The sequence below is a fragment of the Lepidochelys olivacea genome, assembly GCF_965140295.1.
Source record: "Lepidochelys olivacea isolate rLepOli2 genome assembly, chromosome: 25".
In the NCBI taxonomy this organism is placed as follows: Eukaryota; Metazoa; Chordata; order Testudines; family Cheloniidae; genus Lepidochelys; species Lepidochelys olivacea.
In genome coordinates, this window is record NC_140435.1 from 9,331,254 (window position 1) to 9,474,574 (window position 143,321).

The 143,321-nt window shown below is 52.0% G+C and overlaps 1 protein-coding gene across 5 annotated transcripts; it reads right to left on the reverse strand.

Annotated features, from left to right (window-relative positions):
* Positions 1-12,157: 12,157 nt before the first annotated feature.
* Positions 12,158-112,720, reverse strand: LINGO3 (leucine rich repeat and Ig domain containing 3). 5 transcript variants are annotated; one of them, XM_084614437.1, is made up of 3 exons: positions 112,395-112,720; positions 78,209-78,317; positions 12,158-15,172 (listed from the first exon to the last, which is right to left on the reverse strand). In XM_084614437.1, exon 3 carries the CDS (start codon positions 15,136-15,138, stop codon positions 13,321-13,323), a length of 1,818 nt encoding a protein of 605 aa, XP_084470563.1. In that variant the 5' UTR covers positions 15,139-15,172; positions 78,209-78,317; positions 112,395-112,720; the 3' UTR covers positions 12,158-13,320. The 5 variants fall into 5 exon arrangements, with proteins under 5 accessions (XP_084470563.1, XP_084470564.1, XP_084470567.1 ...); XM_084614438.1 differs by lacking the exon at positions 112,395-112,720 and adding an exon at positions 110,354-110,444; XM_084614441.1 differs by lacking the exon at positions 78,209-78,317.
* Between the last annotated feature and the right edge of the window lie 30,601 nt (positions 112,721-143,321).

The following is a 143,321-nucleotide window of genomic DNA, read 5'->3' on the forward strand; positions in this document are numbered from 1 at the left end:
GGTGAGCCGGTTCTGCTCGTTCTGGGAGCAATCTCATTGTCCTCACTGGATGAGGTGGTTACTCTGTCTTCCTTGTTTCCGCCAGATGACTTCAAACAATACCAAGAGCTCATGCGCAGGGTGGCCGCAGTGCTGCAGATTCAGCTTGAGGAAGTCCAGGAATCTCGGCCCAACTTCCTAGACATTCTGCAGCCTTTTGGTCCCCATCAAGTGGCCCGTCCCCATTAATGAGGCCATCACAGACCTGGCAAAGATGGTTTGGCACCTTCCTGTTTCTTGTGCTCTCACCCTAAGAGGACCGAGAAGCGCTACTTTGTTCTGCCCCAGGAGGGAGAGTTTTTGTTCTCTCACCCACCACCTAACTCTTTGGTGGTGTGGGCAGCTATAGAGTGGTTCAAGCAACAGCACCTAAAGGCTACGCCCTCTGATAAGGGACCCCAGCAACCTGATCCTATGGGGAGAAAGGTCTCTTCCACCTCCCTCCAGTTCAGGATCTCAAATGATCAGGCCCTCTTGGCCAAATAGGATGTTACTAATTATAATATGTTTTTGGAATTTTAAGGACAAGCTTCCTGAGGAGGACAGGGCCTGCTTCCAGGCCTCAGCGGATGAGGGCATATTGGTGGCCAGACCTTCCCTCCAAGCTGCGGTGGACGCAACAGATACTGCATCTAGGGGGATGGCCACAGCCACAGTCATGAAGAGAGACTTGTGGTTACAATCTCCAGGTTTCTTTACCATCCAAGATCTGACCTTCGATACTAGTAACCTATTCCACAAGAAGAAGGATGAGTCTCTCCACTCCCTTAAACGCTGGAGGACAACGCTTCACATCCTGGGCATTTATACCCCTGCCCTAAGAGAAAACACCATAGACCGGGGTATAGGGCAAGACTGCCTCCTCAACCATTTACCACCAACATCCTCGGGAGCCACCATGCAAGAGACAGAAGATTTATAGAGCCAGGAACCCAGCCTCTGCAACATCCATCGCCACATCGTACTCTAACCCCCAAACTAAGAGTTTCTTTGGATGGGACTGTCAAAACTCATGTCCCCTTATTAGTGCTGCTTCATCCCCCTCCTCTGCAAAGCAGCCCCCCTCGGCCATTGCTGTCTTACCCAGTTTGCCAAAAATGGGAGGGTTCTAAGTACAGGCACATGGGTATTGGAGATTATTCATGGCAGCTATCTGATTGAGTTTCTGGGACCTCCTACCCACAAGCCTCCTTCCCGGTGCCTTTTCAGGAGCCACTCTCACAAGGAGATTCTACTACCAGAGGTGAACTCCCTTCTCACTGGAGACACAGAAAGGGTTCCACCTCAATGTCAAGGGAAGGGATTTTATTCCCTTTACTTCCTGAACCCCAAGAAGAATGGGGGACAGACACCAATTCTTGATCTGAGGCCGCTGAACAGAGTCATGGGAAAGCTAAAATTTCGCATGATTTCCTTGATAATTCCCTCATTAAAGGAGGGCACATGGTTTGTGGCTCTTGGTAGGAAAGACAAATTTTCACATAGACATCCACCCAGCCCACAAGAGGTTCCTCAGGTTCTGCTTTGATCAAGACCATTACCAGTTTAGAGTCCTCCCCTTTGGTCTGGCCACAGCACCCAGGGTCTTTACAAAGGTTTTTTCAGTAGTGGCAGCTTGGATGAGAACAGAGGGGTTTACAGTCTTCCCTTATCTTGGCGACAGGCTTCTGATGGGCAGTTCCTGCAAGGAAGTCCAGCAGATAACCAGTGTTCTGCTCAACCTTCTGCTTTTGCTGCCTGTCTGCATCAATCATGAAAAATCCACACTGACTCCACGACGGTCATACATTTTACAGGGGCGATGTTGGACCTGATCACAGCAAGAGCATATGTCAAGGTTCCTTCCCCACTCTGAACTCTAGGGTACAGATGTGGGGACCTGCATGAAAACCTCCTAAGCTTACTTTTACCAGCTTAGGTTAAAACTTCCTCAAGGTACAAACTATTTTACCCTTGGACTTCCACTGCCACCACCAAACTTTATCTGGGTTCCTGAGAAAACGTAGTTTGGACACGTCTTCCCCCCCACCCCAAATCCTCCCAACCCTTGCCACTCACTTCCTGGGGAAGGTTTGGTAAAAATCCTCACCAATTTGCATAGGTGACCACAGACCCAAACCCTTGGATCTTAGAACAATGAAAAAGCATTCAGTTTCCTTACAAGAAGACTTTTAATAGAAGTAAAAAAAGAATCACCTCTGTAAAATCAGGATGGTGAATACTTTACAGGGTAATTAGATTCAAAACATAAAGAATCCCTCTAGGCAAAACCTTAAGTTACAAAAAAGACACACAGACAGGAATATTCATTCTATTCAGCACAGCTATTTTCTCAGCCATTTAAAGAAATCATAATCTAACACATACCTAGCTAGATTACTTACTAAGTTCTAAGACTCCATTCCTGTTCTGTCCCCGGCAAAAGCATCATACAGACAGACACAGACCCTTTGTTTTTCTCCCTCCTCCCAGCTTTTGAAAGTATCTTGTCTCCTCATTGGTCATTTTGGTCAGGTGCCAGCGAGGTTACCTTTAGCTTCTTAACCCTTTACAGGTGAGAGGATTTTTCCTCTGGCCAGGAGGGATTTTAAAGGGGTTTACCCTTCCCTTTATATTTATGACATATCCACCTCTCGAGCGGTTTGAGGCCATGAGTGCTCTCACACATCAAAGCCAAGACGTCAGTCAGAACTTCCCTCCTTGCGACATGCCCTCACACACACACATGACGCCATTAGCCAGGCTTCATCTTCGCTGCCTACAAGCCTCGCTTCTCTACGTGTACTCAACAGAGAAGGGAACATTAACAGTAAGATTACAAGTCCGCCCACAGTTTGAGACTCTCTGGTCTGGCGGACAAAACTGTAAAATGTTTGTGGGGGATCCCTTTCCTCACACTGACTCCTGCGGCAGCTGTCGTTACTGACACCTCCCTTTTGGGTTGGGGTGCTCACATGGGAGATCATAGAGCACGAAGTGTCTGGATCCTGCGGGAGTCCCGAATGCATATCAATTTACTAGAACTCCAGGTGGTTCAGTGAGCCTGCATCGCCTTCACCGTGCTCGTCCAATCCAGACATATCCAAATAATGTTGGACATCATAAGAACAACATTTTATACAAACAAGCAGTGGGAAGTGAGATCTCTCCCTCTGTGCATGGATGCAGTCGCCCTCTGGAACTGCTGCATCAGCCATGCATAACCCCATCAGAAGCATATTTACCAAGGCTGCAAAACTCCCTAGCAGAGAGCCTGAGTGGACGTTTTTCCACAAATGGGAGATTCACAGTTCAGTTCTTGACAATATCTTCGTCCAACGGGGAACACAAGCTTTGGATCTTTACACCTCAAAACTTCCTTGGTACAACTCCAGAGCAGCTCTGGGCAAGGGCTTGAAGCAAGATACCCTACCAATGTCATGGAAGGATCCTCTGGGGTAAACCTTCCCTCTCATCCCATTGATACCACAACCGAAGATCCGCCGACACAGAGCTTGAGTCATCCTGATTACGCCCAACTGGCCAAGACCGCTCTGGTGTATGGATCTGCTGAAGCTCTCAGTTCACTCACCCATGAACATCCCCACATTGCTGGGCCTTCTAACACAGCCCAAGGTCTGGTTCGAGCGCCCCAATCCGGGACTGCTGCCACTCAGTGACAGGTAGTTGCAGAGGCATCAGAAGTAGAGCATGCATGTTCTGAAAGGGTGCAGTCGCTCCTTAACCAGAACACAAAGGACTCTATGAGTCCCCCCACCCCTGCCTCACTAGCCCCCCTGCAAAGCATCAGACCCACCTCTCCTGTCAAGTGAGTTGTTGATCACGTTCCCCCCACCACAAACTTCATCCTCCCCCCGCCCAATTCTCCTTCATGCTGGCTCTGATCTTGCCTGTGTTCCCAATTTGACCTGTGGGCTGCTGGGGTGGGGGGGGGGCAGCGAGCTATGTCATAGTGCTGAAGCCAACGGAAGCATCAAGTCCAGTTCACGATTATTTGTCGCCGCATTGTTCCTCATTCACGAGGACTGGGGTGGGCGACTGGTGCAAAGCACCTGGTAACCCAAGAGCCCTTTAAATAAGTCCCCATTTGGCTCAGGGCTCTCCAGGCGACCTCCAAGCTGTTCCTTGGCAGGGTCAGTAATTGACTTTCCACCAGGTAATAACTGCTGCTGCCCCTGCACTTCTTGAGTTCCTTGTGCAAACGGCTGGGTGGGGGGACTGGGGAACCAGGGATGGGGCCGTGACTGAATGTGGTTGGATAACTGACCAGGTGTCCAGGTATATATATGTAGCAGAGACAAGGCCATCTAGTGATGAAAACACTAGGGCACTAGGGCTGGGCAATTGGACTTTTGGTTTCTCTTCCGTGCCAGTAACTTGCTGTGTGACTTTGGTCAAGTCACTTTGCCTTTCTGTGCCTCAGTGTCCCCATTTGTCAAGCAGTGATCATGACACTGACCCGCCTTTGTTCAGTGCTGTGAGAGGGCCACGGGGCAGGTGCTGCATCAGTGACCCTCCACAGGTTGTTTTAGCATCATCTATTAAGTATTTAAAAAACCCGACATGCATAATTACTTCATAATTGATAGCAATTTATTAATCCACCCGGAATCTTAGCAAACTCTCTGTAGGTGCCATGTTAATATAAAGTGGGCCTGTTAACTCTTTCTTAAGCTCTGTGTCCCACCCAAAAAGAAGTACTCATGCCAACCTGAATAATGAAGTTCTCATGCTTCATTATTTGTTTGTTTCCAGCTAGCGATGGATTTAAATCAAGAGATTTACTGAGATTGGAATCTGTCTGGGGCAGGGACCATCTTCGTCTGTTTGTACAGCGCCTAGCACAGTGGGCTCCTGGGGCTCCTGGATGCTACCGCAGCGCACATAATAATAACCAAGAGAGTTTGGGCTGTCTCTTGTTTAGCAGCTGACACTGCAGCAGCTGAATAATTGGATACTAGGCCTGGCAGTTCAGACGGGATGATCTGGATCACACGAGGTGCAGAGACAACTGTCTCCACGTCCCTCTGAATCCTTAGCCTGCCCTGTGGGGTGCTGCTTGCAATGCAGATGCCGATCTGTGAGGCACTCCCTGAGACCATCTCCTGGTTCTGGGGAGAGCCAATGCAGAGCAATCCCTTTCCCCAGACTCATTACAAATGCGTGTGACCCAACGGAGAAATGCTTGGCTGTGTGCCAATCACCAAAGTTAGGGTGTTAGGCCCAGGTCCTCCAAGGTGTTGAGGTGCCCTAGTCCATTGAGATCAGTGGGCGTTAGATGCCTCAGTACCTTTGGGGATCTGGGCCCTAATGGCTCTGTCGGGGGTGCAGGTCCTGCTGTCAGCCAGGGCGGTGTCAATCTGGAGTCACTCCATTGGAGTCAGAGTATGTCTACACTGCACTCTAAGCCCAGCTCTGTGGAACCTGGGCTTGTGGACTCAGTCTTTCCAAGCTCACACTGCATTGTGAACCGGGGCTTACAATTGCTGGACCCGGGTCTACCACCTGTGCTAACAGGTCCATATTGTACTACCCAGCCCTTCTGACTTGGGACTGCAACTTGACCTGCATCCACACCGCAAAGTGACAGGGCTTGGACCCAAGTCAGAGCGGGACTTGGGCTCCGACCCACACCTCTAGCAGGGTCTTAGGTCCTGGGTCCTGAGAGCCAGAAAAGGGGCTCCGTCTCAAACCTGAGTCAGAGCTTGAGCTTAGTGTGACATGTAGACGTACCCATTCGTCTCACTTACCCCAGCTTTAGACTGGAGCAAGTCCATGGCGTGCACGGGAACGACTCCTGATAGCCAGAGCGAGAGAGGCCCAGACTCAGATTCACGCTGGTGTGACAGTGCAGATTTCAGACCCTGATTTGGGAGCACCTGGCCGGTTGTGGCTACGCCCCACTTCTCCTCTTTCCAGGCCGTCAGTCACCGATTCTGCCTTTTCTCCTACGTCGCTCCGCAGAGGGGGAGGAAGAAAAATGACACGGGAGGCGCGTTGCTTTTCTCAGGTATATTTCACATGCTTGTTACATAGGAAACCGGACATGTTCTGTGCGGACAAGGCTTTCCATAGGAACCATCCGGGGCTTCCCAGCTCTTAAGTTTTCACCGCCCCCCCCCCCAAAAAAAACCCCGGACACTGACCATGGCCTTGCTAACTGCGTGGTCGACACCACTTGGACTCCTGACACAACGTGGCATGCATAGCTCTCTGGGGGTGGGCTGGGGGCTGGAGGAGGGATCAGCGGTGGCATTGGTGGGGAGGAAAAGCTTGCAGGTGGCTCCCAGCTGCTGGCAGTCCGAGGGCAGACATGTTGGCATTTTCAGCAGTGGATGAATGAATCGGGGCAAAGGAAAGAGAGCCGCGTTGACATCAGAGGCCAGGCGGGCAGCTCTGGGGTAGGATCTGAATGTCACAGCTTGCGGCTGTTTGGATGGGGCGTGCTCATTAGACCCTTGCAGAGAGGGACTCAAGCCACAATGTTTGGGTGCTGCCCCCCAATTCAGTGTGGGTGCGGGGTCAGCCCCGCTCTTCTGCTTGTCCCTGTGACATGGGCAGGTTGGTCTCTGGGCGCTGCTGCCTTTGGTTAGGCCGTTGGGGCTGCGTGTGTGAAGAGGTGGCGTGGCCAGGGGGAATTGGTCGAGGGGCTCGTGCATAGCCCGTCCATCTCCTTCATGTCTTCTGCCATTCAGTCACGGCCTCCGCCCTGGTTACCCAGCCCCAGTCCCATCTGGGACTGAATTCCCTCCCTGCCCCACGCTTCTGGCTTCTCAATCCAGGCAGGGCCACGGAGCCTCACAAACAGGGGCGCCCCGGCATCCCTGGTGCCTGCCGGCAGTGGCTGAGTAGGGGGTGATGCGGCTACATGGAGGGTGGGGGCTTCTGTTGGGGATGATCCCCCTGACCTGGTTTGAACTAAAGGGTCTGTTTCAACATGTAGGGCCGCACTCGTTCGCAGGGTGAGGCCTGGCACCCATGTGAGCCCAGCTGTGCCAAGGCATGGTGGGGCGGGCTCAGAGTCAGGGCTAGACCCCAATGGTGCCTATGTCTGTCTGTGGAGCCTGGCAGACAGAGCCTGGCCTGACCAGTTCCATGTCACTGTGCTGGCAGCTGAAGAAAGACCCCCCCACCCAAGCTCTGCGGGTCGCCTGTGTGCTAACCGGCTGCAGGCCATATGGACTCAGCAGAGACGTGGGCTCGCCCCTGGTGCCAGGGCAAGCCCCAGAGAGGGACGATGACAAAGCGTCACGTACAGAGGTGGAATGTTTACTTTCTAACAGGGTAAGTCATTCGGGACGGCCTGAAGGTGGATCCCGCTCACCTTTGGGAGGCTCTGATGCTGATGGCCCAGTCTCCGAGGACTGCAGGCCCTGAGGAAGGACATGGTCCCAGAGAGCAGCTGCCGGATCGCGGGGCAATCCCCCATATTGCCCTCTCTTTCTGGGTCCTAGTGATGCCTGCCTTTCCAGCTGCTTGTGGGCGCTCCTCAGGGCTGGTTCCCCTTCCTGAGCTTCCTCGCACTGGGAGAGGCCGGGGGGAACGGGACACAGGGTGAGCAATGGGGAACACACAGGCTCCCCAGGCAGGGGTCAGAAGCCACATTGTGTGAGTCATTTGACCCGGGGCTGGCCAAAGCTCTGGAGCAGAGGCCCTAAAGCCCACAGGGTGCAGGAGATAGACTAGATGACCTAGGTCTTGTCCATCTCTGATCTCAGTGTCTCCGATGAACCAGTCAGGCCATTTGATTCTCTGGCTCAACCTGAATTGCTGCTGTGACCCTTTCGGGTTCCATAACATCCTCCGTGTGGGCTACGTGAACGGGCAGACTCATCCCGGCTGTAACTTCACCCAGGCCAGTGGATTTCATCCAGGAAGGAATTTGGCCTTGTGCCTTTTAGGATTAAATTGTCAAACCCCTTGTGCCTAAAACACATTCACAAAATAACATCTGGGCAGGGTCCTGGTGCCCTTGGGCACACAGTGCTGGGGTCTGCTGCCTGCCCTGACCTACTCCCGGTGCACCAACCCCTCGGCCAACGTGCCTGGGCTGGAGGGTCTGAGTCAGTCAGGAGGGCCGTCTTCCCATTCCCAGGCCTTGCAGCTGGGGTAGCTGCTGCCCGGCAGGTGTGTCATGGCGCAGGGGACGCAGCATCAAGAGCAAAGGGAGGGGGAGAAAACACATAAGGGCTTAAGAGAAAGTGGAGAGGAAAAAACCTGTGAAAATAAAGGAGGGGGGCGGGGGCAAAAAGCCACCCACCTGCCCCAGGGGAGAGGGTGTCAGGCCTCCCAGTCTCCTTCCTGGGGGCGTCTCAGCATCTGAGACCTGTTTTAATCCACCAGGGGAGCCAAGAAACTAACATCTCCCGTGTGAACGTTCGCAGAGAAAGTCCGTGATGGTGCCAGAGGCGGGGGAGGAGGCGGGGGAGGAGATGGTGGAGGGTGGGCGGGGGGAGGATAGCGTCTCTTGAGGTCCTTGGTGCAGAGCAGCGGGGATGGGAGCAGGTGCTCGTGCAGAGGCTGGTATCTGTATGCCAAGCACGCATGTTAATCTGCATGTATATTCATGCCTACAATTTATCATGGGCTATGTTAACACCTCCCCCGGGAGCCATTCATGGGGCTGAACGTAATAATAACACCACTCCGCACTTCAGCTCTTGGATGGAGGCGACAACTCGAGGAGACCTGTTGTCCTGTTCTTGTGCCTGTGAGGCACAGAGGATTCATGATCTTTGGTTTTCTCCAACAGCCATTATAAAATTCAGCCCAAAACATGCAAGCGGTTCTGCTTGTCCCAGATACCCTGGAGTGGTGTCAAGATCCCTGGGACACACACACACACACAGCGGACATAGATTCACCAAAGTTACCCAGCAACAACCCAGGGTGCCTGATCCCCAGTCCTGTTCACGGTTACTCCTGCTGCCCTTAGGAATGGTTTGCACGGGCCCATGCTAGTGAAAATGATTGTGCCAGTCTGCACACTGCAAGGCACATATTGTGGGCCAGATGAGTTGGAGTGCAGCAGAGGGAGCTGAGATTCCCCAGTGCAATGCACAGCCTCTGGCTCGGGGGTTAGAGAACCGGGGCTATGCTGATGGGGAGTAGCCGGGTTTGCAAATTTGCTCTGAAAGATTTGACCTTTTTATTTTTCCATTTTTTTCAAAAACTAAGGGGAAATGACATGATTTAAAAACAAAGGAAGAGATGGGCTCCAGTCCTTCACCCCCTCTACCCACAGTGAGCAGGGGAGCAACCATTCGCTGAGCTGCCTGGTGGATCCTCTCTGGATGGGAATCAAAGACAAAATCTGCAGGAACTCTGCAAAGTGAAACTGAAAAATATTGCACAGATGACTCATGCCAGCATGGGATTCTGGGCCCAGTCCTGCTTCCTCTGATGCCTCTGGTGCTGTTGACTTCAAAGCAGCAGGATCAGGCCCATCAGCTATATAGTCCCCCTCCCGCTCCCCTTGTTCCTCATTAGTGAGGACACTTTCTTTGCATGCATTCAAGACCTTTGCCTCCTGCTCGTTCCCCATGTGAAGTGAAGATTTTCTGTCTGTGGGGAAAATGATATCACAGATCGAGGAGGCCTGGGACGTCCAATGTGGGATAAAACCGTCGGAGCTGATAAATACGTCTCCTGATGCTGCACGTTGTGGCTACTTAAGGGTAGCATTGGGTGAAACTTTTCAGCCAAAACGTTTTTGTTTTGTTTTTTCGGTGGGGAAAAAAAATTGCAGATTTGGCAACACCAAAGCGCATAGTTAGATTGTGTTGGGAAAAAAATTCAGCGAAAGTCAAAAGGTTTCAACTTCTGCAGTTCAAAATGATGTTTTGTTTGAAAACTGCCTTAAAAGGGATTGTAAAAAAAACACCCCAAACCCCTCACACAGTCGAAATGAAATGTTTTGTTTCGACCCAAACCATGGTTTTTGCTATTTTGATTTGGTAACGTTTTTTAAAAAAATCTGTTTTTGATTTGATTTGAAATTAATTCCGCCCCCCTCTACCTCCCCACCATTCAGAACTGCCAGTGAACCAAAAAAACCAACCCATTATTTGCACAGCTCTACTTAAGACTTCAGACCGCAGCGGAGCTAGACCCCAGCTGCTTCTGCTTCGGAAGCACAGACTCCTGCCACTCAAGCTAAATGCAAATCTCCATTAGCAGTATAGGGCCTATGACACTCAGTGGAGCAGTTCCCATTCCATCCAGTAGAGGACAGTGCTGTGCATGCGCACACACTAACCAGTATATTATGTTATAATGCTCTTATTTTGGGCCTTTCCTCCATGGAGCTCAAAGTGCTTTGCACCCACTAAATCCTGAATTAAGGTGCACACAGCACCCCTACGAGCTGCTCTGTAAGGGACCTACACATTGAGGGTGCCGAATTAGCATTAACAAGCACGGATGATTACATATGAGTAAAATGGGGCAAAGAACGGGGCCATGGCTTGCCCTGGGGTCCCTCCCAAATGACTTTAATAGTAGAACCATCCAGCAGAACGATTTTGCTGGGTACATTACGGGCTGAGTAACGTGGTCAGAGACTGATATCCAGCCAGCTCTGCGTCATAACAGCCAGGGGCCGGGAGGATAATAAAACAGAAGCGGCACCTTCCCGGTGAAACGGGCTTGATGAGCCGGCTGCACTGTAAAGAAATGCCGTCCCTCTAAACATGGCCTTCAGCGGGGAAGAGGTGCAGCAATGTGACTTGTTAGCATTGCTCTGTGGGGCTGGAGAGGGAAAGCTGTGAAACACCCACAGATCCTGGGCAAATCCCGAATCCAGTTCATGCCCACCTGGGATAGTCACTTGCCGCCCTGCCCCCTCCCCGGGGTTCCTTTAAAAAAAAAAATCTCCTGCTATATGGACCCGCTTTGTCTGACATGATCCCTGTTTTCCCTTCAACTCAAAGTTGTGAACAGAAAATGCCGTGGCACAAATGGAGCAGCAAGAAGAATTATTATCCGCGTCTGGGCCAGGCGCGCTCACATGGCTGGGACCTTCGGCCCCTCGGTGGCCGCGGGTGGAAGGGTTAATTGAGGAGGCTAACGCCGCAGTGGCGTTTGCTGTGCTTAACGGTTCTGCCTGTGTTTCTCTGCGGGTTGGAGGGGTGGGAGCGTGCCTTTGTTATGCTATTGTTTAAATAGCTGTTTATTTTCCAGCCTTGTTACAGCCCTACAGGCACGGGAGCATCTGGTATGGTTTTTGCCACTGCCTGGCTGGTCTCTGAAGACCTGGCAGACCTTGCAAGCCAAAGGACCAGACCAGCTTGTGGGTTAAATGGAGATCGCTTCGAGAAAAGACCAGCTGGTTTTTGGGGTGACCCTTTCTTTACATGGCTCAGGCTTTGGATCTGGCTCTGATTGCATAGCTCAGGTGCTCTCTCTTGCGGCCTGGGTCTGACTCTCTGTTTCAATGAGTCTGGTTCACTCTCTCGCTCCACAGGTCAGGACTTCTCTTTTTACACTGGTGGCTGCCTCTTTTGATTTGGGGGTGCCCTCTCAGAGAGTCAGGGTCTCCAAACTGCCCGTGCATTTCTGCATGCCCATTAGTGCAAGCACAAGCGCACACCTAATTTGCACACACAGGTGCCATGGCAATCGAGGCACACTGGGTAACTACTCATCAGCTGGGCAGTTAGATGCACGGCCAGACAAAACATTCCCCTTTCATCCAGGATGGGTGACAGGGCCTCTTTACCCCCAACAGGATCAGGGGCTGAGTATCCTCCATTCCCACAGGGGAGCCAGAGCAGCTCCTCATCATCCCTCCCCACTGTGTGCCCAGCTCCACCCTGCTGTCCTCTGGGAGCAGCTCCACCGAGAACAGGGATGGGGGATTCTCCCCATGTAGGCGCCGACTCTGTGGGTACTCCGGAACTGGAGCACCCATGGGGAAAATAATGGATGCTCAACACCCACCAGCCACAGCTCTGGGACGGCGCTGCTGCCGAAGAGCTGTTCTGCCGTGTGGCCGCCACCAAACAGCTGTTTGGTGGCTTGGGGAGGGACTTGGGGGAGGGCGGAGAGCGGCAGGCTGGCAGGGGCCTCGGGGAGGGGGTGGAGCGTGGGCAGGAAGAGCCGGAATGAGGGTGGGGCCTCAGGGAGGGGGCGGGGAAGGGGCGGGGCCTCGAGAGAAAGGATGGAGTGGAGGTGGAGCCAGAGGGAGGGGCAGGGACAGAACAGAGCGGAGAGGCCAGCAGCAGCGAGAGACGCAGTCGAGACAGTGTCATTTTTTTTACCGTGGTGATTTCCTCTGCGAGCGGGCCAGCTAGCTCGGCCCTGAGCCTGCCGAGGCCTGACCATTACTCACAGGGGCTGCGCTTCCCGTTTCTGCTGCCACCACAACCAGCAGCCTGCTCGCTGGCTTCAAATGCCAGTGTGCTTTGGGGAAATACCGCTCAGCGCCAATGGGGTGGCATTCATGCCTGCACAGACCCGTATGTCTGGAAGGGACTGTCGGGTTGGGTTATTATTGCTTGTGCAGGGGGATTCCCTCCCCAGGCGCCGGGGTTTGCCGCCCCTTCTTCCGAATGCCGAGAGGAACTCCTCTGAGCACAGCACCTCCCCTGTGTTGGATCGAGCCGCCCAGGCTGGTTGGAGCGCATGCCAGGGCAGCCGGGAGCTGCTCTGCCGGAGTCCTTTGTCGCCCAGGAAGACGTCTGTTGGAAATTCATTTAAAAAAAAAAACCCAACAAATTAAAAACGAACCATAAACAACAACCGAGAAAAGGTTCCAGATGGTCTCTTAAAAAAGGAAGCAGGTTTTCCGGGCCCAGACACTGCTTGCTCAAGGTCTGAAAAATGCATAGTTGATACAAAAGAATGTTAGCTACATCGCGAGGCCCTGACCCACAAGGGCTGTGCATGCCTCCTTGGCCCGCTCTTGCCCTCTGGGACCTGGGTGGGTGGGGGGATCTCACTGTTCAAAGAAGGTGGGGTGTGCTCAGAAATGGGAATAAGCCGCTGGGAGGCCCCTGGGGCCGTTTCCAGTGATGCTTCTGCTCAGTTCAAGGCCAACGAGGAAAACCGCTCGCTCCTCCCAGTCACCTCCAAGCCCTTGTGGTCGAACCGAGCCAATGTCCCAGCCAGGTTCCTCCGCGAGTTTTACTGCCTCGATCCTCGGAGGAGTGAAGCCACATGACCAGACGAAGTGGTCACTTGGAAAACAAAGGAAGAATGCTCCTACCCCCTGCCGGGCTCTTGGAGGGCCCCATTTGGCGGCAGGCAGTGGACTAGCAACCACCCTCCTCCTTGGGCCGCTCAGATCATCTTCATGTTGAACTTCCTGGCACTGCCCTGCCCGGCGGTGGTGGTGGGGCCATCCACTTTGCGGAAGGAGTATTCCACGGTGAAGTTGTTTTTGTGCTGTCCCCGCCCCCGGCTCCACACAAAGAGGAGCAGGAAGCAGAAGAGCACGACCCCAAGGAAGGTGATGCAGCCCATGGCCGTGGAGACCAGGATGGTCTTGAGGTCCAATGTAAACTTTAAGAAGACTTGCGTGTTGTTGTGGAAGGTGTCGTTGAACTCGCTGAGGTACAAGGTCCGGTTTGCATAAAGGGAGCCGTCCACGGGATGCCCCTTGACCGTCAAGGTGGCAAAGTAGGTGTCATTGCCTCCGGCATTGCTAGCGATGCAAATGTAGGTGCCACTGTCTTGGACCTGGGCAAAGCGGATTTGCAACGTGCCCCCGGGCAGGACGGTGGCTCGTCCAGTGCTCTTGGTGGTGATCATCCTGTGCTGAGGGGAGACCCAGACGATGGCAGGAAGGGGCTCTCCGTCTGCACGGCAGAGGAAGGAGACAGACTGCCCTTCACGGGCTGTTATGTGCTGCAACTTTCGGTCCCTGATTTTGGGCTTTTGGCAAGTGAAGTACTCAAAGAGTATGGAGTCTGGGAAGTCACGCAGGGCGTTGCCCTGGATCTCAGGGGGTGAGGAGCACATGGGCTGCTGCCCGTCGAAGTTGAGCGTCTTGCGGCGCTGTAGGATCCAGAGGAGGCGGCAGTCACAGGCCAGCGGGTTCCTGTCCACGCGCAGCGTCTCCAGCGTGTTCACTGAATGGAAGGTGCTCTCCTCCAGGGTGGAAAGGAAATTGTTGGAGAGGTTGAGGAGGCGGATTTGCCTCAAACCAGAGAACGCTTGAGGCTCCACGGAGACCAAGAAGGCCCCCACCATGTGGAGCTCTCGCAGCCTGATGAGGTCCTTGAAGGAGCCCTTGGGCACAGTGCTGATGGGGTTATAAGACAAGTTCAGGTACATGAGGTACACCAGGTTCTTCAAGGCGGCCGTGGGCACTGCCGTGATGTTGGTGTAGGTGATGGAGAGCGAGGTGAGGTTCAGGCCCTGGAAACTGGTGGGCGAGATGTCCTCCAGCAGCGGCCAGTTGTCGATCTCCAGCTGCAGGAGATTGCAGAGCTTCTTGAAGTTCCCATCTTCCACCGTGGAGATGCTGAGGTGTCGGAGCCGCAGGACCTCCAGGTTTTGGAGGTAGGAGAGGGATTCGGCTGAGATGGCCGTCAGGTTGCATTTCTCTATGGTCAGCTGCTCCAGGCCTAGGAGGCCAGAGAAAGCCCTTTGGGAGATGTACACCAAGTCGTTGTCTCCTACCTCCAGGTTCTTCAGGTTCCTCAGGTCCTGGAACATGTAGTCCAGCAGGATGACTATTTTGTTCTCGCTGATGTCCAGGAGGGTGAGATTGGTCAGCTTGGTGAAGACTCCAGAAGGGATCAGCTTGAGCTGGTTGCCTCGGAGCCGCAAGATCTGAAGGTTAAACAGGTTGCTGAAGGCCCCAGGCTCCACACTGACGATGATGTTCTCGCTTAAATCGAGTTCCTCCAGCAAAGGGTAAGGGGACAGGTCCCCCGGGTTCAGGCAGCGGATCCGGTTCTTGCTGAGCTCCAGGATTTTGGTCTCGGTGGGGATCCCCTCGGGGATGGAGCTGAGGCGTTTGCGATGACACACCACGGACTTGATCTGAGGAGCGCACTCGCAGCGAGCCGGGCAGGCCGCCACCTGGGCTGTGCTCAGAAGAATCCAATGGAGGCCCAGGACTGGAAGCCAACATGTCATTGTGTAGAGCATGATCTTATGGTCGCACTACCATTCTCCCATGCACCTGGAAGAGAAAGACAGAAGCAGTGTTAACCGACTGAACACATGAGATGCTAACAAGGTCCTGTGAAGCTGCAGGCCTGGCTGACTGGCAGCTTTGCGCACTCTTGTACTTTAACAACACTTCACTCTGCTTTTGCACGTTTCACTCAAGGGCTTCTAATGCTCTCCTCAGCGCACTATCAAGCGGCCTAGAGGGAAAATAAAAAAACCTCAGCCCTTAAGGAATTCAAAGCTCTGTGCACACATGAATTAAATAAGCCTTACAACCCCCTGTGAAACGTCAGTACTATTTTGAAGATGGGGAAACTGAGGCACGGGGAGGCAAAGCGACTTGCAAAAGGTCACCCAGCAGAGGCAGGATTAGCACTCAGGACCACCTGTCCCCACCAAGTCTGCACTGATTCCTAATTCAGACCATTCTGCCTCTGGCAGGGCTGGCCGTTGAGTTGGTACACATCAGGATAACTGTTGATTTAATGGAATAACTCAAGTAACTGAGTCTGGCCCTTAATGGGGTATGTCCCAAGTCGTGATTCTCAGGGGCCCAGAACCCTTCAAGCCCTTGTTATCAAGATCCCCTTTGGAATAAGGCCTCGTCTACACATAGGTTGCACGGGTTTAACAAATTGTTTGCTGTGAAGACAATTCAGTTAAACCAGTATAACTTTGAGTGTGGACGTTCTTATATCAATTTTACCCAAAGTTCATTTCAGAAGGGCAAGCTAAACTGATGCAAGCCAGGTTTAAACCCATGTGACGGTGTCCACACACAAAGTTGCACCAGGGTACCCACGCTGAGTGAACATCACACCTTCAGTTAAATTGACACAGCTTGTGTGTGTAGAGAAGACGTAAGTGTTTTCAGGTGCACGCTTTTGGGTCTGTGTCCTGGTCCAAACTTAACAGCTAGGTCAACATAGCTACGATGCTCAGGGGTCAAAATTCACACCTCCGGAGCGCTGTAGCTATGCTGGCCGAACCCCTGGTGTAGACGCTCTTGATCTAGCTACCACCGCTCAGAGATGAGGAAAAAAAACTTCCATCACTGGAAGAAGCGTCTACACTATGGTGCGACAGGAGCACTGCTACAACTCCATATCTGTGCTGCTCAGCACCCATAGTGTAGACGCGGCCTGTGATTATCTTAACACAGAGGGAGTGAATGTTGTGTGTGTGTGTGTGTAAGTTGTAACTGGTGCACTGAATGGCTCTGCCCTCCTGCCCCACCATGGTCCCGCAGCACTCCCATTGTGATGTAGCCCTGCCCTGCCCGAGAGGGGTGTGCGTGTGTGTGTGTGTGACATCCTGCCAGACACAGCATTCTCGCAGCTGCACGACCTGGGTGCACAGGCTGTTCGCACAGCGTGGATCAGAGGCGTCCTTGTCAGAGTTTGGATTAGGAAGTCTGCAGATTGTACAATTCATTCTTTGTAGATTATAGATTACTGCTGACCTCTGACCCCTGAATTATAATGCACGGGCCTTAGCCTCCTCCATCCGCCCTCCAGCTGATGAAACTGTCCTCGTTTTGCAGGGATTAGAATTTTTCTATCAACTTAATTTTTCTCTGCACTGCCCTGCATCCTCCCCAACCCCCTTGCAGTCTTTCGCCCTCCCTCACTTCCAGATCCTTTGCCCTTTCTCTGCCAGCGTCCATCTGTCTATCTTACAATGCTTTACACACAGTAATGACACCTCACACTAGGCAGGTGTTATTAGCCCCATTTTACAGCCCGGGGAAGTGAGGTGCAGAAGGCTGGAATGACGCGCCAAAGGATATGCTGAATCCCTGGCTGGGGCAGGCCCCTAACTTAGCAGTCAGCCATGTCCTTCACTACCTACTAGGCCATGCTTTCCCCTCCGTTCATATGAGTTTAGTGGTCACTGGCTAATCCCTTGTTGGCCAGGTCACCAGAGATGGAGTTTGTGAACCTTCTGGACACAAGGCAAAGCTCCCCTGAGCGCTTGTGGGAGGTAATGGAGTGATGGGGGAGGGAGGAGGGTGTAAGAGAATTTGCTATGTGGTTCTGGCTTACATTATTGTTGTTATTGTGATGAGCCTAATTTTACATTGGTGCAGAATTAATTATATGCTATGATATTTTATATCTAGGTGCTGTACAAACACAGAATGAAAAGACAGCCCTGTCCCAGATGGCGGCTACTCATCAAAGTAGTTTACACTCTATTTATTGTTAGGGTCAATGGACCTGACAGCTTGGAGCTGTGACAATCTAACTAAACACCTTCAATGGACGCGAGGGCAGGCTGGGACTCTGTGCTTGCCAGAGACTCGAATGAACCATTGCAGGGTTCACGTTATACTAGGGTGAACTGACAGCAAGTGTGAAAAAACGGGACAGAGGGTGGGGGGGTAATAGGAGCCTATATAAGAAAAAGTCCCCCCAAATGGGCCTGGCCCTTTAAAAACGGGCCATCTGGTCACCCTACGTTATACCCTCCCTCCCTGGCCAGGGGGGTCTCCCAAAAGCCGCGTTGCCTGGAGCTGTGGGGAGCACGTGGGGTCCAACCTGACTCTCCACCCTCCTCTCCTGGGAGCCCTGACAGATCCAGTCACTCCTTTCTCTGCTGACATCTGGCTTATGAGCCTGTCTGCCTGGCTTACTCCTCTTGTCTCTTTCAGTCATTTCCTATTAACAGGCCCTCCTTCTCTAACTGGCTTTCCCAGCTCCTGCTGGCAGTCCCTTAATGAGCCGTCCCCGTTTTTGCGTGCCAGAGTTGTAGGGCTGTGGGCCGCACCATTCGATTCGGGCAGCATTGAGCTCCCAAGGCAGTAAATACCCGGGATCTGCCACATCGCGCAGCTGGGCCGACCCCTCCACTCGCTGGCCACCGTGGTACCACTCACCGTGGTTATCTGATGGCGACAGGGACGGGGCCCCGGTCACTGCTGTGGAGCTACACCAGGGCCGGATCTGGCCTCATGAGTCACACAGCCGTTCGGGTCGAGAGCGAGACACCACGTGGCAGGAGCGAGGCCAAGCGGAGTACTGAGAGTTTGACGACACTGGTAGCTGGGGTGGGGGTGGGGGGTGTTCACTGGGACCCCCCAGGAGACGTGTACTTACAGATTGTGCTTTGAGCGCCACGTCCAGCTCGTGGTCCCCAGAGCATCCCTGAGCGCTCTAGTATGGTGCAAAGCTGGCGTCAATCCGTGGGCTTGGTGCAGCGGGAGGGCTTGAGTTGTGTGACTCAGCATTCGGGGGTCACTTGAACCTGAACCTCAAAAGGCAGCTTTGGGCCAGGGACCCAAGTGATCCCACTCTGGGTTGGGTCCTGACTGTCTAATCCGCCTCTCTCCCAGCACGTCCGGTACCCTAAGGGTTAATATGTCAGGGGGTGGGGGTGGGCGGGGGGTTTAAGACCCAGGAGTGCTGTGGAGTCACGACTGTGCGGAAGACACACATTAAAAATCTTGTACCCGGGGCGGACCCCCCCCCCACTACGGCACATCATTGCAAAACTCGACAACCGTGCATCAGTAGCCAAGCGCTGCTGCTCTTCGGCAAATAAAGGGGCAGCGTCTGCCCGCAGCCCAGCGGCTCTGAAGAGCTACTCTGCATTTACACCGGCGCAACTGAGAGCAGCATCCCACCCGAACCCGTCATTCAAAACGATTTCAGCTCTTTTCCCTCTGTGTGACACGAGCTGGGGGAAGGGGCAGTGTCTCGGGCCAGGCCCCAGAGGGTGAGTGCGTGTGGGCAGCATTGTCAAAAGCACCTATCTGACTTAGGAGCCCATTTGCAAAAGGGACATAGACCCAGAGTTTCAAGGTACTTAGGCACCTAAAGCTGCAGAGCCGTACCTTGAGCAAGTCACAAATTGCTGTATGCACCTAACTGCCACTTTAAGAGCCTAAATCCCAGAATCGCCCCCCCCCCACTGGGCTCTGCAAAAGCCCTGCTCAGCTGCCCCCCATAGGTGCCTAAACCCACTGGGCACCTACAGTTTTGCAGTAAAAGGTCCCTTAGTGCCTATATTTCCGCCTCTGAGCATGAGCCCTGCAGCCCCACGCCTGGAGACCAGACGCCCAAGGCCCAGAACAATGCACCCACATGCCTGCAGGGCTCAAGCCAGGAAGTGTGCTCAGAGGAGGAAGAGCAACCTTATCGCCTGTAACCCACTGGGTACAGCACTCACCTGGGAGACTGCCCCAGTTCACAGCCCCCCCTCCACCGGAGCGGGAGAAAGGCTTTGAAGCAGCCTCTTCCCCCTCTCAGGGGAGCGCCCTACCCACCAGGCCGTGGGAGAGCCCAGTGTGGGCGTCCCTCGCCCACGTTTCTTTGTGACGTTAGCCCCAGTGGGATTTTCAAAAACGCCCAAGCACCCAGCTCCCACTGATTTCTGCCTCCTGTCTGTAGCTTTAGGCTCCTGAGGGCAACAAAAATGATTAGGGGACTGGAACACATGAGTTATGAGGAGAGGCTGAGGGAGCTGGGATTGTTTAGCCTGCAGAAGAGAAGAATGAGGGGGGATTTGATAGCTGCTTTCAACTACCTGAAAGGGGGTTCCAAAGAGGATGGCTCTAGACTGTTCTCAATGGTAGCAGATGACAGAACGAGGAGTAATGGTCTCAAGTTGCAGTGGGGGAGGTTTAGATTGGATATTAGGAAAAACTTTTTCACTAAGAGGGTGGTGAAACACTGGAATGCGTTACCTAGGGAGGTGGTAGAATCTCCTTCCTTAGAGGTTTTTAAGGTCAGGCTTGACAAAGCCCTGGCTGGGATGATTTAACTGGGAATTGGTCCTGCTTTGAGCAGGGGGTTGGACTAGATGACCTTCTGGGGTCCCTTCCAACCCTGATATTCTATGATTCTATGATTCTATGACCTCTGAAAACCTGGCCTTAAGGCCCAGAACTGCAAAGGTCTTTAGGCGCCTAACTTCCATTGAAACCAACATGAGTTAAGGACTGGAAGTTAGCAGGCTCGCTAAGTCCTGTTGGAAACTGGCATGAACCAGCCCTCCTTGCCAGGCCCAGCAGAGAGGTCAAGGCGGGCATGGGCCCCGGGTGGCTCATCCACCTTGGAGGTGGGCACTCTGGGATAGGCCTGAAGCACACAGCCTCGGCTGCGCCCAGTGCTGATCAACAGAGGCTGCGACTCTCCCAGGTCGGCCGTCCCACGCCCTTCGCCAGCACGGAAACGTGCTATTTTAGGGGCCGCGGCTGCAGGAATTTGAATGCCGGGGAATCAATTATGCTACTGATGGGGGAGAAACTCCATCCCTCCACCTCTGGTTTATAAGCAGCTTTGTATTTAAAAACCTCTTTGCTTCTCCTCATTGTCTGTGAGCAGAATATTCAAGGCAGGGGAGACGAAAGCTGGGGAATGTGAGCACTGGCAGGTTGGGGCTAGTGCCAATCGGGAAGCTGCCAGCTTTGCTCGCTGTGTAATAGGCAATTTATCTATTGGTAGTGGCGATGCAACGGGAGGGAGTGGGAGCGAGCATGGTGCCTTCTAGCTCTTGGCCTGTGCTCTAGACGCCTTAGATCTCAGTAAGAGTTCACGCTAGGTCATCGGCGCGCTGCTCTGGGGGATGCCGGCCTGGCTGGCCTTCCCGAGCTGCCGCGTGGCGTGGTCACGAGAGGGAGAGGAGGGGATGCTAAGTGGCTACGGAAAGCCCCGGGCATCTATGTTTAGCCATGCAGCTGTCACCCAGTGTCACTAAACTGCAGGAGCCCGTGGCGGGCAGGACAGACATGGTGGAGTTCGTTGTGAGCTGAGCCAGAAGCCCATTGGAGCTGGGGAAACTGGGTCTGACCCCGAGATGGCTCGGGACCCCGACTCACTGGGCAGCGAGCCAGCCATGGCTGCCCCTTCCGCTCGACGGGTGCCGCCCACCCACACGCTGTGGGTCACGCCACTCATGTCTGTGGGCCTGTGGGCATGTATGCCCACGTGTGTGTGTGCACGCCTGAGTATGTGTGCTTTGGGTGCTCACGTTCACACGTTCTGCACGGGCAGGAGTATGTGTTTGTGTGTGTGTGTGTGTACATCCGTGTGTGAACGCACACATGCCACCTGGGGACAGGGGGATGGGCTCAGATAGAGGCCACCCCATTCAACTTGACGCATTTGAAAAATGCTTCCTGCTACCTCGGCCCTCAGGTTATCTATGGCCAGCAGTTAAGGACAATAAGGACAATTTCCATCATTGGAGGTTTTCAAGAGCAGGTTAGACAAACACCTGCCAGGGCTGGTCTAGATAATACTGAGTCCTGCCAGGAGTGCAGGGGGCTGGACCAGCTGACCTCTCGAGGTCCCTTCCCGTCCTACGATTCTATGGTGCCATGCTGGGTGACAGGCCAGGTGGGGTCCCAACTCCCTTGCACCCGCCTGAACGTTGGAGCCCCCACTAATGGGAGATGGGGGTGACGGCTAGGCAGGCTCAGGAGGAGCCCGCGTTAATCCAGCGGGGGCACTGACTAATCTCCACATTTCCCAGCAGTTCCCCCTTGAATGTTATTCCATTGCACGGCACCGGTGGTGTAAGGGCCACCGGCCAGGGGCTCAGTGTCTGGACCTGAGATCTCAGTGGGGAGGATGCTGAGACAGGGACATCTCCAGACAGGTGGGAGCTCTTTGCAGCAGGAAATGGGCTGATCTGTGTGGAACACACCCCGGGCTCCTATGGGGAAGGCTACCCCTGGAGAGGTTTGAGTGACGTTGCTTGAACTCACTGGCGCCCCCTCTGCCAAGCTTTGGGGGGGGGGGTGGTCAGGTCTGTATAATGTGGTGGGGGTGGGGATGGGGCTGCCCCATTCCTGGAAGAGGGTCAGCTTCAACGGATCTCCCAACTTGAAACATTTTTGTGAAAAAAAAGGTCTGAACTTGTCGAAACGGCCCCTTTTGACATTTTCAGCACAAAACGTTGTGGGATTTTGGCATCAAAGTGACTTTACGCCTTGAAAGTTTAGTAAATTTAGACAACCAAAAAAAAAAAAAGGTTTAAAAAAGTCAAAATACAAATGAACCGTTCGGCCTGGACTGAACAGACTCGTTTGCATATTTGTCACTTTGCGAAAATTCTTTAGATTTTGACTTTTTCTCCTGATTCGGGATGGGAAAATCTCCCAGGGTGGGAAAACCATTTCCTGCCCAGCCTTGCCCATCACCAGGGTATCTGCCTAGTGACCAGTCTTGTCAGGAGAACTGGCATCAGACCCTTCGGGGCAGCAGTATCAGGTACAGCTTTGACTGCTGCTTTCTCTGGGGACAGCCCCAGGGCATTCAGAGCAAGGCCTGGAACAACCCGTGAGTGCGAAGTTTTGGAAGTGATCATTAGATCCTGACAGCTGAGTGCCTCGAATAGCTTCGGCAGCCTCTGGCTATTGGCGTTGAAGGACATTCCTCCGAGGACATTCCTCCATCCCTAACCACAAATGATTTCAGAGCTAGGACCGGCCACTTCCACCTGCATATCAGTACCAGCAGGGAGCTGACGGTGGTGAAGTCCCACCTGCGATGGGGGTTAGAACACAAGGCGACTTTAACCTCAGCACGATGTCCAGATCTGCCTCCACTCTCACCCCAGCCTCAAAGCAGAGCAGGCAGGGGTCTGCTTGCCCCAGTGCCCAGGTGGGTGACAAAGGGTGAGTGGAGCCACCTTCAATCAACCACAGATACCAATGGCTCTAACCACCCTTTGTCTCCAGTCTCAGGGCCTTAGTGGAGCCATCAGTGTCCTTCACCATCTCCAGCTGGCCAAAGGATCGCGTCCCTTCCTTGCAGACGAGGGTCCTGCCAGTCAATGGTCTGTTTGCTACCTTGGGGCTGGCCTCTCTGGATGGTCTACGCGGGGCTGGGTTTGAAGGCAGTCGGAAGCGTCAGCTAGCACGGAAGGTGGCCAGGCACCCATGCAGGGGAGCAGGTTCTCGCACCTTTGCACTGCTCGTGGGTGCTCCAGAGACGGGCGCCGGTGATGCAGCAGGGGGGCACTCTCCCTTCTGCGTCAGAACGTATCCCGTGGCCCAAAGGTTTGGCCTGGGGCCAAGGCTCCCGGGGAGGGGTATCTGTCTGAGTTTGGGGCAGAGGCTCAGGGGCAGGTTGGTTGGAGGTGATGGTACAGGGGCGCAGGTTTGGGACAAAGGTTCGGGGTAGGGCTCAGCTCTGAGTTTATCCAAACTGGTTCAGCCTTCTTTGCTTCTGAAATCTAGAGAAATCCTCCCCTGGGTCTGTCCTAGCCCCCTCCTCATGGCGTTTCCCTCTTCATCCCAGGCCTGTGTCCTAAGAGGGGATAGTTTTCTCCCTGTCCCCTTTGCACCTGTCTTTCCCTTCTAATGCCCCCTGGATGTGCCCAGCTCCCCCTACCCCATTGAACACCCCCCCCCCCCTTTCCGTTGTGACGAGGATTTTAACAAGAAGAGAAAATGGCAGCTGAACAAATCAACTGGTATAAGAATCTGAGGATGGTAACAAGAGCCGAAAATGCCACCCAAGGACTTCGATTCACTGACCTTGTGGCGATGGTAACTAGGCTGGAAAATGGCAGACACCCCTGTTCTTTCTTGTTACCCTCTGGAGACGCTGATGGGGCCTGAGGACATGAATGCCGGTCAAGGGGCTAGCACCCGACTGGCAGCCCGTGACTGTCCCCTGATACCATCGCAGGGCTGGGGGGGTACTGGGGTGGGCGTTCCTGCATGAGGCTACTAAGGACAGTGATCCATCATCGGGGTGTTGTGGAAAAAAGGGACTGACTGAGGTAACATGGGACAGACCTCTGCTCTGCCAGCCCTGGGCACCCACACAGCTCTGCTGGTGCCCCTCACTCCTCACCGGCAGCACCCCAGGGCCAGATTCATACATCAGCAAACTAGGCACATGCCTGGGGCCCAGATTTGTGGAGGCCATTAAAATGCCTTGGATCCAAATTTGTGTGTGTGTGTGTGTGGGGGGGGCCTTGGGGTGGGGGCAGTGTGGCTAGGCCAAACCTGAGTGAGTGGCACTGTGATCTGGTGCTCCCTCCGGCCATTCTGAACCATCAGAATGCTCACAACCCCCCTGAAAGTCCAACATGCCCCCACAGGGGTGTGCCCCCCAGGTTGAGAATCTCTGTTTAGAAGGTCAGAGCCGAGAACTGCATGTTTGCCTAGGACCCTGTGATGGGTTAATCTGGGCCTGAGCATCCCTCTGCAGCTAGTCCAGTCCTGGCCCACCCCACAGCTCTGCCAAAGCCCCTCGCTCCTGCCCTACACAATCGCCTGCCATCCCTGGGAGAGATGGTCCAAACCACCAAGTTCAGCATCAGATCCAGCTTCCCCCGAATTCATGGAGGGGTTGGTTTGGGACCATCTGCTTCCTGGCAAGACCAGCTGAGTACCCCAACTTTTAGAGGTGGAGTCAAGCTTCCAAAATGGGGCTTTCAAACTCCCTGAAGTTTGACATTTCCTGAAGTCCCAAACCAGAGGGCAATGGAGATTGAGGGTTTTGAATATACAACTTCAGACAGATAAGTGGGGTTATTGTAGCTTCCGTGCTCAACATCTTCATACAGAATTTCTTTTCTACAGCTGTCAGGTACAGCCGTGAATGGGTGTCTAGGAGTTAGAGCGGGGCTCTGGGAATCTGCTCTTCTGGGATCTGGTCCTAGGTCTGACACTGGCTGGGGCAAGTCTCATTCCCCTCTCTGTGCCTCATTTTACCTGTTTGTAAAATGGGTATAGTGTTACTGTAATGAGCTGGGATGGGCGTAACCACTGCTCTCTGCTGGAAGGAATCAGAATGGCTCCGTGTGTCAGAGTATTTATCATGCTACCAGACATCCTACTTCAGCTCAAGGGGCAGGGCCCTGCGCTTCTGTAGCAGGAGTGTCTGAGTTATATCCCCTCTGCCACCATGAAGTCTGGACTGTCCATGGCATGCAGCCTAGAGAAAAGCAGGGTGGTCTGTGTGCCTGCAGACTGACCCAGTGCTAGCCTCCCTCTCCGGGGCATGGACAGGGTTAGTTAGCGTGGCACTAGCATGCTGACCCCTGCGGGCAATGCCTGTGAGAGGCTGTGCAAAGGACTCTCCCCTAGTGCTTACTAAGGCTGTTCAGTATCCCATGTGGATTATTGACACTGTGACAAGAGCCAGAGATGTGTCCCGATGGGCGATGAACCCCTAGGATCCTGGCAGCCAGGTCAGCTGTGCTAGGATGTGTCCCTGTCCCCGTCCCCAGTTCGCCATCACGGGGCACTAAACAGCACTCCAGCCTCTGATGCCAGGTGCAGGCGCCCAGCTGGGCTGTGAAGAGGGGCCTCCGTTGATTATACACAGGAACCAAAGGTGGCTGATTTCAGCAGTGGAAGGAGAAGCTCTCAGCAGACTCAACTCTGCTCCCCAGAATAGGTCTGTTTATCTGCCACCTCTCCACCTGGCCTCTTCCCTTCCTGGCTGCAGTATTTATCTGCTTCACATGCTCACTAATGCCTCCCTTCCACTGCATGTCTGATCTCCATCAGACAACAGCATCTCTGCCTTTATCAGCCATCTATCTACAATATGTATCTAAGCAGCTCTGCCCCTCTGCGGCATCTTCCTGTTCTCTCTACACCAGATCTGTCCCTCAGCAGAATCTACCTACTGTACTGCTGTATCTACACCATCTTTTAATAAATCCCTGGGCACCTAGGACGTCACTGGGCACTTTATGGTCACAGCAGGGATAGAATTTCAGCTTCTGCTCCACAAGCCCTGGCTTCTGCCACTTGACCCACATGAGAAGCACTGTAGGGCTCATGACACACAGCTGTGTCTTTCTGATTCCATCCAGTAGGGGGCAGCAGAGCATATAAACATTAATTAGTTCACTGCAGTGTATAACCTCTGTGTAGCAGGTCTCCTGCTCATGGTTGCAGTGAACTGGTGACAATACACCAGTTGGCTAGAACTGGTGAATGGGAATGGGATATGCAGTGTTTCTTATTCCCATCCCACCTGGGTCAGTGAGAAAAAGATGGGTACCGTAGGATTAGAGCTGAAATTTTTAGGACGCAAAGGGGTTTTGCAGCTGAAAAAAACCTGCCTTATTTTCTAAAATAAAAAAAACCTCCTGAAAACCTGCTGACTTTCTAAATATGTTTCCCCCCCGCCCCCTGGAACAATTTGATCAACATCTTTACCTACACCATTCTCAGAACTGTTACTCACATTTTTCGCTTGTTTTTGGTTAATCAAGAAATTTCAACAACGGTGGTTTTTTTAGGACCAGTTCTGACCTTTATGATTAAAAAAAAGTCATGAAAAACACGCCTGTGGTTTTGAATCCTGCAAAAGGGAAACGACTTCAGAACCTCTTAAGTTTCTGCAATTTTTAAAAAAATGTAACCACCACCAACAACTTCGTATGTTGCTCCTTTCGTGAGATGGCCTCAGTGGCCATGTACCTATAATGTAAAACCCACCAGCATAGATTGTGTTTATTGTGACCCTTGGTTATTACACTCGGCAGAGAGACCCAGGGCTGACTGAGCCATGCAATCAAAGCATGGGGTGTGTGTGTGTGTGTGTGTGTGTGGGGCAGGATAAAGCGAAACCTTCTGCCTTGCCCTAATATAGGCAAGTACTGTTCACACTACCCTCCTAAGGTTGGTGGTGCATGTCCTCACCAGGAGTGCTTGCACCTAGCTAAGAAGGGCAGTGTGAGGAGCTGAAAGCCTGGGTTCTCAACTCCATTGGCCGCTCCCTGCCAGGAGCCTGGCTGCCCCACTGGCTCCTGGCGGGCTGCCCTCCCCGCTTCCCATTCCCTGCCCAGGGCTTCTCCCCTGTCCGCTCTCTGCCTGGAGCCCAGAAACCTCCTCAATTTCAGGGGTCCAGCTGGGAGCCCTGGGAAGCTGCTGGGGCTTCTCCTGACCTGAAATTGACGAGACAGCCAACAGCTGTGTCTACACAGACACTGTGTTGCCCTAACTACATGGACATAAGTCTTACACCCCTCCTGGCAGTGGAGTTAGGATGTCGGTGCACTAGGGCACTTACATCGGTGGGAGGACGGCTGTAGTGCAGACACTGACATGATTAGGTGGACACAAGCTGCCTAATGTCGACCTGTGTAGTATAGACCAGCCCAAAGGTATAAAGAAATAGTTGGCTGCAAAGCGATATCCGGTGCTGGGGACATGGTCTGAAGCTCATTCTAGCCTCTCCACTCTTGAGGCTTGAACTTTGGGTCTGCTGGGAATTTCAGCCCCAGGTGCAGGCTGGTATTTTATCGCTGCCTGCTGGATGCGCTCACTCTCTCTGCTTGTCTACCTTACAGCTCGCAGCACGACACGACCCTGACCGCCACTCAGCAGCCAGTGCAGACTTAGCAAAATCCAGGGCACCACAGTATCAGCGAACCTGGCCGGAGTGAACCTTCTGTGGCACAGAGCAGGCTGTTGGTTCTCCCCAAGCATCCCTGTCTCTGTATTTACCTAGCCCAGAGAGCAGGGGTTCCCGAACTTTGTCTTTCTGAGCTCCCTGCCCCCAACACGTTACAAAAACTCCACAGCCCACCTGTGCCACAACACCTGCTTTTCTGCATATAAAACCCCGGGCTGGTATTCGGGGGTAGCAAGCAGGGCAATTGCCCGGGGCCTTGCCACAGGGGCCCCCGTAAAGCTAAGTTGCTCAGGCTTCGGCTTCAGGCCCGAGTGGCCGGGCTCAGGGACCCGAGCATCAGCCCTATGCGGTGGGGCTTCCGATTTCTGCCCTGGGCCCCAGGGAGTCTAACGCTGGCCCTGTTTGGAGGACCCCCTGAAACCTGCTCACGGCCCCCACAGGGGGCCCCAGACCCCTGGTTGAGAACCACTGCCATAAAGATCACTCACCTTTGCTGAATTTTTAAGCAACAGGATTTACTATCCCCTCCAGGAGGTGACAGGCTGACGGCTGTCTGGGAGACCCTCTCTGTCAGCCCACATCAGCTCACCTTGCCGTTCTCCTCAGCATGCACCAGGGAAATGCAACCCGTCTCGCAGGCAGCAGGCAGGGTAGGCCGAACAGGCAGGATCCTAGTAGCCGGCCATCCCCTCCATCCTCCCACTAGCCACAGGTAGACATACAGGCATGCACAGGCCATATACACAGGGGCGCCCACACGCCACCGCACACCGAGGCTCGTACGCACATGAACACACACACACATAGAGCGCCCTCCTCCACACACATACACTTCCCTTTCCATAGACTCATTCGAAGTAGCACACACAGAGACATGGGTGTGTAAACACACACATACACACCTGCTCACTCGTCCCCCCTTGCCAAACACTCACACAAACCCGAGGCACACCGTGCACAAGCATAGTACTAACTCACCCCCCCCCCCCGCACAAGCCCCCGATAGGCGCGTCTCCCCCCCCCCAGATACACTCCTCACCTCAGCATTCACCCCTCCCATGTCTGAGCTGCATTCAGGACTAATAATATTTTCAAGTCCATCACCCCCAGGCTGGCGACGCTGCGGCTGCTTTGTTCGCGGTCAGATGTGCTCCCCCCCCCTTGCGGTGCCGCAGATGCCTCAAAAAATGCTTCCGACCAGATGGGATTTAAAGCTGCTTTGTGCTCGGTTAAAAGGGTAATGAAGTGAGAAAAAAGAGCCGTTTGCCACTCACGTTTGCGCCCCAAATCGCTTCATTCCCAGGCAGTGCGTGTGTGTGAGTGCGAGATCTGTGCCTGAGAGGCTCAGCGCTGTCAGGGAGCTGTGGGATCAGCAGGCTGGCCAGCCAGCACTTTCCTGGACAGAGCCTCCGTGACTCCATGGGCACTTCCCAGAGACGGCTTCCCTAGGAAGTGAGGTTCGCTGTAACCTAGCCAGAGTCCACGCCTGAAACACAAGCTTTGGTCTGTGGGAGGCTGCAGGGAGCTGGAGCACACGGTCCTCTCACATACACAGAATAACACTATTGCGTGTATTATGGTAACACCTAGGAGCTGCGGTCGGGGACCAGGACCCTCGCGTGGCAGGTGCTGTACGTGCTCAGACCAGAAAGACAGTCCCTGCCCCAAACGGCTCACAAGATGAGACAAGAGACAGCAGACGGATCCAGACAGTTATTCAGTAAGTGCTTCACTTCCTTCTGAGTCTGATCCGCCGGCCCACAGTGGCTGCTGGGAGGGGCGGGGGGTGACCCAAGCCCTGTCATTTTGCAGTGTGGACTCAGCTCGAGCCGCAGCCCTGAGTCAGAAGATCGGCGTAGCGCAGTACGGACGCGTTAGCACGGACGTTAGACCCGGGTTTACAATGCAGCGTGGAGGCTCAAGTGTGGGCATGGAAACACCGAGGGCACAAGCCTGGCTCCCGCAGTGTGCAGTGTCGATCTCCCCGGACTGACGTGCAAGGGGCTGGGCTCCTGTGGCTTGCGGTTCTCGCCTGGTTCCTGCTGCAAAGGTCGTGACCGATGACGGTGTGTGGCACCGGTACCGTGGTTTTGTTCCATGCTCTAGGATGAAGCCGGGTGTGGCCCTAGGAGGCGGGGAAGCTCTCTTGAAATGTAGCAGTTAAAATGTTACAATTTTGGAAAGTCAGGAAAAGAGCAGAGGCCAGACATGGCTTCTCTCCCCTTGGCTTCACTAGGTTTTGAGTTGCCTTCCTCTGGCTTCTCAGTGGACACAGCCAAGCTCCCTGTGAAGCAGCCCTGGCATTTGGTCTGTTGTTTTTCACCTTTGTGGCTGTCCTGTGGCCTGACAGCGTGTACCGGGGCCTGACACCTGGGTTGCATGTAGCATGGACAGCTCCCTCCGCTCTCAGCAGGACCTTGATCACTCTGGGCCTGATTCTGCTCTCCGGTATGCTGGTTTAGTGCCGCTGTTACTGCATGGGTCTCCAGGGAGCCGCTTCCGCGAGTTCGTCCTACCAACTCATCTCACATCACGTGCCAACCATGGTATTCCAGCTCTTTCTGCTCGGGGCTGGATTCAACCTAGCAGCCTTGCATGGAACGCGACGGGGTCTGGAGCTCCTGAGCAAAGCCTCTGAGCCACCCAGTCCCTGAAATATGCCCCCGGGCCCTTTCAGGCTGGACCCTGAATGGAAAGTGTAACACCGGTTTCCTCTGTTTAGGACGGAACATTCCACAGCTCATGTTACCAAGGGGCTAAGCGGGGCCGGGAGTCAGCCACCCTGGGACAGGCCTGGCGCTAAATCCCTATTAGTGGGGAATGCAGCTTCGTTAATTAAAAAACAAAAATAGCTGGAAATGCCACTCGTCCTTTCCAAAGCATCCCCCTGCCCCCTTCCCTCTCCTGATTTCTTCCTGAGAGAGGCTGGGGAGGGGCAGATGGGATGAAGAGCAGAAGACGCACTCTGACCTCCAATACTCTGGACAGGCAGAGTTGGGCCCCAGCAGCAAAACTGGGATCTGGCACCAGCTTTTCTCTCTGTTCGGGTCAGGGTTTGACTTCAGCCCCATCTCTAACAGAGGCCGTGTGCTCTTTCAGGCAGGAGGCAAACCCCGAGCCCCGGCCACAGGTTCAAAGGTCTCAGCACCAGAAACAGGTGGGAAGCATGTTCCCATCCCGCAATTTTTTTTTTCTTTTGAGGTTTCAAAAATGTCCCTGTTCTGCAGCGGGACAAAACCCGAGACCTTCTGAAGTTTTCTGGTGACTAACTGGAATGAGAGCCAGCCTGCAGCCCAGTGGTTTGGCGACGCACCTGGGATGGGGGAACAGGATAAAGGCCCTACTCTGAGCCAGGCACATCCCAAGTGAGGGCCTGAGTGAGCAGGTCATTGTAGGGTCTCTCGCTGCGGAAGCTTTTTGGGGCAGGGCCTGTCTTTTTGTTGTTTGTGTTGCACCAAGCACGACGGGGTCCGGCTCCATGACTGGGGATCTAGGCACAACGGTAATTCAACGAATAAGAAGAATCTGTCTGGTTTGGACCAGAAATTCTGTCCTGAACCTTTGAACCCAGGACATTCCTACAAAAGGTTTCAGTTTTGACGAACTGGCGCTTGTCGCTGAAAAAACATTTTGGGGTTGAAATATTCCCGACCGGCTCTCCTCAGGAGCCTGCTGTGCGCCACACAAGCGATGACACCCTACCGAGCACCCGAGGATGTCAGTGGCTGCCCTGAAAGGAAGGGCACTGCTTGTTGTTGCCCTGTGGCCAGCAAGGCTGGTACATAGGGGCTGCAGGGCATGGCATTATGTCCTCTGGGGACCCTTGGTGAAGGGGCACTCTGGAACATGGCATGGGCAGGGTGTAGGTGGGACGGAGGAAGGAGGGTGTGTGGCTGGGATGGCCCTGCATCCCGGTTAATCAACTCCCATACAAAGCCCCGTCGGGGACACTGAGACAGGGGAACTTAGGGGAACTCTGAGCCTGAGCCCATAAAACTGGCTAGCTGGCAGGATGTCCTGAGCACCCTGGCAGATTTCCTGGCTCAGCTACCCCAAGAAGGGGATGATCCTGGGCAAACCTGGACAGGTGGCAACCCTGCCCCAAACTGAACCATCCCCCAAACCTTAAGTGCATCCCAAACGGAACCATCCCACCTCCAACCATTCATCCAATGCTGAAACCAACCACCCCAGCCCCACCCTTCCCCCGCATTCATCATCTCCATGCACCGCCAGAGTCCCAGTGCCCAGCAGAAATCCCCTGAGTGCTGCAGACCCCAGAAGGATCCAGACCTTTGGGTGCAACAGCCCCACCTCCCACTTGGGAAATCCACCCAGCTCTAGTTCCAAGGTGCTGGCATTTCCGGGCCAGTCCCAGCCAGCGTGAGATCCTGCTCCTGGAACGTGACCGTGGGGAAACCCGTCGCCGCCACTGACCATCCCCGTGGGATCAGTCCTGGCCCCAGCCACGGTGCTTTCTGCTGGGCGCTTTCCTGCCTGGGGGAGGAGGAGCGCAGCATTGTGAGGCCTGGGGGAATGAAAGGATGGGGCAGGCTGGGGTTGACGCCTCCCCAGCCACCTGGGAGCGGCTCGTTATGCCAACCCCCGGCAAGCACTCTCTGTGCTCCTCCACCTGATCTCCCGGAGGCTCCCAGGTGACACTGGCCTCACATTCTCTCCTTCTACCCATCAGCGCCTAGGTTGCTGTGCCCCCCCCACCCCAGGACTGGGAGGCGGGAATCACCATCTGCCTTTTGCACGCAACGGCATTTCCAAGTGGGAGCTTTCCTCCCTCTAATACCTGCCTGATCACTCACTCTCCCGGGCTTTAGTGGTGCCAAAGGCAGACGGCTCAATGGCTGCAGGGCCCCCCCCCCCCCGGGTCCCCCCTCCTGTGTTCCTCTGCTTTCAAAAGGGAATGACACAATACATCTGGCCGTACCGCTCAATCTTCCCACATTTCCCGAAAATCCTCGCCACGAATGCAGCACATCGCCAGCTGAGAAGCAGAGACCCCCGCCCCCCAACGCTGCTCTTCATTATGTATGCCGGTCCCATCCCACCCGCACGGATTGCAGTACTGCCCTATTTTGTTCCAGCTAATACCAGGCAGGCTGCAGCGGCTGCTGTCAGGGCACCCTGCTTGCTCGCTCCCTCCACCAGATTAAATTGGCAGCCAGGAGGGGAAAATGTATCTGGGGAGGGGGGGGAGGGATTAGCAAAGGCTCCACCTGTTAGCGGGAGAGGGACCCAGGGCAGCGCCCGTTTCTGCTTCTCTAGCCCGGTGTCTGTTGCGATTCTCTGCTTTCCCCCCACCCGCCGACTCTGCAATGACCACAGGCCCAAGTCCGGGAGCCTCCTGTCTATGGACTGCGGGTGGTCACACCAAGCCCGTGCCCTGGACACCGACCTGAGGCCCCAGCCGCAACCTGCACCCGAACCGCAATCTGCCCCTCTGCCCCACTTCAACAGCAAAGCCCCAGAACTTTCACCCCACATGCAAATTGGGGGTTCCAAGCCCTTGCCTCAAAAGCATGCTGCCCATCGCCCCTGAAACTTGACCCCAAGCACAGCCCTCTCCCGATCCTGTGCTGCAAGCCCCCCCTCCCCCCTTTTCTGGGCTTGGAAGCAGCTCAGATACTATAAGAACATTTCCCCTTCCCTCTCATTGCTCCCAGCTTTCCCCACAGACCTGGCAGTGGGAGGGTCTCGGCACCCAGGCTCCAGCCCGTCTGAACAGTGACACTGCTGCGTTCACTTCCGCAGCGTGAGCCCGTCAGTCGACCCAGGCGCCCAGACGTGCTGTGTAGACGTCCCCGGTATGTCTCCCCCCGTCTGAAGCAGCAAGAGCCAGGGCTGCTCAAATTGACAGGCGCCCGAGGCTGGGGGTGCTTTGGAGGAGCACCCTGACTTCTGGCTGCTTCCTCGAAGGGAGCCTTTTGGAGCCTCCCCTTCACCAGCCGGGTCTGGCTCTGAATCGGGCGTGGGATCCGATTTTCACAGCAGGGTCCCTAGCTCTACAATGGGCCGACTCAAGGCCCCCAACCTCTGGGACCAGCTCTGGGCTCCAGATCTCGCGCCAGGCTCTCGGCGAGCGTGTGCGGGCGGATGGAGGGAAGCCCGCGTCTGGGGGAGTCTCTCCGCCCGAAGGGCCAGCAGCCTGGCCGTGGCCCTGAGCAAATGCAGAGGGACGCGTGCTGCTGTCGGCGACACTGGCTACCGCCAGGGAGCCTGTCTCTCCGCTGCCCGGCCATGCCTGCGGTGCCATTCGGCTTTGGGAGCATCGGAGGCCACACGAGGGGCAATCTGGGCGGAAGTGATGGCACTGGATGTGCCCCGTGGCCCACACCAGACTTTCCAGTTGCGCCAGCTGGAGTCAAAGGTCAAGGCCCACCAGGCCCTCGCACTTAAAGCGATGCCCAGCGGGGTCAGCAAGACCGTCTCCCTCCCCCCCGGGAATTGTGCACAATCCCAGTTACTATGTTCAGCTCCCTCTGGAAGCATCAGGTCTGGGCCCCGGCTGGGGGCAGGAGGGGGGGCCTGGGCTGGCCCAGCGTGGCAAACCCTCTGGGCCTGTGATGTAAGGTGAAGGGTTGTGTGCCGGGCACGTGCCGTGCTGCCCGTCATGCAGCGTCTCGGTCCGGCCCAGACTCTGCACTGACCGGTCCACGGAGGAGGTTCTGCCCGCGAGATGAGCCCTTTGCAGGAGCCATGGCCGGGACACCGCCAGGGAGATGGTCTTTTCCAGGGCCACCCTGAGTGAGTGCTGCCCAGGCCCCCAGGGAGGGACGCTCAGGGGCGATCTGGCCAGCCAGAGCAAGGGCACATCAGCTAGTGCTCCGGGGGGGGGGCGGCATTGCGGGGGGAGGCACCACTCTGCTGAATAGCTCCAGGGAGGCTTTTCACTGGCTCCATAACCTGGTGCCTTCCTCCAGCCTCTGTGCCCAGGAGTCTTGTCCCCTCCTGCTCCATTCCCTACATCCCAGCCCCCCCCCCGCTCCATATCCCCATGTCCCAGCCCCCCACCGCTCCATAGCTGCCCTGTCCCAGTCCCCCTGCTCCATACCCCCCCCACTCCATATCCCCACTTCCCAGCCCCGCTGCTCCATATCCCCCCGTCCCAGCCCCCCCGCTTCATACCCCCGTCTCAGCCCCCCACCGCTCCATATCCCCCTGTCCCAGCCCCCTGTCACCAGCCCCTTGTCTGCTCCTGCGCTTGCAGGCTCCCTCCTTCTCCTCCTCCCCAGCTGTCAGGCCTCGCCCCTGAAGCGCCCGCCCCTGATTCTCTCCTCAGGGGAGCCAGCCCCCCGCCTTCCCCCAGCCCTGTCTATTTCCACAGCACTTGGCAAACATTAGACTAATTACACTAATTAAACAAAACATAGACTCCTGCTTCCCCGCCCACCCCCTTGGCTGCTTGGGGCTTCTCCTGGCAATGTGTGACAGTGCAGAGTTGTGTGTGGGGGGGTGAATCCTGAGCCCTTGAGGCAGGGGGTGTCAGGGTGAGAGCAGACGGGGCCGAACTGCACGTCCCATGCGTGATGGTCGATGGCTTTGGATGTGGTGGATGGACTGAAGGGCCCAATCTGCTCCTCCCTGCCTGCCCCCCATGCACCCAGTTAAATGCCGCCCCCGGAGCCCAGAGGTGTCTTTGCTGCTTTATGCCATTATTGCTCTCCGAGTACTTGACTTAATGTCCATCTCGGCTCCCTGGGACGCTGTCCGATGGCGCTGAGCCGGGAGGAGCAGCCCCCTCCCCGCGACTGCCCCCCAGCAGAACGGGAGCCCCAGCCCAACGCCGCCCTGCTGCCCTCCTGCTGCAATGAGCCAAAGCCCACCGCCTGTTCCAGCCCGCTGCACGTGGAGCCACGTTGTGCCAACTGGGCCCATGTCTGTGAAAGGCCCCAGGCAGATGCGCTGCCAAATGCTGCAGGAAGGGAGAATGTGGGGGAGCGGAGGGGGTCAGACACAATGAGATCAGAACAGTATATGAGAGACAGAGAGAGACAGCTAGACAGATGTGTCTGGGGATAGCTAGAGGGGCTGTATGTGGATAGATAGATTAGATAGATAGAGGGAGTGGAGGATAGATAGACAGAGGGAATGGATGGGGATAGAAAGACAAAAGAAAGAAAGAAAGAAAGAAAGAAAGAAAGAAAGAAAGAAAGAAAGAAAGAAAGAAAGGGGGTGTATAGCGATAGATAGCTAGAGGGGATGTATGGGGATAGGTAGGTGATATTGGGCTGTGTATGAGGATAGATAGATAGATAGAGGGGGTGGATGGGGATAGATAGAAAGAAAGAGGGGGTGTATGGCAATAGATAGCTAGAGGGGATGTGTGGGGATAGCTAGATAGATAGAGAGGTGGATGGGGATAGATAGACAGAGGGGTGTACGGGGATAGATAGACAGAGGGGTGTATGGGGATAGATAGACAGATAGATAGAGGGAGTAGATGGGGATAGATAGCTAGATAGATAGAGAGAGGGAGTGGACGGGGATAGATAGAGGGAGTGGATGGGGATAGCTAGCTAGCTAGCTAGATAGAGAGTGGACGGGGATAGATAGAGGGAGTGGATGGGGATAGACAGACAGATAGATAGAGGGAGTGGATGGGGATAGACAGATAGATAGATAGAGGGAGTGGATGGGGATAGGTAGATAGATAGATAGATAGAGGGAGTGGATGGGGATAGGTAGATAGATAGATGGATAGAGGGAGTGGATGGGGATAGACAGATAGATAGATAGAGGGAGTGGATGGGGATAGGTAGATAGATAGATAGAGGGAGTGGATGGGGATAGACAGATAGATAGAGGGAGTGGATGGGGATAGGTAGATAGATAGATAGAGGGAGTGGATGGGGATAGACAGATAGATAGATAGAGGGAGTGGACGGGGATAGATGATAGAGAGAGAAATAGATAGATAGAGGGAGCGGATGGGGATAGATAGATGATAGATAGATGATACCAATGATTTTCAAAACCAGTTAGCACCCTGCTGCTCCTGTTGAGAACAATGGGCTCTTTTGAAAATCTGGCCACGAGGGACTCCGTGCGAGGATAAGCGTGTTTGCAGCCAGCTGCTGCCTTCGGATGAGGGCACACGGCTCCACTGAGCCCTACGAGAGCTGCACTGGAGCATCTGTCGTTGGGGTTTGGCCTCAAGCGCTGAAAGGAATGACTGAGCTGCATGTGGATGAAAACCAACGAGTGTGGCTGACTCTGTCCTTGCGAACAAGGCACCCGGGCAGGCTGTGCCAACTTTTATTGGCCCTACCAACAAGCCATTTCCCAAGCTCTTGGGACCCGAGGAAAGCCCCTGCCTGCCCATAGCACTGGCGAAGTGTTTATTAAGAGTGCCAAAAGGCCGCCGGTTGGTGACCCTCTCTCCTACAGGTCCTGGGGCAGGGTTCAGGCATCAGCCAAGATGAACAGAATTGGCCTTTTCTAGAGCACCGTTGACACGCCAAGTGTCCCAAAGGGGTCAGCAGAGCTAGGAGCCTCTAGCCGTTGTGGGACCAGGAAGCACACCGAATGTGCAGCCAAATACCATCCAACTGCACGTCGAGCTGGAGGCCAAAGTTCCAGCTGGCGGCGCTATCCTTGTGCTGGCTCGGCTCGAGCTGCTGCGCTAAGAGCAGAGCGGTGCCTCGGCGGCACAAGATCTAATGCCTTGGCCGGGCTCACCCTCAGGGCAGCTAGTGCCTTCCGCCACTCATCCCACCTCCTGGGGCAGGCACCCCACTGCCCATGCCATGGCTCTCAGACTGGGCAGCTCAGTGGTAGGACTGTCTGTCCTTTCATCCTGCTTTGCCGGGATAATAAAGGTAACGCTTTTAATGGGGGAGTGGTACATCCCTCTTTGTGAAGAATACAATCTCAGTGGATCATTTCCAGGCCTGATCCTATTAGACCAGCCAACAGATTCTCCAGCAATAAACCTCTTGCTCAGAGCAATCTGGGAGCTGCAGGAGATTAGCTTCTAAAGACATTTTATGTATCTTATTTTTGTCACAGTTCCCCTTTTTAATGGCTTGAAGTGCGAAGGAACTGATTATGTGTCTTCACACGGCTGCAGCCTGCGGGAGACAGATTAGCAGCCAAGCAGGGCGTAAAGCTGAGTTTCCTTCTGAGTGGACGACCGGGAGGGACCGTTTGGATTTGGCCTTTGGCAGGGACACGTGTCAAGCGTCAGTTTCTTAGTGTTTTTGAGCAGCCAGCAGGGGGTGCTGTGCTAGGAATTTAATTTGCCTCTGTGCCTCATGCTGCTTTTCTCCCCTTCAACCACGCAGTCCCAGCAGAAGCCAGCAGAAACCCCGCTCCCTGTTCTGGACCAAGATCTTTGGCTGGGAGCCCCGGCTGGGGAAAAAATAGGCAGTTCAGGCCAAGGCTTGGGGAGGGACGGGTGGCCAAGGGGAGGCAGACGTGGAGCGGGAGCGAACCAGCTTCCCTGTGCCGGGATGCCAGGGTTAAGGACTTTGACGCAGGCAGCCGGGTGGAGTCGGAAGGGGTCATTTTTAAGGCAAGTCTGATCAAAGTGATGGGGGACGGTGTGTGGGGTGAGTGAAGGGGTTACGAGGCTTAGGAGGCTATGCCGCTCTGGACAAATGTGACTGAAAGCTGCTACCCTTCCCCTTGCTGCGGGCATTCAGGTCTGCTCTCCTCGTGTTGCTCACATGTCACACAGCCACGACAGCCATGGGTGCTCACGACACGCATTTGAGAAGAGGGATACCCATGCAGATAGGCGGATGGATGGCCATGTGGTGATGGATGGACGGGTACATACGTAGGCAGAGAAATAGATGGATACATGCAGTGTGGACGGCTGGGTGTACATGATGACAGACAGACCAGGCAGTCTGGAACACAGAATCATAGAACCATGGAGTTAGAAGGGACCGCAGGATCATCTAGTCTAACCCCCTGCCAAGATGCAGGATTTTCTGTCACACCATCCAAGACAGATGGCTCCAGCCTCCTTTTGAAAACCTCTAGGGAAGGAGCTTCCACAACCTTCCTCGGCATGATAGACACATCAATAGATCCATCTATTGATAGAGATCAATCAACGGATAGGAGTATATGGAGATGGATAGATACGAGTGTATGGGGATGGATGACTAGATGGGGTATATGGGGATAGATGGATAGATGGGGTATATGGGAATAGATGGGGTATATGGGGATGAATGGGATGGATGGGGAAGGATGGGTAGATGGGGTGTATGGGGATAGATGGAGTGTATGGGGCTAGATGGGGTATAGGGGGATAGATGAGGTGTGTGGGGATTGATGGATAGATGGGGTGTATGGGGATAGACGGGGTGTATGGGGATAGATGGGACGTTTGGGGATGGATGGATAGATGGGAATGTACGGGAATGGATGGAGAGACAGATAAGAGTTCTGCAACCAGATGCATTAAGAGTTGACAAAAGCTCATGCCCTGAATTGCAGCCGCAGCGCTATTAAGAAAACAAATGTTTTCTTCTTGGTTTGTGCTTCCCATTGTGACAGCTGCCCTCAAACTGCGGCTCTATATTCCCTGCCTGAAGCCTCTGCCGGGCCCTCTAGAACCCCTGGCAGCGGGGCCCTGCTGGGACCCTGGGGCCTGCCTGGTGCAGAAGTGCTTGGTTCTTGCCCTTGGGTTTATTTGCTAACTGAAGGGCTGAGCGAGACTGTGGCAGGGGTGGAGAACCCATCTAGATGTCACAACCAAAACCAGAGGGGATGCTGCCGCTTCCACAAAGAGTCTGGACCTTCCCATTCAGGAGCCTTTCCGAAGGGATGTGCAGTGTGGAGGGGGCTGATGGAAGTTGTAGTCCCCTGCTCAGCAGAGCCATCACAATGCACATGAATGCACGCACACACACACACAGGAAATACACACACCAAGGGCACACAGATTGCAAACATAAACGTGTACTCAGATACAGGGCCCATCCTGCAGTCCTTACACACACAATCCTGTTGATTTCAATGGGATTGTACATATGCGTAAGCTCTGCAGGATCTCTGCACATGCTGGTACCAAGCCTCCTCCATGTGATGTCCGGTAAATCCCCTGATTTCAAAGCAGTTACTCCTCATTTACACCACTATGAGACAGATGAGAGAACCCACCCACAGAGTACAGCAGAAGTGAGGAGAGCAGCAGGAAACTGGACCACGCTGCACCTCTTCCTCTGCTTGGGGTGTTTCAGAGCCTGCGGTGGAGAGTCATTTGCCGTTTCATTGTGTCCATTATAAAGGGGAGCAAGTTACAGACCCTTGCCTTCTGCGCTAGCTGTTGATTTCTCTGTTGCATGCATAATGGATGCGTGCTTGGTAACTGTACTCCAGTTTTGGTTACCTCTTTGACCAGGTGATCCTCGTAACAAAGCAGTGAATGGGCTCGGATTATTTTACCTGTTTTTTTTTACCTGCAGGGCTCAGAGCAAGGGCTGCAGGTCCACCCAACACCTGGGCAATCTTTGTGCCCCTGATAACAGAGCAAAGAGCACAGCAGCTCCTCACACCGTTTGCTGGAGGAGGAGAAACTAAACCAACGTCCCAGCTTGAGCTGGTCATAGGAGCTCCCATGACATTTTTCGGAAGGGATGGGGCATGACCCTGGGAGTCCTGGACAAATTCCATCTTGGGTAATTACATTCTGTGATCTAAATTCCTCCTGGTGGTTTCAAGTGGATAGAGGATTCTTCTCCACTTCCTCACCTGACCCAATGAGTAGCGGGGCTCGGTGCTGTTAGACAGCCACTGCGGCTCACCTCAGCTGTGGCCGTGAGCACAGACCTGGGAGACAACTGACCAGGAGACTAGTCCCAGTTCTGCCACTCGGAGAGCTCCTACTGGGCCTCCCTTTCCCCCCTCTACACGACGGGGACAATGATACGCAGCCCTTGATTAACACAATATGATGAACACAACATGACGCACTTCGGGAGGAGAGGCGCGATGCAAATCTGCAATGGCAGGGGTGGAGACGTAAGCAGGACCGTGCCCGAGGGGGGCATGTTCCAGATCAGGGTGGTGCTGTGCACTGGGCTAGCACTCAGCGCTGGCAGGATGGTGACTTTGCTGCTTGAATGCAGGAGCCAGACCGGTGCCTCTTTCAGTGTTAGATTTCTGAGGAGCAGCCGTGTTAGTCTGTATCCGCAAAAAGAACAGGAGGACTCGTGGCACCTTAGAGACGAACCAATTTATTTGAGCATAAGCCTTGGTGGGCTACAACTCACTTCATCGGATGCATAGAATGGAACATATAGTAAGAAGATATATATACACATATACAGAGAATTCTCTGAATGTCTATATGTATGTGTATATATATATATCTTCTTACTATATGTTCCATTCTATGCATCCGATGAAGTGGGCTGTAGGCCACGAAAGCTTATGCTAAATAAATTTGTTAGTCTCTAAGGTGCCACGAGTCCTCCTGTTCTTTTTTCAGTGTTAGAGAGGAACTGGAGGGACAATCACCTGCCTGTCTCCATGTTTGACTGGTGGAGGGACTGGTGGGGGAATGGAAGGAGCTTTGTGTTTCTTGTATATTTCTGGATCTGATCTCTTCCATATGGAGTCATAGCACCACTGTAAACCAAACCCATTTACCTCCAAGACATACCCCACCAGTAGATCCTGAAGTCTCTTCTGAGCCTAGCACCTGCGTGGCTGGGTGATGAGTCCCCACTGGCATAACAACTTTTGTGGATTTGATTTTACTACCAGTGGCAGCTCCTCTGTGCTCAGTTTGCATATCCAGACAGGAATGTCCAGAAACAGCAAAGCAGATGGGTCTTCCCTGTGGCTATCCCCAGCTGTATCGATCCCAGGCCCCTTACCTCCAAGGAAGGTCATGCCTAGGGCTTTGGAATGGATTTCAGATCAGGCACGTACAGATCTGAGCGGATAAGAGCAGGGCGGTTTATTATTAGCTCATTACTCTGATATTATGGCCTTCCCCACGGCTTGCGTGGTCTCTGGAGAGAGATGCTAATTAAGAACGTACTTGAAGCCCTAGATTTTCTTTTTTTGCATTTAATTAATTTTTAAAGTAACACTCCTGCAGTGCTAAAGGATGAGACATGGAGCCAGGAAACTCCCAGATGCAAGGTTTCTAGCACAGGGCTAGCTTCTTGGCCATGCCGCATGTTGAAGGCCGGATTTTCAAAAGAGCTCTTCTACCAGTCAGGCATATAAGTGATGGGAATTAAATCTGTCCACTTCATTAATGTGCCTAATTGGGAATTGAGGTCTTCTGAAGATCCGCCACTCAGTGTATTTTCCCCTTCCTCCTTTTCCTGATTAAATGCAATCCTTATGGTGTTGCCATGGATGTTATTTTGTCTGAGCCATAGTCCACGCAGGATGGGCAATGGGACTGAGCTACCGTTGCAGAAGAAAACCTAACTTTGCGAATTTCCTGACACTTGAGCATTCAGTTCCTTAACTTAAGAGAGAATTAACACTATTTTGGGGTTTTAACTACTTCCTTTTCATAAGGACAAGAAAAGGGGCTGTTCAATCATTTTCAAGACTCCCTCAGTTGTTAAAGTGCTATAGAAGCCCTTCAGTATTGCTAAATGCATAAAGTCAGCTCTGCATTGCTAACTCACTTAAGCAGTGAACCCTTAACTGGCACGCAGTAAACTGAGGCAACTTTAACTGGTATGTCCTCAAGTCATGAGGCCGTAATGGGCATCCTAAGTGTAAAGGGCATCCTTAACTCTGACATCCTTAATGGTATATGCAAGGTAAATCAGGCACTGCTATTTCTGCTTATTCATAACGTAAGAACAAAGGATAGTCAACATAAGGACAAAGGATATTTAAAACTGATTAATAAGACTTTTATATATATATATAAAAAATGCAGGATTAACCTGTGGAACTCATTGTTACAGGATATCATGGATATCAAGGAGCGTGGATTCAACACACATAATAATGCTTTGTCCTTCTATAGCATTTTCATTCCAGTGTCTCTGTAGTGTGAAGACATAAACACAGTGGTGCCATGCCTTAAGCAGTACTAGTAAACTCTCTGACCGGGGAATCCCCTTTCTTTATTAAGCTCCTGGCTGCAATACACTCTGGTCTTCTTTGGTAACCGTGAAGGGCCAGGAACCATATCACCCCCCCACAGCCTCCAAGCACTTTGCAAACGTTCATTTAACTAAACCTCACAACAGCCTTGAAATCGAGTTCCATAGGATCGAGCCCTTTGTACAAATAGGTAACCAGAAGCACAGAAAGCTCAAGTGACGTGTCTCAGGTCACACCCATGTGGCACTGGTGTAAGTGAACATAAAGCTTGCAGAGCGATGGACAATCAAGCTGCCGATGTCCAGTTCTCTTAGCCTCCAGCATAACTAACTTCCCAGCCTAGCTCTCCATCCTGTCCAAGAAATGGCTGAAGCACACAGGAACTGGCTTTGACAAGAGTTTGTAGTCCCTTTCCTAGCTAAGGTCCTCTGAGAGGCAGAGTCAGGCCGGACTTCTCCACAATGCCCGCGCGTAGCAGGAGGGTGCTTATTAAAGGGACGACAGAGCCACAGCAGCCAGCGAGAAGGCAGAAGCCGAGCCAGGTTGCAGTTTGCCCGTTCAATGGACGCTGACAAGCAGTATCTAAGCATGCAAACCAGAGTAACTGGTCCGGCTGGAAAGCAAGTTATTTGGCTGCCTTTTGGGAGGCAGCCGAATAGAAAAGCAGAACGACGGCTGTTAGTTACCGTCTGCTAAACAGGCCGTCCGCCCCAGCTGTGGGAGGAGAAGGAGGGTGAGCTCTGCATAGCTCTGTCTGGCACAACCCTCCACTTTGGAGATGTACCCGTGACCATCACCGCTGTACTGCTGGGAGTGCCCAATCTGTGTTCTTCTACCTTGCCGGCACTCAGCATCATCGCTCAGCGCCTCTTACAGAGGTGGCTGGATCCGTTACGATGCTCTGTGATCCAGCCACCGTTAAACAAGACAGAACCATAGAATCATAGAATATCAAGGTTGGAAGGGACCTCAGGAGGTCATCTAGTCCTACCCCCTGCTCAAAGCAGGACCAATCCCCAGCTAAATCATCCCAGCCAGGGTTTGTCAAGCCTGACCTTAAAAACTTCTAAGGAAGGAGATTCCACCACCTCCCTAGGTAACGCATTCCAATGCTTCACTACCCTCCTAGTGAAAAAGTTTTTCCTACTATCCAACCTAAACCTCCCCCACTGCAACTTGATCATAGAATATCAGGGTTGGAAGGGACCTCAGGAGGTCATCTAGTCCAACCCCCTGCTCAAAGCAGGACCAATCCCCAATTTTTGCCCCAGATGGCCCCTTCAAGGATTGAACTCACAACCCTGGGTTTAGCAGGCCAATGCTCAAACCACTGAGCTATCCCTCCCCCCCAAACCACAGGAATGAGGCATTATGGTGGTGCAAAGGAAGGAGGCTCCTGTCGTTACAGCACGTGACTGAGAATCGGACTTCAGTGTTCTACTCCAGCTCTGTCACTCATCCACTGTGTGGACTTGGGCCAGCCACTTTCCCCTTTCTCTGCCTCAGTTTCCCCATCTGTAAAATGGGGATCACAATATCTACCTACCACCTACTGTCAAAGGTTTGCCTCGTGAATATCCTCCTATCTGCTGAAAGTATTATTCTCTGTCTCGCCATCACACCTGAGGCGATGTCAACATGACACAGCTTTCGCGACAGGGCGGTGTTGTCACAGCTGAGCCGTCAAAAGTCGTGCAGTGTAGCCTCTGTTTGTCGGCTCTCCTGATGACAAAAAATTTCTACCCCCAATGACCGGCGCTTGCATTCCTGCCGACAACACGCTGCTCACACTGGCGCTTGTCGCGGCAAAACTTGTGTCTTTTGGCGGGGGCGTGTGTGTGTGATCAATAGCTCGTTTATAGCTATTGTGGGTGGTGGGGGCGAGGTGGGTGGATGACATAGCGGCCGTAGACCAGTCCCTTCCATGAGCGCTTAGCCCAGGCCAGGGTGTTGGGAAAGTCTGTGTGATAACACTAGGACGCACAACCTGGCTAGGAGCTAGAGTACAAGAGAGTCACAGGGTCGGTCTCCGTCCGGCGGCTTCAACAAAAAATCCCCGTTATATTAATTCCGGCCGAATTTCGTCTAGTTCTTCGCTGAAAGTAAAGAGGGCCCCCAAGGAAAACTCTGGATCTAGGTGCCCCAAACTCTGAGGGTCCAGACATGCCTCCTTGGTCCTCACGACCTGCTCTCCAAGAGGGGTTTGATCTCAGCCCAGCGAGGTGAGTTCTCTGCTGCCGTCCGCCAGCTGCTGTCAGCAGCTCTCTTCCCCTTCTGGAAAACTCCCCATGGAGCTAGATGTCAGAGCATTAATGCAGCGAGTAACGACAGGCAAATAGAGCAGCCCTTCCACGCAGAGCCCTGTCCCGCGCACAGCTGGGAGTACCGTCATTCACAGACATTGGGGCGGGTGGAGGCTGGGCGGGGTCGCTCACTCTCATGGCCATCTGCACGTCTCAAGCAGGCCCGGCTGAGGGACAGCGGTGCCCCCCATGACCCTGCCCCTTGCCGTGTCTGTGACCTCCCAGCTGGGACTTGGGCCTGCCATGGGGGAAGCACTGCCCGCTGATTTGAAGCCTGTGCGGCATTTGTAACTCTCTCTATTCCCAGACGCCTGGGGCTTCCCCACTGCTCCCTTTTGAGCTGAGCCAGATTCTGATCTAATGACTTTCCCATCACACACGGTACCAGCTTAGAGCAATCTCGTCAGCCTTCACTGGAGTAGGCAGAGAGTGGTGAGGGCGAGAAACTGGCTGTCAGGACTCCTGGGTTCTTTTTGTTGCTCTGCCACAAACTCACTGTGAGCAACCTCCTTGTGCCTCAGCTTAGCCCTCTGAGAGAAGGGGCTGATGGTACTGACGAACCACCCAGTGAGGGCTATGCCAACTGGATCACACCTGTGGTCCATCTGTCCTCTGACACTGGCTGGTACCAGATGCTTCAGAGGAAAATGCTCGTAACTTCATAATAGACAAGTCAGACAACAACCTGGGTTTCACGAAGGGCTGGAGGATTTCAGGCAGAGGAATAACATTTGCAGATGAAGCTCTGGTGCTCCAGGACAGACCTGGGTCACTTGCAGGGGTCTGGGCAAAGTGCTGGGAAATGCGCCCTAGGGAGCAATCCCGCATTGCTCCCAGGGAGATGGACTGGGTGATCCGACAGGGCTTTTCTGTCTCTAATTTCTACAATTCTATGTATTTGCGCTCCGTGCCCGGCACTGCTCAGTTGGCCACATATAGTAGGAGGAAGATTTTTCCACTTCCCTTGACAGCATCACTGGACACAGCCAGAGGCAGGACGCAGACTAGATGGACCAATTGACTCATCCACTTCGGCAATTCCTGTGGCTATTTCTGCTCCACTTCTAAATGGCACCTGGGTGCTACCTACTTCCCTGTCTGCCTCTCTCCAGGGCCAGGCTGGGGCGGGCATTCAGCCGATGGCAGAGGAGAACGGAATGGCACAGAGCCACTGGCAGCTGGGCCAAACACATCCCTGGTGTTTATGATTCCAGTGAAGTCAGTGGAGTTACAGAGGGGGGAATTTGGCCTGTTCTCCTTGCACTAGAAGCTGATATTTCCCTGCACATACACTGCTCATGCACTGAATCTTTTGTTCCATACACCACCACCGGCCCTGCAGCCCAAGCAGCAGCCACCTGGACACCTGCATCTTTCCTCCTTGCTCTAACGCTCAAGTAAAAAATTGCCATCCCAAATCATACTCCCCATTCATCCCGCATGCTGTCTATTTGGCCAGGTTTCCAAGATGGATGGAGCAGGACGAACGAAATGCATCACTCCCTGTCTAAGTAACGAGGCGGGGAGCACTTCCTTGGCGGGGACCCATTTATAAGTCGATGACAGTGTTTACAGGAGAGCTGGGTAATAATCTGTCACCAGAGGCTCTTTTGTGTTCCCCGCCCCAGGTAACGATGAGACGAGGTCCTGATGAACAAGAACGGGAATATGTCTGCATTAAACAAGCCTGCTGTGTCCTCTGGGACTCTGTTTCCAGAGCGTGACACAGGGGTTTTTGCCAAGGATGGGCAAATTGGGCAGGATATTGGAAGAACTGAATCCTCAAATTTCACCTCAAACTGTAACCTTACTCGCACGCTGTTATGCCAAGCTGTAGCCCCACACCAGGAACTTTCTCCCCAAACTGCAACCAAGCCCCCAGTCAGAACCGTCAACCTTTAAAGCAATTTGGTATCACAAATCCATATTGCTATTGAGAACCCGGCCATCCTGCTGTCCCCTGTACTAACAGTGCGAGTCTGGATTTCAACTCCTCTCTCTGCTTCTCCCCACACCCACCTGCACAGGGCGAGCACAGTGAGAAGTCTTCAGATCAGGGGCTCTGAACCTTGCCCGACTACTGTAGCCCTTTCAGGAGTCTGATTTGCCTTGCGTACCCCTATGTGTCACCTCACTTAAGAACCACTTGCTAACAAAATCAGACAGAAAAATACACAAGTGTCACAGCACGCTACTACTGAAAAATGGTTTGCTTTCTTGTTTTTACCATATTATACATCAATTGGAATATAAATATTGTACTTACATTTCAGTGCATAGTTTAGAGCGCAGTATAAACAAATAATTGTCTGGATGAAATTTTAGTTTGCAGTGACTTCACTAGTGGTTTTTAACGTAGCCTGTTGAAAAACTAGGCAACTATCTAGAGGAGTTGATGTACCCCCTGGAAGACCTCTGCGCAACCCCAGGGGTGCGCGTAGCCCAGGTTGAGAACCTCTGCTTTTTACGGCATCAGCCAAGGGTTTTTTTTTTTAAAGTTCTTCTTAAGGAACAGGCTTCTTGCTTGCTGTCCTTCCAGCCAGCTGCCCTAAGGAGCTGGAAATTGTATCTGGGTCTCTTGCATGGTCCACTAATCACAGAGCTGCCATGGGTCTGGCCCTCTAACCAGGTGCAGTGTACGCAACTCTGTGTCTCTATTACACATATGCACTGAAGCACACATGGGCTTGCTTTGAAGTGCGCTCTCTCTCTCTCTCTGGATTCATCACCTCCTGTGCCATAGAATAACCCCCCTAGTTTGCCCCGCAGGCAGGATGCGAGTAGAGGCCTCCAGGTTTCCATTTCCATCTGTCGTGTTTAACAAATAGGTTTAGGCACAATCTGCATGTAAATATCACCTCACTGGGCACAGGCTGTGCTCCTTAGATCAGAACATGCTCAAACTGCATGTCACAGGACAATATGAATACCTGGGGGCTATGCCTTTTTTGTCTCCTGGCTGCTGGGTTGTGTAGGAGAGGCACTGTTCTTTAGAGGTTACTGGACGGGATGAGGAATCCGGACTCCTGGGTTCTATTCCTGACTGGTTCACAGTGCCACCTGGGGCAAGTCTCTTAAACTCTCTGCCCCACCCAGCCCTTGGGTAAATACATCACTGCATCTTCCACCGATTTTAAATGCTACCGATATATGTAAAGGATGACAGAGAGTCATGTCGTCTCTATACAGTTAAGGTTGAAGCTAATTTCCTACTATAAAGCCCAACTATGAGTCTCTCCCACCCCAAACTGAACCCAATCAGCCTGGAATTTCACACGGTTGCTCTCTAGAATTTGGTTGGAAGGTTTGGGCCAAATCACACAAGACATTCTGGAGATAAGCCAATGGGGTCTCTGTGCAGGGGGTTGGTGCTGTTCAGAACATTGAGCAGGCTTTCAATTTTGAAAGATGTTACTGGTTTGTTTTTTGTTTGTTTTTTGGCTTGTTGTAGTTTTTGAGCACAGTGGCTAAGAGCCCCCATTGGTTACTGAGGGAAGAGGGGAGGGGTGTTGCTGTAGCTATTGGGAGTTGGGAAGGACTATTTTGCTCTTCACAGCAGTTTCCACATATATTACAGATGCCTGTAAAAGCACGCATCAGACTGAGGCTCCATGTACATCCAAAATTTGAGGGCATTGTGGCAATCTACAGTGTGTTCCTGTGGGTTTTATGACTGGACTCAGGGACTCAGCCTTAACTCCAGGCAGGGACATCGTCTCCTGCCTGGGAGTGTAGGATAAGATACAGGACAAACAACAGCACAACCCCGGCACCTTTATGGTTTTCAAAATACACCATTTGTGGGCTCCCTCCTTGCTGTTCCCTCCGGCTATCTCTACACTGCAATCATGGGGCCAGCTACAGCTTGTGTAGACACACCTGAGCTAGCTTTAACCTAGCTAGCTCAGGAACCGCAGCAGTGAAGCTGTGCTGGTCTGCACTTCAGCTTAGGCTAACTACCCAATAAATTACCCAGGGTTCCAGCTGGGCTTGTACCACCAGTGCTGCCATAGCTTCACTACTTCTGTACCTGAACTAGCAAGATCCTCGCTAGATTCAAGTATGTTTATGCAACCTGTAGTCGCAGCCTGTGACTGCAGCGTCGACGACCCTTTAGTCTCAATCGGTGACCTCCACTTAAAGCACTAGCAAAAGGGTTAATGAATTCACGTAACGATTAAAAACCGACAACAAAAATAAATAGCACAGAAGTATATTACTTTAGTGTCCACCACAGCAAGACTGATTCTCACAACATGGACACCCCCCGTGGCCTGGGCCTTCCCCCAATAAACAGCACAACCAGGAAACAAACAAACAAATCAATGAACCAGCTAAAAAAGAAAAAAGATACCCAGATGCCAGCAGTTTTCACCCGGTAAAGCTAGAAAAAGCCACTCTACGAAATCCACATGGAACTTTGCTGTTGCTGGTACATGGAAGCCTGAAGATAGGCCGATAGATAGATAGATAACCAGTGGGAGATTTCTAAACCATTTGTCAGAGCAAGCTTCCACATCTGAATCTGGCTGTAGGGGCTTGAATTACAGGCTGTTGCTGACAACCTGAGTGGTCTTGTTTGTTGTTTCCTGTCCCTTAAGAGTCGCTGCATGAATGATCACACATACTGCATAATGCTAACAGATACGCCTTGAATATTAAAATCGAGGCTGAAGGTGGCCTGCGATATTCGATGTCTCTGGGGTTCTCATGTTGCCCCATGGAGATGAACTTGGGACTCTGGATGTTTTATTAATGCAAGCCCAGCACATGCTGCTAGAATGCCTAGGCAGAGGGAACGAAGCCAAGCATCGTGGACACAACTAGAAGCAGAGAGCAGCGGGGCTGCATGGACAGCACACACAGCCTCATGGACAGCAATGGAGGCGAAGGTAGATGCATCCACAGAAGGGGATGCGCAGGGACAGGTCTGTATGCAAATGCTTTGGTGATTTTCTTGTTCCTACTTTACCCAGCATTGGAGGGGATTTTCATGTATATATCCCCTTCTGGGAATGGAGCATTTAGCCGCTGTAATGGTCATTGTTTGAATGGCACCATTAAACTGTGTCCTTTCCGGCCAAACATGAAGAAAGCCAGGATTTGCAGCTCATTTTATCTTCAGATTCCTATAAGACTCCTATAATTCCTTCCATCCATCCCTCTTTCCTCTGCCTTGTGCCCCCTGCTTGGGCTCCAGTACCCGATGCTCATTCCTTTCCATAGCTGCCTTTAAGTGCAGCATGTATGGAATATACCAGGGTCTCCTTAATCAGGCCTGATTGTTACCGTAAATCTTGGGACAGCTGATGCTTGCATCAACCATGCGAGAGACCTGTATGCTTTGCTGGGGTGGGCTGCTGTCATGACCATTACCCCAGAACAGACTGGGAGCGATGCTGGAGTGTGGGGCTCACAGGTCCCCATAGATCAGCAATCTGAGGACCAGGGCTGATGGGGAACGGCTGCAGTCAACATGGCGGGGTGACGGAACGTCCATCACAAAGCTGCCAGCTCCTCACTGTGCAGAGAGCCCCACTCCCATAGACCGTGTCTGTCAGAGGGGCCCTGGTTTCTGATACACGGCCCTGTTTTCTCAAAGGAAGAAAGAAAATTAAATTATAGTGGCAGCAAAGGCCTGACGCGGGCACCAATGCTGCGCAGGTTGCCTAGCAACCAGCCAGAGCGCCTGGGATGCTGCTGAACATGCCAAATCTCCAGCTCCCTTTCCCAGTTGGAGGTGGGATGGGAGCCTGTCCCAGGCCCCGTCTGGGGAAAGCTCTGTCCCTTTTGCAGATGGGCTCTGCTCTGTTAAAAGCACAGGGGAGATGAGCCCCTCCGAGGAGCCTGCAATCAGTTAAGACATTTTTAAAGGGGTCAACCCACCATCTACACTAGTGTTAGAAACGTGTTCGTTAGAAGGTGTTGGCTTACATGACCTCTTTCCCTGGTCTAGATGTGGTTTTAGTGAGAGAGCTTTGTTTCAGAACTTGAGAGCCTCTAGTCACCATACACTTCTTCATCTCCAGCATTTAGAGCCCCGCGCTGGGATTCACAAAAGTAATTAGGCACCTAACTCCCATGGGCACCTAAATACCTTTGTGAATCTCACCCTCAAATGTCTATATTTCCACTAGCGATCGAGACAGAGCAACTCCTATGAACAACCAACCACCCAGAAGGCCTAACGCTGACGCCTCAAGCCTGATGCCAGCTGGAGAGGATCCTATAAGGGCTGAGGGTCAGGTCAAAGCTAAGACACAAACTGGGCCCTGTCACCTTGGATAACGCCAAAGACGTGTCACAGCTGAGTGCTGGGTGGAAAATGCCTCCACTTAACAGACAAAGGTGAATTGTCTAGAAATATTGTAACTTTTTTCCCTCTGCACCTTTAATGAGACACTTGGAATGAAAAAGCATTTTCACAAGGCCTTGGAATTGATGGGGTCAGACCTCCGGGGGTCACTGGTGTGGTAGGAATGACCCATGCGAACTTGGGGAGGCAGCATGGTCCAATGATTAGAGCAGGAGGCTCAGAAGACCTGGTTTCCGATTCTGCCACATACGTGGTAGGTGATCTTGACCGTTCCACTTCATGTCTGTGTGTGTCAGTTTCCCTCGTCTATAAAATGGAGGATAATGACACACTTTTAAAAGGGCTTTGAGATCCTCTGTTGAAAGGTGCTATATATCTGTGCAAGGTACTTTTAATGAAGTTATCCTCATCTGCCTTCTCATTGGGTATGATCATGAGAAAAGGTTACAAACACTAGGCATGTTTAGTCCTGAGAAGAGAAGACTGAGGGGGGGAACCTGATAACAGTCTTCAAATCTGTTAAGGGCTGTTATAGAGAGGATGGTGATCAATTGTTCTCCATGTCCACTGAAGGTAGGGCAAGAAGTAATGGGCTTAATCTGCAGCAAGGGAGATTTAGGGTAGATATTAGGAAGAACTTTCTAACTCTCAGGATAGTTAAGCTCTGGAACAGGCTTCCAAGGGAGGTTGTTGAATCCCCTCACTGGAGGCTTTGAAGAACAGGTTAGACAAACACCTCTCAGGGATGGTCTAGATTTACTTGGTCCTGCCTCAAGAATGTGGGGATGGAGTAGATCACCCCATGGTCCCTTCTAGCCTGACATTTCTATGAGTCTATGATGTACTGGAAGAGAGCGGTCAGAAGTACCTAAAACTGCCCAGAACTAGACAGCAGGACTAGCTCTGCCATATGGACTGGTCAGACAACCGCCTTGTGAAGCAGACGGTTGGTGACTGTATGTGGGGAACAGACCCTCTTAGCGTAGGGTGTGCAAAGGCAGCTTTAATAAGCTAGCCTGTGGGTTGTTTCTCAATTCCCAAAGTCAGTCAGGCCCAGATCCCCAAAGCTGTTCAGGATTTCGGTTGGTGTTAGGAACCTTCGTGGATCTGGATCACAGTGGCTCATAGGTGTTGCCTCTCCCATCCCTCTCTAGCCTTTCACTGCATCAGCACACTGCAAACCGAACATCACCCCATCCTGCTGTGCCTGGCATCACATCGCTGCCCGCACACCAGCCCATGCTGGGGTACACTGATCCAGGCTCACATCTGCAGCTGGTTCCAAACTCGTTCAGAGCCAAGGAGCCAAGCGTGAGGTTTGGTCCATTAAAGAAATAGGGGCCAGTTTGCAGAGCTTGGCTCTGACGTTTAGGAGTGTTTGGACCTGGGGTCGTGACTCACTGACTAAACCCAAAGTTAGCTTAGGAAGGTGTTCACCAAGAGTGGGTTGATTCCATTAAATCAGGCGCACCTCAGAACAACTTGAAGCTCCACTTCCTGTGAATTATACCCCCTCCTATTCTCTTACCGGGGAACCAGAGAGGTTAACAGGAGATGGCCATTACCATTGTCAGGTAACAACGTGGAGTGAATTAATTTCTCTCTGGATACAGTTGTTTCTCTCACTGATTCCCAAACAGTCCTCCACTCAGTTACGAGCCTCTTTATTCCCACCCAGCCCCCTTTCAAGTCTCTTGCCCTTTTCCTAGTCTCTATTCCACGAGGAAGGTTGCTGACTGGTTGAATCCATATGCCCAGCCCAGTGATTTACCAGAGGCCAGAGGTTCGTTGTCTCTTGACCAACACATAGGAATTTCACGCAGCTGGAGGGGATATTATTGACAGGTTTAAGAGACGAATGGAGAATCCTAAAGGGCTCAGGCAAGCTGGGGTGGAACAGATGTTCTGTCAGGAGGCTTTATCACACCGAGATATTAATATGAAATGTGAATGAATTCCAGGTCAGGAGCGCGAGTCAATTTCTGTAAAGTGAATGGGATTAGCAAAGCCAGGGAGGGAGGCAGGCAAGAGCTTCCAGGGCATTAGAGAGGCGCCTCTGCAGGGCTCCCCAGAGGGATGGTGATATCTCAGCAGCCAGTGGGGACAGCCTCTCTGTGCAAAGCATTAGGGACACTACTACTTGGTGGCATGCAGCGCACAAGCTGTCAGTGCTTAGTAGGGCAACGCGTGTCTGACTGCAGCTGCCCGGGGGCTGGGAGGCAATGGGTGAAATGCACGGGGAAGGCTCCCGGGGGGGGGGGGGGGGATGCGACAAACCTCACTGGCCAAAGAAGTCCTGGCGACAGTAGCTCAGCTAGCAAAGGACACCAAACAGTGCACGTTGCATGGGGGAAGGGCACGCCCCAACAACAACAAATCATTTTAAATGGAGGGGAAGCTAGATGGGGCAAGCAGGGTCAGTGCAGACAATACACTGGTATTTGATATTTATCTAGGACCTTCCCCCTGAAGGCTCCCAAAGCTACACGGATCAGGAGTGTCTTGTCTGTGTCTGGTGGCTACCTTGAGGGCAACCATGTTACAGAGAAAACGTACACCTGATTACTCACTGGAAACACGAGTCCTGGTCTCTGCTCTGCTGTTTTTAATCAAAGGGCTGGAATCAGCAGCACCGGTGCTACAGGTGGGGGGAGTGGACCGCCTCCCCCCCCATTGGCTCCCACCACAACAGGCTCTTGTGGGAATGGGAATACCCGGTGCAACTCCTGCTCCTTCGCTGCTGCCGGCTGCACTGCAGGTGAGGCAGGAGGCGAGAGTAGCTCTGGCTGCTCCGTTCCTTCCTGGCTGAGCAGGGGAAACCAGTGACCCTCAGCGCCCCCGTATTCACCCCCTCCCCGCTATTGTAATGGTCTTTGTACAACACGGGCCTTGGGAGCGGTCACCTGAAAACCAAGAACTCGCTGATCATTACTATGATGCACATGGGCAGTGGGGATGAGAAGTCAGGGATAGATGCTGGGGTTGGGACTAAGATGTGTTTAAACCAGGCATGTCAGGGGGAGCTGGTAATCAGGGCTGCCCTAGACAAAGGAATGCGTTTGCCTCTCCAACCAGCCCAGCCATCAGGCAGAGACAATGGAGATCCATTCACATATCAGGTAAACTGAGCTGTCAAGCAACAGGTGGGGGAGGAGACAGCCTGGCATCTGTGCCCCCAGCAGGAGAGAGAAGCTAGATCTGGTTTTACTGTCCAAGGAATCCATTGCAAAGGTTTACTGGTATAGAAAGTGCGGGGGGGGGGGAAAGGCGGCTGATCCTGAACCTCAAGGGATAAGCAATTGACTCAACTGATTGTATACAATATTACTGTATAGAGTGAGGTCTTTTCTGAAAGCTTAATGACACACTGGGATTAATATCATTGTGAGAGGTCTGTATTACCACCACATGAGGAAATATGGATCCTTAATGATATTATGCTTTAAAGTCTGTGGCCAAGCAGGTTCCCTGCCCGCCAGGAGAGAAGGCAGCTATTTGCCCATTACCTATGTAAATCAAGCATGATGCAATCAGAACAATGGAAGCCCAACTTACAGCCAGGGGGATGGGAAGCCCACAGGGAGGGAAAAACAGCCTGAGGACATCCTGCCTCTTGAAACAATGTCACTGAGCTTTGGGAGAGATAAACAAAGACAGAAGCCCTCTTTAGCATCCATCACTAGACAGACACAAGGGGACAGAGCTCTTCCAAGCTGAGAAAGAGGGGTGCTTCAAGCAACGGGGGGCAGGTTGAAGTCTCTGGAAGTGAATATAGGTGAGAAACCTGCTTAGGTTAAGATCTTTCCCCTAGGAAGACAAGGGAAGCCGGCACCTTGTACATCTGTGGAAGGTCCTGATTGAGGGAAAGTCAGCCATAACTGGCAGGAAGGGAGATTGGTGACAGAAACCAGGGCTGTCCCTACACCAAATGGCACTGCAGGCAAGGAGCATCTGTGGTGGCCCCACCTCCATGAGTTACATTTTTGAATACCTTATTTTTAAATTGCATTTGCAACCCATTTTGTGACTTTGATGCACGATTTGCATGCATGATTTATCCCTGTCATATAAGATGATAAATTGCACACTAGGATCTGTAAATCTGTATTTCTTCCTGGCATATATATAAGCAAATAAAAAAATGAGTTTTCTCTAAGCTTATGGAAACTTTTGTTGCTAAACAACAAAAACAGCAACCCGAGCCCCGTGCCCCCCAAGCCTGGCACCCCAAGTGGTTGCCTGGGTCACATGCCCCTAAATCTGACCCTGAGAGAAGCCATCTTGAACACAAACTGTACCTTGCCAGATTAAGTTTTAGACTTTTAGATGTGGATTTTCACTCTGATTTGCTTGTAACCCTTTCTTTGCTTGTAACTTTATTCCTTTGACTTGGCATCACCTAACCTGTGTCATGTAGTTAATAAATTTGCTTTATTTTTACTATGAACCAAGTCAGTGCTTTGTTTGCAGGGAAGGGGGTATTCACCCCTGGTAAGTTACTATGCTGTGATGTGCTTTTGTCTCTTTACGAGAACAAACCAATTTTACTATTTCTCCGAAGTGTCCAGGAGAGGGCTGAACATCACAGAGCACACGGTTGTGGGAAAATTCGGGACTGGGAGTGTGTGTGTGTGGGGGAGTCAGCTTGATGGTGATAACCAAGGCTGATAGAGACCAGGGAGTGTGACAGGTGTTGCTGGCAGGCTGCCGGAGTCAGAGTTGCTGGACCGGGACTGCAGTTATACAGACACTTAGGGTGGGACCTGCATGCTTGATGCTAACTCCCCTCGATGGATCACATGCTGGCTGGGGTTAGCCAGAGCACAGCCACTCCGCCTTGCGCCCAGCACAACCCTGCACCGGACGGAGGCACAGGAGCTGGGTGGTGCTAGCTGGCCACCTACAGGGGCCTCCCCAAGAGGGGACTTGGGGGTAGTTTCCCTATGCACCATGCAAGCAGAACAGAGTGGACCCGAAGTACTGATGGTGGCCACTTGACCTGTTTGAAATACTACATTTGCCCCTGAGCTGCAAGTGAATTCTCAGGCCCGGCGGGCAGAATAGAATCAAGCATATGTGGAAAGATTGCTAATTATCGTCTGGTTCAAGAGGCACCGCGCAGCTCTGCAGCTGGGAGAAGGATGAGGCAGGCAGCCCCCCAGTAAAGCTGGGCATTAGAGCACACGAGCTGCCACCTAAAATGAAGCCATCATCATTAGTGAGGCTTTATCCTTCCTATTCACAGGCCAGGCAGAAAATAAACCAGGCCCCTGCCTGCTGAGTGTATGTTTTTAATTAAGAAAAGCAGCAGTTGGAAAAACAAGAGGAATTCAAAACAGGCTGCTGCAAGAATGGACCCTCTGAATTGCAAAGGCAGGCTCCATGCCATCCAGACGGTACCAGAGCAGGCCGAAGTCTCAGGCTGGGCAAGGGAGCAGGCCAGGAGGGAAGGGGGATTTAGCCCTCTCTAGGCCCAGCGTTGCAGCCTAGAGAACTGGGAGGCTTGACTTCAAAAGGGATCCAGTGAAGATAAATATATTCAAACAAGGAGCCAGGCGAGTCTCTCCTGCATGTTCCGAACACCACTTTAGAGCATTACGGCTTGTTCCTGTCTGCCTTGGCCCCTGTGAGGCTGTTTCCACAGGCGCAGGGTGGGTGTCAGATGCTTCCAGCCACACGAGGGAGTAGCTTCAGTCCGGTGGCCCGGCTCCATGCGTGTGTCTTCACTAGAGAAAAAGGCCCGTCCTTATCTCCTGTGAACTGACACCAGGTAAAGGCCTAGCGAGGACAAGGCAGGTTGTAGTTTTGACGTGTGTGAGCAGATTGAGGTGAAACTCTAGGCTCCCCTCTAGTGCTTACCTTAATCTACTAACTTGGAGGCGGGGAAGCTACAAACTGCCTTGTCTTCACCAGGACTTGACCACATGTGGGTTACCACGCTTTCGCTGGCGTGAGATAAGGACAGATCTTTTTTCCTATGACAGCCAAGGCCTAAGCGACAATATTAAGATAAAGAGCTAGCTGCTGTATGTACGACACGCACCCAGCGATCGGCAGCCTAGAACCTGCAACGCTCTGCCAGCATCCTGTCCCAGCATGCACTGGGTGCTGTATATAATCCACAGGCTCTGTGGAGACTGAGCAGGTAAGCCAGTGGGCCAACTGCCACAGGATTTGTGCTCTGGCCCCATCGCGGAGCCCGCACCGCCATCCCCTCCTGCACCCCAACCCCCAATGTCTTAGAGCATTCATGGCCCACCATACAATTTCCATACCCAGATGTGGCCCTCAGGCCTAACAGTTTGCCCACCCCTGGACTCTACACCATGCTGCAATCACACCTTGATTGCAGTGTCTACACCGTGGCGGGCAGGGGTCATTCCCAGCTCGAACTGAGCTAGCGTGCTGAAGATAGCAGTGTAGTTGCAGTGGCATGAGCAGCGGGAGGGCCTAGCTGGGGTCTCAGATGGGCCTGTACTTGGGTGCCCAGCTCCCTTGCCCCGCAGGACTCTGTGTCTACACTGTTGTTTTTACTGCCCCGGCTGTATCCGAGCTAGCGTGGATAAACCTACTGAGCTGAAGATTACACCTCCAGCGCCAGTGTGGACGCACAAATAGGTGCTAAGTGGTGTTTAACAAACAGTTAATGTGTGCTAGCCAACGGTTGCTAAAGGCACCTCCCTGTCCCAGGCAGACCAGGCCGGTGACAGAGAACCAGGAACAGAACCCAGGATGCCAGAGGCCCAGTTCTTTTCTCTGACTTCCAGGCAGCTCTCCCCCTTCACCGTGCAACTGGCAGGGCTCTGAGTAGGGCACAATTCTCAGCCTGATTAGCACAGCGGAGACAAGATCGATCGTCGTTGCCGCAGAGCTGGAGAAGAGATTAAATCAGAGCAGAGAAACGAGGAGGGTCAAAGAAGGCCAGTGATTTCCTTGCGTGTTTACCCACTGATGAGACTACCCTGAGCAGGCACTTAGAAATCCAAGCATGGGGATAATCTAACAGGAGCAGGGAGATGAAGGGAGCCCCGGGGGTGTGTGGAGAATTATCCCTAATCCCATCAGAGTCTCTGGCTAGAAAACAATTCTACCGTCTCTGCCACTCTCTGCACATCTTGCTCATTTCATTTCCAGACGCCACCTCTGCCTGTAAAATCAGAATGGGCTCAAGCTGGTGGGATGCCAAAGGGAAGAGCCGGTGCAGACGCAGAGAGAAACAGTGACAGCTGGCTGGGGTGTAACCACCGGTGCGATCCATTGTCCCAGCAGCGCTCTGGGGGCAGGGGCTGTCTTTGTACAGTGGCTAGCACAAGGGGGTCCTGGCTCATAACTGGGTTCCTAGACGATCCAACAACACTGCTACTCATTAATGCCGAAACAGATGTGCAGACGCAGCATGTATCTACTGCCAGCCAGCTCCGTGGGGTCCTATTTAGTGCATGCTGCCTGTGCCGACCCTCCACCACCACACTAGGAACGGACCTGTCTGCCCCTCTTGGTCTAAAGCCTGAAGCCATCGGAGGGATATTAGACCCATAAGTCAAGGATATGCTCACAGAACCACAGATGTTGGAGAGTGAAGAGGTCTACTGCAATAGCTCACCCAGGCCAGCTCCTTGCCAATTCTGGCTTGATCGCTACTGGACATATTCTAATATATTATCCAATATATATTATATTAATATATTCAATAATAATATATTGAAGGGTCCCAAACCACAGGGTTCCCGTAGGAGACAGTACCTGTCTCTGAGAGGGACAGTTTTTGGATGTGGAAGTTTTTGCCGATATACCATCTTTCCTTTCCTTCATCTTAACCCTTTGTGATGGGGTGCACCACTCACCGCTGGATAGCGCCTCCTCCTGGCCCGCCTAGGGATTAGCTCTGCCTGGTGCTACGCCCCCTTCCCGTGGTTTGCACGCCGTCACTCCATCTCTCCCTCTGGTCTGCAGCCCCGTTCCTGCTCCAGGAACCGCAGGCTCCTCTTCGTGACTCAGCTGTCCAGCTAGGTCACAACCGTGGTTTCCCCTTTTGGGAAGGGTCTCTCCGTTCTAGAGTCTAGCCATTTTCGCAGTGGTGGGGATAGGGGTGGAGACGGGGATCCTTCCTAGGGACCTGTAGCTAGCAGCCTCCTGCTGCCTCTCCTTAACTTCTCACCAGTGTTGCTTCAATTCCCTGGGCCACTTCCCAGCAGCTCCAGCCCCTTCTTTGCTCTCTTCTCAGGGCCTCAAGCCTGCAAATCCCAGCAGCAACTGACTGCCTCTGCCCCTGCAGCTCTTTTTATATGGGCCAGCTGGGCCCTGATTGGCCGTTCCTCGCAGCCTCTCTCAGATTGGTTGCTCCCTGTGCAGTCTCCCTAGGCTGCTTTTAACTCCTTCCTTGCTGGTGTGGGGCGAACACCCCATCACATCCTAGATGTAGGTTGTACATGGCCCTCAGCACCAGACCATCCTAGCTGCCTTTGTACTATCCAGATCTTTTTCTCCTTAGAGTTTATGTCCTCCTAATATTTGCGAGATATTCTCACCTCCTCCTCACTTTTCAGTCTGTGCCTAGCCCGGCTGGAAATAGAGGGACTCTTTTATTCTTGCTGCACTATTCATTTCTTCCAGTCCTCTGACTGTTTGCACTGCCTCTTCCTTAAAATTACCTCCCTTTCCTCTCTCATGACATGGCTCGCAGCGCTGAACGCCGCGTCCCACCTACTCCGCAATTTGTAGGCGTTTTTCTCCACGGCTTCTTCGGTGAGCCCTTCCGTCCCCTGCTGGATTCAAAGAGCTTGCGAGCACTAGTTCTAAGCTTCCCTTTTATTCTTCACATCCTCAGGGAGTCCCGCCCTGTTGAAGAGAAGTCAAACCCCAGTGGCTACGACTCTAGCTGGAGCCTCATAGTTCTTGACTGGAAAGTTTTGTTGTTTTTTTTTTTTAATATAGTTTAGGAACCTTTTCCCTGATGCTAAAGCTGTTTCCCAGCAGCGGTTGGGGTAGTTAGATCCCTCCATGGCTAGATCTGTACAAACACAGAACAAAGAGCGCTCCTGACCCAAAGAGCTTATCATCTTTAAACACCCCATCCCCGGCCCTGTACATTCTTTTGATGTGCTTTCCTTTCTCTCCCCCTTAGGTAGCTTATAGCAACTATACTGACATTCCACCTACCACTAACATCCCAATGAGGTTCACTAACAGCCACTACAGCAGAGTGACTGGCATTCGATAGCCCTTCCGTTTCTTCGTGCTTGTTTCCTTTTCCTTTGTGTACAGCCTATCTGCCAACATCCACGAACACAAAAGCCATACATTGAAAATGCGCATATATTTGCATAAATACATGCACAAACCAGCAGAGGTATGTGCCTTTGAATAATGTCCGGGGTGAAAGTCTGGGGAAATCTGAATTTGAAGAATCTAAATTCGGAGGTAAGTCAGGGAAACAGACAGGAACTTTTAAGCATTTTAGTCTCAGGGTGATTTCTTCACACACACTAATCATTCCCCGGTTTAATATGAAATCCTCCTGCACCAAGCCTGGAGCCCAGCATCAGAAGCTGATGATTGATTAGGTGTTCAGCAGAAAAGGCCAAAAAGCAGAAGTTTGTGGGGAAAAGCAGCAGAGTTGGCAGCATTGGCCAGGGATGTAAGTCCACTAATAACAAACTCCATTTTCCATCTCACAATAGGCACATGGATTACTGGAGTGAGACAAAAGATTTTCTTTTCCCTGGGCTCAAAACAGCCTGGGGCTTAGTACTGGGGAGATTGCAGAGAAGATTAACTCTGTCACCTCATCTTCAGTTTTTGTCCAGGTCCCTATCAAATCTTCCTCCACTTGGGTTGTTGGTCCACAGACTATCATTAAATAGTGCTGGGAAATTCCATCTAGAATCGTTTGTATCCTTTTCATTACATCCTTTCTCCTGTTACTTGGGAAGCAGAGAACCAGCCTCTTTTCTTCATCTGGGCCCCAGTTCCTCCCTGTGGATCCACCTCCTCTTTCTTACAGGTATTTGGATTGGGAATCAGGACTCCTGGGTTCTCCTCCTGACTCTGTCGCAGATTCCCTCTGTGATCCTGGTAAGTCCCAACGTCAATTTCCTCTAGCTCTCAGGAGGTTGTGTGGCCAGATCCAATACAAGTTTGTGGAGGCCTTTGAGATTCTTAGATGGAAATCACTGTAGAAACACAGGGCATAATTGCGGAGGACAGCACTCGGGTCGCAAGGTAAGATGACGACCGTACCGGTTTCGATTAGACTTTTCCTACAGCTTTTAAAACCTCATTAGATGCTTCGTTTTTCCATCTTCCTCCTCGTGCCTGGCTGCAGCCTCTGTCTGAGTGATTCCTTTGGAGCAAGGCTCCTGTGCAGTTGAAGGCACCCACTGATTCCAGTTTGGCTTCTTTTCCCTTTCCACAGACTTCGTCTGCCACCCCAGCTTCTCCACCTTCCCCCCCTCAGTGCACATGTCAAACTCTCACCTAGCGAAGATGCCAAATAATATCTTCTCCTCCCTTACATTGGTCGCAAAAACGCTCCAAGAAGTAGCTCCCTCTGAGAAGCTGAGGAAGGGCAACGTACGAAAATGTCTGGTAATGGAATCCATTTGTTGTGACCAGCACGCTCCTAGTCATCATTCATAAACAGGCGCACAGCAGATGCCCAGATTCACTTCTTATTTCAGAACACCCTCTCTCCAGTGCTCTTAAAAACCCGGCTTGCCCTGGCCAGTTCACTGTGAGGCTGAGCCCTGGTCTACACTACAAGCCTTGGTAGCATCTCCACTAAGTCCCACAGAGGCTCAGCTGCAGGGTTCGGATGGTCTCTATTTTCTCTCCTCCTATAATTCATATGAAACTTTCATAGAATCATAGAATATCAGGGTTGGAAGGGACCTCAGGAGGTCATCTAGTCCAACCCCCTGCTCAAAGCAGGACCAATCCCCAACTAAATCATCCCAGCCAGGGCTTTGTCAAGCCTGACCTTAAAAACTTCTAAGGAAGGAGATTCTATCACCTCCCTAGGTAACGCATTCCAGTGTTTCACCACCCTCCTGGTGAAAAAGTTTTTCCTAACATCCAACCTAAACCTCCCCCACTGCAACTTGAGACCATTACTCCTTGTCCTGTGATCTTCTACCACTGAGAATAGTCTAGAACCATCCTCTTTGGAACCACCTCTCAGGTAGTTGAAAGCAGCTATCAAATTCCCCCACTCAGTGCCTGCCTGCCTTTTCGTTTGCACTCTCTGCTGTGGTCTTATCCCATCGTTCGCAGGGAAGGCTTCTAAGAGCTCAAACTGGCCTCTCGAATAGGTTTTCTTAAATACCTTCAGCCGAGTTCTCTTGCTCACACCGAGTTCTCTTGCTCAGAAAAATTACCTTAGGTCACACATAAGCAGCCAATCCAGTTTAAAAAGATGAAGGTAATATCCCAAATGGGGGTTTCTGCCTCAGAAGAGCATCACTCTCTGCTAAACACAAACTGCTGATTAAAACCTGACCCCTTCTGCCCTTTATTCTCCATCACAAATCTCGCAGAGCATGTTGGGAACCCTGAATAATTCTGTTCTCGATAATCAATTGGCATGCAACAGGCAGTACGTGCCTGCCCCAACTAACAGGATCATGACCTGATTCAAATGGCTTAAGTCAAAGCAGATTTTACTAGCAAGTTACACAAAAAGAGAGGATGGCATGAAATTCAGGCTGATGGTATGAAAATATGCTTTAATGTCAGGTCACAGCAGAAGAGGCCCCTAAGCATTCCCGCAGCTTACTTACAGGAATTGTTTAAGAAACATGAAAACCTTACATAGTAGCAGCTGAGTTGCCAAAATAACTTGCCATGCCCCACGGCTCTCTCCCAGTTTCAAGCCTCTTCCAAAGTCTAGGGGGTCAATTCTGCACCGCGGTATGGTCCCTTTAAGCAGCTACAGAGGCGTTACAGGGCAGTAAATGCAGTGAACTGCCACTGGGGGATAGCCCTCATGGTGGGGCTCTCTCAGATGGCTTAAAGCCAAAGCTGGCTCCATGTCGCCATTTCACAGCCCCCATCACATGGGGAGGGAAAAGGTATGACCTGAGTGCTCTGTATTCTGGCTATTCTCCAATGATACAATAGCCTTTGAGGGCTGTTGCAGCTGATTGTGAATTAGAGCAGCCTCAAGGCTGCTCTACCTTACAATAGGGGCTGGACAGACTCCCGGATAGTTCCAGAATATGGTCAAGTCATCTTTGCTCCCTCTCAGGTCTGTTCCTTCACTGAGAGCTGCTGGGCTGGGACAGAGAATTGAGGTCTGTCTCAAGTGTCTCAAGAAAGTACCACGTTTCACACGTTCCCCCACAATAAATGTGTGTGTCTGGAGAGACTCCCTGGAAGGTGAGATCGTTCCCCTGATATGGCAAGGGGAGGTTCACCCAATCAATATGTGATCATGGCGCGGTGTCGCTCTCCAGTCAGTCCACAAGAATGCAACTAATTGGTTCCTGTTACATAACTCTGTGCTCAGGTGAGCACTGACTTCCAGGTATGCAGACTAATATCCCTCTTCATGCTGGCTTACACAGACGCCGACTTTCATTTTTCTGGGTGGGTGCTCCACCCCTGCCCCACCCTGAGGCCCTGCCCCTTCCCCCGAGGCCCAGCCCCCACCCTCGCTCCACTTCTTCGACCCCCTCCCCCCAGGCCTTCTGCCTGCTGCTGAACAGCTGATCAGCGGGGGCCACCAAACAGCTGATTGGCGGGTGGCTGGTGGATGTTGAGCACCCACGGAGTGAGCGCCTGTGCTGAATTATGCTGAGTTCTAACTCTCCATTTGTGAGGTTTACTTTGTATGGACATTGCTCTGCATTTAATTAAAGGATTCCCCCAACCTAAAGTACTGGATTTGATTTTCTTTCGCCACTCGAGCACTTTGGGCGACATCCGGACCCCAATGAAATCAGTGGCAAAACTCCCACGGACTTCAATGGAGCCAGGATCTCACACTTTCTGTCCAGTACAGCTGAGAACTTGGACGTCTGCACGTTGCAGAGTTGCCAGCTCTCCTGATCGGATCGCGAGTCTTGCATTTGCTGGTATTGTGTGATAAGCTCAGCTTTCATCTAAAAAGGAAACATTTCTGGCCCTCGGGATTGCAGAGAAAAGCTTGAAAACGTGACTCCCTAAAAGCTCAAAACCCAGAAGGCAAATAAAGAGCCCAGCCTTTCTTTTTGGGAAAAAAAAAATCTCATTGGGAATTTTTAACCCCAACTCATGATTTTGGGGGCCAGACGCGGTGCTGGCACGTGGCGCTGGCAACCCTGCATATCCAGCCACAGATTGTAACCAATCTGCTTTTCTTCTTGATAGACACTAACTACCTCTGAATCTCTGCCTGCAAAAGATGCTCCCCAGGGAGAAGACATTTAGATACGACCACAGTTTGCAACACTGCAAAAAGGTCACTGCGTGTAATAAAGACTGAAGTGCAGGGCCCATTCATCGGCACCTGGTATTTCCGGGGGTTAGCTAGTATCCCGTAAGAATTTTTATATTGACCAGGTGTATAATTCCTCTAAAGCCAGTGTTCTGGGGGACAGACTGACTCAGGGGAACAGGTAAGGGAATATACTGCAGATCACTGGTTTCAATCTGGTCCAGTATTGTACTGCCCAAATATAACTACTACATTGTATCCTTGCCTGTGCAAAATGAGACGCCATGTCTCAGTCCCGTTCCTAACGTCCGCATCACAGTGACACTGTCATGCTTGAGATTGTCGATAATCCCGGCAGCAAGCCAAGGACCAGGCCACACAGAATAAAATTTGCACTGACTTCAAGAAACGGTCCCTCCAGGTCAGGGCAGAGGCAGGCTTGTATGGTGTGGGATGGGGGAAACTTGCTTTGCACGGCTGCTGCCCCCGGTTCTGTAGATAAACAGACTAGGATGGCCAAAGGGTTATACCCTTCAGATCTCCTTTACAGGCGCCATCTTCCGAGTCCGATTGCATATTTGCTTGACATGCGGTGGCCTTGTCCATCACCTACCGTCAACTTGGTGGAGGCCACTGGGTGTTGTGTTGGAGACATGGATAAATTCAGAGGGCAGTCTGTGTGTCTAGAAGGAGTCAACGTTTGTATAACTTACGTCTTCCTCCTCGTCCCTCAATTTGTAAATTACACCAACAGAGAGGCCCTTGGATCAACAATCCCTAACACCCTCCCTCATCTTACTGTATTTGGCTCGCAGCGCTTAAGCCCCAAAATCTGAGCACTCTTCAAATCCTTCTGTTTGTTATATCTCCACAGCATGGTGCCCTTTGATAGCACACTCCAGCCAAGGAACTGACTGTAGATGGGGAATCCTAGCTCCTGGGGAATGCCCTCTAGCATGTCTCTAACGCTCTTCTTTCAAAATCCATCCCACTACTTTGCTGAGAGATTTACACAAAACAAACCAACAAAGAGTCTCCATAATGAACCATCCAATAGAAAAATCGGGCACGTGTGAATTCCAGGGCTCTCATCCTAGACAGGTTGACAGCAGAAACCACAACAGCAAAGTTCCAGACATCAGCTCCTACTGCCAGAAGATGCAAACATGACCCTCGAGTCAAAGCTAGATTCTTATCCAGGGGCAATCTGTTGTCCCTCCCCATCCCTAGCTTCTAGAGAGAGCTTCTGCCTCCCTTCCACCTGCTCTCTAACTTACTTACCTCATCTCTTCGCCTCCCTCTCCACGCCTGCCATGGTCTCCTGCCTGCCTTCATGGGTACCAGTTCTCTTCTCCAAGCACTTAGGCTTGCTTCCCCCTTGCCTTGGAGCCCACAGATCTTGCAAAGGAAGTTGTCAGCTCCTCCCAAGCATCAACGCAAGCCTGCTTTTGCTGATTACCCTTGTCCCAACAGCCCGCCACTCATTGCAGGTCAGATTACAAGATCCAGTAGCTCTTGCCTGACAACTCCAAATGTCAATGCCAGAGGAGAGGCGCATTTGCAGGGCAGCCTGGCTGGTGCCCACTGGAAGTGAAGCAGTATTCTCCGAGCATACTGGAGATGGATGGCAGGGCATGAACAGCCCTTGACCCCAAGGTGGCCAAAGCATAGCCTGTGGGCCAAACTCTATCCACTGGGTTCCACAAATGCAACTCCTGGAGAGATTACAGACCCCAGCACACAATGCGGCACCTTGGTCGGCGAGGAAGGGGACTGGAATCGGAATAGGGCATTGCACGGGGAGTGCTGTAGATTCCACAGGCCACACTCCCATGCGGAAGATACAAGGCTATAGCTCATGGGCGTTAGGCGCCATTGGGACCATTGTCTGGGCAGCGCTCATTTCACACAATTGCTTTGCTCAAGCCTTTCTCAGGGGTGTTTCACCCAAATGGGGTCAGGCTGCACATACGAGGGTAAATGGGACAGCTGTGAAAAGGTCTCGTCTTGCACAAGGGCCACGCTGTAGTACCTATCCACTGGCCCAAGGGGTCCCTGCACCTCCCATCACATCACCTTGGGAGTATTCCATGGCCTGGTGCACAATACACGAAATACAGGAAAAGGATGATTAAATAATCACAGCAGAAAGCATACGCTGTAATTATCCCCCTTTCAGAAGGCTGATTAATGACAGGCCTCTGCAGCATGCATGCCAGCTCAACGTCCTACCTGAAACACACTCATCTCTCCCTCTCCTGAGGCTGACGGCTCACGGTTCTGCTAAGCCTCAACAGGCAGGTTTGGCCCAAGCTGTTCTTTCCCGGATCTGGCACAGGAAGTGCGGAGCTTCCAGCGGCCAGGGAAGATCCCTGCCATGTTTCTGATCAGGGCTTTGTAGCAAACTCAGCAGAAGCAGCTTCCCACAGAGTCAATCCTAGGTACCCAGGATTTGCCATAGCAAATTAGACCTTTCATCCACCCAGGCCAGTGTTTCACTTGCGGCTGTATTCGATAGCACCACTCGTCCATTAAGCCCCATGTCTACCCATAGGCGTGTTGGATTATAGATTGGGCCCAGTGCATGCTGGGTCAGGACTCTTTGGGAGATGTGACAGGTCTGGGTATTTCCTGCCATATCATAGAATATCAGGGTTGGAAGGAACCTCAGGAGGTCATCTAGTCCAACCCCATGCTCAAAGTAGGACCAATCCCCAATTTTTGCCCCAGATCCCTAAATGGCCCCCTCAAGGATTGAACTCACAACCCAGGGTTTAACAGGCCAATGCTCAAACCACTGAGCTATCCCTCCCTGCCAATAAACAGGACCAGTTCCCAATTTTTGCCCTAGACCCCTAAATGGCCCCCTCAAGGGTTGAACTCACAACCCAGGGTTTAGCAGGCCAATGCTGAAACCACTGAGCTATCCCTCCCCCTTGGGAGACTTTACTGAGTTAAGTTTAAGCATCTTTGGGGTCCCTTGTATTAAATGGATGGGGAGGTGGAGAGATGTGACAGATGTGAGACCTGGGGGTTCAAAGGACTGTACTGAACAATGGGCCAGACAAGAATGGACTCTTAGAACAAAAAAGTGTGAAGTGGTTTTCCTGCGGAATATCTAGCGCAGTGGCTCTCAACCTTTCCAGATGACTGTACCCCTTTCAGGAGCCTGATTTATCTTGCGTACCCGGAGTTTCACCTCGCTTAAAAACGACTTGTTTACAAAATCAGACATAAAAATATAAGTGTCACAGCAACTATTACTGAGAAATCGGTGCCTTTCTCATTTTTACCATACAGTAATAAAACAAATCAGTTGGAATATAAATATTGTCCTTACGTTCCCGGGTATAGTGTATAGAGCAATGTAGGGAGCCAGGGTGGCTCCCCTCCGAACCAGAGGGTAAAGAGCCACCCTCTGAGCCTGAGTGGGCGGGGCCAGGCCAAGCTTCCGCCAATCCCCGGAAGGGGAAGGGTGGGACAGGAAGTACAAAGGGCGGGGCCCTCTGCCCAGGGGGGAGAGCACCAGGGAGGGAGACAGACACAGGCTGCGGGCTGCTCCCTCGCGATCCTGTTGCTGACCCAGGCGAAGCCCTGGGCAAGGAGGAGCCTGACCAGGGGGAAGGCCTGTGGCAACCAGGGCTGCCGGCCGCTGAATACCCAGAGGACCTGGAGGGGCCTGACTGCAGCCCGGGCCAGCGTGAGACCGATACCGAGGGCGAGCGGGGGTGGCCCGCAGTGGAATACCCGGAGGAACCGGAGCTGCCCGCAGCGGATTACCCGGAGGAGACGGAGGATCCGGAGCTGCCCGCAGCGGATTACCCGGAGGAGACGGAGGATCCGGAGCTGCCCGCAGCGGATTACCCGGAGGAGACGGAGGATCCGGAGCTGCCCGCAGCGGATTACCCGGAGGAGACGGAGGATCCGGAGCTGCCCGCAGCGGATTACCCGGAGGAGACGGAAGATCCGGAGCTGCCCGCAGCGGATTACCCGGAGGAACCGGAGCTGCCCGCAGCGGATTACCCGGAGGAGACGGAGGATCCGGAGCTGCCCGCAGCGGATTACCCGGAGGAGACGGAGGATCCGGAGCTGCCCGCAGCGGATTACCCGGAGGAGACGGAGGATCCGGAGCTGCCCGCAGCGGATTACCCGGAGGAGACGGAAGATCCGGAGCTGTCCGCAGCGGATTACCCGGAGGAGTTGGAGGGACCAGAGCAACCCGCCTGAGAGAGACCGGGTAGGAAGTAGCCCAGGGGCCCAACTACACCATGGGGTGGGTGTGTTTGGTCAGTGGGCGCGGACTGCCCCGCTGACCCAGCGGCGGGACCTTTGCCTCCCGCCACTGTCAGGGCCCTGGGCTGGAACGCAGTGGAGTTGGGTGGGCCTGCGTTCCCCTACCCCGGCGCTCCCCTGCCGGAGGGGCGCGCGACTGACTCCGGCCGGCGCTCCCCTGCCTGAGGGGCGCGCTACTGACTCTTGCCGGCACACCTTCCCGCTAATTCCCCAACGCCCGGGAGGTGGGGCCGAGGCCTGCCACGGAGACCATTGCTCTCCATCGCCCCTAGGGGCTCAGAGGACCGACCGACGCCCGTCACAAGCAATATAAACAAGTCATGTCTGAAATTTTCATTTGTACTTACTGGGCTAGAGATTTTTATGTAGCCTGTTGTAAAATTAGGCAAATCTCTAGATGAGTTGTGTACCCCCGGGAAGACCTCTGTGTACCCCCAGGGGTATGTGGGCCCCTGATTGAGAACCACTCATCTAGGGGGAGGAGAAGAGGTCCAGCTCCTGAGTCAGCTGTCCCCTCTCTTGGGTACACACCCCCATCACTCTCTCTCTCCTGACCAGGGGTTTTCCAGGCTGCACAGTTCCCTGCCTAAAGCCAAACCACTTAAAAGGCTTTGCTTTCTCTCCAGAGGTTACAAACACTGTAGTTGCTCATAGTTACAAGGTACCAGCCAGATCTTCTTAAGCAAGCACAGTTATCCTTAAGGTGAAAGCAGCCCAGAGAACACATTAAAAACAACGAAAGGAAACTACACGCATGCTAAGCAGCTTACCAGAGGTCACCCCAACTCCAACTTTGGGCTCTGGCAGGTGTCAGCCCTGTAAAACCCACAGCTGGGTCTTTCCCCGAAGTGACAAGTTCATAACGGCCCCAGATTCAGAGCAACCAGGAATAGTTCAGTCTTTCCTTTCTACAGCGTGGACCTTTGATCTTGGCCTCATGTAACAGCTGATCAGCAGACAAGCTTCAAAAGGCTGGGTTTATGCATCGCCGAAGGGGAGGGGGTGGGATTTGGATTCTCCTGCCCCTAGATAGTCCCCAGCAAAACCACTTAACGTTTTTTGTTCCTAAAGGCCATTCTCATCTGGCCCTTCTTCAGTGGGTCTCACATCTCCCCTCTCCAGAGGTTAATACAATTCCGGTCCACAGTAATACATAAACCTTTCCTTTAATGCAGTGGACTCCAAAGAAACTTCAGCTTCATTCAATAAGGTCAATAAAGGTAGGGCAGGAAATTGTCATATCTGTTGAGCTGCCCATGCTGCATCTTTAACACTAGTCCGAATAGATTATTGCTCGTTACCACTTGCCTTGCAGTAGCTCCTAGAAGCCCCAGTCACGGCTCAGGGCCCCACTGGGTTAGGCGCTGCACAAACACAGAATAAAAGGACGGCCCCTGCCCCTGATGACAGTCTATATAGTTTCAGAGTCACATCACCAGCTTTTCTTGATGGTGGAATCATGGCTTTCAAACTCTTCTTGAAGAACTCCTGATTTCTGATCCCATTTTTCTGTCTTCATTTTTCCTCCCAATCAATTTGCCCTGCATCATAGACCATTGTCAGATGCACAGCGGTCTGGGGATACAACACAGCCAGCAGCTTTCAGTCTTCACCAAGCGAGACGTTCCTATTACTTAACTTTTAAAGCCCCCTTCCCACCCTCTGGGCCCACCACACACACACACATGCTTCTTAGTAGAGGTGTATATGTTTGAAGGAGACTGTCTAGCTAAATGGCATCGCTCAGACCTAACTCCAGTTCTGGATCTGATGAGGTGCAACCATAGTAAAAGGGAATTCCCTACTGGACAGAGCATTTCACTGAGGATACCAGGGTGCTCCTGCCTCTGAGAGTACCCCAGATTGGGTGGGGAAACCGTGGTGGTGGTGGGGAGTTTTTTGGACTCTGTATGGAGCTGGACATCGTCCGAGAACGTGGCTGGGAGAGAAGAGTGAATAGCTTTGGAAGCAAGCTTGCCAGACTCCTGCCTAGTGGGCAGAGAGTGCTGGTGGCCTCTGGGCTGGAATGTTCTGGAGAACAATGATCCTGGATGGAGGGAAAGTGGAATATCAGAGTTCCAGAAACTTGTTCGGTTCTCTGTGCATTTCAGCTCCAGTTAGGATCAATCCAGGGCTCAAGGCATTTATTTCAAAGCTGTCCACAGTGGTTGCATTTAAAGTTTTCTTGTCCTCCCAAGACCCTGGGAGCAGCCAGTGAAGAAAGCGAAATGCCATTACAGGGGAAAATAATGCCTAACGTTGCCCCACAAACCTTCATCCCCAACAGCAGCATCCAGTCTGAACCACCACTACTGGGTCATCTCAGTCCCCCAGAGGTGGGGCGAGCTGAGGACATCTTCCCAGACCATCTCTGAGCGGCATGGAGTATGGATCCCAGCTCAAGGACAATCCGGACAGCCGTGGGGAACAAAGCACAGCGGTGTGCAGAAAAGCAGGCAGCCTCAGGGTGTTTGATTCATTTCCAGGCGACTCCAGAGAGGTGAGCATAGAGATCCCAGGCTTTGCAGACGGACCCAGGACTGGCTACTGAATCCTGCCTCAGCGTACAGGGCCGGACTAGGTGACCTCGAGGCCCTTGCAGCCCTGCGTGACTATGATTCTATGAAGAACACAGTATTATATCTGTCAAATGAGACATGAAACAAAGTCTGATCTTCTAAGAGTGACACTTTTCACAACATGCCGTGTATGGTGGTTGGGTTAGACCAGCGGTTCTCAAACTGTGGGGTCATGACCCCGTTTTAATGGGGTCGCCAGAGCTGGCATTAGACTTGCTGTGGCTTAAGACCCAAGCCCAAGCCCCAACCCCACTGCCCAGGGCCAAAGCCTAAGGGCTTCAGCCTTGGGTTGTGGGGCTCAGGTTATAGGACCTGCACCTGGGGCTGAAGCCCTTGGGCTTGGGCCCCCCTGCCCGGCACTGTGGGGTGGGGGGGTGTTCAGGCGGTTTCAGGCTTCAGTCCCCGCTCTTGGGGTCATGTAGTAATTTTTGTTGTCAGAAAGGGGCCAAGGTGCAAAGAAGTTTGAGAAACCCTAGGTTAGACCCATTGTCTTGGTCAACGTAACACTGTGAAGGAGGGCTTTGCGGCACTCAGCCTCACTTTCCCCTTTTCTCGGGGCTCCTTTAACCTTCGCACAGTCTTTCTCATGGCTAATGCCAACCCTACCCAGGGCTAGTTTAATAAGAGAAAGTTAAAAAAAAAAAGAAAGTCCTCAGGGTCCCCAAATAAAGCCCATCCTCACAACACAAAAGGTCTTATGCATCTCTGGGGTCTTCTGCCCCATCCAGAGCTCTTCTGCTTTCCCACTCTGCTCTGCAGGAAGCCACCACTTCAGCCCTTGGTAGCCAAGCTCAGCCCTCTGGCTCCTTGGCCCACACCCTCCTCCCAGTCTCCTGCAGCTCTACCACAACCTCTGCCGGGGCTTCCTCTTTTATAAGGCTCGGGTTCCTTCCCTTAAGCCCAGTTGGGCAACCGGTAATCAGATACAGGTGCCCTGGACCCACCCCCGCTTCCCCTCTTAAAGGGGCCAGTCACGCTGTGACAGTAAAATTTCAATTTGAATAATACCCCGTGCTCCCTCAGTTCCCACTGCGCCTTCAGCTGGCGACAGCATTATTCTCTACCTCCTGTTGCTGTGCGCGGTTAACCAACAGCTCTGTTTCACCCCAGAGGGGGCTGCATTTCACTAGTGGTTCCAAAATGCTGGACTCAATGTGAACGATCAGGTAGCCAAGTGCTTTGGGACCCAACTGGCTGAAATAATATTTGACACTTAAATACTGGTCTGTAGAGGAGAAGCTGTTAAAGCTATTGCAACCCTGGAGCGGAGATTCCTCTCAGCTCCTTGGAGAGGCCTCTACTTTTTGCTTGCTTCATACCCTCCAGCCTTGAAGCTCCATCTCAGCCTAGAGGGTTTGTAGCCTCTGCAAGTCTGGGGAGCAAGACACCAGCCCCAGTGCTCAGCTCCTCTTGTCCTGTGTTTGGGGCAGGAACAGACTGGGAGGGAGGGAAAAAGTGTCTTCTAGCCCCCTGTGCTTTCTCTGTGTCTTAATGCAGCCAGAGGCCTTTCCCGCTCCCTGTCCAAGTAACAGCATCCTTTGGGCAGCCATAATTTTTCTCTGCTTCCCATGACCCCCATGAGAAGTACAGAATAGCTGTAGTACAGTGTGCTCAGACCATCCTCTTCCTCACACCTTTATACCACCCAAGAGATGTAAAGGGGCTTCAGTGTGGATGAGACTTAAACCCACTGGGTTTAAGGGTGACTTAAATTCTTGTCTCTTGCATGGTGGCACAGAGTGTCGCTCCAGGCCCAATGGGGCTGGCCCAGTCAGGAGGTCTGGACAAATGTGCCAGGCTCTCCTTGACATGCAATAATGGTTTCGTCCCATCCAAATCTCATACACGTGGAACGCAATCAGTCCCTGCGTTTTACCCTGCTCCACAGTGCGAGGGTGAGAGGTCGCTCCGTGAAATTTAGGGCTGGTAAGTTTAGAACATATGAAAGGAAACACTTCTTCACACAGCCTGTGGGACGCACTGCCCAGAGGGGCCAGAGAGTCCAATACTGGGGCTGTGTTTCTCAAGGACTGGGGACTTTTAAGAGCAATATTATTGACAGCAAGACATGCTAGGATCAGTAACTTCAAGCTTCAGGGCATCAGCTGGTCAGGAAGGAATTTTCCCTCCCACTATGCAGCCTTGCACAATTTGCTAGGGGACTCGTGGGTCATTTCAAAGCATTAACCATTGCGGGAGGCAGGACACTGGATTTAAATAAACCACTGGGCTGATCTGGTGTGAGGAGTCCTCTGTTCCTTTAAGACAGACTCTGCGTGCACTTTCCTGTTATCAGTAAATCACCCTCACGTAGCAGTGCTGGCCCAGAAGCAGCCATGGAATCCCTTGTGACTGAGATGTCTGAAGGACAGCTCGGGCCTATTCAATTTTAAAACTTCTAAATACTAAAAAAATATAACCCAGCCACCACCACTCCAACCCCACGCCCAGAAGCAATGACAGACAAGCCAGCAAAAAATTCCCTCCTGACCCTTAAGGATGGCCAGCTCCGTCCCAGCAGAAATCTGACGCAGGTCCTGCTAAATTACTGAAGTCCACAGACGCTTAAAGCTCCTAATGCTACTCAGCTCCTGCTCCTCAGCTGGAATCCTGTTCGCTGCCCTTTACCAGTCGCATTTCATTGAACTGCTCTGACATACATTCCCTCTTCGCCTAAACCTGCGGCCCCGACTTCCGGGCTGTCCAGCGACCTCTAATTGGCTCTAAAATGTGTAATAACTGAGCTCAGCATCAGTTCCTCCTCTCCTCTCAGCCCCTGACTGGGATAAAATCCCTGGCAGGATGTTTCTGAGTAATTAAGATGGCATGAGCCTTGAGGCCCCAGACTAAGGCCCTATGTGATTCAAGCACCACGTAGGACAGAAGAAAAGGAGGAGGAAGAGAACCCTGGGGTTTGGATTGGACAGTTCTAGAGGAAAGGATGCAAAATTTTGATCAGGACCCAGGACTGGAGGGTTTCAAAGCAGTGGGGCCATATTTCTTTGAGACCATCCCCCACATGGTCAGATGTTAAGGGCCTTTCGGTCCCTGACCCAGTCACGCCTGGATTGATGCCCCCACCAGTTGGACGGGGCCCTGCCAGGAACAATTTGTACAGTGCGGGTGCTGAGAGCCATTGAACCAAACGGTACACCCTGTGTGTTATGGAAACCACTTACAGCCCGGGGCAGCGTTTGCTCGAATTATTCCCACCCATGTGCGGAATGAATTTTGTTATGGGCACCAATATGGAGGTGATGTGTGACACCGGGGATGGGTTGGGACTGTGGGAGGGGCGCGTCTCCCCCCGGCCGCAGGAGGTCCGGGCTGGGTTGGGGCCGCGGCAGGGGCACGTCTCCCCCGGCCGCAGCAGGTCCATGGCTGGGCTGGGTTGGGGCCGGGGGACAGGCATCTCTCCCCACTGCAGCCCTGAGTGCCTGCACAGCCCTTAATAGTCTGCTACACGGCTGCCCAGCTTAGAGGAAACTTAGGCCAGGGGTGCGGCAGCACCCCCAGCACGCCTGGTTCCAGCACCTCTGGGCCCTGCATTCGATCTGTGGCATGGTGAAAAGACACAGATTGACAAAGTGACTGACCCATAGCACCAAATTTGGGAACTCCATTGATAACGGGGCAGGTCCCTGCAGACTGTTTAGTGCAGGAGCCAGCCCCAGGATGGGAACCCTTTTCAAAGGAGAGAGACACTCTGTAGCCAGTGGCAGCAGATTTATCACAGAGCTCACACGTGCTTGGCGCCTCTCCCATGGATGGGCTTTGCTCACTCCCAACATTAGTAGGCGGGTGCCCCAGCTTCCAGCAATTCAATCCAGCCCCGGCATTATCACAAAGCTCAGAGCCTACTTTGCAGAAAGCAGATTTACTTGGCCTCATTCACTTCACATGCGCTCCAATTTTCTCCTAATGCACACGCCTCTTCTCCCGCCTTGCATGTACCACACAGGCAGCTCCAGCAACCTCTGTGATCAGAGGAACTGCAGGAAAAGATTCCAGCCGCCTGACGGGGACCTCTGCATGGCTACTCCGAACCTACGGGACATCCACTGCAATGACGATCGTAGCATGGCATAGTCCCCTAGCAGCCATAGATCCACCACATGCAGGACACAGACCACTCTCGGTCTTCCCAGGCAACTCCTATTGATCACAGGGGACACATGCCTATGAAATACAACAACATCTACAGACACTGGCAGGGTTCAAACCCCACGGAGGCGGGGAAAGTGGAGGGGGGAGACTTGGGGAAGTCCAAATTTGGGCTGCATAATACCTCTTTCTTATCCAGCACTTTACAAAGGAGATATGTACCATTATCCCTGTTTGCACGTGGGGAAACCGAAGCACAGAGTGGTGACTTGCCAAAGATCACCCACCAGACCAGTAGCAAAGCTGGGACTAGAATGCAGGTCGCCTGAGTCCAAGTCCAATGCTCCGTCTACTAGGCAATACTTCCACCCACTAGATCTCAGAAGATAGCTGGTTCCTGGACTGCTCTGCAGCGGGTACACTGGATTGTCTATTAGTCCATTGATAAGGAGGTCTACTTGACTATGGAAGAGTCTCCCAAGGGAAAGGGTGTAACCTCATTGCTTGAGACATTTAAACCCAGTCTGGGCAAAGCCCTAGAGAATATTCCACACAGAAGAACTTTGCACTGGCTCCACTTACTCCTAACTGAGCGGTTTCTAGGACCCTAGGACAGTGCTGGGACTTAGGTTTCCTCTCAGCACGAGTAGAGACTGCACGGATTTCTGAGATGGGAAGCAGGGTTTGCCATGCCCAGCGGCTTGCCTAGAGGATGGATGCTTTTGCGTTCCCACATCGGAACAGAGGCCACCAAGCAATATTGCCCCAACCCAGCATAATGACGGGTGCAAACTCGGGGGTGATGATCTTGGAAACCCACCTGGCAAGAAGCAGCCACATGGCATTGAAACTGGGACAGACTCAAACAAGATGGGTGAAAATCCTCTCTGTGTAGCTGGACATTAACACCACGCTCAGCATCCCCAGGGCATCTAAGCACCCAGCTACATTCCTTGGGGTGGGGCCGAGCGTCCCATTCACACTAGATGCCCTGAGACCCATGCTACCAACACCCTCCTGAATGGGACCCATCACCCAGCGACCCTGGCAATTGGCCTGCTGAGACCTGGAGACTCATTATTTTGTTATTCCAAATAATAAAGGAAACAAACAACCTGCTCCCGCAAGGCTGCGGAATCAGCTCCGTCAGCTCCAGCTCCCCCGCTCCTAAGGGGGCCGGAGCTGGCTTCTATCTGGATTGATGTTCCATCAGAGCGTTAGGGTGTCGGATTTGGAGGCCTGTGTGCACTCCCTGATAGATCATCATTTCAGCTCTGCTGCAGACAGAGCTCGGTGGCTCTCCAGCTTGATCCCAGAAGAGGCACAGTTCCGGGTTGTTGCGAGAACAAAGGATCTCACAGGTCACCAGGATTCTTTAAAGAGACACTGTTAAGGTGGGGAGGCCAAGAGTGGGGGAGAGAGGCTTGCTTTATAGATGGATTTGTAACGCATGCCAGATGACCGCTCTGGAGAATTCAATCCGGAACATAGGTGTCTGAGCCAGGAAGTCCTGAGTTCTAACTGTAATCCTGCCATCCTCTATGGCCTTGGGCAAGTCTCTTAACTCCCCTGCCTCCGTTTCCCTATTTGGAAACTGCGGCTGATGCGGCTCCATCTCGGGCTCCATCTCTATGGCACAAAGGAGGCCGCATCCATACAGCGGTGTGTAGTTACACGTGTCAGCAAAAGGCTCTGGTGGGAGGAGGCAGAGCCCTGCTGTCAGAGCCTTTCCTCACTGCCTTCCCCTTGCCAGAGGCTTTCCCCACTACAGGAGCCTTTCCCTGGGGCGTGGAAAGGCTCCACAGCAGAGATCTGCTGGATAGCTGCGGCGGGGAATGGCTCCAGCCGCTGGGAGGCAGCGGGGCACCACGCTGCTAAAAAGAGCAGTGTAGACAGGGGAGGTGCTGGTTGGGCTGCAGAGAGCTGTGTAGGATACAAACACACACACACACACACACACACACACACAGAGGCTTCCCTTGTCACTCGCCTGAGCTGTGCCTCACCATCTATGCTGCCATTTCTACTGGTGCCAGGGTGGGGGTGAGGGGGTGTACTCCACATGCCGGTGTATGGAGTGTAGACGTACCTTCAGCAGGCATTAGGGGAGTTGACGGGTGTCAGAAGAATTAGCTTGTCTTTGGCAAGCTCTTTCAGCGTGGAAAGCAATGATTAGTACTTTTCACATTGCCAGACAGGAGCTAAGGTGCAGCAGTATGATCCCCTTTGCCACCTGGGGAAACTGAGGCACAGAACTTAATGGACTTGTCTGAGGCCACAGAAGGAGCCAGGGTCAGGACCGTGATTAGATTCATAGATTCACAGATATTTAGGTCAGAAGGGACCATTATGATCATCTAGTCTGACCTCTAGCAGACCAGACCCTCAGCATCAACCTCTGTCCAGCCACAGACCAGGTCAGGCTCCATCCAGCCAATTCCCCGAGCTCTCCACGGCTCTGTAATCTACAAGAAGCCTAGGAGATCATTAATTTCACACGACCCAAGCGCTGGGTCGTTGCTGAGCTCTGCCATCCGACGAGTCTATGAGGAGAGGCAACGGAACCACACGAGCCATCACACTCCCGTCACGGGGAGGGTCAGGGAAACGCAGCCCGGAGGCCCTGCAAACCAGCCACTCACTCACTGTTCTGCAGCTCTGAGCCCGCACCAACATCTGGGTCCGTTGGGGCACGTGGGGGCTGGGAAGCTTTACACGGCAAATGTTTCTGCACAGCAGGTCGGGGATCCTCTGGAGAAAGCAAGAGACAAAAAAAATAAAATAAAATAAACTACAGCCGCCAAACGGGGGGGTTCTGAACAGACTTCTTGGATGATCATCACGCACCAAGGTCACTGCCTCTCCCAGTGGAAAGGTAATCTCCCCTTGAGATGCAAGATGGTTCTGGATCTTACCCAGGCCCTCTCAGATCTGCCCATTATGGGTACGCTAACAACAATCCTGTTTCCGTAGCATTTTTTACCCTGAAGGATCCACTGGAAACGGAAGGGTCACTGGGCCCTGCACCGAAAGGCTCTGGGTGGAGCGCACCAGCTGCTTCGCAGCACACAGAGAATTAAGGGTGGGAAGCGAAGACGAAGAGGACGTCCACGGAGGCTGTGAGGCAGAAATGTAGGAAGGCAGGATGCACTTGCCCACACTGGGGTTTTGGCCCGGGTGCTGGGGCTAGAACCCCTGCTTCAGCCACGAATGTTGAATGACATCTAGCCAGGACCTCACATTTTCCATTGCATCTGAAGGATGGCACTGCTTACCAGCAGGGCTGGCCCTAGTTCAAATGGTGCCCCAGGTGCCCTCCCCATTTGTTAAACTTTTGAATACCTGCCCTTGGCGTAGTAGGATTTTATGTTTGTATTTTGCATAATTTAGAATAAAAAATAAAGAAGAATAAAATAATAATGTAGCATGTATTAAATGTATTGATGGATGATTTAACCATATCCTGCCGGCCACCCTTTTTGAATAGCAGAAAGGAATGGCCTAATATGCCACTGGCAGAAGGGCAACCACCAGAATTCCTTTGTGTTTGGGCTAATTTCAAGGCAGTAACAGACCTTTGAGGGTCACCACTTTGTTGTGGGTTTAGCATTTTAAAATAAGTAAAAGAATGCCGGGATTGTTTTCTTTTGCATTGCAACTTGATGTTCCTGTTCAAAATGTTCTGTGTAAATTAATTCTGTTTTGTGTGTGAATGAGGAATGTGTGTGTTAAAAGAGAAGTGTAAAGGCCAGGGCTGAACCAGATGGTCTAGGGAGGAACCGGAGACAGACGCAAGGGCGCCCGGAGGCTGCAGCACGCCCCTATTGAAATGTCAAAGAAAAGCAGATTGACGACTCTAAAAATAAGACAGGCGCCTATCAACGGGGACAAAATAGCTGTAATCAAAACCAGCATGAAAGAACTCCCTAAAACAATAAAAAAAAACAAAATAAAAAATAAGAAAAACTATTTAAAAAAAACAAACACTCATCAAACAACAATTGATTACAGTGTGACAGTGCAAAACTCATTGGTCCCTATGAAGGAAAATCACTATATAAACAGGGTGCCTTGCCATGAAACTTTGGGTTTGTCCTGCCAAAATTTCCCCTGAGCATCATGTCACGACCGACGGAACCCGGCTCCTCCCTACCCTTGATCAACCTAGCTGGCCACTAGATTGATCCAGACTCTGGACTGGTAACTATAACATCAACTGGCAGGACAGTGCGTGCGTGTGTGTGATTGAATGCATATGCTCATTGTTGTATCTTCAATAAACACGGTGTATTGCCTTTGCCCCTAAAAAAGATCCCGGGTGCTTCTTATAAGCATAACATCCTGGCGCCCTGAGCCCAGCACCCGCCCCAAGTCTGGCACTCCAGGAAGTCACCTGGGTTACCTGCCCCTAAATCCGGTCCTGCTTATCAGCACCACGCTACTTCAACACTGGCTCGGAAGGAAAAGCACTTCCTACCCAATCAAGCCCCCCAGTTCCTGAAGCCCACTTCCTGCAACTTCCATCCAGGTTCTAATCCAGCCTAAATGTGCTGAGATTGCAAGATCAGACTAGCTCACTTGGATCGCAGTGGCCCTGTCTGGAGTAGAAGTGATGCATCTACGTTGCATATTGCCACTCCAGGCCTGCAGGCTAAGAAGCCCCTTCATGCGACATGCATTGGTACGGCTTTACTAGAGTATTTATTAATTCATTGGATTCATCGCAAACTCACTTTGTGCCGAACAAAAGGTCTCATTCATTGTAAATATCTTCCTTCTTTGGATGGGGAGCCCAGCTAGAATCAATTTCTGTATTACAAATGGTCCCAAACCTAGGCTACCTCTCTGAGCTTTCACACAGCTGTTTTATTCAGGCTGTGAATGAAAAACAGTGACCTTGCTTTGGGGTGTTGGCTGGGGAGCCGCGCACCCCTCCCATCTCCAAGCCCTCTCTCCTACTGGTCCCTCCTCTCAGATCTGCAGCACGTTGCCGCAAGGAGCATCAAAGGAGGGCGGAAATGTAAAAGGTGGGTAAAAAGATCGCCTGTGGGATTGAGAACACCTTGATAACAGAAGCCCTAACAGCAGTCAAATAAATCCTAGCCTCCTCTTTCGCAGATCTAGATCCAACAGGGGATTCGTAGCTGAATGAGAGAGAAGCTGAAACCGAGATCTGAAGATACAGTCTATAACCAGCTGTATGTGTTTTCCTTTTCTACAAGTGAATTTAGTACTGGGGAAAGGTGCCAGACTGGCAGCCCTGCTGAGAGAAGGCCTGGCTCATCCTGAGGACACTGACAGGTCACATTGGCGGTGATCTTGTGGGGGGTTTCACCTTCCTTTGCAACACAGAGTGAAGGTCGCTTACCAGGATCATCTGGACACATCTCACTTCATCAATTCCCGGCAACTGGTGCACCATGCTCCCTCCTATTCTTTGCCTATGGCACTCAGTAGTTTAGTCTCCTGAGGGCTGTAATCCTTTGGTCTAATTCTGGTTGTTGGGCTAGTGGGCGGGTAGCTGGGTGGGATTGGTGGCCTGGGAGACACAGGAGGTCAGATGAGATGATCTGCTGGTGTCTTTGGGCCTTAAACTCTACGGCAACATGGACATATGACAGCGCATGGCAGGCAGGACAAACTTCCCATCCCCGTCTCCTCACCCATGTGCCTCGACACGCAGCTGGAGAGCCCACGGGTAAGGGAAGGAGTTCACTTTCTGTGGCCCATTCAATCCTTGTGCCACCAAACTCTGCCAGCTGCAATGCGGGCTCGCAACACCCCGGAGATCCACTGGGTTTCCTAGTCACGCTCCTGACTGCCCTCTGCAGAGCTGGGGCTGGGAAGGGGTCTGCCAGGCCACTACAGACCTTGCCTTCCTCTGCCCAGCACAACTGGCTCTGTTCTGCTGCCGTTAGCCTCTTCAGAACATCAGAACGGCCACACTGGGTCAGCCCAAAGGTCCATCTAGCCTAGTGTCCTGTCTGACGACAGTGGCCAAAGTCCGGTGCCCCAGACGGAATGAACAGAACAGGGAATCATCAGTGATCCATCCCCTGTCCCCCATTCCCAGCTCCTGGCAAACAGAGGCTAGGGACACCATCCCTGCCCATCCTACCTAATCGCCATTGATGGCCTGTACTTTAGCTGAAGGATTGAGCCCATTTTATTAGACTATGAATGAGGGCCACGGCGCTAACAAGCCCCAACATCTGCAATTACCTGGGACTCCTGCATGGCTGGCGAGATCTGCTAGGCACTCAGATCCCGCCTTCAGCACGGAGTATTTTAAAGTAGCCTATTCCCACAGCCTGCCTGCGTTTCACATATCAGCTACCCACCTGAAAACTGTCTCTCTCATGCCTCACTCAACCGCCTTCTCCTGGAACAATGAGCCGGAGGTGGCAAGCTTTACCCACCCCATAATCAGCGCTGCGGCAAGCTGCATTACACTCCCAGAGTCGTGACTGCTGACTTCTCCCCTCCGTGGGCTGCACTTCCCAATGCACCCCGGGAACAACTTGCTCCCCGGTTTCCCATTGGCTGGCTTTTTTAAAACGAGGGCTTCTGGTGACTGGGGAGGAAAATAGCGGGGAAGAGGAGGTAGGAGGGGGAAATAATCAAAGAGCTTTTTGTCAAAGGCAAAGGGACGTGAGCTGAAGTGTCAGCTTCTACCCAAGCTGGTAAATGCCAAGCCCATCCCTATTCTTGCCTGGTCTTGTCAGCACTACCAAGCTCTGCAAAAACGGAGTTAACGTTCATTACTTGCTAAGCGCCGATGTGCTCAGCACTGCACGAGATACCAATAAAGACAAGCCCTGCCCTAGTTCTGACACCATGGACTCCAAGAGGCCCCTCAGGGAAGTGTTCTTCTCCTGAAGTGATGGGAGCTACATAAATACACCGACAGATAGACAGAGCACATCCATGCTTTCTACCACTCCCATGTGATTGCCCTCCGCTTGGTTTTAATTCAGTATGATGGCGATGCATGAGAGATCAAATTCTCCGCTGGACTTCGCTTCGCTGACGTCAATGGGTCGGATGCACGAGCTTAAAGTTAAGTGCTTTGCTGAACTAGGATCCCCCTCCTCTACCACAAATGCTGCTGTGCAAAGTTTCTGTGTGGCAAACTCGCTTGGAGATTAGCTGGGGAAAAAAGAAGCGTTATTTAAAATTCTCCACACTGGGCAGCATTGGCAGGTCAATCTTTCTGGTGCAGCTGACTTGTCAAGTTCAAATTTCCTAAGAGGGGGGAGCAGCACTGGGAATTGGGCATTGGACCCCCACCACCATGGGCCTCTCTCCACTCTCGGTGCCCCAAATTGTCTATGGCAGGGAATAGGAGGCCTAGATTAGACTCTTCACTCATGTTCAAGGTGCGGTTATTTTAAAAACCTATGGAAATTCTCAGACAAAAAACTTTGTTAACCTCAAATTCTAGATGTCAAGTGACATTAAAAATACAAGCCAAGAATGTTATCATTAACGATGCCTAAATATTAAAATAATAGAATCATAGAAGATTAGAGTTGGAAGAGACTGCAGAAGGTCATCTAGTCCAACCCCCTGCTCAAAGCAGGACCAACCCCAACTAAATCATCCCAGCCAGGGCTTTGTCAAGCCGGGACTTAAAAACCTCTAAAGTGGAATCTCCTTCCACCTCCCTAGGTAAAATGTGGGGAGATTATTCGTTAAAGTCACTCAGAAAAGATCCCAGTCCCTTAAAGTTCATACATTCCCTTTAAAAAAAAAAGACATAAAAAAACGGTCCATTAGACATTCTCCAACCAACCTTAACTTTGATCCTACTGCCTTTGTGCTCTGTTTTTGTGTGATACAGTAGATGAATGATTTGTCTAACAACTATGATACGATGCCAAGTGACAGGATTTTTATAAGGAGACTGAATGAATCAAAAATAGTTGGCAATTTGAGGAACTGTACGTTTTGCAGCATTAGGTGTGAGACTATACGTTTCAGTTACATACCATTGATAGATACAAAGCAACGTGGCTTCTGTACTGTCTAAATAATGGGATAATTGAGATACACATTTGATTGGAATGCATCTGTGGGATCCACCTCACAGCCCATTGTTTAAGTGTTTCACGGCACAGCTGTCAGAACACCAACATATGTGACTGTAACTGCTGAGAGTATTCTGAGGCTTTTCGACCTAAAAAGTAAGTAAAACTGGAAAAGAGAAGTATAGTTTTTTGATAGCTCAGGTCAGAGTTGAAGCTGCTTTGGGAATGTCTAATGCAAACATTAACGTGCCGCATTAGCAAACTAAACACCTACGTATTTTACCCTTCTCTCCCCAAAATCACATCTGAACAAAACCCCTGGAATGCTCAATGCAGAGTCAATTCCTGCTGCTCGCTACCCCTCTTCCCGCATTTGTATGTTTTCTACCTAGATCATAAAGTCTCTGGGGCAGTGACCTCGCCTTCAGACCCTTTTGCACAGAGCCTAGCACACAGTTAGCAGTAGGATAATGCCACAATAACATCTTTACAAGAACACCTGAATTTAAGTGCATTAGACTCTCCATATCCATTACTTTGACTGATCATTTCCATGCGTTTGAATGATTAGGGTCTCAACTGTAATGTTCTTGGTAGATATTTTTGGTAACTCATGTCTCCTAGCAACCTTAAACTTCAAGTTGACTAAGTTTGTTGTCTGGAAACCTATTATAATTTCATCTGCCTTTGAAATGGGACCCAGAAGCACTTTAATACATGGATTAAAAGAGTCACCTGTGGTTTCACATATTGATCCTTCAGCTCTGTTGCCGAACTGTTATTTATTAGCTCGATTCCAGTCTTAGAATCATAGAAGATCAGGGTTGGAAGAGACCTCAGGAGGTATCTAGTCCAACCCCCTGCTCAAAGCAGGACCAATCCCCAACTAAATCATCCCAGCCAGGGCTTTGTCAAGCCTGACCTTAAAAACCTCTAAGGATGGCGATTCCACCACCTCCCTAGGGAACCCATTCCAGTGCTTCACCACCCTCCTAGTGAAATAGTGTTTCCTAATATCCAACCTAGACCTCCGCCACTGCAACTTGAGACCATTACTCCTTGTTCTGTCATCTGCCACCACTGAGAACAGCTGAGCTCCATCCTCTTTGGAACCCCCCTTCAGGTAGTTGAAGGCTGCTATCAAATCCCCCGTCACTCTTCTCTTCCGCAGACTAAATAACCCCAGTTCCCTCAGCCTCTCCTCATACGTCATGTGCCCCAGCTCCCTAATAATTTTCGTTGCCCTCTGCTGGACTCTCTCCAATTTGTCCACATCCCTTCTGTAGTGGGGGGACCAAAACTGGACACAATACTCCGGGTGTGGCCTCACCATTGCCAAAGAGAGGAGAATAATCACTTCCCTTGATCGGCTGGCAATGCTCCTACTAATACAGCCCAATACGCCGTTGGCCTCCATGGCAACAAGGGCACACTGCTAACTCATATCCAGCTTCATATCTTAGGCCAGGTCTACATTACAAACTTACATTGGTATAACTACATCGCTCAGGGGTGTGAAAAATCCACCCCCCTGAGCAACGCTGTTATATTGACCTTGTCCCTGGGGCAGACAGCGCTGTGTCGATGGGAGGGCTTCTCCTGTTGACATAGTTACCGCCTCTCCTGGAGGTGGATTAGTGTCTTCACTGAGGTACTACAGTGGTGTTTCTGCATCAGTACAGCTGTATCATTTGACGTGTAGACCTGCCCGCAGGTTCTTATTGAGAGAGGTAGGGTGATTTCCTGCAATATCCTCATTAAACCCGATTGTATTAAGTTTATGTATTATTGTGGGTCAGGATTGTATGTACCTCTCTGGAGGGAGATGTGATGTGAGGTCTGTGTGTTCAAAGAACTGTACTGAAAACATGCCAGACAGGATAAGAAGTGTGAAGTGCATTTCTTGGGAAATACCCAGGGGGCAGTGAATGTAATTTCCCCCACCTCTGGTTATGCAGAAACCCAGCCTTTGGAAGCTAGGCCCTGAGGAGTGGGTCATTGTTTGCTGGTGAACTGTTCCTGGAGACAAGATCAAAGGCCCGAGCTGTATAAAGGAACAGCTGAACTGCTAACCCGGGGTTCTGGTGCTGAATCTGAGACTGTTTTGAAGTTGTAACCACAAGGAAACCCGGTTGTCAGACCTTCAAAACCCACATCTACCAGAGCCCAAGGTTGGAGTCGGGGTGACCTCTGGGAAGCTTTTTAGCATGCGTGTACGTTCTTTGATTGTTTTTAATGGGTGCTCTCTGTAATGCTTTCACCTTAAGAATAAATGTGCTTGCTTAGGAAGAGCTGGGTGGTATCTTGTAACTGGGTAGTTCATAACCTCTGGGGAGAAAGCAAAGCACAGATGCTAGCCTGTTGAGACCCCACGGCTGGCTGGGAATATTATAGCGCAGGCAGGGAACTGTGCAGCCTGGAAAAACCCTAGTCAGGAAGGGAAGAGACGTGGTTCTCTGCCCAAGAGACGGGACAGCTGAGGAGGCTGAAATGGGTGCCCTTGGTGGATCACGAGTGGGTAACACAGGTACAGTTGACCTGAACTCTTCCCTTGTAGCTCCCCCTTACTGTAACATCAGAGATCCCTGCAATCTTTAATGCACTCCAGCGAGGCAAGGCAGGGCTTTTATCCCCACTGTACAGATGGGGAACTGAGGCCCAGAAGGACAAAGGGTAGGACTTTTAGCCTGTCTCTCCCCACAGCCACAGCCGGGAGAGACTATATCCTCTCCTTTCCCTGGTGGAGGAAGAACACATATACCAAACGCTGCGCTAAGGCAGTCATACGTAGGGCTCCATCCTGCTCCCGGTGCAGCCAATGGCAAACTCCCGTCACTTCAGTGGGAGCAGGGCCAGATTCACGGTGACGCCACCGCCAGTAATGTCCTGCAAAGACAACAGCTGCCCCTCAGAAGAACTCAGCTGGCGCTGACATTAGTTGACACCTATATAGACATGAACAGGCCTGACATGGTCCACCCCATAGAGGGAAATAACAGCTATACACACAATCTTGTTACAGACCTAACCACCTCAGTTAAGAGCTAAGAAAGCTCCCACTCCTCTGGTCCTCCAGGAATGCCTCCAGCGAAAACATCCAGGGCTTCTTTATATATCATAAAGTAGAAGAGAGAGAGAGAGAGAGAGAGAGAGAGAGAGAAAAGAAAAGAAAAGAAAAGCAGAAACCCCTTTTATTTCCATTTGCAAGTACTTTAAATCAGTGGCTCACCGGCTTCCCAGACTCCTGTACCCCTTTCAGGAGTCTGGTTTGTCTTGTGAACCCCGAGTTTCACCTCTTTTTAAAACGACTTGCTTACACAATCAGACCTAAAAATACACAAGTGTCACAGCACACTAGGACTGAAAAATGGCCCACTTTCTCATTTTTACCATATCATTTATAAAATAAATCGATTGGCATACAAATATTGTACTTACATTTTGGTGGATACTGTATTGAGCAGTATAAACAAGCCATTGTCTGTACGACGTTTTAGTTTGCACTGGCTCGGCTAGTGCTAGTAGCCTGTTGTAAAACCAGGCAAATCTCTGGATGAGTTGCTGTACCCCCTGGAAGAGCTCTGCCTACCCTGAGGGGTTCACATGTACCACGGGTGGAGAACCACTGCTTTAAAGGGCAGCGTGGGAGGCTGGAAAGTTGCATGATTTTTAGGAGGGACACAGCATGCAAACAAAACGGTCTGTGCACAAACCCCCTCAAGTGGAAGAAAGGGGGAGATCAAGAACACCTGGGAGAAAAAACTGCTATTTCAGCGGAATTAATTCAATGGGGGAAGGTGGGGAGGGGAAGTGGAGGACAGAAATTGAAACTGTGGTAGGAACTCCCCTTTAAAGCATAGCTGGTCATTGCCAAAGTAGCACGAGGCCATTTCTTCCTGATAATTCAGCTAACAGTGGGATCTATTGGAACGTGGAATGACTCTCCCCTGGGAGGTGGTGGCAGTCCGATTGCTTAGGACTTTTAAAACTAGACCGGGCAAGGCCTTGGAGAATCTCCTGATTGGGGATGAAGTGGAAGAAACAGGCAAAACCGAGCGTTGCCAACTTTACCCCAAGCCTGGTGTTCTTTAGTGTTTTCCTTGAAGTCCCAGCTCTTGGAGTCCTGTGCTGGCACGTGAATCTCTGCTTTCATTTTAAAAAAAATGTCTAATCCTCATGGCTGTGAAAAAAATATCTTGAAAATACGACCCTCATTTATCCTAACAACTCAAAAGCCAGATGGTAAAAAGCCATCCCCAACAACCCTGCCAAAATAAACCAACCAACCAACCCAACAAAAAGGGAGCAAAATTGGTTCGTTAAAAAAAACAAACAAAACCCACGAGATTTTTAGAACCAATCTCCCGATTGTTTGAATGGACGGAGGTTGCCGGCACTGCCTGATTCTCTCCCATCTCTGAATTCTAGCAGAGTACAACAGTCTCCATGTGGCTGTGTGTGTATTAGGTGCTACAGCCACAAACGAGAGCGGCAATGCGACAGCTCTGCAACTAAAATATATTGCATCAAATCTGTGCCCCGCCCCCCCCGCCCTGAGAAATTTCAGGATTCTTACTGTACTGTACACTGTAGCTCCTGGTAGCTTGTCAGCAGCCGTGGAGAAGAGGTGCGCGCACTTTTAAAGCGAGTGCTACTGCTTGAGTCAGAGGAAAAAATTGAGAGAGGTCAGCAGCATAGGGCCTTTGACCCACAGTTTAGCTGCTCTGCTGGCATCCTGCAGAGGGCACTGTTGGCACACGTCCCCTAGCCAGTACGCTATCGTCTATAAAAGTAAGTCAGACACTTTCGAAACAAGTCTTGTTTAAAGTAATTACGGGCTTGGTCTGGCTTCTGATCGACCTTCGTAGTAACAGGTAATTTTTGCTGCTGCCATTATTAGCACACGGGGATCCGTTACAGGCTGTGGATTTGCAATGGATGTTTTCTATTCGATGTCAGACGTGGAAGAGCTTTGGCGCTAGGCCCCACACAGGACATTTCTGCACAAGTAAAACAGGACCACAGACAGGTCAACAAAAATAGTAAGTAAAATGTAGCTGCCCTGGCTTTCCTGAGGAAAGTGACCTCCATTTATTATTTGTTATATGACAGCAATGTCCCCAGCACTGGATGAGACACAAAGAGACCCTCTTTACCCTAAGAGAGATGCACAGAGAAGGTGAGGAATCCAAAGGGAGCTACATAACTAAACCAAATGAAAAACAACAACTCCTCACTGCTTGTGGGCATTGTGAAAAATGCTGATTGGGAGGTGTCTGAAAGAGGACAGAGAGGCCATAATGCATTCGAGGAGGACGTAGAGGAAGGTTCAGAGTTTGGAGCAGAAGAAGATTCTCTGGCATCAAGTCTGACGTTAGTGGGTGTGAGCAGAGGGGGCGTGGAATATACTCAGAGATGGAGACCAGAGTAGGGTTGTATACAACCTCTCTCTCATTTTTAAGGCTTAAATCCGATGCAGTAGGTGGCTTCTGGCATCCTCTATGGAACCTGAAACCATGGGCCAAGGAGCAAAAGATCTGTTGAGCCCTTAGAACTATGCACTGGCCTCTTCCATTAACACACCAGTGCCTAGATGTTCCTCCCCCACATAGACCATCATAGTTCTCAGATGAAGCAGGATGGAGCATTGTTGGCAGCGAACAGGATCAGACGCAGCACAAGGGTTTCCTAGAATCCTACAGTACAGCAAAGGCCAAGCCACCATTCTTCGCCTCTGCCGTTGCTGCAGCTAAATCCTGCCCTGCCGACGTTTAGTAGATGCTATTGCTCTGTCAAGCCAGGCCACCTGAATGCCAATGCTACTTGACGTAAAATCCCCGGTAGTGTGTCTGGGAGAAGAACAACCACATCCAGGATGCTCCTCCAGACAACAAACCAACCACCCGCTGAAATCAAGCTGGAAGACCAAGACACTCCACCAATGCCACCCCCCATCATGGCTGGTGGAGGATGCTCAGTAACACTCAATACCTCTGCTGGCAGAGATTGTCAACGCCATCTTTAGAGAGGGAAACCTACCCTAAAGCATGCCATATTTCGACCAGTTCTCGAGGAGCTAGCCTTATAGTGTGGCCAATTCTTCCAGCAGACCTTGCGATCAATTGCCCATTTTTGAGACAGATACAGTCATTAAGAGACCAGCAGAGAAATGCTTTCAACACCACGCTCTGACCCACAGACAGCAGAATAAAGATCTACCTCCAACCATCAGCTTAGATTCCCTCAGAGAGAAGGAATTAATTTTTTCCTCACCAGTAATTTAGCAGCGATACGCCTCCCTGCCTCACATAACATGTGCCCTGTAAATGATCTTAACACAATTAACACAAGAGCCTGTCTAACACGCAAGGTCTAAAACCGAGAGCGCTGAGCCTCGCTGGGAGCGAGGAGCAGACCAAAGGCTGCAGTCGAGATGTCAGCTGTGTGCATGAGCGGGAGGATTAAGGAAGGTGGAATTTTTTTTCTGGTTTGTCACAGTTTGTTAATGTTCCTGCTCAGGAAAAGAAAAGGTCACACTTTAGATTTCGTTTATGTCACTTAATCTTCAGTTCACTAATGCACTGTCCTGCTCTCCCTTCCCAGATCAGTATTTGATTACTGTGGTCTTTCCCTTCCAACTCTTACCTGCTGCTAATCTTTGTTCAAAAGTTGATGGCCTTGGCCAACATGAGTCAACAGGTAGTTGGCGGGTGGAACATTGTAGTGTCAACTTTGATGGGTTTCATCAGCAAAGGATCCCACCGAGAAACCAGGGAGATCCAACTGTGGACGTATGATGCTCTGTGTTTTCCAGAGTACAGCTGGAAGAGAGATCAGCATCACAGCGCTGATGGAAATTCTCCTCTAGTGCAAACACTGCAGTGGATCCTCTCCAACCCCGAGTTCCTACAATAGCAATCGTTACCACAGGACCTGAGGGTCTGACCCATTGAGAGGCGAGCAGGTATCCTGGCTGTGTTGAGTCAGGATTGGGGAGTAAATGAGATAGACATTCCCGCCTATGAGTACTCTTGGTCACCCATTGTGAGATCTGTCGTGCAAAGACGACCTGACTAGAAACCAGATGGTGACCGGAAGTGAGAGCGAAGCCGAGGAACTTGTTATTCAAACTGAGGTGAGAATAAATGGAGAACTAAGAAGTGGCTCTGTCTGTGCGTAAGTGGAGATCCAGGGCATGTCCGCATTGCAATTTGACACCCGCAGCTGGCCCGGGTCAGCTGGCTTGGGCTCATGGGGCTTGGGCTGGAGGCAATAAAACCCCACGATGGGGGAGGGTCCCTGAGCCCAGACATTTATGCAGCAGTTTTACAGCCCCCAGCCCAAGCCCCATGAGCCAGAGTCATTGGACCTGGGCCAGCCGCGGATGTTTAACTGCAGTGCAGACTTACCCTCCATGTCCAAACTGCCCTAACCGTTGGGGAACAAATCCATTATCTTACCCCTTTGGTAAAAAGGGACCCAAGAGCCAGGGATTAACCTAACACGCATCTTCCCTCCCGCCTCTCCACCTAGCGGAGAGACAGTCTTCACTCGGACGTGCGACCAAAAATCCCTGAGGATCCATTGAATGGCCACCTCGCCTCAGACCATGCAAATCAGGCCTTGTTTATCACGCTGGATCTGATTGGAGGTCCAGGTTCAAGGGAGTGCCAGCCAGAACGAACTCGGACGCGGTTTGACTGTGCAGCCTCAGGTCCCTCCATCTGTGAGCTGAGAAGAGCAGCCATTCACCAGCTTCACGGGGTTCTCAGCACGTCACGACCGAGTCGCTGCGAGGACGCACTGCCGCGCAGGCTGGGATTGTTCTGTGCAGCACATCGCCTCAGAACGTTACTTCATAACAGTCTTCGCTATTTACCGACTCTGCAGGGCTGCTGTGAGGGTTAGTTTCACGTCCATTAGACATTCTGAAGGTGTAAAGCTCAGGTAAACACTGGGTGCTGGTATTGTGATGGGAAAAGGACTGGAGAAATACCACCTTTGAATGATTTTCCTCGTTTAAATAAAGGACGAAGTAGTGGTTAAGGTGCGATGGAAACACAAGGACTAGAGAATCTGCTACGGTAGTCATCTGACAAATGGCCCCAGTGCCCTCCGAGAGGTGGAGAAGGATACAAATATTAAGCATTTATCATCATGATTTTCTTCCACAGATCTCCTAGCACTTTACAGAGATGTGACGTGGCTTTCCCAAGGTCACACAAAGTCGCAGGCAGAGCTAGGAACAGAACTCAAGCCTCCTGACTCAAAATTGCAGCGTCAGCCAACAGCCCATCATAAATCCCCTATACAGGGGAAGGTATTTCCCGTGGGCAGAGAGCGTGTGTTGGCATGGCTCTCTGCTGTGTACCAGACCTTTTTGGTACTTAACACAAAACGGCACACTCCCGGAAATCTAAAAGCACCAAACAGAAATAAGACAGCGTTACCTACACCCCGCTGACCTCTTTTGGCAGTTTGCAAAGACCCCAAGGCACTTTTTCTAAGAGAAAGGGTGTCAAATAGCAACAGGACTGGCCCAAAACCCCACGTCCACACACCCAAGAACTTCACAAAAGTTCAACTCTCAATTTTGTGACCAGGACCCCACCTCTTGCATGAATGCAAAGGTCCTGGCCTAAGTCTATCTTGAGTAAGTACACGCTCCCTTCGAATTCTTCATGTCACAATCCTACATGGTTGTGTAGTGTTTCTGGGCACCGTTAGGCCCAGTGCTTAATTTGGGGCAGGGCTGAGCCCTGGCACTCCTGGGCTTGCCGGGTCAGTTATGCAAAAAAATTGCTTGATCTCCAGCACCTCTCTCATAACAAATTAAACACTCGTTAAGCCACTGCCATGCTCTGACCCAGAGGTGGCTGGTGCCTTTTCAGTAGCGGGAATGCATTTGGGAAGCACTTGGAACGCCCTGGGGTGCAAGGGGGTCGGGGTGCTGGGGCTTGCCCTGCCATCTCCCGCGCTTCTTCAGGGGACCAGGTTTGGGGTGCTGGGGCTTCTCCTACCCCACCCAGTGCTTCTGCTGGAGAGTGGGGTCGGGTGCAGGGGCTTCCCCTGACTTCCAGCGGCTTCTGCTGGGAATGGGGTGGGGGCTACTGAGGGGGACTTCCCCCATCTGATGGCTACTGTTGTGGAGTAGGAACAGGGGCTGCTGCTACAGGGGGCTTCCCCCTTCCCGCGGCGTCTGCCGGGGAGCCAGGTCGGGGCGCGGGTTCTTCCCCCGTCCTGCCCAGCTGGGGCTCCGGGCTTCCGCTGTTGGCAGATTTTTTCCGGGGCCTCCAGTTGGCCGAAGGCCCTGTCGGCCCAGTGGCTAATCCGCCACTGCCCTGAAGTAGCCAATAAGAAAACATCAAGGCACCCCCGAGAATTTCTTAGGTTTCATTTCTCTGCAAAGAGTCAACGTGGTTTCCAGCCAGCCCCTAGCATTGCAGGCTACTTAAATCTTATGTGATGGCTGTTCTGGGAGCCCAGCTCTTTGCTCCTGTTTGGTGAAGGCCCTTGTCTGCGTTGGACAGCTTGGGCTGCGACCTCACTTTATTAGTCTTATGCTGCACTGAATCAATTCAGATCTTATTTGAATCAACAGCTTGGGTTTACTCTGCTTCTTGCTGCAGGAACCTTTTCTTCCAATTCAGTTTATATTACAATTCTGCTGGGCTGCCCCGGGGCCCTATTTTACATCAACGCTTGGTCTAATTATAGGTTTCCATTGGGGACAAGTATTTGGCCTGGCAGTTTGCAGGCTATTAATCACGCACTAAAATTATTTTAGTCTATGAATTTGCTCCTTTGTCTGGCCAGTTTTTACGCTGCCAAGTAGATTTTTCTTTGCTCAGATGCAGCGTTTAATCAGTAGGCTGAAAATAATATGGCAACAAATCCACAGCCATCCTCAGAGGGTCACGGCTGTCACTGTGCAGCATCCTATGGCCACTCAGAGCTTTGTGGTGACGGTGGGAATAGAACCCACTTTCTCATGGTCCCAAAGCACAAACCTCTGCCACTTTAACTGAAGGAGAGCCTTCCTTAACGGCAGCACAGCTGAGAAGTTCTGAATCCATCCAGCAGAGGGCAGTGGTGCACACACGCACATTCAAAGAATGATACAAAGCCATTTCCCCAGCAAGGAGTTTTAAAGGTTGTGATGGGAAACCCACAATAGCAAAGCAACCCAACAGGAAGAGGTAATGTGTCCACTGACACCCATGCCCAAGCGGAGATGTGTTGAAGAGACTCGGTGGCCAATTGGTGAACGATACAGTCTCGGTGACAGTAAATTTTCAAGGTTAAAGTTTGAAGGCATGCCCTGATTCACTTCTTCCTCACTTATAACTTTTGTATTGAGTGCAATATATAGGGCTTGCAAAAATGATACCACATTGACATCCCAGGAACTGAAGATCTCCATTCCCTAGAAGAGAGGCACCAGCAACACAAGCTTCTGCCACATCTTTGGCTGTCCTGTGGAGATTTACAAACCGACCTCCCTCATTGACAGTGCGGCAGGGTTTTCTTTTGTTTCAAATTGGCCACCTGGCTATTAGGAACTGTCCTCAGGGCCTCACCTTACTGCACGTTGGCCACCAAAAAGCCATCGGGGGAACAGTTTTGTGGCATCCTGCACTGGATTTGAACTACTGGCCTAGAGCTGAAACGCTCCAGTCCCCAAAGTAAATCCCCAGAGACACCGACAAAGTAAGTCCAATGGACAATCTCTGGTTACAAGCACATTTAACATGAGATGGCTGTTAAAACACAAGAAACTTCCTCTTATCTACCAATGCTTCCCCTTGGGAATACAGCTGGTGGGCATTTTTCAGAAGGACCTCTTCCCCCCCACCACCACAACAGACAGAAACAAATGCATCATGAAATTCGTCAGATTGTTTTGGTCGAAACCACTCCCCATCCTTCCCCCCCAACCCCCACCCCTCAAAAACCGGGGGGAAAAATCTAACCTTTTGTTATTTTTTAAAATGAAACATTTCAGTCCCAAACGACCTTTCGTTGCAAATTTGAGTTCAGTTGTATCCGCAAAGAGGTGAAACACTCAAAACCAAAATGAAATGTTTCGTTTGACAGAAGCATTTAAAAAAAAGCACAAAACAAAAAAAGGTTTTCAGCTCAGCCAGCAAACTGAAAAATCTGTTATTTAAACAGCTTTACCCAGGAGGCAAGAGCCAGAGCAGGCATGAGACATGAACTGTGCTCCAGTGACAGACCTTTGGGCTCCAATGCACCCGTGGGGGAAATTAACTGGAGTTTTCTGATAACTGCACTGACCCCAGGGGGAACAATCTCCCCCAGAGTCTTAGATCTAGGGACTATTAGCGTGACCATCTCTGCTGACCTCAACTGCAGCAGTGATATATAGTCTGACAGTGCTCAAGCCATAAAGGGCTTTATAGACCAATATCAACGAGACAGCGCAGTTATCAGAAAACTGGTGTAAAGTGAGCCCTGCGTCTCGTAGCACCCAGATGTAGCTTCTGAGTAGCTCTCTACAGAGCCCCGGGCAGTGATTACTGTAGGGTTCATAAAGGCCTGAGGTACTGCACAGAGCCCCTGATGGAAAGGGGGGGGTTGCAATCTACTTACTAGCCCTGTGGTGAGCTGGCAGGGAATCCTGGGAGACACTCGCTAAAATTCTCCTTCCAAGCTGGAAAGAACATGGGGGTGATTCCCTGTGTCCGATGGTTTTTTGCTTTTCTGGATCCTGCTGATCCACCCCAACTTATCCCAAAGCCTTTGATAATTCTTCGGAAGAGCCCTTTTTTCTAACCTGTGATGCAAGCTGGTCCGTTTCAAAGGCCAGGTTATCTCCAAAACAATTCCCGGAGGCAGCTATCCCCCTCCAATATCTCCAAGCCCCACTTCATACAGTAACACGTGGAATACTGTTCTATCAATATGTTCATCAAAAGATCGCCCAGGAACGAAGCAGAGACGTTCCTAGCATATGAACCTTGGTCTGGGCTTCTTGTCTGAACCCAGGGCCAGGCTGGGATTTGCTAAGTTCAAACCAGCATAACACAAAGAGAAGAGCAACGGCTCATTAAAAAGGGGTTCTGACCATCGGCTCATTCATACTAAACATGCCTTTCAGCTGAGATGTAAAACCCTGTGCTGCGATCCTAAGGGACTTTACCCCCAGACAGCTGTCGTGTACTTCAGCATCCTTGCCAAATTCCCAGTACGGGCAATTATATTCACTTCCCCTAAATCATCAACCCATCCCAAAAATGTTAATTGGGTACCATATTCTTCTCTATTTCCTGTCCTCCGTGCACCAAAATCCCAACAAAGCAAGATGCTTTGGGGGTTACAGAACCATTAGAAACGTTGCCTGACACATCGGCGCTGCTGAGTGCAGCTTTCATTAGCTGTTAAACCGGTGTGGCATTTCACCTGAGAGGTAGCTGAATTTTGGGGGCTGGGAGGCATTGTCTGGGTACATACACATAGGAGTGCCTAGAGCATTTTAACATCCTTCAGCAGGAAAGGTATGTCTACATGGGAGATCGTATTATTTTAATATGAAAACGTTTTTCTGTGACTAGTATAATATTTTATTTCTTCACTCCGAGTGTTTCCGCTAGACCAGGGGTTCTCAAAACTTCATTGCACTGTGACCCCCTTATAATATGAGGGTTGGAAGGAGTCAGGAGGTCATCTAGTCCAACCCCCCTCTGACAATAAAAATTACTACATGACCCCAGGAGGGGGGATTGAAGCATGAGTCTGCCTGAGCCCCACTGCCCCGGGAAGGGGGAATGAGTGGGGGTCGGTAAAGCTGAAGCACAAGGGCCTGTAACCTGAGCCCCAACATACAGGGTGAAACCCTCAGGCTTCGGCCTTGGCTGGTGGGGCTCAAGCTTTGGCTTCGGCCCTGGGACCCAGCAAGTCTAAGGCAGCCCTGGCGACCCCATTTAAATGAGGTGGCAATCCACTTTGGGGTCCCAACCCACAGTTTGAGAACCGCTGCGCTAGACCCCTTTCTATCCATCTCCTCTAGGAATGAAAGCTGGCAGAACGAACGCATTTTAAGGAACAGTGGTGTATTAAAAAACAATCCATCATAGAACTGCATAAAAAATTGACATTTAACTGATTCATTACACTCCAACCCACTAGCTACATTAGGCAAAACACTCCACCAGAGCTGAAAGCCGCCTTTCAGTGCTGACAGCACTTCAGAGACTGCAGTGAAGGCCAGCAGAGAGAGGATAACAAGAGAGACACTTCTCAGAGCAGAACATGGAGGTGGCTTGGAAATTATCTGCTGCCTCTGAATTTTCTGGCAAATTGGCTGTGGCTTTTAAGTTCAAGTGGGCCAGAGGGAAAAGCAAACAGCATTGGGCCAGCGTGAAAAGTAGGTTTTCGTTATTGCGCCTCTCTCGATTCATCTCTCTTTCATGTCCCAGCTCTCTAGCTGGTGTCACCCAGGGGGCTCTTTCATTCATCTTTGCTGATTCCTCATGTCTCCCTCCTCTTGAATTTTTCATGCTCGCCACAGTGCAGAGCTTGCTGGGAGCCGCTGGATGAAATGCCAGCAAATTGCATGGAAGAGGACAGAGGCAGAGGACACTGCCAGGCTCACATACCGGCTCACGGCCATTCCCATTTGGAGTGAAGACAAAATCCAGGAAGAAACCTACGCTAATGAATACAAATACAAAAGAGAAGGGTCACCCAACAGCGTTAATGAAGCCACTGCACACTCCAACCAGCTCTCAAATATATACTCCCTACGTGTGCCCAATTCTGTATCTGGATGTGCCACCTTGGTATCAGAGTTCCCTAAATTTTTTGCATTTTTATTTCCATGCTTTTCATTATTAAGCGGAGCAGATCAGCTGTCCGACAGCAGCTGTAACTCTGCACAGGAGAAGGGGTGATGAGGACTAACTACCATGTGGAATGGGAATTTAGGAAGGCAGATTGTCATTTCAAATGACGGGCGGATCCTCTGGACAGGAATGGATCTGTACACGAAAATGGCAACTTTGCCACAACCATGTTTGCATATATCCGATGGAAAAAGCAGCGAAAGGATGCTTAAAATGGCCCTGCCACATAGCAGCAGCATTTACCGGTACTATCTCTATTCCCTCCTCCTTCCCACCCCCCCCACACTCTCTACTTTTACCCAGCTTGCCTCCTGCACCCAGAGCAACGAAGCTCTTAATGCTGATCCAAGTTGGCATTCGGCCAAATGCTGGGATCGTCACCCCTGTGTTTGCAAAAAAGCACCGTGGGATCATTAACAGCCACAAGTGGAAGGCCTTGGCTTTAGGCCTCGTCTGAAAGAAAAACACATTCAGCAGCACAACAGTGGCCCAGAGTAAAGGAGGTCCCACCCATGGAACTTCCCAGCTTCTGGGGAGTCCTGGGGAAGAGGAAGAATCCGGAGCCCTTTGCAGACAGGATTGCTGCTGCGCTAGGAGCTGTACAACAGGTTCGGGGTCCATGGCTAGGCCTTGGAGGCACTACAGTGGTATCAGTAATAGTCGGAGTACTATTTCCCTCTCTCAAAAGAAGGGCAAGGGGGCAGGGGTGAAAGCGTGGGCTTCATGGTGACGAAGTGTCCCTGCCATGTCAACGCTGGATGGGCTAGCGGACTCCTGGTGGATTCTAACCTTGATTCTTCCACTGACTTCCCTTGTGCAAGTCACAGCCTCAGTCTGTGCCTTAGTTTCCCCTCTGTACAATGGGGACAACAACATTAGTTACCTGCTCCGAGGGATTGGGAGGATTAGTTTGTTTCTGAGCATCACAGTATGTAAGGGTTTGATCCTGCATAGTGCTGAGTGCTCAGGCCCCAAGCTGGCAAAGCATTTCAGCACCTGCCTAGCTTTACCCACGTACGAAGCACCACTGAATCATTGGGGCTCCTCACCTACTTAATGTGAATCGTGGGCTTAAGTGCTTTGCAGGATCAAGACGGGGTTGTTCTGCCCCTTCCTGGATCAACGCCTAAGAGTCTAAGGCTAAATATTATTTTGAGCAGGGCTGTCAATTAATCACAGTTAACTCACGCAAGTAACTCAAAAAAAATTAATTGCACTTATAACAATACCAATTGAAATTTATTAAATCTTTTGGATGTTTTTCTACATTTTCAATATTGATTTCAATTACAACACAGAATACAAAGTGCACTGTGCTCACTTTATATTATTTTTGATTACAAATATATATACTGTAAAAATGATAAACAAAAGAAATAGTATTTTTCAATTCACCTCGTATAAGTACTGCAGTGCAATCTCTTTATCATGAAAGTGTAACTTTCATGGGGTGAGAGAACCTGGATTTGTGCAGGAAATGGCCCAACTTTATTATCATGCACATTTTGTAAAGAGTTGTCACTTTGGATGGGCTATCAACAGCAGGAGAGTGAATTTGTGGGGGGGGGATGGAGGGTGAGAAAACCTGGATTTGTGCTGCAAATGGCCCAACCTGATGATCACTTTAGATAAGCTATTACCAGCAGGAGAGTGGGGTGGGAGGAGGTATTGTTTCATATTCTCTGTGTGTATATAAAGTCTGCTGCAGTTTCCACGGTATGCATCCGATGAAGTGAGCTGTAGCTCACGAAAGCTCATGCTCAAATAAATTGGTTAGTCTCTAAGGTGCCACAAGTACTCCTTTTCTTTTTACAAACAAATTTGTTTACACTGACAGGAGATAATGCTGCCCGCTTCTTATTTACAATGTCACCTGAAAGTGAGACCAAGCGGTTGCATGGCACTTTTGTAGCTGGCGTTGCAAGGTATTTACATGCCAGATCTGCTAAACATTCGTATGCCCCTTCCTGCTTCAGCCACCATTCCAGAGGACAGGCTTCCATGCTGATGATGCTCGTTAAAAAAGAATGCATCAATTAAATTTGTGACTGTACTCCTTGAGGGAAGAACTGTATGTCTCCTGCTCTGTTTTACCCGCATTCTGCATATATTTCATGTTACAGCAGTCTCGATTGATGACTCAGCACATGTTCATTTTACGAACACTTTCACAGCAGATTTGACAACATGCAAAGAAGGTACCAATGTGAGATTTCTAAAAATAGCTACAGCACGCAACCCAAGGCTTAAGAATCTGAAGTGCTGTCCAAAATCTGAGAGGGACGAGGTGTGGAGCATGCTTTCAAAAGTCTTAAAAGAGCAACACTCTGATGTGGAAACTACAGAACCGGAACCACCAAAAAAGAAAATCAACCTTCTGCTGGTGGCATCTGACTCAGACGATGAAAATGAACATGCATCGGTCCTTGGTGCTTTGGATTGTTGTTGAGCAGAACCCGTCATCAGCATGGACGCATGTGCCCTGGAATGGTGGCTGAAGCATGAAGGGACATATGAATCTTTAGTGCATCCGGCACATAAATATCTTGCAATGCCAGCTACAACAGTGCCATGAGAACGCCTGTTCTCACTTTCAGGTGACATTGTAAACAAGAAGCAGGCAGCATTATCTCCTGCAGATTGTAACCAACCTTGTTTGTCTGAGTAATTGGCTGACCAAGAAGTAGGACTGAATGGACTTGTTGGCTCTAAAGTTTTACACTGTTTTATTTTTGAATGCAGTTTCTTTTGTACATAATTCTATATTTGTAAGTTCATCTTTCATGGTAAAGAGATTGCACTACAGTACTTGTATGAGGTGAACTGAAAAATAATTTTGTTTTTTGATTACATATTTGTAATAAAAAATAAATATAAAGCGAGCACTGTACACTTTGTATTCTATGTTGTAACTAAAATTAATATATCTGAAAATGTAGTAAACATCCAAAAATATTTAAAATAAATGGTATTCTATTGTTGTTTAATCACGTGATTAATCACAATTAAGTTTTTTAATCACAATTAATTTTTTTAATCGTTTGACAGCCCTAATTTCCAGTTTTCTTTTCTTGCAGACCAAAACCTGATGCTTCAGGTTAAAATTCTCTCTCATTAACTCACTGTTGCTTATTAAAAAACGAAACCTTAGACAGCTTGACACAGAAATCTGTTTTAGCTATTACTAACATTGGTTTTCCGCCATGGCGTAGGGATGACGGCTGACTCACCGTGGAGCTCCAGGGTTAAAAGTGTGATTTGCTCCAGCTTGAGCTAAAGTGCCCAGGCAGGGCAGTCTGGGGCTCCTTCAGACCCATATCCTCTGTGAATCGGCACAGAATGGGACCTGTAACACACACTCAGCCAGTTACATGTGCACACCGGTTGTTAAGGTCGGCACATCTTAGTCCTTAATATTTATTTAGTCCTGAGAGCATGCTCAGCACTGAGGTATTATTGTAGGATTGCTCCTGGAGGCTGGGGACCCTCCCGATGGTTTTGTCATTGAAGAGCTCCTCAGAAGAGCTGTATCTGCCAGTTTGCTCTCGGCAGGTTGTTACTGAGGGTCGGAATGCACACGGGGGTTTATTATCTTAGGGTTGCTCACAAGTGCCAGACAAGTGGCATTAATTATAAAGGAGCACTGAAGTATTTGGTTCTTTTAAAGCTTGCCCAAAGTTAGCAAGAAGATGGAAGCCAAAGCAAGAGCAGGTTTCATCTCCGCCCTGCCTGCATCCCCTTTAAGAACAGGCAGCTGATGTGAGCAAACAGGCAGCAGTGGGCCGTCAAAGCCAATCTGGCGTCATTAACACAAAGCAGGCAGAGACTGAGAAGTACCATCTGGAAATCTCACTGCTTAGGGGCTTTGCCCTCTGTGGATACCTAAGAGACCCAACCCAGGGAGAACCTTCCTCCTGTGACTTCAGAGGGAGAGAGACTCCATGTTCTGAGTGGCAGGCAGCAGACAATAAAAGGCCAGAGGTGCACAGTTTGGGCCACGGGTTCCCTTCATTCTGACTGAGGAAGAGGGGGCATTACAGAACCTGCATGTCACATTGGAGCCACACAGTAAGTCAGTGGCAGAGCCAGGAGTGAAACCCAGGCGTCCTGCGCTAACCACTAGAGCACAGTCCATGCCATCGCCCTATATCTGACATCTACAATAGCTAAACATCCCTTGCAGGACCCAATCCACGGGAAAGATGCCCATCATTCGTTCTGGTGGGGAGGGAAATGTGGGGGCATTGATGGCTCCTGGGTTTGGGAACCGAATAAGGACCCTCTCCTAGGCCTTTGGTTTGTACCCATTTCAGGGTACTCCTGCCTGCATTCAGTGGCCTTTAGAAAGGAGCTGGGAACTTCAGTTCCCCGTCACCTGGGGCCAGGACTCTTCCAGACAGGCTCAGCAGGGAGGCCAGAGACTGTGTGTGGTCCATGGAGAACTGCCTCCCCACTGGCCCTTAGAAATGGCCCCTGCGAATCAGGATTGCAGTTCCCTGGTGTGAGCGAAGCTGCCCCTGTCCGGGGGGTCCCTGTTCTGGGAACAGAAAGAGGAGTTCACTCTCCAGGGCCGGTTGCCAATCTGGCACCTTTCGCCATCCACGAATAAAGACGTATTGCAGAGACAGCCACGGCCAGTTTAGGATGTCACAGCTGCCACTCAGCTCTGCTTGGAACGTAATGGCCAGGCAGCAACAGAACTGCTGTAACACCCAGGGGCCTGACCCCCTTGAGCCCAAGGAGGATCTTTGCTGGTGCTGACAGTGTAGGGCCTATGGTACGCAGCTGAGCAGTTCCGATTCCACCCAGCGGAGGGCCAGGGTGGCACATACTCAGCATTCCATTCATGACTCGATCCTATTGTCCTAAATTAACAAAAGTTACCCAGAGCCCCACGCCTGCTGAGTAATAGCGGCCTGTGAGGAGCCACTGGAAACATCTCTCCCAGAGAAGGGCTGAGGTCTGAGCAAGCGGTGGGGATGTCTGCACTGCCGGCACAGGGCATCACAGCGGTGGGGATGTCTGCACTGCCGGCACAGGGTCTGACTGCAGCTCACGCAGACTTACCCCAAGCTAGCTTTAATCTAGCTAACGCAAGCGCTGGAGCAGCGAAGCCGGGGGCAGCACAGGAGTTAGTGTGGAGTATCCACCCGAAGAATTACCCAGAGCTCCAGGTGGGATTCTCCAGCCGCTTCCGCAGTGGCTTCACTGCTCTGGTACCACCCTAGCTAGACGAAAGCTAGATGGGTATGGCTAAACGGGCTGCAACTGCAGTGCAGACATACCCTGTATCTGTCGTGGTGGAGAACACACATTCCCACCAGAGTAGCTGTGCGGCTTTGGCTTTGGGCAGCTAAAAATCAAGGTGGGAACAGGGCGTGGGGGGCTCATTTACTCATTGGCTGCCATGCAGCCGGAGCGACAGGCGCTGGACGTTCAACTGGCAGGTCCCAGCTGGGGAGCTCAGCTCAGCCTGCGCGGCGCACGAGAGAGGTTTGCTGCAGATTGCAACGGTCATGAAAAATTCAGAGGGAAAGAGAAAACAAAACCAAATCAATAAAAGAGAATTTGGCCCAGGGAGAGCGAGTGACTCTGTGAAGCCCAGCCTGCTCCTGGAATGTCCCTACGGTCTGACGGCTCTTTTGAAAGCAGCGAGGGGACCTTGGAGCTGAACGGCAAAGCCGCTGTGAAGAAACCTATGAGTGGCAGTGCTGGGGAGGGGTCTAATTAGGGAGGCCAACCTGGCTGAACGCTGGAGATGGCCCCAAATATGGAAATCCCGTCGGGCTGGGTCTCTGTGCCCAAGAGGGAGCTTGCAGAGGAATGGAGCTGGCTAGCCGCACAAGAACTGGAGCGGAAGAAGGATTTATTATTTTTTAAATGCCTTGAGTGGCATGGGAAGTAACAGCTTGATGAAGACAGAGCTTTCTTATCTCACTGAATTGCCAAGCCCAGAGGAGAAATACGGCCATTTCAGAGAAGCCGGCATTTCCCCTCTTGTAGTAGGGGTTTGTTGAGCAATGACAGTGCGACTGGTGCTGTACAAACAGGAGGGCAATGCAATAGATTGCAGTTTCCTCGGGGTAGCTAAGTACAGCTAAGATTTCTCCATTCCATCTTCCATCTGCCTGTAACATAGTGCTCTCTCCCGCACGTGTGTATGGATAGGAATTCTATTAAAACCAAATCCTTACTTGCGTGTGTGTGTGTGATATATTACACACACACAGAGTAAAGTCTCTCCCTAGCTATACTGTCTGGGCCAGGTTCTGCTCTCAGCTACGCCAGTGCAAATCTGCAACAAGGAGACGAATGTCCATGGATTTGCTCCACATTCACACTGCTGTAAACGAGAACAGAATTTGACCCTGTCTATCTAGCAGGTAGATCTTCCCAGCAGCGACTGAGCGTGTGCTGTGGACAGCATGGTTTAGCATATACAGCAGTGTACATGGAGGGGAAACACCTGGGTTCGATTCCTGGCTTTGCTACCGTCTAGCTGTGTTATGGTGCAAGTTGCTTACCTCAGTTCCCCCACCTTGAAATGGGGAGGCATAACACCACCTGCCCCAGAGAGAGGTTTAGTGAGTATTTGTAAAGCTCTTTGGGCTCTTCTGATGAGAGATACGATTTCTTAGCTCCTACACATTAGGCCCATAAGCTATTCAACCCACTTCCCAGTGTAATGCCTGCAGATCCCTGGGCATCATTCTTCTGCTCTGCCTGGGATATCCCTTAAGGGATCAAAGATGAGAGGCAGTGCACTCCGGGACTGATACACTCCTTAGGCCTGGTGCAGAAAACCAAGCTGGATACCCTGCCCTGGGGACAGGACTTCCAGCAATGCCACTTTTAGGATACTGACATGATTAAAGGAGAGAAACATACAAGGCTGCCGAGCCCACCCAGCAGCCAAGATAGAGAAGCAAAGCAATGCTTCCAGAACTGCAGCTCCACTGGATCCCCTGAGCCTGTCCGGGGCGGCTGATCACATTTTTCTTGGGGACCTAGAACTCACAAACAAATCCACGTGCTGCAGAAACAGACAATCGCTAACTGGATCCTGTGCATGAGACAGGACGAGACCCCGGGCCTTTCCATTCCAAAGACACAAGGCTCCACCACCGCCTTTGCCAAAGGAGATCTCGGAGTGTGCAGCCGTCATAGGTCTCTGAGGCTGTCTATCAGCCAGCCACGAGTAGACAATGGCACACCATCGCAGACATGCAGGGCTTTCCTGCAACTGCGCCCCTAGTCAGCTGACATTGCTTATGTCTAACGTGTAGCCTCCTGAACGGGTGTGTTCTGGGTGCACTTGCAATCCTGGGAGTCAATCCTTGCGGAAGGATTTCCTTTGTCTATAAAGGTAAACTGTACCGAAACACTTGAAAAATAGCCTCCCGCAAAACTCAACCGATAAAGCCCAGAAGTCAAAAAATCAATGCTCCTAACACAGCCAGCCAGAGCCAGCGTTGTCACCTTTCCAAGATCTCTTGTAGGTTTATTGCTTTCCTTTGTCTTTTTTTCAAATCTCAGCTTAAAACATTTCTCTCCCTCGCCTGTTCGTTTTGCTGCCCCTCTGCGGCTTGCCCCACTACCCTTTCTTCACTACACAATGTCTTTGCACCATGGCGGTCTGTAATTAATTCACAGTAACACATTGCACTTCAACAGCTCTTTTCATACAAGCATCTCAAAGTGCTTTACACACATTCATTCATTAAGACTCACGGCCCTCTTAGGACAGTGGTAGAGAAGTATTATCCTCTCCCTATTAAAAACGTAGCATCAGTGATTAATCAAGGGGCTGGCTGGTACAAGAGCGGTGAGTGGAGAAGCACAAAAAGGCAGTTAGAGTGGTTAGCCAATTGGACAAGCATATGTACGACACCACAGAGCAAGTACTATTACCTCCATCGTAAAGGCAGGGAAACTGAGGCACACAGTGAAATGACTTGCCCCAGGTCACGCAGTGAACCAACGGCAGAGCTGGGAGTGGAACCAAGGATATTTCCCTGCTCAGCCACAATACTCCTCTGGGTCACTTTAACTCTGTAAAGAGATTTGGGATACAGGCTTATAGCAGATCAAAATTCAAGTCACCAGGACAGCATCAGGTCCTTCATAGGTACATATGGAAAGTCACTGCAAATATTAAAGAATCCAGTTCAAGACATCGGCGCTAATATTCAGCGTCCTCCATAGTACTGGCCCTTTGTAGGTGAGAGATCACCTTCCTCTCGTGCTACAGCCTCCCATGGCAGCTATGATCCAGTAGAATGACACCATCAACTACTCCCAAATTTTACGAGACAGAACGTGCTTAGCGACTGGACCAAGACAGTCACCAGTGACCATGAGAGTGCACAACATTCGGGGCATCACCCAGCTGAATCCAAAGGCTACACCAGACACACTACGATCAACGCTGCCAACTGGGAAGAGTTGTCAAGAGTCAGATGCAAGTTTCAGACAATTGAAATAGCAAGGAGGTGCTCAGTTACAACAGCGAGGGTGGGCACGATATGAAAACCCAAACAGATCGGAAGTCATTGGCAGCACAGCTCATCGCTGCGCCACTATTCCAGACTGTTCGCAACGGTCTGTTCATTTCTCCCAGTGTTCCCCTGTCTCAAAAAAAAAAAAGCGACTTCCTGAAATAGAACAAGTGTCTCAGCACACCGCTCTGAGCAATGAGACAGGCTCAGAGAACATGCCACAAACTCCCACAGACAGATCGGGGAGTGCTGGATTGAGCAGGAGTTATTCACAGGACAATGAAAAATAGATTAGAAGAGGCCACATTGATTCCAATAGGATCGATTTCCAGTCTTTAAATACCGAGCGCAAATACAGCCAGATGCCCTTGTCCTTCTGTGCAATCAGCTTCCAAATTAAATGTTTAATTCAGGCCTGTAACATGGCTTAGAGGGGGGACTGCAGTGATTAGTTATATGGCCTCAGAGCAATAGATACATCACTAATAAAGCCAGATGTCTCCAAGCAAACTTTAAAAATGCCTTTTCCGGTTTCAATATCTCCATAAGCTTAACATAAGAATGGCCATGCTGGGTCAGACCAATGGTCCATCTAGCCAGTATCCTGCCTCTGACAGCGGACAATGCCAAATGCTTCAGAGGGAATTAACAGAACAGGGCAATCTTGAGTGATCCATCTCCTGTTATCCAGTCCCAGCTTCTGGCACTCAGAGGTTTAGGGACAGCCAGAGCATGGGGTTGCATCCCTAAACATCTTGGCCAATAGCCATTGATGGACCTACCCTCCATGAACTGATACAATTCTTTTTTGAACCCTGTTATACGTTTGACCTTCACAGAAGCCTCTGGCAATGAGTTCCACAGGTTGACTGTGTGAAGTAGTATTCCTTATATTAGTTTTAAGCCTTCTGCCTATTAATTTCATTGGGTGACCCCTGGTTCTTGTGTTATGTGACGGGGTTGTGACGGGTTGGATCACAGAAACCCCCTTGGGGCTGCCAAGTGATGTGCCAAGACTACTTCTGCCCCTGCTTTCCCTGCCAGCGTGGGACTCCAGAACCCTGCCTGGTTGTGCCAGACACGCTTGCCAGCCACAAACACAGACCCAGATCTGAACCACCTCTCACAAACTGCAAGCTTATCTGAAAGCAGCGTAAGAAGTGTTCCTGTCTCCAACACTCAGATGCCCAGTAGGGTCCAAATCCCAAATAAATCAGTTTTACCCTGTATAAATCTGATACAGGGTAAACTCATAAATTGTTCGCCCTCTATAACACTGATAGAGAGATATGCACAGCTGTTTGCCCCCCCTTCCCCAGGTATTAATACATACTCTGGGTTCATTAATAAGTAAAAAGTGATTTTCTTAAATACAAAAAGTAGGATTTAAGTGGTTCCAAGTAGTAACAGACAGAACAAAGTGAACTACCAAGCAAAATAAAACAAAACACGCAAGTCTATGCCTAATACAGTAAGAAAACTGAATACAGATAAAACCTCACCCTCAGATGTTCCAATAAGCTTCTATCACAGACTGGACATAATCCTTTCCCCTGGTACAGCTTGTTCCAGCTCAGGTGGTAGCGAGGGGATTTCTCATGATTGCAGCCCCCTTTGGTTTGTTCCACCCTCTTATATGCATTCTGATATATTGGAACCCCAGAGCCAACCCCTGACTCTTTGGTGCAGTTTGGATCTAAAATTCATCTCTCTGTGCCATCTCTTTTCCAATGGCAGTTTCTCCCCCCACCACTCTCCCCAGGTCTTAATGAGCGCCATAGAAATGCCTATGAATACATAAATTAGATTAAATTAAACCAAATCAATCAAGAGGCTGTCAAACTGGCAGCTTCCTATCGGGTTTTTAACTATCCTTATACAATCGTATTGAAGGACACAGTTCACATTTCTTGTATTGAATTAACTGTTTCGCATATCTACATGTAATCATCAGACTTGCTTTTGTATCACACTGCTGTTTGCATTACAGCCCACCATAGCTTGGAATTTTAAAGATAATAAAAATGAAGTCATACTTAGCACGATCTCTTTGTTATGTTTGTACAGCACCTCTCACAGTGGGGAGGCACCCCCACAATTCAAATAATCAATCATCATTACCCTCATTTTATGCAGGGGTAACTGAAGCACAGAGAGGTTAAGTAACTGGCCCAAGGTGATAAAAGAAAGGTAGTGGCAGACACAGGAATAGAACCCAAGTGTTCTATCTCCCAGCCCTGTGCTTTGCCCACTGGACCACAATGCACAAAATGGCCACAGTAACTCACAACTGAAAAAGCGGAGGGTCAAAGTAGCTTCATTTTTAAGGCCAACAATAGAAGCCGGTATTTCAGCTTTAAAGATGAGCTAGTGTCTCATGGAAAGAAGGTTCTGTCTAGGGGCAGTTCTGTTTTCTGGGTGGTTGTTTGGTGTCTTTTTACTCCCTTTGACATTTATTAATAGAAACATTCATAGGAAAATGGGATTTTCTTAAGAGGTTATTCTCTTCTATTGCTTCTTTCTCCCAACTGAGATCAGACAAGGGAGGACCAGAAATGGCTCACTTGATTCATTCACAAGGGAATTCCCAAACTGGACGAGATTAATGGGCCTGCCCATCCAACAGCCTGTCTCCAACAAGGCAGAATTCCAGATAAACCAGAGGAGGGTTAAGACTCTCAAACTCACAACAATGACCAATCCACAAAATTGTGTAGTGGAGCCAAACTTTTCCAAAGCCCCAGGCTGTTCAGATCTACCCACAATGCAGCTAATTTAGCAATTCTGCGCTACACTTTGGAGGAGACTGGTGTCAGTTTATGCCTATCCATCAGAGCGCCCATGAGGGGGGAGCTCAGATGGGAGCAGACACAAGCTACTGGGGGGGCACAGCACTGATCTTGAGGTGCGGGCAATGCGACCGTGGGGTTCCCACCGCTCAAGGAAGAGGTGCCAGAGAGGGTGCGGGCACCCTAGGAGTGGACCTGAGAGGCCAGGACTAGAGACGCCTGGAAGCTGCTCAGAGCCAGTTGGCTTAGAAGGGAGGCTCCAAAGGCTGGGTCCAATACACCTACCTGATGACGGTTCACTAGGGGAGACTGAGCCAGAGCTGGAACAGGGGGAAACAGAGAGATTCAGTGACATGTTCCAGGTCATACGGGGAGTCTGCAGAGGAGCCAGGAGCTGAGCCCATGTTCTCCAAGCCCCAGTCCAGTGCCTGAACCACAAGACCACCCCCACTCCCACTTGTACAGAACCCACCGCAGCAAACAACACGCCACTGATACACTCAGAGGGAAACCACGTCCACGCGCTGCTACTCGGGTGTCAGACCAGCACGGGGGGGGAACAGGGGGGACTTGGGCATCAATTCACCCCATCCCGTCACTCAGTCCTGCTTTCCTAAGGCTTTTTAACATGCCTTCAGCGCGTCTCCTCAGAGCCCCCTTCAGTGAGCATCGCCACCATTGGATCTTAAAGGCAGAGGGGTCTTGCTCTGCACGAGGAAGGAATTCCCTGGAATTCCACAGGGAAGAATTTCCTGTCCTCCCTCTTCTGCCCAAAGCTTCCCCTCCCTGCCCAATGCGCCCCAGGCCCAAAGAATGACCTCGGAAGCACAGGCCAAGTGCTCAGCGCAGACGCTTGAAATGAAGCCACGTGAGGTTCGGCCAACAGCCGTGGACTCCCCCAGCGGAAGCATGACGAGACAGACCGTGCGAGCTCCCCCTCTGCTGTGCTGCCCCGTGACTAGAGAGGGTGGAAGCCGGGCAAGGACCATGCTATGGGCCCTGGCTTGTAATGAGATCTGCTCATCTTCCGAGTGCCTGGCAGGACGGCTCAGGAAACTGCCTGGCTGCAGATGGAGATGACAGGAGGCAGCATCTCCCTGCTGGCCACACAACCCACTCCCTTTCCCCAGAGCCAGCCTGCTTGGAGTCCCATGTGGACTCAGCCAGACCTGAAGGAAGGCAGGGGGAGGTCCTTGGGGTCAGATCCCTCCACTCCCCAAGCCCCACAAGGAAAAGCAACTCAGCTCCAGACTTCTCCTTCCCTTCTCATCCCCCAGATGAGAGTGGACTCGTGCTCCCCTCCCCACCGTCAGCATGGGTGTTCTTCAAACCTCCAGCCCTTTCTGCCCCACCTCCAGTGTTTCAGGCCTGGGAAAAATCTTCCCACAGCAGGAGGACAGAGGCTGTTTCAAACTTTATTTGGTCCAGCAGGGCTAGGGACGGGCACCTCCCAGAGCCAGTGCGTTCACAAAACTTCAGGCTGCTTTTTTCCCTAGAGGGACGACACCAAACGTTTAATCCCCCTGCTCCCCACGCCCTGACAACAGCGTCCTTGGATTCAAAAACAACAACCGACAGACAAAAACCCAAGCACCAAAAACTCACCCAAAGCAGACAATAAATGTGTGCGCTCTCGGATAGCCCTAGAACGCCTCTGAACAAGGCTGGCAGAGATGGGTTTCATATGCTGGCAGCGTACGTCTCCTTCTAGTGGCTGGCTCCAGCAACTGGACCAGCCAGCTATATCCAAACAAAGCAGCTATTTATTTAGCTCGAGGGATAAGGGATTTTTGGTGCAGCAGGTCTCAGGTTCAATATCCACTGTGGCGTATGTGACCACCGGGCTGTACATGGTTACTCTGTTGTCTGTAGTCATTTATCCAGTCGTGTTTCTCTTTCTCTCCTCCCTTTCGTTCAGCGTCTGTCTGTCTCTCTCTCTCGCTAGATTGGATTTTCACTCTGCCCCATTCTCTGCTTTTTCCCCTCTTCCTCTAGGCTAGGGTGACCAGACAGCAAGTGTGAAAAATCAGGACGGGGTTGGGGGGTAATAGGTGTCTATATAAGAAAAAGCTCCAAATATCGGGACTGTCCCTTTTAAATCGGGACATCTGGGCACCCTACCTAGGCTCCTCTTCTCACAGCCTCCCCCGCGCGAAACACAATCCCACAGCATTGGCGTTGAAACTGAAACTAGGATCTTTGAGAGGAAGCATCCACCTAACTTTAAAATCGTTTGCAGAAGGGAGCAGACAGACTCTGGGCAGCAGGGAATTGGAAAGGGTTCAGAAAAGAGATACACGAATGATTCAAGGACTGGAAAACATGCCTTAGAGTGAAACCCTTAAGCAACTCAGTCAATGTAGTTTACCCAAGAGAAGGTTAAGAGGGGATGTGAGGATGGTCTACAAGGACTCACAGGGGGGAAGGGATTTCTGGTACCAGACCGTGCTTTAATCAAGCAGGAAAAGGCATAACGAGAGGCTAAGAGTTGGAGGATGAAGCTGGACTTATTTCAGGCTCGAAATGAGGTGCAGATTTTGTTAGCAGCAGGGGGAATCAGCGGCTGGAACCTCTCTTCTGAGAACATGGTGGATTCTCCATCCCTGGAAGCCTTTCAAGCTAGCCTGGATGTCTTTCAAAAACAAAACCAAACCCATGCTACAGCTCAAAGAGAAGCTTTGGGTTTGATGCAGAAGCTTCTCTGTCCTGCCCTGTGCTGGAGGTCAGATACCATGACCCCAATGGTCCCTGCCGGCCTTAACAGCTGACACCAACTCTTCGCTCACTTTCTGGGCAAACTAGTCTGGCCAAAGCCCTGGGGAAGCACACTCCAGAGCACAATCCTGTCCTGCCCCCGTGGGAGGGGGCGAGATGAACTCAGCTCAGAGCAGCCGGAAGAGGAGGGGGCCCGGTGCTCCGTGAAGGGCAGAGAGGGCTCATTTCGGACCACAGCCCCCTTGCGTTTTAGAAGAGCGTGATGAGCCCCCTGCCCGCCGTGCTGAAGGGGGTCTTCTGACAGGAGCGTCTGGGCCGGGAGATGGGGCGGGGGGGGGGGGGGGGGCAGAGAGAGGAAGAGATGCCTCAAGCAGAGGCTGGGCCAGGAGTTGGAGGAGCGGAAGCACAGAAGGAGCAGACAGACGGGGGCAGAGGACCTGGGAGGTGGGGGGAAAAGAGCAGAGGAGGAACAGAGGAATGGGAGAGAGCAGGTGGATGGAGGGATGGACAGAAAGGGGGGGGCAGAGAGGGGGGACACCAGACCTGCTGCAATACCCAGCCATGCCCAGGTGGACACAGATCCCAAGGCACAGGCTGCTCCCTGCTCTCACCCCTACACACTGCCAGGGGGGCAGTCGGTTGTTTTAACCCCACTCCCCCCCTGCACCCTCCCAGCCCGGCCCCGCAGCTGGTGCAAGCATCGCCCGGGGCTTGGCTGGGGGGCACCTCCCCAAGGCACCGGGCAGCCCCCCTCCCAGACACCCCCAGCCGGCGCTTGCCCTCAGGCCCGCAGGCATCGCCCGCTTTGCAGCCCGCAGCGGGCACGGCGAGCCCCGGGCTCCCCGCTGGGAGCTCGCCAGCCGCCAGGACCTGTAGGTCTCCGCTACGCCGGACCCCCGCCCCCAGATCCGGGCAGGACCCCGGCACTCACCGCAGCGGCTCGCCCGGGCTGCCCATCCCGCTCGCCGGGGCAGGGGCAGGGGCCGGGCTCGGCTGGAGCTCGCCGGGAGGAGAGACGCCCGGATCCCCGCGGGGGGCCGCTCCCGGGGCCTCGGACTGAAGAGCGGCCGCAGCCCCGGCCGAGGCGCGGCGGGAGGTTTCCGCGGCTCCCCCTCCCCGCGCCCGGTGCCGAGCCCCGGCGAGCCCCGCCGGCCAGAACTTCTAAGGCGGGGTCGGGGACCCTGGCGAGCGCCCCCCGCCGCCGCTGGGCGAGCGCAGGGAGCGGGCGGGCTGGCGGAGCGGTCCCCGGGCAGGGGGCTGGAGCCTCCCCGCCCGTCCTCCAGCCAGGGTCGCGGCAGCGGGGACCGCCAAAGCCGCGGCGGCCGCGGATCCGTGGGCCAGCCGCTCCCCGGCAGCTGCAGCCGGGCTCTTTGTCTGAGACATCGGGGAACGCGCTGCCCGGGGCCACCCCTGCAAAGAGGCGCCTCCCTGGGCTGCTGGGCTCGGCGAACCCAGGCTCACAGACACCCCGCGCAACAGATGGGAGCCGCGGGGAGCCGCTGCAGCAAGCCTGGTTTGTCCTCTTGCCCCCCGCCCCCGGCCACTCCCCCCACGGGCATCTTTCTGGGGGGCTGTTTTAGGCTGATTGCGTCAGCTCCTTCTTTGTGCTCTCCCGGTAAACACTCCGCACTGAGATCGCCTCTGTCGCTGCATGACCTCCAAGCACTTTCCAAAGGCGCCGCAGGGTCATTACAGATGAGGAAAGGGAGGCATGCCAGAGTTTAAGGGATTTGCCCAAGTTTATATGGCGGCTCAGTGGCAGAGCCAGGCCACCGAGCTCTCCACTGCGGACTGCCAAGCCAATGCCAAGTCTATTCAGCCAGGCTACCAGTGGTTTGAGCATTGGCCTGCTAAACCCAGGGTTGTGAGTTCAATCCTTGAGGGGGCGACTTGGGATCTGGGGCAAAAATTGGGGATTGGTCCTGCTTTGAGCAGGGGGTTGGACTAGAAGACCTCCTGAGGTCCCTTCCCACCCTGATAGTCTATGATACATCCTGCTCCAGCAGCACTTAATAAGCATCTGCACTGGGGCAATGTCCCTCCAGCCCCAGTCCCCTCTCCACTCACACTGGACAATTCTGGATTCATTAGTCAATGTCTGTAAAGCACAGATTCCAGAGATGAAAAAGACAAGTTAGACCAGCCAGCCTTGCTCCCTGCCCAATGCAGGACTGCGCCCCCTTGTGCATTTCTCAGTGTTTGGGCCAGGGGAGTTTTCAAGCTGCCAAGCCCTAGGGCTTCTGCTGCTTCCCTGGGGAGATCTGGCGGAGGACACCAAGCGCTACGTTGAATAGTTCTGCAGCATCAATCCAAAGCATTGCAGCTTGTGAGCGCCCCGAGCAGTTAGCTCGCACTGTCTAGCTCCCAAAGGGCAGGATCCGTGGAGCAGGCCTCAGCTGTCTGATTCCGGGGGGTGAGCTCCTGTCTGGGGATTGCTAAACGGACAGGTTTCAGGGGAGCAGCCGTGTTAGTCTGTATCCGCAAAAAGAAAAGGAGGACTTGTGGCACCTTAGAGACTCACAAATTTATTTGAGCATAAGCTTTTGTGAGCATCCGATGAAGTGAGCTGTAGCTCACGAAAGCTTATGCTCAAATAAATTTGCGAGTCTCTAAGGAGCCACAAGTCCTTCTTTTCTTTTTGCGAATACAGACTAACACGGCTGCTCCTCTGAAATTAGTCTCTAAGGTGCCACAAGTACTCCTGTTCTTTAAACTGACAGGTGTCCCAATGCAGCTTGGATGGAGGTGCCTGTCTCTGAGAGTGGGGCGGGGCTTCACACATGCCTGTTGGCCGCCTCTCTCATTGCCTGGCTTAGGTCCGGGCCTGCAGTGCTGGCTTTTGGGGATGGCATTCTTAGGCACTTACCTCTCCCCATGCAGTGCACAGGGAGCCTAGGGGCCTAAGTGGGCTTTGTGAGTCACTGTGTGTTCCTGTGATTTGCTAGGCGGTGTGGTACTCACCTAAGTCCCTTCGTGGCTCCCACCCGAAGTATTTTGCAAAAAGGGAGCAGCATCATTATCATCTTTTCTAGGTGGGGAACTGGCCAGGCAGTGACCTGCTGCCCTGACGAGGCCTGGGAGGCAGGTCTGATTCCCAGACTCGTTCCCAGTAGACCCTACGTGCTCTCACTGCTCTTGCCCCATTACGGCAGAATTCTGCCGTGGGAACTGCCAGGTGTTATCATTCTTCTTGGGGTGCCACGGTTTCTACTTGCCCGTCCTGTCACCCAGCCCTGCACCTGTGCTGGTGGAGAATCAGGTCCTGCTCTTTTGACATTCAGACACCGTTCCTTTGCCTTGGGACATGGCTTTATAATTTCACTGGGAAAACAAAACAGTCCAAAGTCATTTCTTTTTGTTTTCCTTTTCGCCCCAGATCTCCTCCTCCTCTTGATTTGCAGGTAGAACGTGGGTGGCTTAGATACATGTGGGGGGGATTTAAAATATGTATTTCAGTCAATACCATGACGAAAACAGTAGAACCCGTGAAAGCAGAAGACACCTACTTTACCTGAGACACGCTTTAAAAGGGCTGTGTGTGTAGTAGGAGCTGGACTAGCCCAAGGCTGCTGTCGAGAATCGCATTTCATTTCAATTCCCCGGGTTGAAAAGGTGACAGTGGCTAATTTGAACCTAGTCATTAAGACCCTATTTCAAAACTCCAAGTGAATTAAGCTCTGTTTGCTTCCCCAGTCTGTGGGCCTGAGTGTGTTGTTAGTAATCCGGAGACAGGGAAATTGCTTTCACCATAAAGCCCGCACTTTCTTTGCTGGAGGCAAAACACAGATGTGATTTTGCCTGCTGGAAGAGGTTTCTATGCCTGCTGGATGTATGATGGACGGGCCTCCCAGAAGAGAACAGCTTAGCACAGCTCCTGTGGGCTAGGACGGAACTGGGACAGGCAGCTGACTGACAGTAAGAGGGCATATGGACAGTGAACGGGATCCACTAGGACATGTGTTAGCATAATTTGTATGCGGGAAAATGGAGGCACCAAGGCATATGATCAGCCCAAGATCACGAAGGAGGCAAGTTGCAGAGTTGGGAATAGAATCTACAACTCCTTAGGCTGAGCCCTTTGCTCTGCCTGTTAGACACACTGCCTTTCCTTGGGGAAGAGATCCTCACCTGTATAAATTCTGGGATGAAGGGACCCCCACCACCACCCATCACTCTGTCCTGGGGCCATGTTCTCTCTCATTGATATTCAGTGGCAAACAGTCAAAATGACTGAATCCTGCAAGTCTTCAGTGCAAACCTTAATGTTCTAACGCTCAGCATGTGCAAAGTATCCTTTTCAGATGCAGCCCTCTAGGACTCCGCTTGCAGCTTAGATTGGTTTCCCTGTAACCCTTAATAAAATAACGGAACAAATATTACGAGACCACAAATCAGCGAACAGCGACAGAGTCACCGCTCAGGAATAAACAGCTCAGAGGTAGGAAGTCTAGATCTTGCTCGACCAGTCGGATTGCTTGTTCAGAGGGAATTGCAAAATTAGTGGGGGAGGGGATGTTTTCTATCTGGATTTTAGTAAAGCATGTGACACAGGGTCTCATAAAATTGCACTCTTCAATTAACTCAAATTGGCTTGGATAGATGGCCTGCCTAAGGAACCTTAAACAAAGGCTAAACAGGCTCGTGTTGCATCGGAGGGAGATGTCTGGTAGGGAACTGCAAGGATTGGGGTTGGGGAGAAATATCCCTTCATTACTGGTCTGGAAGATGGGGAGAGATAAACAGCATATTAAAGGAACACACTGGCAATGCTAAATGAGGAGAAATTGCAAACACCAGTGGGGATAAAGAATTAATATAAAAAGCCTTTTCAGAGAGGGATTAAAAATAAGTGAAACTGAGATTCACTAGAGGAAGATGCAAGAGGTAAAAAATAAAATGGAGCATCGACATGCAGCGGGGTGGAGCAGAAGAAGGACGAGGGGACAGGAAGGGCTTGGAGACAGGAGATTCAGATGTAACGTGGCAGCAGAAAAGCCAATGCGGTTTTGGGCTGCGCACTGAGGCACCATGCAAAGAGGCAGGGGAGGTGACAGCCCCAAATACCAACAGCTTGGCAGGAGTGTACAGAAGAGAAACAAAAATGACCAGGGGGCTGGAGCGACTGACATGGGAAGACTGCAGAGCAGAGCTAACTGCGCCCATCTTGTCTAAGTGATGACTTGGGGGGTAGGGGAAGCATATGACGACTGGTTTCCATACATTTACATTGAGAAAGGAGATGGATTGTTCAGGGTGGCACATGAGAAGTGATGGGGTAAAATGACAAAAGGGAAGATCTGGGGTGGACATGAGGGAAAAGTTTCCTATGATGGCGGAAGGGGTGGGTCATTGCTGGGATACTTACAGCCTACATTGGCCAAAACATTTAGGATCGTCCCCTACACAATATTTGTATCTCGGCGGAGGCGGTGATGCAGGTGACCTACAGGGACAGGGCTTTCCCAGCTCTGCTCCAAGGCTCTTCCCTCCTTGATGCCCTCCTCAGCCCCATCTGGTGCCAGGACTGCCCATCTTAGGTAGACGCTGCCCCAGGGTGAAATCTGAGAGGCCACCTTGCCTGGCACCATGGCTCTGTAGCAAGCAGGAATTCCACTTAACAACCCCTGTCCCCCACACAAAGGGGGCTAAGAAAGGAGCGTGTGTGTGTTTGGTAGTGGTGGTTGAGGTGCAGATTAAAGACCTCATGGAGGAGGAGTGGAGGAAGAGAGGGGATGGATCTCAGCATGACCAGCTGCTGGCCCGGCCAGCGTCCTGCCTGCCTGCCTGCTCCTGCTCCCTGCTGGGTGAATGCGATTGCTATCTCGTGCTCCCTCCTGCTGCCAGGTTCCCCACCTCCCTTGTCATCACACAGGGACGCGGTGCCAAGCTGGGAGAGCCTGGCACTTGCTTTGCGATCCTGCTGCCTGAAGAAGCCTCCCTCCTCCCCATCCCGCAGCGGCATCACCCCAGGGCCTGATCCCTGCTGCATGAGCCTGATGACTCCTAAGCAGCTGCCGCATAGCTGGGCCCAGCCTCCACCGACTCCTGCCAGCCGTGACCCATTCCCGCGGTGCTCGCCTGTGTGTGGCCCAAACTAGTGGGAGAGCCGAGATACCACAGAGATGAGTGTGATCTAGATAGAAACACGGGTGGGCAGTACCAGGGGCAGGCCAAGCTTTAGATAACCATCCTGGATACTGTAGGGGAGGCCCTGGCAATGTGGAGGACCCCCCCATAATAGAAACGGGGTTGCCACCCCTCCTGAAACCCTTAGTGTCCTGCTCCCAGAGTTGCCCTGGTTCCCAGTCAGGTTCTGCTGCCAGGTGGCAGCTCGATGCCGTTTGCATGATGGCTGAGTGGCACCATCCACTGAGGCTGCATCTTCCCACCATGACACCACCTTGCTGCAGGCCAACAGGCCTGACAATGCAGAGCCCCCACCAGGGAGCAGGCTCAGCAAAGGCAGGCGTGACTGTCTCCAAGCCCCAGACCCTTCCTTTCTCTCCCCAGATCACAGAACCTAGACGGGGACAAGACCATCTCCTGCCAAAGCAGGATTGTTCCAGGCAGTAACTTCTTGAATGCTTTATCCACAGAAAGAGCATGGCACAGTTTTGGGAGAAAGCCAGCCGTGGAACAGCAGGGGGTATTGGAGGGCAGGATTACAATACATTGGCAGAGCTGTGTGGATGGGAAGTTGTCCCAGGAGCTGCCTGCCTCGAGCCAGGGCTATCAGCCCTTCCCTCACATCCAGGAGCACCCAATTCATAGAAAGAAAATCGAAGGGGTGGTGGGAGTGGGAGCAAGGATCTTCCTGCTCTTAAATGAAGGTGCATTCCTGAAGGAGGCATTTCCTGTTCCTAGGAGCAACCTGGTAAGGCTTTCTTTCTCCCTGGGTTTTTTTCACACAGGACCCAGCAAATTCCAACCATCTGTTGCACATTTGCCGGCGAGCGATCAGAACTCAGGAGTGGATTTCAGCTGAGTGCGACAGGAAAAGAAATCTGCTAAGGAAGGAAGCGAACCCCTCATCTGTACTTCATGGACCTTCTTGACCCATGTCTCTCCTCTCAAATAGGGCTGCATGAAAGCTTGGGAAACAAGGGGGAGGGATAGCTCAGTGGTTTGAGCATTGGCCTGCTAAGCCCAGGATTGTGAGCTCAATCCTTGAGGGGGTCATTTAGGGATTGGGGATGAGCCCTGCTTTGAGCAGGGGGTTGGACTAGATGAGGTCCCTTCTAACCCTGATATTCTATGATTCTAAGGCCCTTGGCAGTTCATGTTCAGCACTGCCAGATGGGGACAAACAGAGGGGTGGGCTTGAGTGAGGACTGAAAATGCTGCAGCAGGATATGGTTGATAGGAGCTCCTGGCTGCTCTATTTCCAACATGGGGGTGTTGCCAGCTCTCGTAATATTTGGTGTTTTTCCTAAAGCCCCAGCTCCTGGAGTCAGGTGATTAGGTGAGAATCCCAGCTATCAGGAATACAGAAAGAGAGCTTCCAGTCCTCATGGCTGCAGAGAAAAGCTTGAACACGTGACCCGAGCGTGCCCTAAAGGCTCAGAACCCAGAAGGCAAATAAAAAGACCCCCCCCCAGCATGTGTGGTTTTCGAAAAATCTCATGCCTTTTAAGCCAGTCTTATACTTTTGGGGGGTGGCAGGCTTATGATTTTTAAGGGCTTGTGGGTGTTAGCATGGCCCTGACTCCTCCACTCCAAGGCAAAGCTTTGCCCCCCCCCCCCGTTCCTCTTCTCATTTACCACTGGCTCTTCTGTTCTCCCCAGCCTCTGGCAGCTGCAGACAGCCTCACGCTCCCCTCTCCACCCGCTGGAGATTCTCTCTGCACTCAAGCCCTGATGAGGCTTTCATTTGAAGGAGTGTCCCATCTTTAGGGCTTCCAAGCTGGTGTCCTTCTACCCTCCCCCGACTTCCTCAGTGCCTCCTCACCTTTCGGCCTGGCTCAGTAGTGGAATGAATAGTAGAGCGCCCCCTACTGGCGTTATGTAGATACAGCAAGTTGCAGGTATTTTGTTGTGGGCGTAGCCTACTTGTTGTGAAGACAGTTAGGAACAGAACGGCCAGTCCCTAATTTGTACCACTGGGCTTGGCAGTTCATAGCCCTGGCACCTCTGCCACATCAGTTATGAAAGTACAAAAATTGCTTGAACCCCGGCACCCCTTTCATTACAGATTAAGCACTGGGAACAGCAGAGGGGACTGCAGGACGTGCTCTGGAGGAGCTGCAGGGAGAATCGTGCACAGCATAAACCAGTGTGACAGCGCTTGGCTTTTCCCTGCAGCACCAACCTACTTGGTTTATGAACACCAAATTCAGCTGATTCAGTAAACAAACAACAAACAACCCCTAGTGGGCCTGGGAGAACTAGCCCGGAACGAGCAGAGGAAGATGCTGCAGCAGTAGCTTCCCACTGACACATGAGGCCTGATTCCAGGTTGCTTTCAGCCCAGTTGCGGACAGGGCCCTGGGAGGAGGAGGAGGAGGAGGAGGAGTTCTGTCTGCCAGAGGCTACCCCTGCTTCTACGAGCAGGATTTTGGGCTGAGGTCCAGGAGTGGATGAGGCAGCAGGGAAAAGCTCCTGCGTAGTATGGGGTCAACTAAGAACCTGGAAAGATACGTAGGGAAATAATATCGTAATTGCCTAGCTGTTGTAATTGCCTCCCTGCCCTCTGCAGACTGCAATCAGACCTGTTCAGCTCTGGCATAGCCCATAGTCTGCACACCGCTAACAGGAATTCCCCTTTCGTAGGGTAGGACATTATACCGCTCTGGCACTCCCTGGGGGAGAGGGTGGGCATCTGCCCAGCTCAGCGGTCGCTCCCTGAGCCGCAGCGTTGCCGTGCAGCTGTCCTGGAAAAACAGGAAATAAAGAGTAGGAATAAACGGTCAGAATGGAGAGAGGTGAATAGTGGTGTCCCCCCAGGCATCTGTACTGGGTCCTGTCCTATTCAACACATTCATAAATGATCTGGGAAAAGGGGCAAACAGTGAGGTGGCAAAATTTGCAGATGATACAAAACTACTCAAGCTAGTTAAGTCCCAGGCCGACTGTGAAGAGCTACAAAAGGCTCTCTCAAAACTGGGTGACCGGGCAACAAAATGACAGATGAAATTCAATGTTGACAAAGGCAAAGTAATGCACATTGGAAAACATCATCCCAACTATACATATAAAACGATGGGGTCTAAATTAGCTGTTATCCCTCAAGAAAGATCTTGGAGTCATTGTGGAGAGTTCTCTGAAAACATCCACTCAGTGTGCAGCGGCAGTCAAAAAAGCGAACAGAACGTTGGGAATCATTAAAAAAGGGATGGATGATAAGACAGAAAATATCATGTTGCCTCTATATAAATCCATGGAACGCCCACACCTTGAATACTGCGTGCAGAGCTGGTCCCCCCATCTCAAAAAAGATGTATTGGAACTGGAAAAGGTTCAGAAAAGGCCCACAAAAATGATTAGGGGTATGGAACAGCAGCCATATGAGGAGAGATTAGTAAGACTGGGACCCTTCAGCTTGGAAAAGAGACAACTAAGGGGGGATATAATAGAGGTCTATGCAATGATGATGGGTGTGGAGAAAGTAAATAAGGCAGTGTTATTTACTCCTTCTCAGAACACAAGAACTAGGAGTCACCAAATGAAATTAATAGGCAGCAGGTTTAAAACAAATAAAAGGAAGTATTTCTCCACACAAAGCAAAGTTAACCTGTGGAACTCCTTGCCAGAGGATGTTGTGAAGGCCAAGACTATAACAGGGTTCAAAAAAGAACCAGATAAGTTCCTGGAGGATAGGTCCATCAATGGCTATTAGCCAGGATGGGCAGGGATGGTGTCCCTAACCCCTGTTTCCCAGAAGCTGGGAATGGGGGACGGGATGGATCACCTGATGATTCCCTGTTCTGTTCATTCCCTCTGGGGGCACCTGGCATTGGCCACTGTCGGAAGACAGGATACTGGGCTAGATGGACCTTTGGTCTGACCCAGTCTGGCTGTTCTTATGGAGTTCACAGCTGGAACCGTCCAGCTGTGCTGCTCAGGACATCTGTTCCCTTGCGGGGGCGTAGTCCAAACAAAAGCCAGGGTGCTTCTGTAGCCCACAAAAGGCAGAGTTTGGGGCCTTCAGAAATCAAAGCGGAGAAGGGGAAAAAAAAAAAGAGCAAAAAAGGAATGCTTCTCCTTCGGAGAGGGCCTGGGCCAGGCTGACTAATGCGCCCAGATGGGCTACAGCAGAGCCACCTGACTAGCCGGCGTGCACTGAAAGTGTGACCTTACACCCACTAGTGCCAGCAGGCCACTGGCTGCTCAGGGTGTACACCTGCAGCTGCGATTCCTTCTGCTTCAGCCTTGCTCCAGTCCTGCTCCCTTGCTTGGTTCCAGCTCTGCGCCTTGGCTCTGACGGCTGGGTCCTGGCTCCAGCTCTGACCCTCAGTGCTCATCCCGGCTGGCAAGGCTGCCTCCAACCACTAGACCTGACTGCCCAGGCCCCAGTCCTGGCACACACGTGACATTTCCTAGCTTCACCTTCAACTCCACGCTTCTTAAATGAAAAACCAAAACCCTCCACGCGGGTCTGGAGCCCCCTTGGTGATGACATGGTTGCTGATCTGAACAGGAGCTATGGAGGGCGCTGGCGTGGTCCTGCATTCACTCCCAGGACAGAACGCTTGGGTTTTTGGGGGTTTCCTCCCACTTACTGACGTCTCCCATGCTGCTCCTGATGCTGAGAACGCTCTCCCACTCTCCTCATTCAAATTCCGCTCTAGAGTGCACTTTGCCTGGGGAACCCACCCACAACAAAAGGGACTGAAATTAATTTGGAAGGGTTCAGGTTGCTGGAACAGGGGATTGTGAGACACGAAGCTGGGTTCTAGTCACTCCCGCTCCATGACCTCGGGCTAATCATTACGACCTTGACCCAGTCACTGTGTGATCCTGGGGGCAATCTTATCCCTCCCTGTGTCTCCGTTTGTGCATCTGTATAATGGTGACAATAACACGGACCCTGCTTTATAAAAGTGCTTTGAGATTGTGGATGAAAAGTGCCTTATAACTAGTGCTGAGGGCTATTCTAAAAGGTGATTAGCCAAATAAATCTGTGTACGCAACCTGCTCTCTGCAGAAAAATCTACACTGCTCCACAAGCAGTTATCTTCTCCCCTTCTAACCTGTTGTCTCCCCGTCTCCCTTCTCGGCCCCTTCCCCCACACCGTGATCTGCTGTACTGTTTGTGTGCGACTTATTTTAAATTCTAAAGCCCATGGGGGAGAACTGTCATCTTTTCATTTGCCTATAAAGCACCATGCCTGTCTCTAGTGCTCTGCAAACGCTAGGTGCCCGCACTGTCAACAATCCCATTTGCTTTTAATAAAAAAAATCAGTAATTCAATAAAAGTTCTCTGGGTGAGTGCCTGTATTTCTGATAGAGATGGGTCATCCCTCCAATTAGGCATAAGTATTAAAACCAGCAGTGAAGGAAAAACCAATTGCACCTCCAAGCAATGCAGGATGTCTGAAATCTGGGGCCTGTTTTATAGTACCACAGGGTGTTTGGTTTGCTTTAGCAAAAGGCATTCAGCAAACTTCATTCCAAGGGTGTAGTAACTGAGGGCCACATTTTCAGAACTGGGTGCAATTTAGTCCATATTTAGGCACCCAAAGGTAGCCTCTAATACCTGAATGTTGCATCAGCTGCTTAAATACAATTTTAGGCACGTAATTTTAGGATACTAAGTCTGTAAAATTTGGGACCAAGACAATTTAGAAAAAGTTTAAGTTCTGGGTGCCTAAAGTCAGACTCCGGAGATGAAATCCTGGCCCCAATGTATTTTGCCATTGACTTCAATTGGAGCAGAAGTTCACGCCTATGCCCGTAGTTCGACACCTAAGCACAGCAAGTGACCTGACTTTCCAGCAGTGTTTACTGTCTCCGCTTCCTATTGGCTTCAGTGGGAGCTGAGAGCGCTCAGAACTGCTAAAAATCATGCCATGTATGACATATGCCATCATGCCTCAGGAGGTCATCTAGTCCACCCCCCTGCTCAAAGCAGGACCAACCCCAACTAAATGGAGGGGATGGTATGATGGGATAGCCTAATTTTGGCAATTAATTGATCTTTGACTATTAGCGGTAGATATGCCCAATGTTAGATGGGGTGGGATCTGAGTTACGGCAGAGAATTCTTTCCTGGGTGTTTGGCTGGTGAGTCTTGCCCACATACTCAGGGTTCAGCTGATCACCATATTTGGGGTCAGAAAGAAATTTTCCTCTAGGACAGATTGGCAGAGACCCTGGGGGTTTTTCGCCTTTCTCTGCAGCGTGGGGCCCGGGTCACTTGCTGGAGGATTCTCTGCACCTTGAACTCTTTAAACCACGAGTTGAGGACTTCAATAGCTCAGACATAGGTTAGGGGTTTGTTACAGGAGTGGGTGGGTGAGATTCTGTGGGCTGCATTGTGCAGGAGGTCAGACTAGATTATCATAATGGTTCCTTCTGACCTTAAAGTTTGTGAATCTAAATCAGTTCATCTGGTGGCCTGTGTGAAAAGCATATGCGGGGTCTCTCTCAGACAATTGTCCACATCACAAGAAAAACCATTACCACGGGGCCCCTTGCTGGTAGACCCAGCAGGTTGGAAAGGACTCAGTGGGCCCTGGAGACTCAATTCCTCTCTTATGCCTAGCGCTGGCCCCTCCAGCTCAAAAGTTAAGACACACAGTGGGGATGGGATGGGGGAAGCTCACCTTACCCCTGCCCATACTGTACCTGCTCTGTAGAGAAATAGAGGACCAAGTTCTCCAGGTCTGCCAGGCTGGCTCCTTTCATCCGCACAGAACTCCCGAACAAACTCCACCCCTCCTCTACACACCTGAGCAAACCCTTCAATCCCCTGTACCCTGGACAGAGCAATCCTGCCTGGCTTCACCCATCAGCTCGTAAGTGAGTAAACAGGCCTGGAGCCCCCTCAATGACAGCAAGACACCTGGAGCATCCAGAATTTCTCTATATCTGTATTTCCCATCGACGCTGAATTGTCCAGAGACATCACTCCTGAGCAATGTGAAACGTCCAACCCAGGGCTGGGATGGAGCCTCCAACTCAGCCTCTCAAGTTCCCTTGACATACTTTTGGGTGGGCTGGTTGCAGTTCTCATCTGAATTAGCTGTCTCTCAGGCCCTATGCTTTAAAGGGCCAGCAAGCCTGCTGGGAATTAGATGGAGAGACCCTGTCTTGTGCCGGCCTAGAATGGCACCAGGAGTTCCTGAGCTGGCACCAGGCTTCCTGACACCTTCACGCCAGAACCGCTAAGGCCAGGAATAAACAGAACCCCAGGGAGATGAACCACATTTGTGTGTCCAACGCAGCTGAAACGGACATGGCTCTTTCTGTCCATCAACAAATCCACTGCATGCAGCTGATTTCTTTATTCACCACCACCAGTGTAATCAGGGCTCGAGGGAACAGGGTTTGCTGGTGAACTGTGGCTGCAAAGCCAGCAGCGGGGACCCCACAAGCAGCAATGCCCGCTGTTGCAATTCCTGTGAGGGTCTCACTGAGTCACTGAGAGAAGGAGCAATACCACCTCCGTAGCATGTTCTTGCAAGCTAAACAGGGTTGGGCCTAGGCTATCCGGGAGAGGCAGACCTTCTGAGAAAGCCCATACACAGCAAGAAGTGGGGTTGTTCTTCACCTCTAAGTCAGCACTAAACCAAACACCCTAATGCCACGCTGTTGTGCATAGGAAGAACTGTCAAGTGGCCAGTGCACTAATCGAGATGTTAGGAGACCTGCACTCAGTCCCCTGCTCTGGCACAAACTTCCTGAGCGCCCTTGGGAAAGTCCCATAGCCCCTCAGTGCTCTGTCTGTAAAATGGAGATAAGCACGTGACATGTCGTGAGGCAATCAGATAGGATGGTCCATAACAGGGATGGGCAGCTCCTATGGTTTTCAGATGATACCTAAAATGAAACTCTTGGTCGCTTGTGATCATTAAAGATCACCTTGTATTTTTCAAAAGAGCCAGGGGCAGCCCCGGTGTGCTGATGAAACTGCAGGCCAGATAATTCCATCTGCCTTCCTAACCTCCAGCTGGGCTTTTAGCTGGGTGTGGTCTCCTTCACTATTACCTAAACCGGTGTGCAGTACTGCTGTTAAAGTGGGGCTGCGCTCTGCCCCAGGCACAGCTGCGTGTTGGGGGTGGCGGGGCGGGGGGAGTGATTTCTCCGTCTATCTACTATTTTCTTGTAAAGTGCTTTGGAATGAAAGTAGATACAGCTATATCCTGTACATCAATGGAAATAAATCCTCTTAAGAGGAAACGAGGTGGGAACAATACTGTTTCACTCCATCCAGTTCAAGATTGCGAAGCGCTTTGAGATCTACTGACAAGAGCACTATACATGAGCTAGGTATAATTATCTCAAGCATGTGGAGGGTTTTTGTTCCCCTAACAGGCTTGAATAATTTTAAGCTAGATCAGAGTTGAGGGTCTTGCAAACCTTCCTAGTAGTTTCCCTATAATTTTAACAACTCCTCCCAATGCTTACGGGGTTTAGTGATACCAACTTTGCTTTGGTAGCTTTGAGTCTCAAATGCCAAATGGGAACCAAGCCAGAGGTGCAGAGGCAAAGGAGTGATCGGAAACCCACACATGCCACATGCAGGCCTGTAACAAGTGCCTCCCGCCTGGCTCAAATGAAAGGAGATTGGCGCCCCACAAATTAGCCCTGTGCATTTGCACAGCTTGCCTGCTGTTCTCTTCCACCTTGGCGATCCGCTGAGCTGGTGGTTTGGATTTCAATTCCTTTGTTTTAGGGACAAAGCCACTGTCCTCTGCCAGCAAGGTTTTGGAAAAAGAAAAGGCAACAGAGAAGCCAGCAGAGTTTCCAGTGAAGCCCTGACATTGTCCTGCCCTCTCTGTTTCACGCAGAGCCAGGAGCCTTTCAGCTTGAAATATAAGATCTGGCGAAGTGCCGATCCAGGGCCGTTTGCAATGTTCTGAAAGTACAAAAGAGTTGGGGTGGGTCGGTCATTCACCAAGGCACAGCATGTTAGTCAGGATTTGTTAAGTTCAGAGAAGATGGACGGTCTAGTGCTTAAGTGAGTAGCTTGGGAGACCCTAGTTCAATTCCCTGCTGTCCCACTGACCACCTGAGTGAGTCTCTGCCTCAGTTTCCCCTCTTCACAGTGGGGTGAATAACCTTTCCCTACCTCACAGGTGTGCTGTAAGGATAAAAACACTGAAGGTTGCAGGGTGCTAAGTACTGCAGTAATGGGGGTCTGGTAAGTATCTGTCCACAAACAGAGCAAGGCAGGTTCTCTGCCCCCCAAGAGTTTACAGGCCAAGCGGGCAAGATGCTCACAAAACTCATGGGATGTGCTCAGGCCCATAGCTGGGTGAATATTGCAAAGCAGTGGCTAGGAATATTAGCCTGAACATTCAATCAAGTGCACGATGCTTGCACGCCATTTGCATTTGCTTTCCAGGAAAGTGGATTCCAACATTGCACATGCAACTACTGGCAGAGAACCCCTTTTTAATTTGCACGCGCCACATCTGCCCGATCCCAGCTACGCAACCCAGCCTGACTGTTGATTTGTGAGAGAACCAGAAAGTGAAAAAAAAATTTCTCCAATAAAAACCTGGCTGCATAAATCTGTATAACGAATAAGGCAGGAGGAAATTGCAATCTGCTGGTGGATATTCCATGAGCACCAAGAGGCTAAATCTGTCAAATATTTGGCAGCAAATTATTCATTCAGGTCTGAGTGCGGGCAGCCCCAGTTGCAAAGGATTCAGAGGGTCTCTGCTAGAGATATTCTCATATGGAGGGACAACAACTCCAAAGTCAAGGATCTAGATAGCTTATAATGGGAGTGCATCGGGCGCACCTAAGAGTCAGGAATGGCCAGGATTAGCAAAAGCCAGACACAGTGTGGGCAGATGCTGTGAAAGCTTCCCCGTCGCCCTTGCGGCTTTGCCAAGGAACTTCTGTCCTACATTTGTGTAGCAACAGTCTTTTCGAAGGATCCCAGAGTGCTTTCCCCAGACGGAGGTCACTGCTGAAATTCAGCTGCCTCTGGGGTGGAATGCAGTAACTGACAGCACATGGCAACACCGAGGACTGGAAGTAAAGCGTACTACCACACCCTGATGGCAGTGCCAGGGGACCTTCAGTGGGCAGGAAGTAGTTATCCAGACTAGAACTTGGCCAGGGCACCAGGAGTAACCCACAGTCTTGGGCCTGCATTTTCCAAAGCAGCTAATGATTTTGGGGGCCCACCTTGAGACACCTTAAAGGAGCCTGGTTTTCAGAGGGCAGGTGCTCAGCACTTTCTGAAAACCAGGCCCCTTTATTAGAGTGCAAGTTGCTCCAAAATGGAAGCACTAAGATTCACTAGGCACTTTTCAGAGTTTGGGCCTCGGCTCCTTAGTGACTAGACTTGGTCTCGTCTGAGGTGACGCAGTCTCTAGTGAAGGACAGCACCCACAGCGTGACAGCATCCTGTAGCATCATGCTGGTTTAGTAATACCACAACACAGACCTAGCACATTTCATCCGGAGAAGCTCAGAATCATTAGACTCATTTTACAGATGGGGGAAACTGAGGCCCAGAGCAGGAATGTGACCTACCCAACATCACACACTTCGCTAGTTAGAAACAGAACCCAGGTGGGCTGACTCCCAATCTTCTAGTCTAGTAACTCCCTTGAGCACCAAGTACAGAAAGGCCAGTTGCCTAGGTTTTCAAGTGGCCATCCGCCTTCTACATACTAACCATAGCCAAGCCTGCTTAACATGCAAGAGAGGATTATAACATGCCTGAGAGGGCATTGCCTGCTCTTGCAGGGGACGCCCTCTTCTAAGCACAGCCAGCCAGCCATGCAGATGTGTGGCCTCACCAATCAGAGATGACAGATAATGCCAGGTTTGCTAACGGAGCAAATTCCTCTCTTGCTCACTCCGCTATTTTCTTCATGTCCCTCATCTGGGGTCATAGGCTTCAACAACAATTCACCCTCCTGTCTCTAAGCCCATTGCACACATTAAATAAGCTGCTCAAAGCTATCTCTGTAGCAGGGGAAGAAGCCTCATTATCCTCTTTGAGACAGAAGGGGAAACTGAGGCACTAAGAATTGAAGTGACATGCCCAAGGACAGGAGGAGACACAAAAATAGGACCCAGAGCCCGCACTCACAGTCGGGTGCTATATCCAGCAGGCCTTGCTCCCAGAGGTGCATTTGGGCAGGTCTCACCTCTCCCACCCCATCTTGATGTTGATAAAAGAAATGCAGCCGAAGCAAAGCCTTTGCTCCTTCCACTGAGGAATCCTGCAGCTCTGCATGCCAGGCCGGGACCTGGAGGGACGGGGCAGCCAAAGGGTGAGAGTAAGCAATGCAGCCGGGTTCCCTGCATCTGTGGAGCCCAGCAGACCCGCAGCACTGCGGAGGGCAGAGGTAATGCAAGCTGGCAGGGATCTTCGAGGCACACTGCTCTGGAAAGACAAAACCGCTATTAAAATAGAAGCTTGCGGGAAGCTAGAGACTCCATGGAGAGGCTTCGTGACAGCAGCCGCGCACTGCCCTCTGTGTGAACTTCTGCTACCGTACCGGGAAAGAGCGGAGGGGGATGCTGGGGGGTGGGAGAAGGTGCATGGGGTGGGGGAGAGACCTGCTCAGCACCAGAGGCTGAGCAAGTGATATCTACTGGGGAGGCAGCATGCGAACCAATCACCTTGGGATCCTGCACCTGGCACATTCCCTAATAATGACACCGGCAGGGCGCATGATAGGCAGCCTAGTGGGTGCATGGGGTACTGCACTCTGGGCAGGAATCTTTCAATGTTCTGGATTCCCCCCAGCTGCATCCAAGCTACAGCTGATATGGGCCTGTTACAGACCCAGCTGGAGAGAGGAGGCTTTAGATCAAGCTGTAGCCGAAACGGGCTTTCCCCTCGAGGCGGTGGGTTCAGCTCTGGATCGTGGCTGTCACAGGGCAGAGGAGAGTTTACCTTGCCCTACTCTCCGACACCCTCTTGTGGCAGTGTGGTCTGCTCCTGCAGGATCATGGGAAGCGGGGAAATCAGTGGCCGGGGCAGGACCTTTAATGGCTTGTTTCAGGGCTAGATTTTGAAGAGTGTGCGGCTTGCTGAGCTGCCTGTGAGCATTTCACTTATTGGAGGGGAGGGGAAACCACTTTGTGAGGCATGGCTGGGCATATGGTGTCTGTGTCAAGTTGGGGTTCTGGGCAGAAAATGCCCTCAGCAGCCTGCAGGAAATGTGTCCGCTCAGCCCCCTCTGTGGATCTGGGACCCCTCCGTTTCTTTTCAGCAAGATTTTGCCAGGGGGCGACTCACACGCTCTCATTTCTGTCTCTCATTTACACAGCACAGGTGGAAAGACTCATGAGGGCCCCGTCTGTCCCCAGCCAGCTGGGGAACCGACCTTTTCCCCGGGCTCAGTTGCACCAGGCTCATGTGAACTGTGCTGCCCCATCGCTCCCTGTGCGAATCCCGCCAGCATTTCTCTCAGTGTAGCATCGAACCCCTCCCGGCGGCTCTGAGCTCATTTTCCAGGGAGATTAGAATTCCAGGCACTGAGATGACAAGGCCGGCAAACAGGCCCGTTGCACCTGGCAGGCGGGAGCCATCCCAGGTGCCTTCCCTTGCCCATGCCCTGGAGACCCGGCTGCTGCCACCACACGTAATTGAATTAAACCCTCTGTGAGATCTGGGGACTGCTCTGCGGGTGACGGGAGCAGCTGGCACGTTTGACCTTGATAAGGCCTGATGGTTAAAGGAAAGTGGCAAAAGCCGCAGCAGGGAAAGTGGGCTGAGCCCTCGGGGCTGCGTGCAATGCTGGGGAGAGGGGAAAGGCAGGCAGGGCTGTCGTGGAAAGATGGCGTGGGGTGTAAGTGGAGACGGAAGCTGGTTAGAGCGTTACATGGCCCCTCTGTGTTCGCGCCACGGGGGGTAGGAGTTGGTGGCCGCCCCCAGTGGGAGCCGCTCAGGCTTTTAGCTCGGCAGGTTCCTGGGTCAGTCCCTGTGGTGCTGGCTGTTATGGCAGCTGTCCTGTGTGTGTGTGTGTGTGGGGGGTGTTTATAGGCAGGCCCAGGCATGTGGGCCTGTGGGCTCCCTTCCCAGCTCCAGACGAGGCACGTCCCTTCTCAGGGCTTCAATTGCCCCCACTGGCGGAGGTGAACGCTTAATGCCAGTCACACTCGGCCCTGCCCTGATTCAGCCTCAGAGTGAGCAGTGACCCCAGGCCCCGGGGCCCATCATTCAGTCCCTGCAGAGAGCTGACTCCTTCCTCACGGACAGGTTCAGGGGGAGTCTTCAGACCTCACTTACGCCCTGTGTGGCAGGCGGGCACTGACAGCGAAGGGTGCTGGCACTAGATTGCCTTTCCCAGCGCCTGAGCGCTGCTCCCCCCATTCAGCCCCTCTGCCAAGCTGCCAGCCGGGCTGTGCGCTGAACCCATCCCGGCAGCGACAGAGCGGTGAATATGAACAGGTTAGAGAGAGAGAGAGACTAGCCAGAGAGACACCAAACAGGGAAACAGATGGGAAGATGCTGCAGTTAGGCGAGATGGCCCCTGATAGCCAGATCCTGGGGTCACAAGTTAGGGACGGGCTTACAAGGGGCAGTACTGGCTGCTTTACAGGATGCAGCCTGGCGGGTGGGCTCCTGGTGGGCAAGTCCCGGCACAAAACAGGTACAACCTGGGCGGTGTCATTGCCGGAAATGCACTCTGGGGTTCTGTCTGCTCCGGTGGCACCAAAGCCATAGACAGGAAGCTGAAGGGAGAGAGAATGCAGACAGGGAACGGTCGGTAACGCTCCGACCTCTTACAGAACCTCCGGGTCTCCAAGCTGGGACCCAGGTTCTCTGCTGCTTGGCTTCTCCAGCCAAGGGGCGGGGCGGGGCGAGGGGGAGTTTTTATCTGTAAGGGAAGTAAGCAAACCCCCCAACTTTTCACAAGAAGGGTCAGTTCTGATCAATTTCTTGAGCTGAAAATGTACTAAAAATGTTTTGACATTTTCAAAACCCCCTATTTTAATATTTTTGAAATGAAAAATTCCACTTTGAAATGATGTTCTGTGTAGAAATGTAAGCTAATTAGAGCTAAAAAAAATCTGTTTAGGTAAAAGGACCATTTTTTATTTATTTAAAAAAATTCTTTAAGGTTTTGGCTTGTGCAAACTTTGAAAAGTGTTTGAAATCTCAAAAATATTTGCAGGACAGGAAAGCTATAGTCGAGAGACAAGGGACCTGGAGTGAAAATGCAGGAGTCATGCAGTTAATGCAACCTGCACCAACTCAGTTTGGTCCCCATTTAGTGGTGGTTGGGGAAGAGAGGTTGATAAACAGAGGTTGCTAACAGGGTGACTTTTATAACTCAGGCATTAGAAGCTTATGCTTTATGATTCAGAGATGCTAGGTCCCATCCCAGTGCTGACAACCACCACCCACTACCATGGAGTTTCCAAGCAGACGACATCAACAGAAGAGTTAAAATGCTGGAGTGGGGGAAGCATGTCCCATCCCCCTCAAATCACTCCAGGGTTGTGTCCATGCCTTGGTAAGCTTCACTGACCCCAAAACAGCCCCCAGGTCTGCACTACATCTGGCAAGCAGCAATGGGTGACTCGGGCCAGCTGAGCACCCAGATGTTCAGAAGTTTCTTCATGCTCCTTTGGTTTGATTGATCAAACTGGAGCTCTCTGGAGAACAGGCCCTCCCATGAAATTGCTGGTGGTTCCTGCTTCCGCTCAGATCAGAAACCTGGGGAGAATGGGGGCTCCCTTCTACTTTTGGCTGTAGCCAACTCGCCCAGAGGCAGGAGGGGACGAAACAGGGATGGGTGACCAGGTTCTCAGAGATGTCGAGGTGAGGGACACAGAAAGCAAAGGCATCCCAGTTACCAGACCCAGGGCCCTCTATTCTCCAAGACTTTCCCAGCATTTGCCATTCCACCAGTGCTTTGCAAGCTGCAGCAGCCCTGCAGTGGTGGACATGTTGTGGCAGGCCGTATAATGCCAATATCATCCTCACTGTTGAGAGAGGGAGGAGATCTGATTTGCAACAGCCTCCACTTCCAGTCAAATCCCCTACCTACTCTTCCAGCAGACTCCCCCTGGTGCTAATGGTTAAGGTATTCCAGCCTCCCCCCCCCCCCACGCTCCCCTTCCAGAGCTTAGTGTGGGATATGCAAATGCAGCTATATCATTGCTTTGACATGGTTCACTTCTCACTGCCCTTTTAAATTCCTAAAGATCCTTCATCGTGGATATTTTTCTGAAATCATCTGCTCAGTGTGCAACGGCTGTCAACAAAGCTAACCGAGGGGTAGGACAGATAAGACAGAAAATATCACAACGCCTCTATATAAATCCATGGCACGCCCACACCTTGAATACTGCCTGCAGTTCTGGTCGCTCCCTCTCAAATAAAGATGTATTAGAATTGGAAAAGGAGAAGGGCAGCACAAATGATTACGGGTATGGAAGAACTTCCTTACAAGGAGAGATTAAAAAGACCGGCACTGTTCAGCTTGGAAAAGAGACGACTAAGGGGCGGGATACGAGAGAGGTCTGTAAAATCATGACCGGTGCGGAGGAATGAATAGCGAAGTGGTATTTAACCCTTCACACAAGAACCAGGGGTCATCCAATGAAACTAATAGACAGCAGGTTTAAAACAAACCTAAGGAAGTGCCACTTTGCACACCGCACAGCCAACCTGTTACCAGGGAATGGTGTGTCGGCAGTTCCTGGCGGCTAGGTCCATCCAAAGAGGATGGCGCTTGGCTGTTCTCAGGGGCGGCAGATGACAGAACAAGGAGCAATGGTCTCAAGTTGCAGTGGGGGAGGTCTAGGCTGGATATTAGGAAAAACTTTTCCACAAGGAGGGTGGTGAAGCACTGGAATGGGTTCCCTAGGGAGGTGGTGGAATCTCCTTCCTTAGAGGTTTTTAAGGTCCGGCTTGACAAAGCCCTGGCTGGGATGATTTAGTTGGTGTTGGTCCTGCTTTGAGCAGGGGGTGGGACTAGATGACCTCCTGAGGTCCCTTCCAACCCTGATCTTATATGATTCTAGGATCAATGGCTATTAGCCAAGATGGTCAGGGATGCAACCCCAGGCATCCCTGGGTCCAACTGCCAGAAACCAGGACGGGACACTTAATCTCCCTGGTCTGTTAACTCCCTCTGAAGCACCTGGCACCAGCCACTGTCAGAGGACAGGACACTGGGCTAGATGGACCTTTGGTCTGACCCAGCGTGGCCGTCCTTATGTTCTTGAGCACCAGGTGGCATCAGAGGAGGCACCACTAATGTCGGCTGTTACGGGGGGGGCGGGGGGGTGCACACGCTGGGCTCTTGCTTTGGTATCTGGCTGCTCTTTACAGATGGGGAAAGTTCAACAGCGAGGAGCCCCACAACCCACTGCACGGGCCACCGTGGCGCCGGCTGTGAGGAGCACAGGCTGCTGGGACAGAGGCGGTGGAGGAGAGCCCGGCAGCAAGGGGCTGCATGTGAGATCCGGGTGTCAAAAGAGTCATGCACCCTCCAGCCCTCGGCGAAGAACCCTCTCCCTTCAGGGGGCTGAGAAAGGAAGGGAGGAGAGCCCCTGGGTCAAGCCCCACCACACTGGGGCAGCATCGGGGGCAAGGAAGGTGCCCCAGCTCTCCCTGATGCTGGGATTAGAGGGGGCCACTGCAGAGCTGCCAGCATTAAGCAGCTGAGCTCCGTAGCCCGATGCTTCGCTCCGGCTGGGAGACCTGGCCAGTCACCAGTCCGGCAGGGGTGTGTGTATCATTAGACTGACGGTCAGGGATGGAGCCACTCCCAGGTGGAAGGCTGGCCTGACACAACTGGGATAATGCTGAATAGCGCTTCCTGCAGGGCACGGGAGCAGATTTCTGTACCTTTGGTTGTTCATCGGGCAGGGGTGAGGAGCAGCTTCCCCTCCCCGCTCACCCCCCACCCCCACCCCGCTGGCAGACCGAACCCCGGTCCATCCAGTTGTTTTCGCCTCCCTCTCCATCAATGACGTTCCCCTGAATCCACTGGCTGGGCAGTGGCACTGAATGTCCCTCACATCCCGCCCGAGGGCCAGTGAGAGGGGAGCTCAGCCTGCATGGCCCACTTCGGCCTTGGCCTTTCTACCATCACTTCCAGCCAGGAGCCAAACCTATCGCGGATGCCTCCCCTAGGAGCTGGCATGCAGCCTGTCACAGGTCCCAGCCAAGCGCCCCTCAGCCACTCACTACACCACTGCCAGGAGAATCCAGGCCTCTGGATCCCAGGTGTTTCAAGCTTCCCTGGGTCTGCAGACTGGTCTTTCCCGCTTGGCCTCTCAGGTGTATTTCCAGGGCAATGACGCTCAATCCGCCACTCCTTTGTGGAAATGGAGCCTCTCAGCTCCCAGAACCAGTGCTGACCCCCCTCCCCTCTGCCCAAGAGACCCCAGTAGCTTAAACACACCCTCTCCCAGAATCCCACCAAAGGGGTGAGCCTGCTGGGGGCAGTTGAACTCTCTCAGGAAGCATAAGGCACGACAGCACACAGACACCCTGCCCAGAGCAGGACACCATGGCTCTTTTACTTCATCACATCACCATCATGAGAGATCATTAGAAACAGAACAAAGAGCCGACCAGCCATGCCCCTCACTAGCTCACCCGGCCCTTGGGTTCAGGTAGGTAGGCAGGGTCCTCGGCTTCATCAGGCTTCTTACATGCTGAGTTGCTTCTCTCCTCCTAAGCTGTAGAAGAAAACCTGAGGTCTGAACAAGTTCCTGCCTTTTTAGAGCTTTCAGCCCCCTCTGTCAGGTGATTCCCTCGTCAGCCTCTCCAGGTGACCCTCTGTCAGGTGATTTCATTGCCAGGCCACCTCTCCCCTACTAAGCCTGTTGCCCTGGCTGGGAGTCGGTCTGTTGTCCAGAGCGATTACACGGTTACGTGGTCGAACACGCAAGTTAAATGACCCTCTATTGCTAGGCTTTTGTTTCTCTCCCTCTTGCTATTTCTTCCAATATGGAGTTGAACGACAGAGAAAGCAACCAGCCCCGCACTGAACCTGGAGGCTGCAGTCTGACCCAGATGCGCGCAGAGAGCCCCCAGTCTCAAACGCAATTCATTTGGAATTCCCCAATTCACCCCCCACCCCAGCTAATTTCACATGGGGGGGGCTGCCAAGGAGCCATCAGATGGGGCTTGCCGGGGCTGGGTTTGAATCTGCAGCCTTGAAGGAGCCCTGTCCCGCTCCCTGCCGTCTCTAGTCCTCGTGGCCTCCGCTCCCCAGCACCAGCCGAGCGGCTCTCGCTTTCCAGCTCAGCGCGCCCGTGGCTCAGGCTGACTGCGCTGGGTCACGCCGCTGTTGGGGGCCCTTGCTGCCCTACGGGAGCAGATGGCTTGAGGGCTGCGGGAGGCGCTGAGGCAAGGTGTTTCCTGGGGCTTGGGGGGGCGGGGTTCATCAGGCGGAAGGTTAATCACCCCCATTCTGGCTGTCAGAGGCAATCAGTGCCCCTCCATCAGCACTGCCAGAAATGCTGAGATCCTGGGGCTGGGGATCCTGCATGGCCCGCCGGTCCCCTGGGGGGGGCGGGGGGGGGGGATGGGAGAGCCGGGGGGGAGAGCGGGGAGCGTGGGGGGAGAAGGAGGGGGCGTGGAGGAAGGAAAGAGTAGCATTTTCCAAGGGGTGGCTGCTGCCTACAGGTGGTGCCTACGTGGGCAAACAGCCCCAGCCCAACAGTGGGGTGGGCGAATGGGGAGAGAGGAGCAAGCACCCTGTGGGGCAGGGAATGAGGGAAGAGGAGGCCTAAAGGCAGAAGGGACGTTTCCCTGTAATGCCAGGGAGCTGTGGGGCTCTCCAGGATGCAAGACGGAGCTCGGCATTCCCAACCTCTCTCTGCGTTAGGGGCCGGGCAGGGAACGGCTGGGCGAGCGAGGCCCCGTGTGGGGTGCTCAGTCTCCCCCACTGAGCTGGCACCACAGACATTCTGGGCATGAGGGCACTGGGGGCATGGGGGGTGGGGGGAGCAGCAGAGCGGGAAGGGTCATTGCCTCTAAAATCGCCTGCTGCGGGAGCCCCGAGGGGGGTGCAGCACCGGCCTCAGCAGCCCCTGGCAGTTCCCATCCATCCAAGCCCTGGGCTCACCTGGCCCCCGCCCCGCCTTTGTGTCTGCCGTCAGTATCTAGGAACCCCCTTGCTCCTCCATAGCCCCATGAGCTTGGGGAGAAGGACCCTGCCCTGCCCCCGCACACCCCCCTGTGCTGGGGCTAGTGAGGTGGGCAGCGTAGGAGTACCTAAGAAGGGTCTGCCGTGTCGTGGGATCCGTGTGGGCCGGTTGCAGTGCGGGGACAGCCCTGCACGCTGCCGGAGTGGCGTACAGGGGCCTGAGCAGCTCACTGGGGCTGGAACAGGGAACAGAATCTGCGTTTAGCGTTTGGCACCTACTTTGCACCAGTGGGCAAGGCGCAGGACAGGAGTGGCTTAGCCCCTCTACCCCCAGTGCAAACCCGGAGAGTCCCAGCACACTCAGGGCTGCGGCCCGGTGAGAGAGACTGTCCCCCATGAGGCATCAGCGGTAATCCGAAAATTCCCCAGGGAAAAGGATGCCTAAGCCCAGGAGAGAAGAGTGCGCCGGCTGAGAGCTGGTGGGCACAGCCTGGCACCTGGGCAGGGACAGGCCGAGCTGGCATGGGGGGAGCAGACCCCAGATGTGCTGCAGCTCTGTGTGTCGGGGATCAACCCCCAAATTGGCCACGAGTGCCTGTCGCTGCACAGACAGGGAGGAGAGCAGGGCCCTGTGCCCAAAATGGAGTGAGGGAGTGGGGGGCAGAAAGGGGGCTGGCAGGATGAGCAGGTGGTGGAGGGGAGGGGAGCAGGGGCAGGAGGGGGTGATGAAGAGCAGGAGAGAGGAGGAGAAGAGATGGGAAGGGGCAGGGAGCAGTCGGGGAGGAAGGTGGAGGGTGGGGGCCATGGTTGGGGTGAGCTGACCAGACTCTCAATGAAGGAGACAGAGCCAGCGAAGCAGAGAATCCGTCCTCCCCAGCACCCCAAGCCCCGCTGGGTGCTGGGCCCTCTGCTTGGCGATGGGGGCAAAGCCATTTCTCAAGAGCCCTGAGCACCGGGGGCTGCCTTGGCCTAGCTCCGAAGGCGGCCAGCCCTGAGACCCCCAGCCCTGCGGGGAGGGCCCAGCTCTGGACGGGGGAAGGACGGGACTGCCACGGCCCCATGTCTCAGAAGTGTGGGGCTCCAGCCGGGATGGCCGGAGGAGGGGCCCTTTGGGCGCAGCGAGCCCCTGCGGGGTGGGGGGAGGAAGAAACACAGCCGCGGGGAAAGCGTCAGCCCGCCTCAGTGGGTGTGTGGTGCGGGCGGGGCCATTGGGGTGAGTGCGCATGCAGCTGTGTGTATGCCCGGGCACGCACATGTGCGGGGGTTGTGTGGCACACGCCCCGGGGGACGAGGCTGCCGGTGCACGAGAGTGCGCGTGCGTCTCAGAGGCCCAGCCGGCCGGCAAGCGGCCCAGCGACCATCTGGGAGGTAAAAGCCAAGCCAGGGCCTGGTGTCCAGGTGAGGGGCTGGCGGTGTGGGGCCTCGCGGGAGGAGTCCTGGAGGTGGGACCCAGGCGCGGGGCGGGGGATGTTGTTAGTAATCGATTTAGCCGGATCGCTACGCCCCGGAAAGCCCGTGTTTCAAAACAATACTGTTTAATTCCATTGTGTGGGCGGATTTGTTGCTTGGGAAAGTGAGAGCCTAATAACGCTGGCTCCCCGCGGGCTGGCACCATTCAGGCACTCTTCCTGTGCCGCGAAGACACCTCAGTCCAGCTCACAGCCCCCCCCCCGTTGGCTCAGCCCTGGGCTCCCCTCGCACACAGCTCTGCCCAGGCCCCTCAAGCCCGACCCGCAGGAGTTGGTGCCTTCGCCCGCCACTGGGCACCTGGTCCTGCTCTGTGCGGCGGGGCCCAGCCTTGCGGGCATCTCTCTCACTGAGGATTGCCAACTTTCGAATCGCACAAAACCGAACACCCTTGCCTCGCCCCACGGCCCTGCCCCTGTCCCTTCTCCGAGGCCCCCACCCCGCACTCATTCCTTCCTCCCCTCCGTCTGTCACTCGCTGTCCCCCAACCTCTCTTGCTCATTTTCACCAGGCTGGGGCAGGGGCATGGGGTGCGGGAGGGGGTGAGGGCTCTGGCAGGGGCTGGGGGCTCAGGGGTAGGGCCAGGAATGAGGGTTCTGGGTGCCAGAGGGTGCTCCGGTCTGGGGCAGGTGGTTGGGGTGCAAGAGGGGAGGAGGGATCCAGCTGGGGGTGTGGGCTCTGGGGGGGGCAGGGATGAGGGGTTTGGGGTGTAGGAGGGGGCTCTGGGTGGCGGCCAAGGGGTTTGGAGTGCGGGAGCGGGTTCTGAGCTGGGGTGGGGGTTGGGGGCATGGGAGGGGGTTTGGGGTGTGGGCTCCAGAAGGCAGTTTGGGTACTAGAGAGGGCTCAGGGCTGGGTAGCAGGTTGGGGTGCGAGAGGGAATTTGGGGTGCAGGCTCTGGGAGGGAGTTTGGGTGCAGTAAGGTGCTCAGGGCTGGCGGTTGGGGGTGCAGTCTCTGGGAGGGGGCTCAGGGCTGGGGCAGGGAAAGGAATGCAGGCTCCTGGAAGCAGCAACATGTCCCTGGGCTCTTCGGTGCAAGGGTGACCAGGGGGCTCTGTGTGCTGCCTGCACCTGCAGGTGCCACGCGGAGCCCCCCGGCCATCCTTCTGCCTAGGAGCTGAGGGACATGTCGCCGTTTCCAGGGAGCTGCACTGAGCCGGGTAGGGGGCCTGCCAGCCCCACGCCAACCGTACTTTTAACGACCTGGTCAGCGGTGCTGACTGGAGCTGCCAGGGTCCCTTTTCGACTGGGTGTTCTGGTTGTACACCGGACACCTGGGAACCCTACTTTCACTTCCACTATCAGGTACTTCAAGATACCATGGAAACTGGGCCAGTTAAAAACACAGGCCCAGGGGAACGAGCCTCCCCCTGCTGTAATCAGAGCCTCACCATCAGCTCTGTTCCTCTCTACCCTGCAGCTCAACATGCCAGCTCAGCTTCCCCCACAGGCTGCCCCCCACAACAGCTAAATGCTACTCTTTAGTCTCTCCGTGTTTGTGTCCCATATGCCTAGCAGGCAGTGCAAGGCTGCTTGCGAATGGCCTATCCCAAGTGACAGCTGCCCTGCTTACACCGCTGAGCCAGCCTCATTGGGGGAGAGATAATTAGAGCTCCAGGCAAATGGAACCAATTGTCAACTTTTTGCATTTTCCTGAACCGTCTTATCGGCTAGTGTCTTCTAAATAGGTTAGTAAAGGATGGCAGATGCCTTTGCTGGGCAGCCTAGTACCAGGCACACATGCCTCTTTTGGGGAGAACAAAGGAAAAAGAGAACAATTTGGGGGACCCCAGAAATTTGTGCAGAGAGGTCTACTAGCAAATACTACAGTAATGGGGAGGGGGTGTCTGCAAATCCATGGGGAAAGTAGATGACAACTAGCTAGCTAAGGCAGGGATAGATAGATCGAGAAGTGATAGTCAAAAGTGGGCCTCGCCTAGCCACTAAGAAGCATGCAGCGTGAAGAAAGGCAGCTGGCAGGACCCCAGGGTATATTATCCGACCACGTGCCAATCCTGTGAGGGGTCTAAAGGAAAGCAGGTGCATTAACTCCCTGCTCAGCTGATTGTGAGCGAGACGTTCCCAGGACAAGATTGTGAGCGAGTGGAGTGGGGTGATGAATGAGAGCCCAATGAAAGCACCCAGAAGGAACCCCACCAGCAGCTCCCAAGTGGTCAGAGAGGAAGGTACCTCTGAGGTGCCACGCTCAGCTTCTAGAGGGCTGGGTAGTGCGATGGTTTGGGCTTTCTCAGTTTTTGTTCTATCCAATTCACCCAAGATCTCCGAAACTTGTTGAGTCTTGTGAGCCTTAGGGAGCAAATCGCATTTGACGAGACATGGTTTTGATTCTGGCAGACCTGATGGTCCATCCCACCAGCCTAAAGGAGACGTTCACATCCCCAGTTCTCTGAATCATCCCGCCCCGCTGACTCCTAGCACGGCAATTACTGTGTCTGGGACCTTTCTCCAGCATGGCCAGATGGCCCATGTACAGCCCTGTGAGCCATCACTTTGCATGGTGACATTCTCTGAGAGGCTGAAGGAGTTAATCCCAGGCCAACCACCTCCTTTGCCAAAAACAGCTCATCAGCAAACACCTGAGAGAAAAGGGGCGGAGGCAAATATCCCTCACGTCCAGTGGTTGTTAAAGAAAACACACCAGGGAGCATTAGCTCATTGTTCTCCCCAGGACCCAAACTACTTAAGCTTTATTAAACTTTGGGAGTAACGGTGATCCATCACGTTGCTGCCATCATTAATCCTTTGTAATGGTTTTTATAATTAAAAGTCCCATTGTGTCTTGTCTTTCTAACATGATTTATGTGAGAGGGAGCACTCTTGCGTGGATGATGGATGGCTGTTGGTAGGACATCTGCCTCATGGCTGCAGGGACATCATGCAGGGAAACGCATGGAGACCGCCTTTATTCCTACCATCCTACTCCCTGGCAACTTCCGTACGATGGACTCAAATGATGGCAAGGGGAGTAGGATTGTCTGGCTTGAAAGACAGGTGAACCTCAAAGAATTCAGAGAGCCTGGGCATGAGTGACAGGTGGCAAAGTAGCCTGGAAACGAGCAGCAACGATGCGAGAAGGGGCTGCTCACACTTCTCTGAACATCAGGCAAAGTTGGGTTTGAGTTTGAGGAGAAGACGCAACCCAGCCTTAGGAGAAAGGCGCTGGGAAGTATCCCCCAGTGGAATCCAGCATGATAGCCTGCAGAAAGAATTACATTTTGCTGCCCTCTGCCCTATAAAAGGCAGCCCTCGAATGCCCTCTCCTCCCACTCACTGGTCACCTGGAGCTCATATGGGGCAGGAGTAGAATAGAATTTGCAGTCCGAGTCAGATCCCCAGGGACATAAAGAGTTTTCGAAAGCCCAGGCTGTGGCTGTCCTGGGCATGGGGAAGGTTATCTTTTCTTTCACTGTAGCACCCACAAAGTTCGTCCCAGAGCAACTGTTTTGGGTGGTGGGAGATCCAGGCAGCATTTGTCCGTGAGAAGGGTGCTAGGCCGAAGGTCTGGGGCAGGATACCAGCTGCTCTCAATCATGGTCAGGCCTTGGCTTAAGAAACCATCTCTCGACACTGCCGATCCCAGCTGGCGGCTCGGTGACTGAGAAGGTGGCAGTGAGGAAGCTCTGGCACCACGGGTGATCCTTGGGTTTCTTCAGTCCTGATCAGCTGGGTTTCAGGCCCAACAGGGTATTGGAATTGCGTCAGTCCCTTTACCTATGGACAGAGATTGGTTGTCCATGTTGATCCTTTAAGATCCTCTCAGCAGCCTTCGCCCAGGTGGCATAGATGAGTCAGCTGCAGATCCTGGCTGGGGTGGAGGGCACTGGCCTTAGGCGATACATCCATGTACAATGCAAAATGTTCAATAGCTCCATTGGGGCATCTTGTTCTCAACCCACCAGCCTGGCTCTGCCCCATGAAAGTCGATGGGAGGTCGGCCATCGATCTCAGTGGGAGCAAGATCAGCTCTGCGGAGGTAGCCAAACTCCTCACGCTACCAACAAAGGGTGCTCTGGCCCTTATCAAGACACCCCCAGCGTCTGAACCAGAGGGAGCAGTCACCTAAAGATGTGTGATATGGACCCAAACTGGAGCTCCCAAGAGCTTGGGGAGTTCAAATACAATGGTCCCTGGGTCTCAGCACTTTGCCAACACCCAACGGGATTTGGGAAGACCAAGCCCATTCCCATCTCTGTGGCTCCACAGATAATAAACAAAACTCTTAAGAGGCCCTAGGAGCCTGATCCTGAAACTCCTCTGCATGCAGAAACTCTTCTGGGAGCAAAGCGAGTTGGAGACAGAGGCCTTCTTCAGTCTACTCTGCCCAGCAGCAGGCATGGGACTCTAGCACACTGAATCAGGCCCTGCCTGCCACGGCGCAGGGCTGGCTGGAGCTGACATTGCTCATATGCTAGGCTCTTCAAGGGTCCATTGCATGAGGAATCTCACCCCCATCCCACTAGACAGTTGACTATGATGGTAAGGCCGCCAAGACCAGGTTACCAAGTAGCTGATCCATGTGTTCTCCATCTCTCTCTCCCCTGCATGAGTCATCTCCCTTAATGGGGGAGACATGGTGAGTGCCCTGGAGTGTAAGGAATTTCCCTTCTCTCTTCTGTCTCACCCCTGGACTTAACTCAGTGGGCCAGTCAGAGCAACACAGCTGGACACTGCAGACGCGTCACATCAGCTACGTCTTGTGCAGCCAGAGCACCTCTGGCTGCGGCCTTGGTAGAGCTCACATTAGAGCAGTGCGGGGGACTGGTCAGAAGGCACAAGGGAGGAGTTCATAGTAAATCAGCAGCGAGTGCTGAGGATGGAGCTTATACTCCCGCCTGGGGCTAGGGGGTGCTGCAATGCTGGACAAGTCATCTCTCAGCGACGCTGTCTGTGATTGTTAACGGTCCCCTGGCACTTTTCTCAAGAGTACAAGTACAAGTCTGCTGATGCTTTTTTTTTTTTTTTTTCTAAAGAGCCCTAGAGCTCTGGACAGATTCCAATTTGGGAAAGTAAGCCCATCATTACCTACTAACACTTCCATTCTAATTTACTTCCTGTTCTAGAATCTTGCCCAGTGTTGTTCAGAGCTGTTAAAAAGCAGCTGCGTTCCACTCCAGAGGTGGCTGCATTTCCTCAGTAGGCAAAGCGGCTTTGGTTCATTTACTCTGTGACG

Coding starts and splice junctions, on each gene's coding strand:
- LINGO3 (XM_084614441.1), bottom strand. CDS start 15,138: ATGCTCTACACAATGACATGTTGGCTTCCAGTCCTGGGCCTCCATTGG.